This window comes from Melanostigma gelatinosum (genome assembly GCF_949748355.1).
Source record: "Melanostigma gelatinosum genome assembly, chromosome: 11".
NCBI classification, from domain to species: Eukaryota; Metazoa; Chordata; class Actinopteri; order Perciformes; family Zoarcidae; genus Melanostigma; species Melanostigma gelatinosum.
This window is the reverse complement of record NC_136644.1, coordinates 8345107-8489285: the sequence shown is the minus strand read 5'-3', so window position 1 is coordinate 8489285 and position 144179 is coordinate 8345107. Positions and strand designations below refer to the sequence as shown.

Below are 144179 nucleotides of genomic sequence, written 5' to 3'. Positions count from 1 at the left end.
GCCAACGAACAGAAGATACCATATTTGGAATGTGGAGGAGTGACGTCGTATAAAGCTCTGGTAACGGCAGCGACCTGTCAACTGTAAGCCCGCACTGAAGTACATCCTGCTTTATGGTCTATTTGACTCTAAATGGCCCATAATTTACAAAATGAACATTAGGCTGCGGAGCCTCACAGGTTTCCATGGATAATGGTTATATCTGGACCGTGGTCCTGCCTGACACCCACTGCTACTATCATTAGTCCCAGTTCTATTACTATTGCCGATACCATTACTATTCTACTGTATCCACTGCTGATGTTTTTCCATCATTATTCTGCTTACTACTCTCATTATATGGATCATTTCTGTCATATGCATTGAATGTGTTGTAACTCTGTTATGTTGTTCATTCTGTACACATGACACATCTATTGCACTTCTGTCCATCCTGATAGCGGGATCCTCCTTTGTTGCTCTCCTTAAGGTTTCTTCCTTTTTCTCTCCCCGTGGGGGGAGTTTTTCCGGTGCAGATGTGAGGTTCCCGGGACAGAGGATGTCATACGTGTACAGATTGTAAAGCCCTCTGAGGCAAATTTGTGATTTTGGGCTATACAAAATAAATTGAAAATTGCTGTATTGAAGAAAGACTTAAAACTAGTGATTGAGAACTCATGTTTACTGAGGTAATAAATCAGGGGAGAAGTAGAGTCATTTTCTTATAGACTTCTATACAATCAGACTTCTTTTTGCAACCAGAGGAGTCGCCCCCTGATGGCCATTAGAAAAACACTGTCGCAAAACGCATCAGTCAGCAGAACCAGATGTTGCTGCCTGGTTCTGCCACGTTGTAGTCGTGCTGCCAAGATTATAAAATTATTTCACTACACCCTATCATTCCACTGTCAGCATATTTAAAAAAACAAAAACAGACTGACCACCACTCACTGTAGCGCGGACAGCGATGTAGAGCTGGTAGTCAGAGCAAACCAGCCATGAGCGGCTACGGTCAGATTCTCAGTTTCTCTGCTCGTGCAGCTTTGGCAGTCACAGAAAGGAACCTTTAAGTGTTATGTGGTAGTGTAGTTAGTGGACCCAAACGCACGCACACAGCAGGTTTACTCCAGCCAAGACTTTATTTAACAGTGCAGGAGGAGTCACAGAATGAACCAACAAAAAACAAAGACAAACTGTCCAGCAAACTGAAGTCACTCCTATAATCTCCACCGGAGTCGGGAGGGAAACTCGACCGAGGCCGGGACAGGTAACCTCCGGAGTCGGGAGGGAAGCTCAACCGCACTCAAAACTGAAGAAACAGAAAACAAACATGTAACGATCTTCACTGAATTGGTGTTCAGACTTACGTGACCAGACTGGTAACTGGACGGACTGACGAGGCAGAAGACGATAAGGAGTTGAAGCGGGTGAAAGACGGTACGACCTGACAACCCCAGACTGCAGGACCAGAGTCTATATAGTGACAGGGGACTCAGTAGTGGGCCCTGAGTCTGGTGTGTCAGGCTGCAGGAGCTGATCGGCTGGAGTGTCCTCAGCTGTGCACAATCGAGGGCGTGGCCATGGGAGGTGTCTGGAGGCAGAGGATAAACACAGAGCACATGGCACACAATAACAAACGGGGGAATGACAGAACACATGAGGAGAGGAGATCAGGGGAAACACACAACGGGTCAGACAGGGATCCTGACATCAAGAGAGAGTTGCTGTGTGGGTGCCTGTGTTGTATGGGCACGAGAGGCTGACAAGTGCTACCAGAGTTAACCAATGAAATGCACCTCAGTGTTGCCTATTTTGTTACATCCAAGGAGGGGCAAGAGGATACATTTTTTTTGGAGTTTCTCTTTAATGTGGTGTTGTTGGCTACAGTACTGTGCATCACAGACAGAATACAGTAGATGAACATTGAAAGCCGCACGAACACAAGGTCAAAGCCAAAACTGATTCGGCGTAAAGTTTGGAAGGTGTGCAACGGTCAAGGTAGTGCTGCTGTCAGGTTGAGTGTTTCCACTCCATAGTAAAAAAAAACAAGAGCTGATAATGTGTAGAGATTTTAAATTTAAGCTGGAAACAAATCTCTTTAAGATCCATGGTTATTATTTAGATTATAAGAAATGGTAGAAAAGCAGAGAAAAATGAACAATCCAACGAATCTGGATTAAAATTGGATGAAGCAGGAAACAACACATTGAAGGTTCATGCAGACACACATTCTGGAGTAAATCTGGTTTAAACCAATCTGCCATTTTAAAAGAATAGGTTTAGTTTTCGGTGAAAAACAATAAAACCTGAAAAAGATTAGTCACAGTTATATCAAGCATGGTTTGGGTATAGAAACTCAGAGCAAAGGCTTGTGCCAACTCTTCTCGTTAGACTCGCCGTTTCCAATGTTTCCAATTATGATTGAGATGATTTACTAGTCAAGTGGTGGTTGGAGCAGTAAAGTAAAGTCTTTAGTATGGCTTTTTTTTGTGGATACAATTATAAATTGCAAAATGTCAGCCATAGAAACAGAACAGGAGAAGAACATGGTCATTTGTTGTTCAGTGGGATCGTAAAGTGTTTGTCGCAGCTCCGGAGACGGATGGCTGGCTAGTTAGCTAGCATCAAATCATGGCGAGCTAACTTGCTAGTTCCACCATGCTTTAATGCGACGCTGGTTGCAGAAAATAAGACAAACAAAGCTGTGACTCATCTGGTGATAGCAATGGGCTGTGTGTGGATGAAGCACTAAGTTGTTCAATTGTACTCATTTACTTTAGTTGGACTCACAGCTTGAATCATTCCCCCTTCTCTTGTGCACTTCCTTCCCCCTCTTCCTCCTCTCTTGTGCCAGTGATTCAGGTACTGTAGATACCACACACACACACACACACATTTATGTTGCTGCAGACAAGGACACAAACCAGCAGGAGAGAGGTGATCGCTCCAGGCAGTAGTTTGTTAGCTACACATTACCTCGCCTGCACCCTAGGAGCCGTCTTACAGTGACAATGTTTACATCCACCCCATGATATAACTCTGAAAACTTTCATGGAAAACCCAATCAATCAAAAGTTCTCCAGGTGTGCTTAGCAGAAAATCGAAGAAGGCATCGAGGTTTTTCGGCGCATTGGACCAATGAATAATCTTGAAGATCACAGGTATGGCATGAAACCAAATGTATTCTTTAATTTATGCTGCACGGTCGGGAATAGACACATTGGTTGCTGGGGTAATGTGTAATACAAGCCTACAGGGCACAATGATAAATCACCAGTAAACATATAGGGTGAGACATCTACAGTAGCTATAGCATCACCACCTGCACTTTTTGCAAACAAAGCAGTAAAAAAAGAACACATATTGTGCCCATATTCTCTGATGACAATGGCCTCTTTGTTTTTGCACAATTGAGTTATTCTACACAGCCATGTGTTTAAAAACGTTTTAGTGTGGAGACAGATTGTATTTGAATCATTAAATTGGAATGAAAGTGTCTCTCCAGACTGTTGGAAGGGCTGACATGCTCAGATTTCAAGTGTGCATCACACACACATACACACACACACACACACACACACACACATGCACACAAACAGTAACAGTCTTGTTTTTTTCCGAGGACACAATGATGCAGTTTGTTTCTGGTGCAGGACAAGGTGTCACAATGATCCTGACCTCAGAGACCCTCAGGGGAATGAAGGCAGTGGATTGTGGGTAAGGTGAGGTGAACATTGTAAGCAGAAGGAAAACATGTGAAACTGTATTAATAACTGCTATAATGAGAGATGAAGAGTCGGTCGTAATTCTAGTGTCTATAATGCATTGAACAATTGATCTCATGATTGTGGCTCATTAACTCACCCCGGCAGTGTGAAGTGCATTTCTCTGGCTGAGCCAACTGACTGCCGACACGCCATTTTTTTAATGAACAAATCAACGCCCTTGATTTAAAATGTGCACTTGAATCATCTGAAACCAACCAAACTAAATGAAGGAAAAAGTTAATCGCGATCATTTGGAAAAAGTGTTCCATCAAGTCATTTAACATCCCGATACATTTGGGGTTGTCAATTTAATACAGATAAAAGCCATTAGAAAAATTCTGTGGTGAATTCTTTCGATCTTTTTCTACTATTTCCAGAGGTGTTAATAATGTTTTGTGCACCCCCATTTACACACATCACAGGGACAGAATGTGAGAGTTGTATTGCTGTGCATTAGAGGGTAAAAGTGGCTCCCAATGAGCTGCAGTGTCAGGACGAGGAACAAAGACCTCTGCGTTTTGAGAACAGCCGTCCTCTCTTTTTTTAAGGACAGCCTTTATTCTGAGTGCACTCCAGATAATGAACTTCAAAGATCTGATCTTTCATTTTTCAGGATTCCCTCTGCTCTGTGATCCCTGATCTCTGTGGTGATCTATTGTCAGGACTTGATGAGCTCATCTTAAATTCCAGTCTATTGTCTGGAACATTGCTCATTCCTGCAACCAAGGAATAGACAATAGAAGGAGGTGTCCCTTTTAAGGGCTCATGATTATATTTTATTCAAGAAATATATTCTCTATTAATAATACTACGAATGTTGCTTTCTCCTGTCAAAATGGCAACTGCCGCCGGCGGTAGGTCACTCCAGATGTTACTACTTGTAAATTCCGTTTCTAACTTGACGGTGGGGTTGTGTGCTCTCTGCAGGATGGTGTCTCTATTCAGCCAAAGATTGTTTCTGAGGTAAGAGAAGCTTTACTCTGTAATACCACTGTGCAACAGCGGGTGCACTGTGTTTTTGTAGTCCCAAGAAGTCTAACAGAGTGATACGTCTTCCATCGAGCGGGTCGCGTGACACCAATCTCATATTATCTAGTGACACTTTCATTCATATCAATAATGAAAAAAGATAAAGGGTATCTGGAATATACAAAAGGTTCCCTAAATAGAGACATTTCCTAAAATAAAATTAACAATCTGAGCCCTGTAGTGAGCCATAGAAGCATCAAATGAGGCACAGCATTTATCGCTTTCAGTGGGTTTGGGCCCTAAGGGTCATTTAGTCACTGAACTCACACTGGATCCATTTTAGTTTTCGACACATTTTTCATTATAATAGAGCACCTAGAAGGAGGCGTGTGGATTGGAATAATTGGATTGGATTGGATTTGTGGGGAGCCCTCAGTTGAACACCCCAGCCAGACCTGCCGGACCAAACGCCATTGAAAGCAAAGTCGAGAGGAGGAGGAGGACTGAGATGGGAGCCAAGCTAACCCAAAAATGACCGAAAGCTATTCCACCACCCAATCCAGCCTGAAAAAAGTCAGGCTAACCCAGCAACCGGAGGTCGGGGACTGTTGAGCCCACATCAAGCTGCATTTGACGGACGAACCACGGGACAGAGCGCAGGACGAGAGGAGGGGGGACTCTGTGTTTACATCAATGATGTTTGGTGCTCAAACATAGTCAAATATGAAGGACAATGTTTCCCTGATGTTGAATTTTTTTATGTTAATTTGTCGGCCCATATTGCCCAGAGAATAGTTTTGTTGCTTCTGTTTGCATTCCTCCTGATGCAAGTTCAAAAAACGCACACCAAAAACGCACACACCCCTCCCCCTGTGTTGCATAACGACAATAAATCATCCTTGAATCCTAACCATCAAACTTTCAGATATATTTAGAATAATCATGAGGGCTACGGTTGATATGCTTTGATTAACTTGGATTGATTTTATACCAGTACTTTCAATATTAGAATGCTGTCACAGGACTTATTGACCCTACCTTCCTTAAGCATGCCTGGCCTGCAACACCAGAAGGGCTCTAAGTGATGTCATCAATTAGAATGGAATGAATGTGTTTGTCAATGAGATCTTCAATTAGGCCTTTTATCATGTTGGTCCACACAGACACACACAAATACACACACCCTCATATGGACAGGTCTTAACACACAACAAACATTCTAGACGCGCTCACACTTGTTCCATTTCGTCATTCATCATGCATTTGTAAGTGTTCTAACTAGCACTATCATAGGCCCTTATTACACAGTACCTGTTATTGGGTAGCTAAATCTATCAATGGATCACACTGACACTGCAAGGAGTTTCGTGTACGCTCCCGTGCCCGTATGTGCAACCAATTAACTATCAAATTGATTTTAGGTTGTTTCCCCCCCAGACGCGCCAGTCAACATCGGATACATGTAAGCGTTTTGGCGGACAGGATTGCACCGCAAAGTGGCTGGTGCTGAGCTCTAACGCTGTTAGAATTTAGTGCTGACATACATATCCCATCCTCAGATCAATGCACATGTCAGTGTGCAGCGCTGGAGCGGAGTCACTCTGGCAAATGTATGTCTTAATTAGTAAACGTGCGCCACTGATTCATGACAACGTCTTACGGATTTTCCGTGTGGCTCGGGCCTCTTTAATTATTGGACGATGAAATAACCTGTGATGCAAATCTGCACCGCCGTCATCAATTAACCAATCGGCATACTGATTTGTTCGGCCATATTCCACCGAGACTGAAGCTGAATTGTTTTTTCCCCGAGTTAGTTAGAATGGAGTTGACAGAAATGAAGAAAAGTGGAGCCAGCAAATAAACAAAGAGAACCACAGTGAAACAAAAGAAAACGAGATGATGTAATTATTAATACTGATTACGATAATCTCAAATGAGTGTTTTTATTCATCTTGTGCTCCAGTTGTGTTTTCTCACCAACGGTGTACGTCAATACGCTGACGAGACTGTCGGAGCACTGAAGCCTAACTCGATCATTTTGAGTGAACGCCCAATCAGACCACAGTCACTTCATTTCACTCCAAGCCCCCCCCCCCCAGACACGCATACCTCTTACACCTAATGCTGTATAACGCATTATGTACACAATGCTACGCGTGCATCTTAAACACTCTGCTTGCACCTTATTTTGCACACAGATGGCACTGCTTCGCCCATCCCCCGATAACCTCGCACAACCATCCACTTCCATCACACTTGACTGAATCAAGGAGACGCGCTGCAGTGACGGTGACTTTGAAAAGAGACGGGGAGGAAAGTCTCTGAGACTGGGCGCGACATCTCAATTCACATGACAGCTTATTTTATTAAAATGCCTGCAATACTGTAAAGTGAGTTTATTGTCGATGTCTGTGCCAGACCCAGCGTGTCTGTTATTAGAGCCGAACAATATTGAATTTATATTGACATTGAAATATGGGAGAGTACAACACCAACGACGCAAATGCTTCAACATGGACGTTTTAAATTCGTTTTTATACAACGATGAAATCTGGTTATAAAAGTTAGATTGAGGACTCTTCAGCTAATATAAAAGGACAAAAAATAGATTTGTCTGCATTGGAAAAAAAGCATGCAAAGTCAAGCTTAAACATACAGATGCATATTAGTGGTGTAACGGGCCGTAGTTGATCGTGAACCGCCAGATATTCAGTATAAATATGCGGGAGATCTGCATCAATGTTTAGTTGCTGATCTCTGAGAATTATAGTTAAAACAACAAATCTGTGTTGAAATCGGCAGGAAGTGAGCTATTGACGTTAGCAGCACCGGAGCTAATAGCTAACGGACGGAGGTTCTATTGAGTTACACTATCATGTGTTCATGCTCCGATCTGTAAAAACGTGTATTAAGCAGTGGTAAATTATAACTTTATATAAATGAATACATTTGTTTGATTTCTCAGCAATATAAAATAGATAACAATCTGTATCAGCTCATACGTATATATATGTATATATATATATATATATATATATATATATATATATATATATATATATATATATATATATATATATATATATATATATATAGGTGGAAAAACGTGATGGAGGCATCTCTAAAAGTTACATTTGCTCCCCATTCTTTGCTGCTGATCCAATCCGTGACTCAAAGTTGAGATCCGCTGCACCTTAATGTATATGTGCATTTACAAAAACATATGGTGAAGATATATACAGAGGTACACAGCTACTGCACGAGACAAATGTTAAATGGCTGCTTGTCTGTCCCCTTCAGTGAACTGCATGTTTAAATGACTTGTGCAGACAGAGTCAAGCTGCGCGGAGACTGATGCGAGCTGAGTTGCTTCCTTGATATTCTGACGTCTCTACAGCTGTGTGTCCTGTCTTTCTGGGTCATTTCTGTTTCGCTCGCGATCCCGGTGGACTCCGCAGAGACGAGGCCCTGCACGACAGACAGTGGCGAAGCCCATGACTTCTTCTGCTTCATCAGACACACACACACACACTTTGAGACCAGCTGACACACAGGGATGTTATTCATAAGTTTCTGGGACAGAGTCAACCTTGGTGGAGCTACGAACTCGGTGCCTGTGTGGCTCCCATTCCCACTATGCCGTTTCCTCTCTCCTCTCGGTGTCACATGCTCTACTCGGGTCCTCTTCTCTCACCTCTGTCGGTGTCTCACAATAGATTCACATTTCAAAAAGGAATAACTCAGCCTCAGTGTGCCCTTTTTGAGACACGGATTGCACTCCATAGAGGCATGCTTTTCAGCATTTCTGAGTGCTTAGGAATTTGTTTAACTCTGCTTCAATATACACACATATATATGTACATATATACTGTATAGGCCTGTTCTGTAATGCTCCTCTTGCTGGTGGCATTGTGCCCTCTCTTGCCGCCTCCTTCTGCTCCACCAGGCCAAGAATGCCCAGGAGGAGCAGAAGGTGACAGATGTACACTCTACCCACCGCGCTCCACTCCTTCTGCACTCCTCCCTCCCCGTACCCGAGTCCTTACTTCCCCATCCCACACACCTTCGCCTCTACATTTCAAACCCGCCCGCACCTCCTGCCTCTGCGAAGCCAGCTCTCTCTCTTTTCTCGCTCCTCCTCCCTCCTTCTCCTCATCTATCTTCCCGCTGTCCTTAATCTCACACTTTTTGTCTACCGCCGTCCTCCACACGTTATATGAGACATATTGACGACGAACTGTGATGCAATACACTTCTTACCACACACACACACACACACACACACACAGAGTACAGGGAAAGCAATATGTTGACAGATGCACTCGCCGCCTCTCCTTCTGTCTTCTTGTTGATTCTCTTTCCTGTAATGTAGCTCTGGCACCTAATGAAAGTCCTGATCGTGTACATGAGCGTTTACGCACGCAGGTACTTCTTGACATCACAGACACACTGATGCAAACATCCAATCACTCTGCAGGGGTACCAGACGACATATGTACCCTTCCCCCCGTCTCTCTCAGCTGCCCCCGCAACACACACACACACACACACACGCACACACACTTGTTAAGGGGCTCAGCAGGTACAGTGGCATCTGTACGCCCTACCCGACTCATGGATATTTCATGTGGTGGAGCGACGCTGGACCACACCACACAGTTGCAGGTAAGCTGGGCCTGAGTCGCACAGTTGGGAGGCGCACCCGTGCTGTGCTGATCTGCGGCCCACATCACGGCTTCGCCTGTTTTAGCGGCTATACGAGAGCTGAGTCATCCGCCCTGCAGCTTTGCCACCTTGCGCTCTATGCGCCGCTACGCCACGGCTGTAGCCTTGTGGTGGAACTGTTGGTCGTGAAATAGGGACTCAGAGAATGGTTCTGAGGTGGTGAGACAGAATTAAAAGCCGAGGGCGACGGTTATGAACAGCCATCCACATACCAAGGCGTTAAAAGAGATTAAGAGAGAGAAAATCGAAGTGAGAAAAGATTGATGAAACGCAACTAATTTATTATGTTTCGGAGAGAAAACGGATCAGTTATTCATTTCCAATAAATGACGTGTGCATACAAACATGAAGCACCCGCTGAGAGACACTCATGAAGATGAAAGAGGGGGGGGATGGGTACGGGAGCGACGAAGAGACGTGATTTGCATAGACAGGTGAAAATATTTTGGAGAGGAAATAAAAATGACTTAGAAAAACATATCAAAACACATTCACCTCACGCACCATCACCCTCCCCTCGTCCTCGTTCTCCCCTTGATTCCCCAACCCCCGGACAAGACCCCAGGAAAGAGATTGAAACGTCTTCTGTCCTCTTCTTCCCCTTAAACGGGGGCAGACATGGCCAGTCAAATCCAGATCGTCCCGGTGAGGGAGGTTGGTACAGTGTTCCGGAGACGTTTTATTAAGCCACGCTGCCATATAGCTATCTGACTGCACTTAAAATGGACCCTGCACTTGCTGCTGCAGTGCTCTCGCTGGAGTTTGGATATTATGAGAGTGGGTGCACCACAAAGCACTCGTGCTCTATCATGAGCTCAGAAATACTGTACGTCTGAAGACAATTTGGAGCGTTATATTGAAAACATCATGGTGATTAGATGACGGCCAGGAAATGTGGTGAGCTGCTGCCCCGGGGGAAAAGTTTATCATGACTGTTATTGCTGGCCCTCCTTCATAAAGATTTGTACGTCAGTATTTCTTCAAACCCTGGTGTCATTGCCTTAATTCAGGACAAAAAGAAGCGCCGCTGCGAGTCGGATCATTACCGGTCAAAGGTCAACATTCTCACTCGGTATCGACCCGACGGTGATGCCTATTTGAATTTTTTTTACAACAAATTCTGCAGTGGAATGTAAAGTACACATTACATAACACAATATAATACATAGCACTCATAAGATACTTGGCCTATTATTTAGACATATAAATACGAGTACTTTAAATTGTGTGCACACTTTTTGACCACAACAAACCGCACCTGTCAGTGATGCTGGGTGTGATCAGAGGTGTAACACTGAAACACTGCTTTTCAGTCGGGTGTTACAGTCACACTTGAAATACATTTGGCCAGCAGTAATAAGGTATTTTTATTCCAGCAGAATGTTTTGTACAGGACTATATAGGACGAAGTACTTGTTCAGTATAAGTTTAGTCCAGAACCGCAGTAATAGGTTATTGAGTATGTATTTGAAGGAATAGTTCGGGTCTTTTCAAATGGGGCTGTATGAAGTACTTATCCATCAGTGTATTGAGCAGAGTACTGCTGTGGACGGGGGCAGCAGCAAAATGTATTTTAGACATCTAAAGGAAAGGCTCACCGAAACAAATCAATATCCATATTAAATGTATGTTTAAATGTACGGGTATGCACACCAATTGCATCATGAGCCTCCTGGCGGCGATAATAACTAAAGTGCACAGACCTCTGGCAGATGTGTCTTTTATTACCACCGCTGTAATGTTTGTAATGTTTGATTGAATGAATACATCCAACATCCCCCCCCCCCCCCCATCTAGACCGCAAGCATATTAGACACGTTTTTCACTTGCAAGTCTCCTCCGAACAGATATGATCTCATTTTAATCGAAGCAGCTTGACTGTCGAATGCTTCTTCTTGCCTGTTAAAACGCTTGAAACTGTCAGTCCTGCTGTGTGTTTAGTCCCTTTATCTGTTCGCTCTGTAAGCCCACCAACCTGCAGGACTCTGCTGTCCACCAGCTGCTAACGGTTAACCAGCTCCCCTCCTACTGACATGAACATACGCACTCTGTCGTAGTCAGTGCTCCGTTCAGTTTGTCATTTTGCTAAGTGACACTAGCATGTCTTTGACAGCACACAGTCATACATGAGCACAAGAAATATGAGGATGATGTGGCCAGTAGTATGCAAGACTAACCAGGGACAGACTGACATACACATAACTTCCTGGCGGAAATAATACATCTGCTGTTCAAATAATTGAGTCTTTTGGGGGGACAAGCAACAGAAGAGAAGCCAAAGTGCTTGATGGGCCATCCTGGCTGCCTGAGGATGATTAAACATACATGTAAAATAGCACTTGCAATGCAATTTTGTTGTATTCCCAGCATACTGGATTGTATACCTTTTCTCATCATCTCACATCTTGACAAACAACATAAAGTGTGAAAGTTCATTAGTATCCATATACTGCAGCTCACACAGCACACTGAACATATGACAACCACTCCGGCCCCTGGAAAAGATAAACCAAGGGCATGAAAGCATAACCGCACTCACAATTATGTCAAAGAAGCACTTCTGCCGCCAGATATAAGTTAATATCTATAGTGAAAGTGGAAAGCTGATATACACAAAAGACTATCTTCTCTATATATTCCATGCATAACTATGGCGTGCACATAAATCTGCCCTGTACGGACCGCATTGACAAGAACACCGCTACATTTTGTGTGTGGGCCGGGGAAATGAGTGTCTCATTTCCAAGCTAGCTGACAATGACACTCAAAGTTCACACACTGAAGGCAGTGATGTACCTCTTCATTACATATACAGTGTACAGTGTACAGTACATGATGCACAGCAAACCCATTTAGAGAGGCACTTTGATACAGGCGGCCATATAGTCAAGTGCACGTACGTGGACCATATATCAGCAGAGAGATGGAGCTTCTTTCCTCCATCCTAAAGAAAAGCTGACAATAGCAAGGCTGATAGAAGTCACTGCTTCACTTGAGGGATGGATGACAATAACATTGCTGTGTGTGTAGGTGTGTGTGAGTGTGTGTGATGGGGTAACACAGTGTCATAGCAGTGGTTTAATGGCACAGTCAAAGTGGCAGCGAAAAATCTCACACATGCATTATCCACGACCTTCGTTAGAATCGGCGGATGACACACCAAACATGCACGTTCAGATGTTGAACAAATAGTTTTCTGATTTAAAAATGGAACCCAAAAAATGATCAAATAAAAAAACTGGAGTATTGATTGGAAACCAGCTGGTTTCATGTGATGGCATCCATCCTCATTTTCTTGGCATATTTTCTGATTGAGAGCTATTAGTGGCATTATGGCTCTGCAATGTTAAAAAAAAAATCTCTAATATACATTTTATGAAAAAGTTGGCTTTCCATCTGTTGTTAATGGAGTTGCTCCAAAATGCATCTCAACGTTGGCATCCCAAATTGTCACCATGGCTCTGTTTGAGAGACGCGTTTCGCAAATATTGGTTGAACTCTTCAATGTCAAAAGGAAAAACTTATGTAAATTGTTGTCATAGCGGCACAATTTGTAAAACCAACCTCCAATACTTCAGCACTATAAGTGAGGCATTAAAATACCACACTTCACACGACTGTAGCAGGCATGAAGCTGAAATTGTTTGCAGTTTCTATAAATAATTTAGCTGAAGGCAATGTAAAATCAGGCTACAAGGTACACACGGTGTGCAGCTGTTACTCACACAAAGGGATGTGCACAGACACACAGAAACACGGCCACACGGTCAGTTCGTCAAATGGAGGGAGACGTGTCTCGTTGGTTATATGAGCTAGTGGTGCATGCCAAGGTCTACACACGCAAACGCACGCGCACCAGGATGTGAAAATATCACCAATACACACACACACACACATACACACACTGCAGAGCAATCACCGATGGTTCGGTCATGCACTCCTGGTTCCTCAGCCAGCCACGGTGGAGATGCCGTCGTCCGATACAAATTGTCACGCATAGAAACCTGTCTGCACACTGTCTGATTCGTTTTATCATCTTACAATAAAATACTCTGGTGCAATGGAGAGCGCTAGTCCCGAAAGGGGCTAATGTATGAATGACATGAGCAAGAAGCTATCATTTCGCTGCCTATAAGTCATTACCGTCTAATCTTACGTTCCTCCATTGTTTTCCCCACCATCCCAAGCCGTTCTGCAATCACCCGGTATAATTTAACTTTGAATGCCACACCTCTGTATTCTTTACTTTGTTTATCGCAGAGTGCCTGGGGACGGACGGACAAAGTAAATCAGCTTATCAGATGCTATTCGTGGATGATGACGTTTGCATTCATGGTGGCTCTGAGTGGTCAAACAACTCTGACGGATTGCCCACTTTTAAACGTGCAACACTTTCGGTCAAAAAAGACGTATTTGATGTGCAAATGCCTCGACTCTTAAATCCCCATTCACTCCATCCTTTCCTCTTCTACTTCGTGACCTCTTGTCTCCTCCTGTCCTACCAAATCCCCAGTCGTCGCCCTGATCTCCCTCTCCCCATCTTTCAACCCCCTCCTCTCTAAATCCCTCATTCCCTCTCTGTCACCTCAACCTGTCTGTGCCCTCCCCTGTTCTGCCAATCCTCTATTCCCTGTCCTCCGTCATTGCAGCGCTCTGAATTTGCATTTAAACACTGTGCCTATTCACTGGGTTACAATAACACTGTCGCTCCACTGATCTAGTCTGAGCACAACAGCAAACAACCATCTCGAAGAAAAAATACCAGCAACAAAATAAATCACGCCAAAGACACGTCACGCACGGAGCGTGCACGTGCACGCGCACGCGTGCAACCACAAAGGCAAGGAGAACACACGCGGGAAGTGGAACGAGGGAAGTGAGTAATGATGACAGACCGGAAGCATTAAGGACACATACAGGAACATGTGGAGTTTTGCTCATAGTAATTGGTAAACAGCGATGTGCGTCTGAGTGTCAGCGCGGCATGGCTGACGTGTCACTGTAAGACATTTGAGCATAGAACTGTGTGTTCAGTAGATATAATAAAAGTGATTAATAATTAATATTTAAGAATTCATAATTGGTCATAATCATAAGTGTTTTGGAAAGGCATAATTAAGATAAGCATAAAGTGTTTTAGGATTAGTAGCTAACAGTAGAACTAAAGACATGAAGCTTTTGCCAAAGTTGCAAAGTCTTATCTATTATATGGAATGTTTATCATAGAGGGATTAAACAATAACTGACAGTCATTGAATGTGTTACTGAACTCAGGAACAGAGAGACAGACAGGAGAATACTCTCCTGGAAGTTAGCCAATAGGAATTGGGATAAACGGAAGGGGAGGAGTTTCGAACGGATATGAGGGCGGGGATAGGAAGTGTTTTTCTCTGCCTCTTTTAGCGTGTGGTTCCGAGAGACGGCTGTGTCTCATGGGACGAGAGGAGAGTTTTTTCCAAGGTGGGTTAATATTGTAATATTTCAAGAAGTAGTGTACTTCACTGTAATCGTACTGCATCAGTGGGATTAAATTCCTTTTAATTGTAAACCAGTTTTGGTAGATTTATTATTGCAGCGTGTCCACTGTGAACAGCAGCCGGTCACGTGATCTGGCCTCCTCGCTGTGGAACAGACTCAAACTCCACATCACGCAAAAGCAAACAATGGCCCTGAGCGGTTTCAGTGTGTGTGCGTGTGTGTGTGTGTGAGAGTGTGTAAGTATGTGTGTCCATGTCCCTGAGCTGTCCCCTTAGGACGGGATGCCAGTCAGCATCTAAGCAAAGAAGGAGAGCAAATGAAATATTGATCTCTGATAAGAAGTCGAGCGCTGTGTCGATTGGCTCCGTGCCGTATCTGTGGGTTTATGATCTCCGTCAACACACAGATTTGGATAACGAATGCTCATGAGTCATAAACATTGTAGACGATAAACAAATGTGACAGGACGCCGAAGGTCTCATGTCACGGTCACTGTCACACCTGCGGGGAGACGCGGGCAAAGTGCCTCGTTAGACTGTTGTTTGACAGGAAAGCAGTACAGTTAATACGAGTGCATCATAAAAAAGATCATGAAACCATTTCGTTTGCATTAACGTTGCAAGAGCATGACTAATACTTGACTTTTGATGTTTTAATACCAATTTTTACAGATTTCATAGGGCCCTACTCCATCATATTATATATTCACTAGCTTAGGCTCCCACCTCGGCAGGAGCGAGCCTTCGTCGGTTGTTTGGAGTGTGAGGAATGGTTGATGGAGATTTGGCCTGATGCGGTTTGGGAGAGGCTTAGCTGAGGATCCACTGCGGCTCCTGGGCCTTGCAGAACCCCCAAAATAAGCCTGTGCGCTGGTCGGCAAGATCGAGTGAGGATTTGTGGGTCTAAAGACGGCGTTGGATATGGCCGAACCGATGTTGGACGGGTGTCTGCAGGAGGGCTGAACTCCTGGAATGGGAAACGAGAAAGCCATGGCATTGCGGTGGCCCAGACGTGAGCTGCATCGAGGACGCGCCCTTGGCGGACGGGTGGATGCAGCTGGTCGGCGAGGTGGAGATCGCGGGTTGGGCTGCCCGGACCCTCTCGATGGCGGTTGGCGGCGTCCTCTGCGTGGTGTTCCGGTTGCCGTGGTGTTCCGGTTGCGAGTGCAGAAAACGCGAGTGTGCCGAGGCTTAGAGTGGGTAGGTATTTATAGGAGTGTGGCTGGAAGTGGGCGAGTGGCTGAGGTGTGGTCCTGCTCCTGAAATTCAGCTAAGTTTTATCTCCAATTGATTCATCTTTGATTTGCAGACAACACATCTACAGCCATGTTAACGGCTGTGTGAGGCTGTACTTAAGCACAGTGGTTCTTTGAGCTAAATACTAACATGAGCATGATAACGTGCTCACAATAACAATGCTGACATTTAGCAGTTATAATGTCTACCAAGTTCTCCACTGTAGTTTAGCATGTTAGCATGCTACAATTTGCAAATTCGCACTGAACACAAAGAAGAGCTGAGGCTGTATCAAATGTCATGGCACTCCATCCAATACTTGTTGAGATATTTCAGTCTGTAACAAAGTGGAAGACCGACTAACCAACGGACCGACTGACAGAACGACATCGCAATAGAGCCACATTGTTAGCTTCAGTTCATCTCACACAGTATAGAAAGACCTTTATTCCAAGCCTTACCTCAGGATGGGTATCAGAAATTCTTTGTCCTTTAAAACTTGCTCATAAAAACAAGACCTTCGCAGCTTTGATAAAGACAAGGTGGTGAATGTATTCAATTCATTATTTTCTTCAATGGCTAGTAAATCAGTGCTGAAACTCCCTCCAAGCTCAGGGTTATACAGGGACGCTCATATAAAAAAGAAATTACACCAACCTCGGATTACTTGCAGATTCATTCCACTTTCATATTGTGACAGAAGGGAAAGTCAAGAAAATGCCACCTGAGCTCAACACAAGTAAAGATACAGGGCTGGATAATATATGCGGATTCCTATCTTTTATATCTAACCAACTTAAAAATTTTTTTTTAAAAAGGCAATTAAGGAAGGAAAACTTTTTGGGATGGTGCTGCTTGACGGTCAGAGAACTTTTGATACTCTGAATCACAACCAAGCAGTGGCGGGCCGTCAGGATCTGCAAGGCCTTCTCTGCTGGCCTAATCAGAATCACAAAGCTATATCTATTTCATGATTTTTTTTCTTAAATACACTATGTATTATAATTTATAAAAATATTTTACCCATTATCTTATTTTCTCATTGCACAGGTCCTGGCTTCCTCAGTTGCTCTGCTTCCAGTGCAGCTTGTTTTAAGTAGAGCTTTTATCCAATCAGATTTCACCTCTGTGTCTCTAGGTAAGAACAGAGGCAGAGGCCTGCAGAGTCTCAGGTGCATCCAGTGCAGATTAAAGTAAATGGAGACGATATTGTTGATTGTCATATTCTTCAACCAATCAGATCTTTAGTTTGACATGTTGGGCGTATTCTTTGACGTGTCAGCGCGTGCAGCTCAGTGTCCATGCAGCTCTGCCGCGATTGCAGAGTGTGCTGTGATTGGTCAGTGGGTGAGCACGTGACTATCGTGAAACGAAACAGCAGCGGCTGTCGGGTAGTGAATCGCATCACGTGATGCAGATCAGCCAATCAAATATGGGCATTCTGACTGAGTGAGATGCACCATGACACAGGAGACTGAGACGAGGAAAGACACTGCAGAGCAATACGTACAATGTTCAAGTTATGAAAGTAAAATCCAAAGACGATCTCTTTGGGCCGCGACTTGTCATAAAGTAGTGCTGGTGTGTCCCACAGCCAGACCAGCTGAGAACCGCTGTCCTCCATGAGTGCAGAAAACATTATATTTTCCTGAATATAAGCGTCTGCATTTTCCAGATGCTCGAGTACTATTCAAACGTATTGCAAGTCTTGTACCGAACGTTACGTAGATAGGTACGTACATGTAATACGTACATAGTTACAGCCTTAGAAACTGATAACGGTGGCGCCATCATGTGGTTATAAGGTGGTATTTCAGCTGCAGGACAACAGTGAAGGCCTAGGTATAAAATGCACGCCCCGCCACTGCAACCAAGTTATCACAAATTGAAGGTTATTGGGTTAAGCACAGCAGCACAGGCATGGCTGTGGTCTTATTTGTAGCATAGGGACCAGTTAGCGGAAGTAAATGGCTATTGCTCAGAAGTCCGTCTCCATAGCTGCGGAGTCCCCCAAAGGAGTCAGCTAGGCCCCTTGTTGTTCCTTATGTACATTAACGAAATGATAGAGGCTTATAGTGACCTACGCAGACGACTTAGCTCTGGTGATTGTTGACAAGGACTTGGCTGTGAAAGGCTTAGCCTTGAAAGGCTTAGCGAACAGCTGACTAACATCAGTGGCTGGCTCTCTGATAAACTCTCCTTACACCCTGTGGAAACATAACACAATCAATGCTGTTTTGCTCTAAGCCCAGTTAACCCAAAGCTAAGAATTATAAAATATATTTTAAGGGGAATGACATTTCCGTTAAAACATCTGTCATGGGCTGTACACTTGACGGCAATGCAGGGGGTTAATGTACCGGTATAACCCTGACAGGGGTAGGAAAAGTGAAACGCCAGAACTATTGGCCAGAAAGTCGGAAATTTGTGGCATCCAGCTTAATCCAATGCCACTTTGATTACGCTAGCAAATCCTGGTACTGCGGTTTTCCAAATCGATAGAAGATAAAACTTCAGGATTCCCGAAATAAAACGATTAGAGTGGTTTTGGGTATCGTTCAACAAGATCACATAGGGAGGAATCCGGTTCATGCAACTAAACTTGCTCCCTGTGGGGTCTAGAGTGACACAGTAAAAATAAAAATATATTATAAAATTGTAAGGCTGTAGCCAAAGGGCAACCTCCGGTTCTTCCGAGTGATGCCGATGTGGGATGCAAAAAGAAGTCAGATTCTATAGAAGTCTATGAGACAATGACTCTCACTTGATTTATTACCTCAATAAACATTGTAAACATGAGTTAATGGTTTTAATCTCTAGTTTCAAGTCTTCTTCAATACAGCATGTTAGTAAATTATGGTCCATTTAGAGTCAAACACACCATAAAGCAGAGTATGCTTTAGGACATCACTGCGTGACTCCTCCACATTCCAAATATGGTAACTTCGTTCATCGGTTGCAAATCAACATGGCGACGGCCGTATTCCAAGATGGTGACTTCACGATGACTACGTCCACTTCTTATATACAGTCTATGGGTCCAGCCCCAAAATTGCTTAGTTAAAGAAACTTGTTCTCGCAGGTCACAAAGGCTCACAGGCACAACACCAGGTTCAGTGTAGCAACTCTGACGCCGGTAAGAATCAGTAGCCAGATGGGTAAAAGTTATTTTTAGATTGGATGGCCATGAATGGAATTAGCTTCCTTTAGCATCAAACAGACTGCAAACCCAGTCACATTTAAGGTAAAACTAACAAACTGGCCTTTAAGTAGCTGTAAAGATAGTTGTTAAGGCAGGGTTTAATGCACCAGTTTAATGGACCAAGACGAATGCCCGTTAATGGCCAGTGTGACTCTGTCCTGTATGTATTGTTTTATTATTCTCTTTTTACTTTTACTCTACTATTTCCAAGGGCCACAATGGAAATATCTCCTCTGACTTTTTTGTCTTATCCATGATGTGCATAGACTGATGTTACAACCATTTCAGTATCTGTTTTCTAAGTTCTGACAATGACCTGTAACTGACCTAATAGTTATATTATAAAATGATGAAGCGTGGTCTTTGTATTGAAGGGTAAATAAGGTAAAACCGGAATAAATCCATACTGCCGCATTGGGTCCAGCAGTGAATGGAGGGATGTTTAGGGGAAAGGTGGGTGTTCACTGCACACACACATTCGTGGACTGCACATATGCGCACATGCAGTTGTTTATTGGTGCGCACGAGTTTAAGGAAGAAAGTAGCAGTTTAAAAATACTTTGCAGAAGCAGAGTGTTATAGAGCTCTCTGCACTCTGTCTCCTCATCATCACTTCCAGAGGTTAAAGATAGTGTGCGTCAGTTTGTGTGGGTGTGTGTGAGTGTAGGTGTGTGTGCGCGCATGTGTGGGTATGTGTGTGTGTGTGTGTATAGGTGTGCGCGCGCGTGTGTGTGTGTGCGATGCAGCTCTGCTCTGTATTCATGTCTCGTGCTGATTGTGCTCTGAATGAATCTTGCTCCAGCCTGCTGGGTAGAGGGTGTGAGAGAAAGGGAGGGGAGGGGAGAGAGACAGAGAGAGGACAGAAGGAGAGGTAAAGGGATGGATGAAAGCAGAGAGAGAGGAGGATTAGAGGGGGTGTAGGAGGATTGGAAAAGTGCGTGTGCTGAGGATTTTTCTCCCCCCGCGATCAGGTGCAATGCGGAGAAGGTGTTAAGATCTGCTGAATTTGCTTACCCATAAGCTTTAGCGGGTCACTGTGAACAGGTCACTGCTAGGAGCAGGAAGTGTGGTTATTTAGAATGAAGCCAGATGCAGACCTGCATTAGTTCTCTTCAACATTCATCATCAGATAAAAAGCCTACAGGGTGTTTGGAGCAATAGCAATTAACAGCTTATGAAGCTGGCAATTCTTAGGACACTATTTAACACATCTCTTACACATATTAAATCACAGGCAGTTACTATAAATGCTCCCCTGCAAGCATTTATCCTGCTTGAACCCTTCCCAAATTCATAACTGCATAGCTAAAGAGTGAGGTAACAGCACTTGCGGGTCTAAGATGTTTGGGTTCCTACAGTGCATGTATACAACTGTCCTATATTCGAGTCTGGCCTACAAAAAACGTTACTGTATTTCAGACCTGTTTTCGTCTGCTGCTACTTTTTCACCTCTTAAGTGAAATGTTTCTTTCTGAACTTCCTTACACTTACTGATACGTTGTATTATGGTGAGGATCAGCACTAGCTTTGCGGTGGACGCAAACCTAACAGGCTTGAATATTCAGCAGAGTCACTAGACTTCTTCTCAAACCCCCATTTGTATGTTCAACATGTTCAACAAGGTTTATTGTTAAATATTTTGGATTTTATACATTTCACTAGACTACTATGAGCACAAATAAGCCTAAACAACTGATTTCCTGTATGGCACATCCAGTTGAGAGAGAGCTTGGATTTGTATAACCTACTTTTTAACGTGGACGTTTGTGCCAAAGTTGAAGAAATTTGCCTGAGCCTTTGTCAACATTTCACAAGAATGGGACAGACGTGAGGTCACAGTAACCTTGACCTTTGTGTGTACGGGCGTTCCTGAGAACACGTTCACGTTAATGGACTCGACGGACGGATGGACAACCCGAAAACAAAATGCCAGCGGCCACGGCTCTCGCCGGGCGCGGGGGCATAAGAAGTGGTTCCAAATGGCTCCAGTGCTTTACATTTAAACACACTTACACGAATCAAACCCACGCCTGCACATGCGAGCTTGACTCAGAAGAAAAAAAAAGTCTCAAACAGAGAAACTAAAATGTCTCAAATAGCTTTCAGAATAAAGAAATCCCGGGACCGACCTTGTACCACTACGTGAAATACAACCGCTGGGTCCAACACATTGTTCTATTGTCTATTTGGAATAAACTCCTCTCTAACAAGATTCACAGATGCCATATATCCGTCAGCTAAACAGCCAGATTCAGGACGGTGGACTCCAATGTGTTTCTCGAGCAGCTGTATCTCATTGGTTCATTCATCAACGCTTGCTTCCTGTCCTCTGTCTCCCACCGGAACCAATTTGTTCATAACCCCCATGAATTCTGGCACCCTCGCCCCCAGTGTGGAGACCGCTTGCTACATAATTAGTCTGTAGCACTGTAGCAGGCATTACCGTCACAGTGACAAAAACATGACCTTATCCGGGATGGCCTGTAATTCTGGGCCGCACTGAAGGAGGCGCGGAGGGAGATGGAAGGCGCACAAATGGGAGGTGATAAGGTACGAGCAAAAGGTGAGTGAAAGATTAAAAATGTGTTATAATTGGGTTGCGCTGTTAAGGGACCAAAGAGAACGAGCAAGATGGACAATATCAGGAGAGGGCAGAATTAGAAAAGGACCAAAAAACACGATGAAAAGGTGTGTCATGTGGAACGAAAAGTTAAAGGTAAGGCACATATACTAATGAACGGGAATGATGAGACACAAATAATATGAGCGAAAATATTCATGAAACAACACAAGTCGTATGGGAAGAGATATCGAGTCTGGGAGAAAAAAGCACACAGTCGGTGCAGAAAATGTGAGAAATATATCTCCCCGCCATGGGATTTATGTGAAGGCGCTAAGACTGGAAAAAGGTGAAAGATGTAACAGTGGGACAGGAATACTTTGGTGGATTGCAAGGCCCTTTAAGTTGTTGGGAGGTGGGGGATTTACTGTTTAGCCCTGCCTTTAAATCTGACAACCGGAGTTTAATTCCCTACTCATGATCTCTACTTCAAGGACAAAACTGAATTACTAGTACTTACATTTTTTTGGATGCAAAGCACCACATGCTTCTAGAAAGTTTTTCACTTCCTGTTCCAATTCCACGGGAATGTTACACTGAGAAAAACTGAGCAAAGATCATTCAATCATCTCCTCTCTGTCTTGGTCTTATTTAACCACGACTAGAATTGTCGCCAGTCTTTAAACAAAGGTTGTAGATACTGCCGTGTGGACATTTGACCCCTTGTGATGCTAAGGGGCAATGTTTTAAAAAACAAAATTTATAATGATGTTTTGTTTGTATTTTTTGCTCAAAATGTCAACATCATCATCATCATCCTCATTTTTAGCAGATCCACCAAGTCCACAGAGGCCCCCCTCTCTGGACTAAGTGTCGGACTTTGACACAGGGGACCTCTGGCCATCCATTTCTTTGAAGCAGGACCACAATTTTTCTTTGAGTGTCTATTTTAAGCCAAACTACTAGCTTTCCACTGAACCACAGCAATTTTTTTAATCACAAAATGTGTTTTATTCTTCAAACTGTGATTTGCTATGGATGTGGAGGGCACTGGCAAATAGACGAATCCGGCTGATAGCAGCGACAGATCAGATAATATGTCTTCCTGGAGGGAAAAGGCAAACAATGTGTTTTTGTTGTTTTATTTTGAGGAACTTGGACTTCTCGCTTCTATTGCCAATCCTTCATCATTATGGAACTGTTTGATTTAGGAAACTGGAGAAACAACATGTCCAAACCATCTGTGCTCTGACACTTTGAAGGAGAGCAAGCAGACAGTCATATGTGGTCATATTTAGAGGAACAAGGAATTACAGGGAGAATGCACAAGCATGTACAAAAATAGCCGGGTAAAGCGAGATGGATACATCAGAAAGAATTGACAGTACGTGCTATGTGAAGTGTTTGAGTCTGGTGTGAAAATAAGCAGTGTGCTGTATTGGCGGAGTGTGCAGCAGCTCTGAGGTCAGATCCTGGCCTCGGTGATTGGCAGCTCCGCTTAAATCCACAACGACAGTAATGATAGGATGGTGTCGAGCAACACCTACCCTCTTATTAAAACCCGGGCGGGTGACACGCATCCACTTACGCCGCGTGTGTGCTGGGTAAGTGTGGGCAAAACGCATCCTGTGAAACATCAGCGCAATAAAACTCTAATAAGGAACCAGGGTGGAAAAGGTTAATAACCACCCTTATTAATTCTGGATTAAATCCACTGTAATGAAATCACAGAGCTGTGCTCAATAAACTGTTAAATGTTGCACTTCAGGAGACGCACGCCATTGCCTTCTGATCTCTCCGTGCAGCAGTTGTCTTACCCGCTGAGGGCTTTTATTTTGTTAATTCATTCATTCATTCCTGGAGAAAATGAATTGGAGGAGCGGATGTCATGTGGCCTGAAAGCTGCCGAGCGATTGGTTGACTGAAGTTGTCTCACTCCTGTTTGCTGAACTTGAGTGAGTTATTGCCATGGTGATGACTCATGATGTCAGAGGACAAACGGAGCACATTTTCGGCGGGATGCTCAGGGACACGTGTGTCTCTCTGCATGTTTGTGTCTATTATTGTGAGTCAGACTTTGTTGGAAATGCCAACGAGACAGATCGAATCAGTGCGGCCCGATACATATTCACACGACATTTTTAACAACTCATTTTATCTAACAGCAACAGACTGAATCAGACCCAGATGTTGACAAGTTATGGACCTTTTACCTCCATTTGTCCTTGAAGGTAGCGTGCGAGGAGGACACAAACCAAATGATGAGCTGAAGTTATTACATGCGACCCGTCTCAACTCTGAAAAATCCGAGAAATATATTGTGGATGCTTTGAAATGATTCATATTTCTGCGTATAATCAATCCATATTAGTCGTGAACGGTTCACAGAGTTGCAGACTGATGAGGGGAGAGGAGGGAGGACATTAGATGGATGGAGGTTCAGCCGGTGACATTAGATGATCTTTAATGAGGCGGCACCAGAATAAGGTGGGGCAGCTATCAGTTTAATCATTTACTTCTTTTTTTGAACGAAATGCTTCAATTGAATGTCTCGCACTCTACCGTGTTCGCTCTCATCATCGTGTCTGTTTTGCTTGGTGTTCACAACTTCTTAATGACCTCAGAAGAATGTTAGTGTCAATGCATTTTTTAGACAATCCAATGGATTTGAAACAGTTTATTTAAGTCGGAGAATGTCTTCAAACTTTAAAAGGAAAACAATCCGTCAGCGAAAACATCAGAATCACCTAATTTGAAGATGCACAGTTTTCATTGCACATCGGTGTAGCATTGTATGATCTAAGAAAATAGAGACGACTAACACCGACAGACAGAGACACAATTTATTGTCTTTGCACATAAAAATATATACAATTTGAGTGACTTGTTTATCTTACTGGGCTAACGGAGCTGATTTTTAGCATCGTCAGTACGATGTAAAAAAATGTTGGCTTGTTTAACTTAAAAACATAACTTTCTGTGCCACCTTAAAAATGTGAAAATTGAGCTGGAATCATTTGTTCAGTCTTCGCATGAGCTCTCTCTAAAACAAAGCATGCTGGGAAGTCTGTAAATACGCTCATCGTGTCTCTCATGAAACTTAATTTGATGAGTTCCCTCAGCAGTAATTTCATCCAACTCATCATCCCCTCCTGTTGTGTTTGTTTGTTCTGTGTCCCCGGTCCCAAACGGCCAACATAATAACACATATATTATCAGATAATGTTGTGTTAGATCTTATTATCAACTTACTTACAAGTCAGCTATTTATGGTCTGCAGGCCTCGTTAATCTGAGCTCATGCGGTACAACGCGCTACTCAGATGAAACATATGAATGTGCTATTTATCAAAGACTACTTTGTGTCAAGGTTTAAAGAGGACATATTTTTTATTAAAGTTAGAGTTTGTTAAATATCTGCTATTAGCGCTGATCTTTGTGAATTGAACTGTTTCTGCAATGAGGCTCTATTTGAATAGAAAGTGACCAATAACACAGGAGCACTGAGATGCTCTTCGCTCGGACGCACAGTTAAGGGTGCACTCCACAGGTGTACAAAAGTCAAATAAAACACCCGGAATTTTAATATAAATTTATTTTGTGTGTTTAGATGCCCCCGTGTGGACAAAGACGGCAAAGTTACGACAATCATGGTAAATAAACTACATTTTTCAGAAAGATAACTTGTAAATTGGTCCAATTCGACTGGAAATGACGTCAAATGAGCAGTTTTAAGTTCTGAGAAGTTCAATTAACTTGAAAATGATAAAACATACACATAGCTTTGACATTAGATTAATTATAAAATCTTAATCGACTCCAATTAAATTGGTATATGATGTTTAACACATTTAACTGTACTGCACTGCTCGTAACTTACACACTGCCGGTACAGCGTGTTCACATTTGTTAATTATTCTAATCCTCTGACACGTCACCAGTTGTCTGACACTAATGGACCTTCTGTTCTTCACAGATTGCAGGTTAATACGGTGAGATGATTTCGAGTACAGCCATCGAGCTCAGGCTGTGTCCTGAGCTCCGTCAAGGGTTCTGCCGCGTCAACAGAATTATTACAGGGCATAGTTTCTTTTGTCTTTTTTAAAGTAGTCAGATTGACCGCAACATATCTCCTTGAAGAAAGAATGACATAAAAGACAGCAAAGAGATAATAAGGGGTGAAAAGAGAACAAGAACTGCGGCGTTAACTTCCGCGTTAACAACAGTGTCTTCTTCACCTCACAGCGACACACCGAGGCGCCTTCAACACAATGTTTTAAATTGTCACTGTGATCATTTTCATCCGCTTGTTTCGTGTGATTCAGTTAGATTCAACGAGGGTTTCAAGAGAAAAGAAAAGAAATGCTGCTATCTCTCAAATGTTGTTTATCTCACTGTTAAACGTAAACTTTACTGTTGATGATTGGTTGACTCTGTTTGTGAAGACACCAAATTAGGTGAGAAACATAATATTGATCGCTCTAAGCGTCGAATGTGTCACAATAACATGAACATCTGCATGAGCCTAAAAATGTAGACGCTCAAGCTCAGTGAGTCTCTGTTTGTCCGTTCCTCTCCCTCTGTTTTTCTCGTCATAAAAATGACGTGCTCATAAAAGTAGGCAGTCATTTGGCAAAAAAACATAACTAATTCAAAAAAACCCGGTGGCTGTGTTTAAGTGAAGGGTCCACAATTTGTTTGTCTTGTACACACACTCGAGGCCACGTACACACAGTCTAGTTTGGCACTTTTCCACGGATCAACAGGTGGCTGTAACACGCCAACAAAAGGCAGTGTAGATGAAGACTGCTACCAAGTGAACACGGCTGTAAGCATTGAAGGGTTTACTGAACTTTGAAGTAAAATCGGCTTTGGAGATGTTTTAAGAAGAAAGAAACGTCTGCTCGACCTCAAGGATCCACACAATGCAGTTAGGCGAGTGACACTGAATATAAATAAAACGTTTGTTTGTTGGCAAGAAAACTCCACAGAAGGGGAGTTTAAAGGTAGAATCCACAAATCGAATCAAGACCTCGCATTTACCTGAGTGCATCTCAGAGGAATAATCGTGTGTCGATTAAGATGAAAGGCTGCTTCTGCTTCTTCTTGTGCTTGATAACTTTGTGATCACTTCTATCCGATATGCTCCTCCTTAGATGTTTCCCCTCATGAACACGGAGACGATAACAGATTTGTGACTTTATTAGAGAAATTTGCTGAGGTCTTAGTCTTTAATACCTTTTTGGATGCTTGTTTTTAATGACAGAAGCAAAAGAAATTGGCAATTTAAGTTTAGACTATCAGGCCATTAGCACACCACTGCACCAAAGCCACCAAAAATGAAAAAAAAAGAAAAGGTTTTTGTTTCATCTGTCTGCCGGCTTTTGTCTTTGCAGCACTATTTCCTGATGCACTGAAGAAGGATTAGAAATGTCTGCAGACCATGATTAAATGCAGAGCAAATGAGTGATTGTCTTATATTGGATGCAGTGTCCCATCCCAACCCAGAATGCGACTTGGCAATGACCATACATAAAATTGTTTCGATTTATTAAAAATGCCCTTGCTGTACATCACGATAAGCTATATGGCTTATCATCATATATAACTGCCGCCCTACAGCCCGCTCCGTTACTCATCTTCGTGTTAGAACAAGCACATTGTACAGTTTAGGAATAGTAACAGGTGCAAATGTAAGATTTGGTTTTCTTGGTTTTCTTATAGAGTGTTAAAGCAGAGCTTACTGGACTTGTGAGGACCTTTGTTGACTGCATTCATTCCTCCAAACCTTGCACCTAAGCTCTAAAAAAGTGTGTTTTCGTAAACGCCTGCGAATTATCTTTGTTGGCTCTTTTTTCTCTACGCTTATTTCTGTTGGTGTGTGGATGCAGTCAATGTAGTTTAGATATCAGGGCTTGTTTTGTCTCAAAGGAAGTCGGGCGGGAAAGCATTCGTGGCATTCGTTTTGTGCCGTTTGAAAAATAAGTTCCACAGACTTGAAAGATTCCCGTGCCTGGTAATCCATCACAATGAACCGGACCCCTTAATTTAGTTTCGTTTTAATCGCGGTGTTGTTGTTTCGTTGGGAGTTCAGTTTGTATTTTTCACATTATTTCACACCTACGCTGTGCTTGCTGTCAATCACCCGACACCCGACCCGACAAGAAATGGTCTCCACTGGAAAATAAGCCCCAAAATACGTCACCTTTTAAAGTTGGTGTCAAGTATGTATGCTTACATTCGGGTTGGGTGGCACAGTGGGCATGTTTTCATCGTTTTTTCTAAATACATGCTTGATTTTAAAAAACGAACTTATTATCGTGATATGAGCTGTCATTTCAAGTGATTGGCTGTATTGTTGCCGAAACAAAATCCAAACTTGACCCTAGCTCGAGGTTTTGCTCACTAAAAGTTCTCCCAAAGGAAGTATTTGCTGTCACTCACCATAAGAGTTTGAGGTGTAAAATGATCTACAAGCATCGCTGCATGCTCTCATTGTTCTAATATATATAAATAGATGAGCTGAAATCTCCCCCCCCCCCCCACCAAACAAAACATGATCATCTCTGTCCATCCTCAGGTAAAATGGTCCTCATTAGAATAGAAGTGCAAACACACAGACAAAAGCTTGATTTACTGTATGTGGGTGAATGGTATTGTAAACAGAAATCATTTGTATATAATAGATTTGTATTTTAATGAATGGTTGTGTCAAACTCTCACACACACACACACACACACACACACACACTTTGACAGATTGTTCTACCTCCCACTGCAACTTCCCTAAACACACCAAATTGTATCCCAGACAATGCTTTCCCTCCACCGAAACGAAAGGTTGATGACACCGTGGCTGACTCAGCCAGACGGTAGAAATCTTCATTGTGCTAATTAGATCCTTCGCTGTCTGTTAAAGACTTTTATCTCCCACACATCTCCGCGCCCATCTAATCTGGCTTTATCCGCAGGCTCCATCTCAAGGTGATCGCTGAGATCGTCTCTGCCGCGGAGTTAAAAAGAAACACGATTGTCTGAGTGAGCAGAAATAGTATCTAATTTCCTCTCAGTCAAACTTGTCCAAAGTCGGCCATCACATTCGTGCTTGTGTGCGCGGGGCTGTGTGCATATGGGTCTTTTTTTCAATGTGTGTGTGTGTGTGTGTGTGTGTGGTGTGTGTGTGTGTGTGTGTTGTCATTGTCATCGCTCTGGGGAGAACTCTCTGAATTGGTAGAAAATGTCCTTTTGTCACCGCAGGCCATCGTGCAGCAAACAAAACCAGACACGCACATGGAGCGACACAATAAAATTAAATAAAAACACAGCTGGCTTGTTCAAACCCCAGACAATTGGTTTTGTTACAGGATAAACTGTTTTATTCAATGCTGCTACCAGCTGCGTTCCAGGTCGTTTTCATAGTTTTATGTATTTTCTCCGCTCACATTTTTGGTTTGTTACATTCGAAGCACCTCAGGGACTCAAAACTCTCGCGTTGCACCCCGGCAAAAACGTTTCTGCGAAGGAAAAAAAAAAAGGCTGGAAGACTCGGATGCAGCAGTCTGACTGTGTGTTGACACTGCGGCGAGCATCCATTTCATACAGCTGAACACATGAGACGAGCTCAAAAGCAGTGGCAGTGGTTTGTAGGCGAAGGGGGAAAAGATGCCTGCTGCTTTGCTTTTGTCCAACAGTTTGGCAGGAACGAGACATAACATCTGCCTGCTGCTGTGTCCGCACCACCGCCGCTTCCGGCAGCAAAAATCATAACCATTACATCACCACAATCAGGTTGTGCAAAGTGGCTGCTATGTGACCTGAATACGCAGCGTGTTCTGGACTCCCATAGGAGTCAAAGCCGAATATGTCTTTTCTTAGAAAGCAATGGCAAAAGTTCTCTATTCAGCATTTAGTTATGGTTGCTAAAGTTTGCTTTAAATCAACATTTTTACAGTAGTCATGTTGAAAAATTGTTATTGAATCGGTCATGTCTTCCACTTTGAAATGACAGCATTTAATCAATATCGTCTCAACGAGCCTAAATATTCGCACATCAAAATATTAATATAAATTAATCATTACTGGGATACAACCATTGTAATGGGGTCACATCTATTTAAAATAAAGTACTGCGATGCATATAACTTGTTTGGATTGAGATGACTAAGATAACTTAATTATTACATTTGGTCAACTGATTGTAATGTTGTAATATTTTAAGGTGATCTGTCAGAGAGAAGGAAACAAAAGGCTTTTTTGATTTGTTAAAAACAAAAAATGCTTGTAAGCAGACCAGAATTGTATTATTCTTGTCATGGCAGTATGATTTTATTTTTATTTTTATGACTGACACTTAAAGCAATGTCTAAAGGCTTAGCTAAATTACTTGTTGTAATATGGTAGTAATAAACTGTGCTAGCTAACATTAGCATTAAGCTAATTATCGTGTCTGTTTTGTTTGACTTCATGTCTCATTACATAATCTCAAACATGAACGCTCACACTGGTGTCCTGCTAAGGGGGATCCTGGATTAATTAACAAATAAACAAGCTACTATTAGCCATTGGCACATCTGATACTGAAATATTATCTAATTGGCACCAGCAAAAATACCAGGCTTCCACTGAAACTAAAACTAAAGAATGTACAGTTTAATATAGCTGATAATTTTAGTGAAAACAGATGTGTTTTTTTCAGTTAGCAGAAAACCTGTTTGCCTTATGTTTGAGTTTAAGTTTATAAAAAACAGTTTTGTATTTGTGCTCCTTTTTAGGATCCATGTTTTCATAATCTACATTTTAAGCTGTTCAACGACACCTCCTTGAGACCGCTTCCTACATAACTTTCCACTGACTTGGTTAATGATGGTAAGTGAAATCACAATATTGTATTTTGGATGGTTGCTTACAATGTTCTTGTTGGCCCGCAATGCAAAGTATTTTTATTTTGTATAATTACAATTATTTGTTTTTTTGGAGGCCAGTCCCACACCTCATGTTTCCCCGAAACCTGCAAGAAAAGGAATATCCCGGGGGTGGCCTAGGTCGAAATAACCCAGCACCAAGTATTGAAATTCCTCCAGTCAAATGATACCTGCTGTCGATCCTTTTCCTGCCACTAGTAAAACAAATCAGAGGATCTGTGTTCTGCTTCTGCTTAATGAGTGCTATGCAGTACCGCTGCAATCAGCTAGCCAGTGGGAAACACACACAGCCTCCATTCACATGATGGCTATCGAATTAAGAACTTTATTAGTATCGGTATCACTTTAAGGGTATTGGAATTAATACTGACATCATCATTTGTTAATCACACCCAGCCATAAGTCTAAGCGCTACACATATATTGGACAGATGTTAATGGCTCCAACCAACCTATCTCTCCCCAATATGTCAGGGTTGGTCCCAGGTGACACAAAACCTGTCTTCGGAATAAACAGTCTTTCATCAGCTTCAGGTGGGAATGCAAGGCAGACAAGAGGCCCTTCAAGGAGACAGTAATTAACTTAGATTGCATGTCAGTGTGAGTGTGCACCACAATAGGGAAGTATGGATCTAATGGCCCATTTAAGCCCTATTAAAATGAATGATAAGATAATTATATTTAATTTCATCTCAAATTTGTTAGCAAGAACATACTTTCTTAAATTGTAGGGATAAAGGTGGGACGTGAATAGTGACGGTAAAGTGCAGCGCTCATGTGTTTTTCTGGGTTTAAGTATTGCAACCTCGTTGTTTTTATTTCGGTTTTTTTGTCACAATTTTGTGTTTCTTCTGTAGGGTTTGGTCAATTTAATTTTGTGAAGAAGTATGCAAGAGAGAAGCAGAGAAAAGGAGAACATGAGAAAGAAAAGGCACAACTTCGAAATTGCATGAGGTGATCGTATTAATATTTCATGTTCTAAGTATTTTTGAGGTATTGCATTTCCCCCTTTGTTTAATTAGCAACACATGCTGTGACATCATTCAGTATACTGTATATGTGATCTGTAAGTAGAGTTTCATAAATATTCCGAGGCATATTTAATATTTTTGTTAATAAATATTAAATGTAAATTTTAAATTGAACATATTGTCTTTGACAAGTTAAAAATGTTCATTTTTCAAATAATTTCATTTTCTTAAATACAAGTGTCATCAAAGTGTTTTTGATCCTGCATGTTGAGAACATTATCAAGTTCAAATGTTCAATATGTCAAGATCAGCCAAATTTAAATCCCAGGATTTTGTCAATACTGACAATACAGTGTAGATTCAATCATATTTTGCTATCTGGGCCATGCTAGCGGCTCTGTGAAGCTGCAATTTAGCACAGCGATGCATTTGAGCAAAATGCTAACGTCAGCAAGCTAACACGCACAGTGAGGCTAAAACGGCAAATGTTTAGTGGGTATTCTGTTTAGCACGCTAACATTTGCCAATTAGCGACAATAGCTAAAGCTGAGTATAGCAGGTATTTAGTCATTGAACAAATTAAAAAGTTGACCTGATAGCGCTTAAGATTACCAAAGTCATTCTGCTTCATCTTCTGGGGACCACGAATGTTTGTACAAGATGTCATAGCAATGCATCCAATTAATGTCGAGTTGTTTCAGTCTGGATCAAAGCGGTGGATCACCTGAGAGCCACATTTCTAATGTAGCTAAAAATACGACTTTGGATTGAACTATGATGCATCTGCTCAAAAAAAATCAAAGTTCTCCATTAAATTGAATGTGTGCTGTTTTGTTTTGTTGTTACTGCTTAAATTAACAATGTAGTTGTTTTTGCATCTGTGGGCAAAGATACGCGGACCAATCAAGCCAAATTTCCCACATTTGGCTGTGAAGTCGGCATTACCCACATTATCAATCTGTGTTTATGATGCTCCGGCCCCATGTGCACTGAATACGGGACACTGAATCAACACGGTGGCATCTGTCTATGTAATCGCACATGAACACACGAGCTCGAGAGCCATACGTGGTAGAAGCTTTACCCCAGTCGCTGCAGCAACTGATCTTGATTTTGAAGCGCCTCGTAGCCAAATTTGCATGTTAGTCAGGTTAATTGATTCGACTAGGGCTCACATTAAGGTTGAATGTGAAGACAAGTGTGTTAACATATTAATATGCGCTAATTAATGCTTTAACTTGCTTGATTAATGGCCTCATCAGCAAGGCTGGTGATCTTTAATGGACTTTATCATGGCGATTATTGCAGGATATTAAACAGCTCAATTGTCTCTTAGGCTGTTATATATAATCCCCCGGTGGCCAAGGTAACAATAGATAAAGGAGGTCCATTCCTGTGGGTATTTCATTTCTACCAGACTTTTAATATGCTGAGGAAATGTATAAAATAATGAATAAGAATGTTGTGTGTATTTTATTTGTCTTGCGAAAACTTTACTTTTCTTTCCACAACACAACTTTTGTCATTGTTCTGCAATCCTTTTAATGGTAACACTGCCATGCCATCTGACATTTTCTTTCAACGCTGATACACTCTGAGATCCCCCATTACTAAATCTGTCATAGATTTAAAGCACTTGGAATGCAAAGGTACAAAATGTGAGGAATAATGTGCTGTGAGAAACCTGTCACTGTGCTCAGTGGTTAATAATAAAGTGAGCTGCGGTTTTATTTATGACTCAGGGCTCCGGTGAGTTAGTTATATTTCATCCATAATGAACAAGTGTGCAGCACAGGACAACAGTCAATGTGGATTGTTTGGTGGAGTGGCCAAACACACACGCACACACATTTAACAGGCGCATTTCCAAAACACCCGACTATTACACTCGAGCCCTGAAGCCCCACAGGGAGCAGCGTCTGCTGGGAGAGAGATGGATCTGAAATGAGTTTATCACACAGATTTAAACATTAATATCAAAAGCACAGTGACGAGTCAAAGTGTACAGCATCGCATACACACAGAAACACATGTACACAAACAAGTCACTGCCTTTGAAACATTCAGGGTTTCATTTTTAAGAAGCAACACATTTCATTATTGCTTTTTCTCCCACTTCCTCTGATCTCGCATTCTCCCATGAAAATTGGCTTGTGCCGTGGTTGTGGGGGGGGGGGGGGGGCGTGCATGTACAGTATGCGCGCCTGCTTTGCAATGAGCCCTTCTGTGGTGCTTTTCATTATTTTCTTGATGGCAGATAGCACATAAGGTTAACCTCATAACCTTTCTTCAGCAACACCTTATTACAAAGTTTTGATGACTTATGTAAACCATCAATTGTGCATCTTGTGAACTCATTATTCTTTTAGGAGGCTGAATTAATGATTATAAGTTCAAAAGTTGTAACTAACACAACTTAAACTGATTATCTAATTATACTGAGTGAATGATGTCAACAGAACTTTCTCACTTTCTAATGAATCGCAGATTAAGTTTCTAAATTATGAAAACTCTCACTTTTGCTAAAGCAAGAGATTTATTGGCACAATTAAAAATTTTAAAAGAAATGTATTTCTTTTTCAACATTTTTACAGTGCACTATCACTGGTCTTGTTGGTAGGCCAAATGCGGTATTTATTTTGGTTATACTACGATATATACTACGTGGCTACTACGACCTTGATGAGAGAGTGCAGTCGCTTTGCTGCTTGCTCTTGCCTCTGCAGCTCTACTTGCATTTTCTTGCTTCAATTTGCCAGATATATCACATATATCTTGCCAGATATATCACATATATCACTCTTCAACGTTTGAGTGAAGACAAATCCATCGGAAAGTCGTCGAGCTATTTGGATTGTTGGCTAATGCTAACTAGCAGCTAAGTTAAAGCTAAGGAGCAGCAAGATGCCTCCCTTCTCCACGAATGACGACTACAAACTCCTACAGAAGATTGCAGTCTTGGAAACAAAAATTCACCGACTAGAAGTAAACGTGGAGGTAAATGGACTGTGTGGGAATGATACCACTCTACCATGGACTCAAAACACTGGACAAATGCTAGCTAAGACACAGCTAACTAGCACAACCAGGCCTACCAAGAAACAGGAGGAGAGAGCAGATAATGAATCTTCAAATGGTAGTCCTCCCTGGAACTCTCGGTGCAAAGCCGAAGAGAAAATATGTGGGAGGACGACTAACAGGCAGAGCCCAGCGCCCTGAGATTTGTGATGCGACTGGGTGGCCTGCACTAGCACACAGGCAGAACTCCTCCTCAACCCCTGCACCCAGATGGACAAAGCCAAGGACAGCTAAGAAAAGTAAAACCTGCAAAACACCTCCACAACAACCAAGCCTACAACTTCAAAACAGATTTGCTCCATTGTCGCAGGATCCTAAATCTCCATCTGATGACCTGGATAAGCAGCTATCTCCTCAAAGCGGGGTAAGAACTGAGAGTAAATGTGAGAAAGGGCCGCAGGCAAAGCTAATGACTGGCCCTGAGACTCTGATTGTTGGTGACTATGCTGTAAAAGATGTCAGAAAACTGTGCAGCAAGAACACCAAAATACTCTGCTTTCCGAAAGATATGGTCTCTGGCATGAGAGACAAAATTCTGGACATCGTAGCTGACTATCGCACAGCGAAAAACATCATCGTGCATACAGGAAGCTGTGATATTGTGAAACAACAGTCTGAAGTTCTGAAGCGAGACTTTATTGATCTGTTAAACATAGTCAGCTCTGTCAAGGCTGAGGTGTTCATCAGTGGCCCTCTCCCACCAGTCAGAGGAGGAGATGAAGGATTCAGCAGGCTGTTTGCACTAAACAAATGGCTGTCAACTGCATGTACTGACCATTCAGTACATTTTATCAACAATTTCTACCTTTTCTGGGAGCGCAGACATCTTTTTACAGCGCATGGAGTTTGCCTAAACAAGTCAGGGGTAAAACTGTTTACCTCTAACCTATTTTTCTCCCTGCGTCACTCGTCTGTCCCTACTGCCAAGGACAAGACACAAGAGGAGTCTAAACAAGAGATAACCACACAGCATCGCCATGGAGACCTTACGGGAAGGATGCCCCGCCTAACGACAGCCAAAAGGATGAGTCTCCAACCTCATCATCAGTGACCGCCTCCGATCATTACCTCCCTCCCCAGCACCTACTTCAGGTCCATACTTTGGACTGGACCGCCCACTTTCCCCACCCTTCCTAGACGAGGAGTCTTTACCTCCCTCCCCAGCACCTACTTCGGGTCCATACTTTGGATCGCAAGCCTCTCTCACACTCTCCCCATCCTCCCCCCACCTGGAGTTCACTGACCACATGAAAGAGCTGGTCATTGCTGGAACCAAACACACTCCTCTCCCCACTCCTCGACGGTACTACAACCATCCTCTGTCTCCCCTAAATAATTGATATCTTCTGGGTCCAGGCTACAAGGCTAATGATACCAATGACTCTCTCCAGGAAAGGTCGGGGCCCTGTATGCAGCTAGCCGTTTCAATTCCTGTCCTGCAAGTTTATAGAAAAAGAAAGGTGAGGCTGCGAAGAAACAATAGTAAACATGCAAACTTATCAAACTTAGCATACATTCCTCGTCAGCCTGTCCAAATAAATTGGGCAAAGAAAGCTTTAACCACATTAAACTTAGCTTTATTAAATGTCAGGTCTCTGTCAGGAAAAACATTTTTAATCAATGATTTTATTATTAGGCACAAACTGGACATTTTGTTTTTAACTGAAACTTGGTTAAATCAAGATAACAATGCAGCTGTACTTATTGAATCAACACCTCCCAACTTCAGTTTCATGAGCGAAACAAGAGCGCATAAGAAAGGAGGTGGAGTTGCTGTTTAATTTAATGATTCTCTTCAATGCAAGCAGATGCCCTTTGGTCATTTTAGTTCTTTTGAATGTGTGGCTCTGAATTCCAATCAAGCTTTATTCCTAAACATTTACAGACCGCCTAAATACTGTGCAACCTTCTTTGATGAGTTTACTGAACTGCTGTCTGTAATCTGTATTGATTTTGACTGTTGTTATTGTTGGTGATTTTAATATCCATGTTGATAATCCCCAGGACAGAGAGTCTATAGAACTATGTGGCGTCCTTGATAACTATGATCTGACTCAGCATGTGACAGGACCCACCCACAACAGGGGGTACACTCTGGACCTAATCATCACCAAAGGTGTCAACATTTCCAAAGTTGCTGTGACTGATGTTGCACTCTCTGATCATTTCTGTGTTTTCTTTGAGAGTGCAATCTCCTTGCACACAAATGTCCAAACCAAGGTTGTGACAAAGCGTTACATCTCTGAAAACACCAGTGAACTATTTATTCAAAAGTTCTCCTCCACACCAGCCCTCTCTTGCCTCTCAGTCAATGAGCTTGTAGATGGCTTCAATTTTAAAGTTACAAATATTATTGATGCCATTGCACCCACTAAAGTGAAGGTTGTCTCGGGTAAGCAAAGATCTCCTTGGAGAAATGCTACGTTGGTCAAAATGGAGAAACGAGAGTGTCGGAAAGCTGAGCGCAGGTGGCGAAAAACTAATCTCCAGGTTCACTGTGACATCTATAAAGAGAGACTTCGCAATTATAATATGGAACTTAGAAATGCAAGGCAGTCATTCTTCTCTGACATCATAACCAAAAACAAGAACAATACACGCGCCTTATTTGCTACTGTCGACAGGCTAACAAACCCTCCAGTGTCGGTAGCTGCTGAACTCCAATCCACCTGGGCATGCAATCAATTTGCCTCCTTTTTTACTGACAAAATTCCGAAAATTAGACAAGCAGTCAGTGCCTCCACATCAACCACAGGATATGTGTTGTCCCGATCTCTGAACAACATCCATTCAAATATCATGACACAATTTCATTCAATCGACCGTAGAAGCCTAGAAGACATACAACATCTGAAGTCATCCTCCTGCTGCTTGGATATTCTACCAACACACTTTTTCAAAAATATTTCAAACTGCATGACCACTGATCTTTTACAAATTGTAAACACATCCCTTCTCTCAGGTGTCTTCCCACAAGAACTGCAGTTATTAAACCACTCCTAAAGAAGGTTAGTTTAGACTCCGCAACGATGACAAATTATAGGCCAATATCAAACCTCCCATTTTTAAGTAAAATAATTGAAGAAGCGGTTTTCCAACAGCTGACCAACTTCTTGACCGTAAATAACTGCTTTGATGTTTTCCAGTCAGGCTTTCGACAGCACCACAGCACTGAAACTGCTCTTGTTAAGGTTTTCAACGACATCCACTTAAACACAGGCAATGGCAGAAGTTCAGTCTTAGTGTTACTAGATCTCAGTGCTGCATTCGACACGGTCGACCATGCCATACTCCTAGAAAGACTAAAAATCTGGGTGGGACTCTCTGGCACAGCACTTAACTGGTTTGAATCCTACTTGAAGGGCCGAGAATACTTTGTGTCTGTAGCTGATTACACATCAGAGCTGACTAAAATGACATGTGGTGTTCCCCAAGGTTCAATACTGGGGCCTCTTCTGTTCAACATCTACATGCTTCCACTCGCTCAGATTATGGAAAACAACAAAGTGTGTTATCATAATTATGCAAACGACACACAAATCTACATAACTATGTCACCACGGGACTATAATCCCTTACAAGGGCTGGGTAACTGCATTGAACAAATCAACAACTGGATGTGCCAGAATTTTCTCCAATTAAACAAAGATAAAACAGAAGTAATTGTTTTTGGTACCAAGGACGAACAATTGAAAATCACCGCTCAGCTTCAGTCACTGATGTTAAAACCCACAAACCAAGCCAGAAATCTAGGTGTAGTTATGGATTCAGACCTCAACCTGAACAGCCATATCAAGACAATTACAAAATCAGCCTATTATCACCTGAAGAATATATCAAGGATTAGAGGACTTATGTCTCAACAGGATTTGGAATAACTTGTCCACGCATTTATCTTCAGCAGACTGGACTACTGTAATGGTGTGTTTACAGGTCTCTGTAAAAAGTCCGTCAGAAAGCTGCAGCTCGAGTCCTCACTAAGACCAGGAGGGTGGATCACATCACTCCAGTTCTGAGGTCTTTGCACTGGCTTCCTGTCCAACAAAGAATTGACTTTAAAATCCTGCTGTTGGTTTACAAAGCACTGAATGGTTTAGGGCCAAAATACATCTCTGATCTGCTGCTAGAACCATCCCGACCCCTCAGGTCGTCTGGGACCGGTCTACTTTCTGTTCCCAGAGTCAGAACTAAACATGGAGAAGCAGCGTTCAGTTTTTCTGCTCCACATATCTGGAACAAAGTCCAAGAAAGCTGCAGGTCTGCTGAGACCTTCAGCTCATTTAAATCAAGATTGAAGACCTTTCTGTTTGCTGCTGCCTTTAATTGAACCACATTCAATTAATATATTAATCAATTTCCTGCATTTCTGCATTTTACTACTCAGAACTGGAGTGATGTGATCCACCCTCCTGGTCTTAGTGAGGACTCAAGCTCAAAGCCGCAAACCGTGACTTCATACATCCACACAGTAGGACTGGTAACGCTGCAGGACACGCCGCTCGCAAATCACTCCAATATTAGCTTGTTTCCTCCGCATAAAGTATGCAATAGTAAAATTATGAACGCAATTCGCTTTGTGTTTGGTGTGAACGCAGCACAAGTGGGGATAACTGCTTCACCTGGTCATAGCCTATATTTAGTTATTAGTTGCAATACTGGCCTCATAGGAAATGTAATATTGGTTTGTCCGCAAGACACATAGATACAACTAATACACATCAATAAGAGAAATATTAAAATGCAAAAGGAATAGAGTTCTAGTCCTCATAATAATACCATTCAAACTGCTGAGCTCCTGTTCTACACTCCTGTCCAAAATTATGTAGATCCATACATCCATGTACCAATGGTCATCATCTTCTTGTCACGCTGTCGTCTCCAAGCAAATTTTAATATGCATGTAAGGGATTAATTATCTGCTGTGATGAGCATAATGCATTCTTAGAGGGCGCAATGATTTTAGATGGACACCGAATATCAACTCTTTACACATTTCTAATTCATATATTAATGTGTTCTACGACGTGACTTGACTGACTGATTTTGCTTTATTTTTCTTTGGCTTTGATTTTTCTCAGAAATTCTCCTTCCTTGTTTTCTTTTCCATGTCCTCTTTTCCTCTGACACACACACGCATACACACACACACACACACACACACAAAGGGGCACTCAGCAGGGGGCGAGACATTAAGTTACAACAACTAAAATGTAGCTTAGCATCTTTTCAACAACATGTCACTCAGAGGGAAGGATCTTATCCGGCCTTTAAATAAGCATTGCATCGTGGGAACGCTGATGGATCTTGTAACAGGGACTTCTTATGGAAACCTCTATGTGCAGGAAATGTGAAGCTGGAGTGCTGACGGAAAGGGGAAACTCTGATATCCCCTATCAATACATAGCTTCTATGAAATGAATGTTGACTATGGAGTGAAATAATTGGGCTGTGTGTATTTATACGATAATTACCAAATTAACAGAATGGCTGCATGAAAGCTAGGTATCAGATCTCGAGCATCAACTTAAATTTTAAAAAATGATTTCCTGCAGAAAGTACTTCAACATACTTTCTTGAATGAAAGTAGTATTTGGTGGAATAAACTTAAAACTATAAGAATTTGGACAGAAAGTAGTATTTTGGTGGAACTACCCCTTAAAATGACAAGTTGTTAGACAGAAAGTAGTATTTAGATGAAATTAAATGTTAAAACTATAAGAACTTGGACAGAAAGTAGTATTCTGGTGGATGAACCTTTAAAACTACAAGTCATTAGACAGAAAGCGGTGGTGTTTTTCACAGAATGTGACTGTTGTCAATAGGGAGGTTATTCCATAAGAAGGGGGTATGATATGAAATCTTCCTCCGGCCTGCTGACTTCTTTTTCACTCTGGGAACAGACAGGAGTCCTGTATTATATGGAGTTTAAGGTTTAAGATCAGACAGGTAAGAATGGGCGTGTCCATTTATTAAAGTCTGATCTGACATGGATAGGTAGCCAATGAAGGGAAGCTAAAACTGCTGTTATGGGTCCTTATTGAGGCAGCTAATTTGACATGTCATTGCAGGGGAAATACATGTGTAATTCAAGACATTAATTATGACCCTGTTGCATTTAAGCTCCGACATTGTTCATTGTTCACACACTAGAGAGGCTGTGACACACAAATTAAAAGGTACCATAATTAACTTTAGGTTTACCCTGCTGTCACATACCAACATGGCTGCTATGAAAAGGGTCTCAAAGTTACTAGAATTAGTTAAGATTCAAGCTGCACTGTTGTAGACTTTTAGAATTATTGTTGGCTTTAAAAGTTTGAAAATACAATGATTGAAAGATGCGGATCACTGTAAGGTTTGAATGGAGTTTTTCACTGACAGTATTAACAAGTAGAAAGTCCTGAGTGTGTGTGAAACTGCACTAATTAGCTCATCCCAATCACCTGTGTTTGCCAAGCAGCAATCAAAGGTTGCCGTTGCAGTTTAAAACTGTTGACGGTGAGGATTATCCAGCGTAGCCGACGCAGATTCTGAAAAGAAATGTTGCTATTACATCTTCTGGATGTAAATTATTCAGAAAACTTTAACCAATTACAATATATTGTATTTGGTTAAAGTTTAAATGAAGCCTGTACCTCAAAGTATGTGGAACGAGTCGCATTTCAAAATTGAGTGGGTTGAATAGGATTTGAAGATTTTATCCATTGAGTTATATTCTAAAGGAAATATTTTTAAAAGGGCTTTAGTATAAAAGGTTAAAGAAAGAAAATTGATAGCATAAATGTCCATAAAGAGCTGAAAGCTGATATTTGAATGGTTTATGTAGTACTGCTGAATGAGCATTCACACTCATTCAAACATGACAGATAGTATTTGAACAAATACCACGACAGAATCAATAGAAAAAACATTCAGACATGACATTTAATCAAGATTAATCATCAACCCTCCTACAGGAATATGGACACTCTATTGCTGATATTTCCACCTGGGACGAATTGGGACGTGTCCCAGTAATGTCGTGGATACTGAAGTTCTTTTCCTCTGAGACAAATCTTACTCATGTGTCGTCCACGCCGGCCCACCACACATCAGTCAAACTTTGCACCTCTCCACGTCTCTGCAGCACTCAGTATGCACAGTGATACTAAGGTCTGCTGTGCATTCATATACACATCCACATCTACTTTAATGTTATTAATTAAAGTAGATGTGGATGTGTGGCTTTAACTTTTGAGCGATATGATGCACACTGGTAGATTATGCTTCTGCTTCTGTAAATGTTTGGGGACATTTGTGAAAAGTTGTACCACAATACATTTTCACTTCACCCAAGTTACATGAAGAAATTAAATGCATTTACTTTGTTCAGAGATTGGAGTCTCCATCCCAATAAAATGGCATTTATTTTGAAGTGCTGACATCATCGTGAAATTACATTTTGAAGAAAAAACATCTCTCTCCAAAAACAATGTTCGGTAACACTAAACAGCAGAAATCTCACAGAGAGACATTTCAACCAGTGGATAAATAAAACCAAAGCTATCTCATATACCACCAGAGGTAAGTAAGAAAATATGTCTGTGTCAATAATGCATGGGGTTGGGAATCTGCTACCCAGTCCTATTTGCCTATTGGGCCAGTAGTAATTTCATAATTTGGAGCTTAAATTTCATGTCCTTCATAAGAAGACATTGCGTAAGGATAATCACATAATAGTTCTCCACCAAACACTCATATACATTTAAAAATTTAAAAAGAAAAAGGTCTGAAGTCTAAAACATTAAATCACCCTCACAGATATGAACCAAGTCCTGTTGGAAGATATTAATTGTTGTTGAAAGGGGTCTTGCTGCATGGAGATGGGCTTTAATGTATTACAAGACGTCGTTATTCAAACTGGATCTATTATCCACTAAAGCTTAATTTTTTTGCATGTACTTATAAGCAAGAAGAACAGTAATTCACATAATGTATAGCCACAGAGGATGAGGCAATAAAATCGCAGCCATTAACCAGGGTTTTTCAGAGACGAAATTAGTTTTCATGCAATTATGAGCCTCCACTAATTCTTGACACACAGGCGCTGAGCTTGAAGAGGGGGAGTTGCTGTGAATCAACACGGTGAAACACGCACACCTACAGAGACACCCATGCGCACGCACACACACACCGATGCTGACGTGCATAGTGCAAACACTCCTGAGGCATGATTGAGTGCAGTTGGTCTTGTTAGTACCTTGTCATCACGGGAGAATGTAGTTAATTAAAAGTGTGCGTGACGTTCCGCCCACCCTTCCTCGAACCTCTTTCTTAACTTCACGAGCTCAATCCCATTTGTGTCAAACCAATGAGCTCCGTGCACTTCTACACAACCGCCCAGCAACGCATGAAATGTATCTTATTGTGATGACTCATCTCTTTGTCCGTGCGCGTCGCAGTGCGTGTGTCCCCGAGAGCAGCATGGGCGTGTGCGCGCCTGCATGCGTAAGTGTGAAAGTTCTTTGATTGAGGATGTCAAAGGTGGCTGCCCACGCTGCAATTACAAGTGCTGGGAGAGAGACAGATAGTGTGTGTGTGTGTGTGTGTGTAGGTGTGTGTGTGTGTGTGTGATGTGATCTTGGATTCTCTGAAGGAGTTTTTAATAGAGATGCAGAGACAGATGGCACACATTCATTACAGTGTGATGGGTTAACCCATCTGAAAAGCTCCCTCTTCCTATCCGTCTATCCCTCTTAATCAAACCTTATCCAGCCTTTCTTTCCTCCGTCGCTTGCTGGCACAAAAGCCTCAACAATCAAGGCATTCAGCTAAGACACGAGACCCACGACGGCTGCACGGGCCTCGTCTCACTTTCGCTTACTGGAAGGAAGCACCGTTATCAGACAGGCTACTCTGGTATGGCGCACATTGCACTTCAACACAGAAATAGGTGTCAGGGTATGTGTAGAAGCTCAAAAGCAGTCAAGAACCACAATGCCTCAATCGGGGAGTTGAAATATTAGAACTATCATTCCGCCGTGAAAAAAAAAAAAAAACTTGTGAAAACTCCTGAAATATATGAGATTTCGTCCATTCCCCACCAGCCCACCCGCCCCTGTGTTCCAATTCCCTTTCAGACGAGATTGAAAAGTCTCTTAGAGCCTTCCGTCTCATTTCTACGCCTGTCAAAGATCTCGGTGAAAAGAAAAAGGAGAAGAGTGCTAAGGAGGGTGCATATAGATCAAACGCTTTATAATGTAGCCCAATGAAGCTGGGAACTCCAAACGCCATTACCCGCAATGACACGCTGCCAAATCAGCATCAGAACCTCCCTGTCAGCTTTTAAGGAAATATACTTTTTTAAACAAAAAAAAAAGAAAGGGGGGGGGGGGGGGCTGCTGAGAAATAAAGTGACAGAGAGAAGGAGAAAGGGAGCGCATGGGAGGAGGAGGCTCTAGGTGAGGTGAGGAGATGAGAGGTAATTGCCTCTATTATAGAAAAGTGGGCAAATAAGTGGAATAGTGTGTATGTGAGAGGGTGTGTGTGTGTGTGTGTGGGGGGAGGGGGGAGACATGAGGCAAGATATTAAAGTCACATCATCCAGCTTTAAAAGGTCACCTGTGATGTCTACATACAGATGTGTCGATTATGAACACGGACAGCTGTAGTGCACACATCCAGGCTGAAAGTTGTTTGCTTGCTTCAGTGATTTGGTCTGTTCTACTATAGTGCATTCACTATGTATGCAGTCTTCCAATCGTCCCCCCCCCCCCCCCCCCCCCCCCCACACACACACACACACACACACAGTCCGGTGTTATTGCCCTCGTAGCCTGGAAAAGGAAAATGCAATCTTCTCTTTAAACGGAGGGAACAGAAGTGAAATGAGCATGAGCTTTGGCGGTCACCGCTGCCTCTGACCTATCTGTGTCGGCTCTTGTATCTCTTGTTGCCAGAATGCATAAGTGGCTAACCTGTCTTCGCCTCTGTCTTGCTCGTTCGGCTGCCTTTTAATCTCGCCTCCCGCCCCTCCGTTCGCGAACAGGACCCAGAGGACGTTTATCGGCACGTCTTTTCCCCGCTTGCTTATCTGCCTTCAATCTGCGCTTCCTGTTAAGATCTCCCATGTTACTGCGCTTTTTTCTTTTTCTGAGTCATCAACATTTCTCCGTCACCTTCGTGGTTCTCAAAGCCCAAAGCATTGGCACCACTCTCCCCCTCCGTCGAGCTTTTGTCCCTCTCGTTGGCCTTATTCCGTCCCCCGCTCCTCTTTCCCATCACTCTGCATTTCATTCCTTCTCACATCTTTCCCTCTCCAACCACTTCACCTCATCCCATCCTCTTAAATCCCCTCATTTCCTTCTTAAATCTCTCCTTTCATCACTCATTTAGTCTCGCTCAAATCCTCCCTTTTCTCCCCCTGCTTCATCCCTCCCTCAGTTCCAGTTGCCTCTCTTCTTTCTTTAGTCCCCCCCCCTCTTTATCTTCAGTTGCTCATACCCTCTCTCCTTACTTTCCTCATTCCCATGCCCTCCTCTCCACTCTCCCCTCCTTCCTGTTTCTCCCCCATTCCTCCATCGCTCCCTCACTTTCACCTGCTGCCAGTGAGGCTGTCTGTGAGATAAGCAGCCACAGTGTAGAGCCATCAGGTTCCTGACAAGATACAGCCCCACGTGTTCAGGCGTGACCCACAGCCAGGCGGCCATTGAACTTGTCAGAGAGAAACTGGCGTCTCGGGGCACCAGAGGGCTGCTGGCGGACAACGCGGGACTCACAGAAGGGGGACCGTTTAAAGTATAAATTGTTGTTTGGACACACCGCAGAGGTTTGACGTTGTCCACCTCGAGCATGCTGCCAAGGGTTGTGGACCGGATAAGGTTGAGCAGGGGGGCAGACAGACAAAGTCCTGGGCAGTGACAGAGGCACAAGCACTAGATTCATTTGTAATAACACGCTTGCTTAGAAACAAACGAGAAAAAAAAAAGAAAATCACAAATTACGCTCAGTAAAAGGATGTGACAGATAACAGCCCGCAACCAAAGACTTGACAAGGCTCACGCGTACGCACAAAATAATCGTGCATACGTCTCATATTAGGAAAAAGTCATCAGCATTCTCACAGCGAAGACACATCCGCCCAAACACATTCAAATCCTGAATACCTAATCAGCCACCCACTTTCGCTCGCGAGCGAGCACCCGCGCAAGCGCACGCCAGGGTCCCCGTGGGCCTGATGTCGCTGCGCTTGTCTTGTAGTAGGGCCTCTGGCTCTTTCCAATTAGTGAGAGCAGAAGAAGAGAGATTTAAAACATGATGACACAGTGGTGTTTTTCATCCCACAGGCCACCGACGCCCCAAAAGCACAGATCACAAGTGATCAGATCACATCAAAGTGCTAACACGGGCCAGATGACACACACACACACACACACACACTCGGTACTTACCTCTGCAAACACCCACACAGTGATGTACACAGGCATTGTGCACAAGCATATATGTGCCTGCAACAGACTGTACATAAAGGGTGCGTGCAAACATAACAGATGAATGGATATAGAAATGTATGTGGCATAGTGTGTCCAGAGAAGCTTGGGTTACAACACACAGAGAGTGTGTTGTAACCCAAGCTTCTCTGAGCTTTGTCTATGTGGCCGGTCAGTGTGTGTGTGTGTATGTGTGTGTGTGTATGTGTGTGTGTATGTGTGTGTGTGTGTGTGTGTGTGTGTGTGTGTGTGCCCCACTGTCTATCTAATGGCCGCAGCTCTGCACTACGGTAAAATCTAAATTTTAAAATGCATCCTTTTAATTTATTGTCATCTATTGTGGTATTTGCATAAAAAAACACAAATCAAATACATTGTTGCATTTTTACTGAATATCATGTTGACATTACTGTCTGTGTACATGTGTGTATATGTGACCAGAAATACTTTTAAAAAATGGAAATGATGGCACGCTGATCGATCGGTGCGTCTCCAGTCAGCCATGTTAGCTGCTACTGACTCAGCCGTCGCCATGTTGAGAGCCGTGTGGAGGCAATCCCTCAATCATACTGTATATGCTCTAATTAATACCAAACAAAAACCAAGATGCTATCAAACTGCATCTTCTCAAAGAATTTGAATGTCTTCGAAATCGAGTGCATCTTCGCTTCACTCTCTTTAAATCGCAAATCAATGACAAAAAGGTGCTCTCAAGAGCAACGACAATTGCGAACAAGGGGAAAAGATCCAAGGCCCAATGAGATAAAAAGCCTCTAATACTTCATCAATGCGTTTCGGCAGAAAGCCTTCGTCACGGTGTTGATGTGAAGCACAAACACAGCCACTTAAGTAGCACAAGGCACGGCACAAAAGAGTTACATGTGAGAATTGAATTATACACATCAGACATTAACACAGGAGGCATCTGTTCGTTCCTTGTTCCCAACCAAAAGTCAACGTTTTTTCAAACCGTAACCTCAACCACATGGTTATTATTGTAACTGAGAATGAACAGCTTAATGATATAGTCATTTTAACTGAAACCACAACGTGTGCCTTGCCTTAAAAGAGTACTTATTGCAACCTTCGCCACAATCTTCTCCTAAATCTAACCAAAGATGTTTTTGTGCCTCAACATAACCAAACCAAACCTTAACCGTAGAGTTTTTAACAGTTTCTTAGGGCAGAAAAAAATGTTGTCTTCCTGCCGATATTGTGTCGGATCAGAAAGTACTTGAGCAAACACTTTATTTTGTTGTTTTACCTTGAAGGACTTCTTACTTGAAGTTCAACTATGATATCATGAGTAAAAACCAAAGACCAAAAAAACGGACAAACCACAAATATAATATCTTACCAACTGATGTCAAGTGTTGAATCTAAGAGATCAAATTGTGTGTTAGAAAATCTGAACCCACTCAATGGGTTCACTTTCAAGTAACTCACTTAAAAACGAATTAAAGGGAAAATCTTATCACTAATTTAATGTCAAGGCTGCTCAATGAGTTTTGTGAAAATCATTTCTATGATGACGAGGATAATGCAGTTATCCTCATATTTTGCAAAACTCTGGAGTTAGGGAAGGGCAGCAGTTTTGTGCTACAAGTTGTTTGAGCGCTGGTCTATGACTTCAGACTTGAACTTTGTTATACTGTGAAACTAATCTATTTGTAATCACTGCTTTAGAGGTATGTGTGCTTCCTTTTCTACAGCCATTGCATTGCATCCACACTCAAACAGGAGTCGAGTGTGGATGCAAGTAAATTGCAAGCTCGGCTCTACAGTAAACAAATAAATAGTTAAAAAAAGGTAATTTTAGTGGCGATTAAAAAGTAAAAGCAAACAAAACAACACAGAGCAAATTCTAATGATCAGCATCTCTTGAAGTTGAGGGTAAAGGTTGAAAGAATTTCTTTCGAGGAAAAATGTTTTTGTGTTTGGAAGAAGCACAGTGAATATTCGGTCGTGTTGGGTATATGCACATTTGCTCAGAGTCCCTGCATATTAGATACTCATAGTCCTCTGAGATTTGCAAGGAACAAAAACACACACACAAACAAAAACAGAACTGCACTCGCATTTTTTCCGTCAGTGTGAGTGCTCAGTCACTGTGGTGTCTCATATTTATTCATGAATCCATTCCGTCTGTTCTCCAACCTCGTTTATGTGTTTTGATTACAGAAAACTGTATAGAGGTGGCTCAAGCAGGAGTTCCCAAGATCCCCCTCTGCTTACTGTCCCAAAAACGCAGACTGAGAATCCATCTCGACGTCTGCCCCTCGATGCGAGGAAAAGCCTGCAGGAAGATTTCAGATTCAAAGAACGAGCTCTTCTCGCTGAGTTCAAAGCAGTTGGTACGAGTATGAAAGATGATTCTATTGGGAGTTGTTAAGGCTTTGAATTAGTTTTTGTCTGTATGGCATTTAGATTGTACTACCCCCCCTCCCATCTCGTTCTGTCTTTCACATGCTCGCTCTTCCTCGCTTTCATCATCGCTGCTTTCCTGTCTTGTCTTGCTCGACGTATTGTGTGGCTTTGCATGATCTGTGTCCTGGAGTGTTCTCAGCTCGCCTTTCTTCCCGCCTCGGTGGGAATACCCCGCTGAAATAAAGGCAGCGGCTTTACACTGTGGGGACCTTGTGAAGAGCATTACATGTGATCGGTTTACATGTTAAAGGCGACCCGTTGTGAACTGCATTTGTGTGTGTTCGAGTGTGTGTGAGTGGCTTCGGTGGCGCTTGAAGGCAGAGTGCCCTGAGGGGGGTCACGGTGAAACCACTTAGAGGAAGGATAAATAACCTCCATCTTCAGTACCCCTCCGTTGTCTTTCTCTATCCCGATCTACCCATGAATCGGGAAGGAAGCCTCTCTGTTCATCTATTTTTCATGCCTCCTGTGTAGTTTTCATCCGTGAAAAAGGGGTGCAGTCCGAGCTCTCAGCTTCCCTTCTCCCCCTAAATAAGAAGACATCCATAATATCATCCACTACCTGCAGCCCTCCATCAACTCATCTCCCCTCTCTCTGTCTCGGGGACGGGGGACGGGGGACGGGGGGACAGGGGGGTATGTGAGCATGCAAGCGTGCAAGCGTGCGTTGAAGCTTGTAGTCTTTGTGTGTTCAGAGTGTGTTGGAACGCGTACGTGTCTACAGTGTGTAGGAAAAACAACTCATCTCCAAACTCATCTCCTCCCGGAACAAATGCTTCCTGAGTGAATTTTGCTTTCAGACGCGCAATCGCTTCTCCAACAATAGTGCTCCCTTTTAAAAGACACCAAGAACAACACACACACACACACACACACACAGCCGTCAGAACATAAAACATCATATGCATGCCCTAGTTAAGAGGACACGATGTACACTGCTCCTCAACATGATATGGGGAGGGAAAAAACGTTGGTGTCATGTCAAGAATGACATTGGCGGAGCAGTGGAGTAGAAGGAGGGCAAGAAACGCAAGGCATGGCATATGCGTGTGAGTGTGTGTGTGAGTGTCTTGTGTTGGTGGTGGTGGTGGAGGTTAAGATTTGAATGGGTGAGTGACTTTTAATGCGTTTCTCTCTTTCAATGGAGATGACCATATGTGATGTGTGTGTGATTGTGTTTTTATTGTGTGTGCTTTCTCGAGGATGAGATGGAGGGGGGAGGTGAGGGGGGGGGGGGGGGTGTTTGGTAGTGTCCCTCATTGTTGTCTTGAAAGACAGGTCGGTGAACACACGGAGTGGCAGTAAACAAGGCTGTTTCCGGTCTCCCTCTCCTCCATCTCTAGCAATAAAGAATGAAAGAACGTTGGTATAATGCAGCATTTACTCAATTTGCAAATAGAGATGGTTTTATGAATTATGTGATGTGCTATGGGTTTCATATTCATAGTCTGCTTCTTTTATATCTTGTCAATTTATGTCTAACGTGAATCACTTTGAATTGCGTCGCTGAAAGGTGCTATAAAATCAACCTTGCTTCACCTCGTGTGGATGTAAATGGGCTTCAAATAAAACAAATAATCAACACGTGCTATGCTAACTTGTTGCGCCGCCTTAAGCTTTCAAAACAACTTCGGCGCACCTCGGCGAGATATTCCCCCCATTTGATTTTGATTGTGGTTGAGAGCACTGTCTAAGCGTCGGTTAATTATCCTCCACAGGTGTTTAATTGGGTTGAGATGGGATGACTGCGGGGCCGTAGCATATGACTCACATCTGCATTTGTTAGGTTTCTCCGCTCATGTGTTCAGGTTGTTCCTAAAATGCGTTGCTCGGCTTTAGCTGCAGGCTGCAGGCATTCGAATATGCACTGTAACTAGTGTCTGCATGCAAACGGATTTTCAACCACCACGCCCGTATATTTCTCTGCATATAAAATGTGTTCTGTGTGTGTGTGCGAGTGTCCAGGATTTAGTGGATCTAAGCCTTCCCACGGAGCCGGCCTGGTCATACTGCAATTGAGCCGGCTAAGATGCCCCACAGGTCAGGCCCTGTCTCTTCTTGTCAGCGGACGCAGGTAACATCATGTAATGCATTCCTCCTCTTGCTGTTACCCCATGGCCTGGGGTTTTGGCACAACTTCTGACCGGTGTGTGCAGCAGTGCGCGGGCCATTCTCCCTCCTAATTGAATCATCAGAGTGCAAAAACAGGCTTCAGACGGGATTCATGTCAGACTTGCCCCTGAGCATCCAGCCAGCCAGCCAGCCAGCCAGCCAGCTAGGCGGGCATTCTCTGGTTATTCAGAAGAAGACAAGCACATGTGTGTGTGTGCGTGTGTGTGTGTGTGTGTGTGTGTGTGTGTGTGTGTGTGTGTGTGTGTGTGTGTGTGTGTGTGTGTGTGTGGATGTGTGCCTGTCCGTGTGCTGAGGGCAGAAATGTTTGTGTGCACGTCCGAGGCTTCGTGCATGTGTTCAAATGTGTGCGCCGTGAGGCTCCAAAGAGAGCACTCTAATTTCCGTCTCTGAGGAAAGTGTGATTGAACACAAACCCTTTCGCCGGCGGGTCGAAACAGTCACACACTGCAACAACACAAGAGGAGATAAAAGTCTTATTTTGTCCTTCATTCCCCTGTAATCTGTCTTTACACTGACCCTTTTGCAGTGTTTTCTTCCCTTTAATCTTTCATTTACCCTTTTCTAATTGAATATCTTTTAGCTTTTCCTACTACTTTCTTTCTTTGCTATTTCCACCAATTTGCTGTTGGTGTAAATGTAATATGGTGCGTTAAGAGGTGAAGTAAATTTACTGTGTTGCTTTCCGGTGAGAATTTAGGATTCTGGGCATCCTTGTGCATGTTTGTGTGTGTGTGTGTGTGTGATAGGGCCATCTGGCCACGGACAGACCTGACTATGGATACAATCACAACAGATGAGAATGATGTGGAGGGGAAAGCTCCTCTTCTCTCCTTCATTTAACTCGTCCCTCCTTGTCTCCCTCGCTTCATTTAACCTGCTCCACTTCCTCGCATTGTGTGGGGGCGATCACGCAAAGCATCCGAGCGTCTGTGTGTTTGTGCTTCGGTTCTGAAATGTCACTAAGTGTGATTATCTTGCATTGGTCGGTAATTGAGAACAAGTCACCTATCGGCCACTAATGGGACGTGTTTGGATTCTGAGGGCTGTGGTCGACACCGCGGCTAACCTGCCGAATGTTAATCGTCGCTGGGTCGGTGGGCGGCTAAGCCTGATGCTAACGAGTGTGAACACTCTGCTGATTAATAAGATGAATAAGGCTAATGGGTGAAAAACGTCAGTTTACGGCTGAAGCAGTGGGACAAACAGACTTGAGGGGGCACACACAAAGGGAGGCACTGAGAGAGAGTGTGTGTTTGGGCTCCCCTCATCTCTTCATCTGCTCAAGTCTCTTTGGCACTCATTCGCCCCGAGTGGCTGTGACCCCAGTATTGGCATACCGGGAGAGTGAGCTGTATGAGTGAGTGAGTGTGTGTGTGTGTTTGGTTGGGGGGGGGGGGGGATGCTTGTGTGCATTACAACGCCATGCTCGCAGCTCTTTGTGTGTGTGATTGCATGTGTGTTTGTTCAAAAATTGTCTCTGCGTGAAAGGAGGTAAGTGGGAGTCACCCGGAGAGTGATTCTGGGTAATTTGTCTTGTGTGTCTGCGGCTCCGCGGTGACGTCGCCGCCACAGAGCTGCTCTGTTCCTCGTCTTCGGACCAAAGAAGCGGGCGGGATGGGGGGGGGGGGGGGCATGAGGGCTGGATGTGTCTTACTGACAGAGCGATACCCCGTTGTTACAATGTGTATTCAGGAGATGAGGCCTGCAGTGCACTTGAGGGGTGATGAGAAAGCGCTACAAATTGACCTTGATGGGTTGTCGTGGCGAGAGGAGTGGCTTGTGGCTCTTTTCGTTATCTCTCCCCCCGGAATGGTGCTGTTACATTTGATTCCTGAAGTTTCATTCACTCCTGCGGGTGTTATGTGGTAGTGTAGTAGATGGACCCAAACGCACGCTCACATAGCAGATTAATCCTTCAAGATCTTTATATATATATAGCTGCAGACTTAAAACAGACAACAATATCCAAAACAGACTACGGCACCGTGTCCAGTGGCCAAAGCCTGTCCGTTCTCCCTGAGTCGGGAGGGAAACTCAACCGAGGAAGGATGATGCAGCCTCCGGAGTCGGGAGGGAAACTCAACCCTACTCACGGCTGGAAACGGTCCGGCTGGATGCCGGCTGGATGCCGGCTGGATGCCGGCTGGATGCCGGCTGGATGCCGGCTGGATGCCGGCCGGTGAACTCCGTGGTACTACTCGGGTCGGCCTCTGCGCACAGGTGAATTCCCGGGGATCGACTCTGCGCGGCAGGAGTGCTGCAGACAGCCAGAAAGGTTAGAAATAACTATTCATGAAAACACTGTTCAAACTCACGGAGACGAGAACCAGACTGGTAACCGTACGGACTGACAACGCGCCGGAGGACAGCTGAGGGTATTTAAGTCCGTCGGCGCTGATCACCGGAATTCCCCACAGCTGAGCCTGGGGAGAGGGGCGTGGTTGGAGATGGAACTCGGGGGTGGAAACTATAGGCTGACACAAAAACAAAACATCAGCACATGGCCTTCAAACAACAACACTGACAGGGGGAAAAACAGAGGAGCACACACTCGGTCAGACCGAGATCCTAACAGCGGGTGGACATTGTGATGATGTGCTCAACAGCTGTTAGCTGTGTTCTTATGTAGCGTATTCCTTTTATCATATTTATGTTTACGTTTTGAGGGAAACTCAATGTCTTTGTTTCGTTTTCTTGGAAAATACTGACAAAAATTAGGTTGTTGACGTACATGGCAAGTTGTGAAAATGTTGATCGGTAAAATTTTCACTGACAAGGTATTACATTTTTTTTCCGGCAAAATATTGAATCGTGCGTGCAATGTCCACCTGCGATACGTTTTTATAGTTATGTTTAGGCACTCACAGCTCTGAGGGAAAGATCATGGTCCTGGTTAAATTCAGAGGAGGTCTGCAGAGACTTGAATTAGACACAACTTGATTGCTAACATGTAACTGAATGTAGGATCCTTCCTTGTCTTTCACAAAAAGTTCATATGTAGCCTTAGCCAGGGGCGGTTTCTAGGGTCAATAGAGACGTATTGATTAAAATCTCAAATCTTTGAAGGACTCTGGGATCACATGTTGATCTATGAATGCTATAGAAGGTTATTATCAACTGCGACTGAAAAAACAAACTGGTTCACGTTAAATGTATCAAGATAACCTGAGTCGCCGGATGGTTTGTTACACAGAACCATCTGAGAAGCCGTCGATGGAAACTGTTTGAAAAAGAGCTGGCACTTTCAACAAATATGTGGAAGGTGATGAACCATCTGTCAATCAAACTCTAACCGAAAACAGTTGGGAGAAGAGAGAAAACATATTTTCAAACGCGAAAAAGCCTTCAGTGTAACTGATGCTATTGCAGCATCTCAATAACCTCTTCAGGCGCCGCCATTGTTGTTTAGAATGCCTCTTCGTGATTTGTCTCACAAACACCTAAGCCCCGCCCCTAACTGCCAATAGTTCCTCACAGGATGCTGACTGGTCCATCCTCTGGCTTCCCGATCACAAACGCGTTACTTGAAGCCTGACAAGATGGATTTTCGTGTGCCATGTTATCCAGCTGCCGTGCAAGGTAAGCGTTAAGGGGCTCCGTCACCAATGTTGGATGATAGTGCAGCTCGACACTAGTGGCCACTTAAACTCAGTGTTGCCTGATGTGGCATGTGTGGCCTAAATTGATGCAAAATCTGCAAGCTTAATAAGAGAAACAAGGCAAAGTAAAGTTGTGTCAGTAAGAAACACATTTCAACAACAGAAGTTGGGCTGATTTTTGTTGTTGTTGTTGATTCAACCCTTTGTGTTTGATATATAAAAAGAAATTGGCTTGATTTCAAGCGTAGTAACTCGGAATGCCATTGCCAAACCATGCACACAGAATTCAATGATACTTATCCACCTGGGAGTATGACCCCAGGTGCATCAAAACCCGGCAGCATTCTGCTTTGCTTAGTGAGAAGACAAAAAAAAAAGTGTCTATTAAGATTGCATGGCTCTTTCAAGGACAAAGAAACCCCTTTTCTGGAACGCAGGTAAATCTGTTTTTAAGCTACAACAGACTTATTATATGCAGTTCTTGATAGCAAAAATGCAATTGCAAAACAAATAAAAGGAGTAGAGTTCTCCATCAAGCCTTGCTTCAGAATTGCAGTGGATGAAAGCACAAACGTGACTGATGTTGCCCAGCTGTGACTTTGGCTTCGGTTGCTGAAAGAAGATTTTTTGTTGAAGAAAATGGGTTTTGCATGCTGCTATTCATTGAAAAACCTAGAGGTGATGTTATTCTGAATACACTTCTTTAATGAGAAAATAAGATGGCATCTCCAACAGGAGGGACTAGCAGGCTGCAAGAACTCGTAGAACGGCTCCTTTCAAAACTCAGAAATAATAATGTGATTTGTTTTTTTTGCAATGCAGTTTTACCACAGACTGTACTAAAAGAAGTGGACGTACTCATCGTGACATCACCCATTGGTTTGTGAACTGCCGTTTTGAAGCCTTGCGTTCGCCATCTTGGAATACGACCGTCGCCATGTTGGTTTATTTGCAGCCAATGAACGGAAGTTACCATATTTTCAATGCGGAAGAATGATGTAGAGACCCCATATACGCCTATGGTAGAAGCAGCCACCTGTCAATCACAGTGAGCCCGCCTTTAACTATCTTGCTGTATTGAAGAAGACTTGAAACTAATGATTGAAACCATGAACTCGTGTTTACAATGTTTACCGAGGTAATAAATCAAGTTAGAATTAGAGTCATTTTCTCAAAGACTTCCATACAATCTGACTTCTTTTTGGAGCCGGAGGAGTCTCCCCCTGATGATCAGTAGAGAGAATGCAAGTTTTCAGACACTTAAAATCATTGGCTTGACTCATCAGAACCGGAGATTACCGCCTGAGTTTTACTCTTTTTATTTACATGCTACAAAACAGTAGAGTGACTTGGTGATGCATCACTTGTATCAAAATTCAGACACAATGAATTTAACCTGAAATGCTGAAATTGACATGGATTTTCATTAATTTGTCAGTGATGAGGGAAGACATGAAAGTGTACAGATATCTCTGGTGATAAAGAATAACAAGTGTTCTGGACAAAAAAATCCATTTACTTCTGATTGACTTTAATTGGGAGGGAACGACCCATTTATGGCCAGATAGTTACGCTTCAAACGTTTTAGTTTCCAATAAACATTTTTTTTCCCCTGTCTGTCTGAACCGTGCGTTCCCTCCCTGTGCTTTTTACGGAGTTTTTTTTTCCTCCCATAACTTCAGTCACATTTCTTTTATTCATCAAAGTATTTGCTATTCTACTTGCATGATCAAAAGGCACCAGTGAGGTACCCAGTGTAACTGGTGTTAGGAGCAACCATGATGAGGGGAGATGGGTTTGGTCAGGCCGTTACAGTCTGTATACAAGATGCTTTGCTGATTGGGCTACTCCAAATGTAACTGCCCCTACCTTTATGAGGCTTAATTATACCTTTTTGGTGGCGACTGTCAGAGACATTTCAATTGAAAAGTATGCTAATTTCTAAGGACATGGCTTGTGATGTTGATTACATTGTATTGTGAGGGGTTGAAGTCTGATGTTTGGTTGGCCCATCCATCCACCACGACCCCCCGTACACAGAATGTCTCACTCTACAATAACGTCACCTGACTTCCTCCTTTGCTCCTGTCATAACAGACCTGTTTTCAAAGCAGGCATTTTGGCACGTTGAAGCAGGAGATGCAAGGTTGCAATAATAACATTAAAAATGACTGCATTCCATTTTGGCGAGCTTGATTCAGGGTCCCGGTATCGTGCATGCTGGCTCACTGCCACCGCTCACTGTGACGCATTAAAAGGAGCAGAATTTGTTCCGCTTGCGTTTTTCCTGCTATGACGAGTCAAAATGTCTACCCTTGGTCCTTTCTAAAGCTTGTGGTGGTGAGGGGTTCCAGTTATTTTGTCTCCATCCAGAACCCTTGGAGTCAACACATCAAAAACAATCAACCCAAATTTGGTCCAGAAATTGCAGGGATGTTGTCTTGCATTTCACCTATCTGTATCGCTGCATGTTATTATGTCAACCCCTGGTCTTTTACAGGCCATTCTAGTATTCCTTCTTGTGTTTTAAGGTGCATCGGGCTGGGCGATATGGAGGAAATCAAATCTCACTGTATTTTGGACCAAATACCTCAATATCGATATTGCGATGATATTGACTATTAGTGCTCTTAATAAATATTAACACAGTGATATTTTTGATAAATAATCATCAGTAATGTGGATATAATGACTATGTGATTAAAGCCAAACAATAGAACAGCTAGAACGTACCTGCTTAGCCTTTAAAACGTTGAAAACAACACTTATACTATATTACAATATACAAAATCTGAGACGATATCTAGTCTCATATCACGATATCGCTATATTTTGCCCAGCCCTACCTTATATGCATGTAGGGATGGTTTCCTGATTTTTTGACAAATGTCATGCTGCACTGACATCCGGGCAAGTTTTGTCACACTGCGAGTCATTACATACTGTATACTTCTTTATCACAGATAAAGGGATGATTGTTGCCAAATTACAATCGCTGACGAGGTGAACATTTACATTTAGATATGCATTATGTATGTATAGTGCCATTTTTTCCACGGTCTAAATTCTCAGTGTAATCACAAGGCAAGGAAGACATAGGAAATACAAAGGAAAGGCTGTGATCAAGCCTGCCCTTCTTTTGCCATAATGCAGTAAAAATCGCTCAAGTGTTTTTTTTATACCACCCTGAAATACTTCTTTTTTTTTCTTCTTGCACAAAAGAAACTCGGCTATAGGGCTGCAAACAACACCGCACAGTGCTAAACGGAGATGGGCACAGTGAGTCTACATAATGCATGCACTAAACAGGCAGTTTGTCTCTAAAGGCCTCAATAAACAGCCACATCGCCATCTAGTGACACCGAGAGGAAACTCAGGCTTGAAAGCTGGCAGTTGGAAGTTGCATTAGCAGCTGCTGTGATGCAGAATAGTGCTGACCTTGTGTATGTCATTGGGGATATAAACATTCAGGTATTCTACACACAGACAAGGTGTACAAACAAATGCACATATCTCACACACACGCACACAAAGAGAGAGAGAGAGAGTCCACATACCCACATAAAAGAGAGTCAGTGCACAAAGAAAAGAAAGCAGCTCTTGTCCACAGAACCACACTAAGAGACAAATACTCAAATGCTACCTGAGTCTCATTTCGCATATTCTCTGCACATAAGGGCAAGTGTTGTTTTAGGTTTGAAATGATGTGCTGCTATATGCAGACCAGTCCACCTCTGTTACTTCATTTGTAAGGATATCCGTTAGCACCTTGCATAATATCGCTCCTTGTATGTACCCACGGTGTCAGACCACAGCTTGACTCCCTGCTCTTGTCTGTAGCAAGGCTACACATAGAGACTGTTAAACGAGCTATTACGTGGGCGGCAGTGTGCTGCAAGAAAACAAAAATGGAATTACAGAAACTAGTGATCTTAAATTATTTTAAATATAACCTTGTAGACTTTTCCTAATTAGTGAAAATTACAATGTATTTTTCATTATTTTGAATAGTTTAACACAGAAATTGTGTGCTTTTATTTACCGTCTCTGGGTAAATGTTGGTTCGTGACATGATTGTGTTGCCATTTTGTCTCCCTCATATTAATTAATAGTCTCAAGAGACATTCCTGGTTAAATAAAGGTCAAATAAAACAAATAAATAAATAAAAGGTCACAATAACAATAAAGCCAACATAATTACACAAGACAAGTCATCCAGTCGGTAATGATTTCCAACAAATGTATAAATGTTCACACTGCCCTGGAGGCCTGAATAAACTGTTTCCTGTGTTGTAGTTGGTTGCAGAATCGAATGCTTAACTTTCTCACACACACACACACACACCGACTAACACGGGGCTGCAGTGGGTGACCAAGCATTTGACGTTTGACAAGTGGATGGAAACAGTTGTGGTTTCTGCGGGGCCCCCGCCCCTCCCTTGACTCTGCAGAGGGGCTTGAGCTGAAAAACAGCGAAGCTGAAAATCCCCTGGATAGCATCTGCACCAACTAGCATAGCAACAGTATTGTGAAAATGCACGCACACTTGCAGAAACACACAGCCGGACCCAACGCACACGCACAAACACAGAGAAATATGAGCAGAATTGAAAAGCTTCCTTTCCAGTCTGCCTTTTATTTTGGTTGAGTTCATGTTTCAGCCTAGTTTGGTTCACTTTTAATCAGCATCATCTAATAAGTCTCCAGGCGTCGCTCTGTCACACACCATTTATGTTTCGCACTCTCCTTCCACTGCAGTTCACGTTTTATGGAAATGTAGTCTGCATGATCATACTGTAAGTTAAGGAACTGGCAAAATAACACATATTGAGATATCCACATTATTTTAGCATTAGATAATATTGTGAGCATTATGCCAACAGTGTAATCATATTGTGGGTTTTCTGGTGGCGTAGGTGGAGCAACAGTATCATTTTGGCTACAACTTCTAGGACTGAACAGCTGCAAAATACCTTTAAAACAGTCTACTTTAATTCAAAATGATGCACAAAACAAGAAACATAATTTGTTTTGATGATCCCAGCAGGCAGTGCAGCAGGGCATTGTGTTTTAGACAGAAATAGGAAGCAATACTAAACTGATCTATTTATTTTTTCACCATCTTTTTTTTTGTAGGGAGACCAGGTGTAAGCAAAAGGCTACTGCCAAGTCAGTAAAGTAAGCTGCCAAGTCCACTACTTTGGACTTGGCTGCTTTGGTTTACAGGTTCGTGAAAGTTGTCTACGGGATTATTTTGGGATGTTTTCATGTCAGAATATTGATAGAACTGCAACATATTGACCGTGTGAATCCCCGTTGTCTATTGTGTTAACACGGAGCCTCATTAAAGGCATTTGTGTCTGGAGTGTGGCCAATAGCCTCATCTGTGAGGCCCATTATTGTGAGGCCTCAACGTTTGGTAAGAGGACATATTTAACTCAAAGCCACGAACGTAGATCACTGCAGTAAACGCTGTGGACTTCCGGTTCAGCAAAAACAAGCAAGATGCGTGCGAGTGAGGCTCCTGCAAACCACACTTTTTTTTAAAACCACAAACAGTTTCGACTTTGGACTGCAAGTCCAAGTCCCTCACTCTGGCCCACAAAGCAACGGCAAAAGATAAAAAACAAGACAAAAGCCAACAAGAAGCTACGAGTCTGGTGATGGCGCTGACCTGTTGAGCTAAATACAGGTGTGAGTGCACTTTCTCCATTCTCAGCTTCTTTTGGATAAGATTTGATCCACCACAAAGTCTCACGGCCAAATACTAAACAAGGTCGAGCACATACTGTTGGACCACAGTGGTGGAATTGCGGCGCTAGAGACAAGATGCGTTGATATCGAGATGGAGAACACCCAGCATGAAGCAAAGACGATCAAACGTACTATTTATTCCTGAAAAAAAAATGGAGGGAGCCATCCCGGTAGAATCTCATGGAAGTGTTTGAACAGTAGACTCTATGAATGATGCAACAACGGGGTTGTGGATTTAGAATTTACTCAATCAAAACCAATTTTTGTGAAAAGAAAGAGCACAACACATATTGCACATGCTGTTACTTGGACGACTCAACAATTTTTGCTACATTTTTGTGTTTCACGTTCTTTTATCACATCGGTCAGGGTGGATAGTTGAGTTTACAGAATAGAGCCGGTCTATGTACCGTAGGTCCTGTGTGCGATTAGATTCTGGCTCAGGCCACAAAAACACTTTGGTTTGGAAAAGAATGTGGTTGTGGTTAAATATTTAAAAAAAGGTTAGCATCAATTTAACATTTCTGTCTCAACTATTCATATTGACTTTAATTACCAACATTACAGTTTCTTACATTTGCATGTTTACAGAGTGGTGCCGTAAAAATGGAATAAAAAGCTTCATACTTTATCCGCTCCGCACCCAATCAAACCAAAGTCTATTCTTATTGTGTTTTTTTGGCGGGCCAGGTGACTCTGCTGCAAAGCCGTTTCTCAAATTTAGGACTGAATGGACCTATAAACGGAAGTGTGGTTTACTCGTCAAACTGTTTATTTCAACTAATCCTCCAACCCAGCAGAGAGCTAATGACAGTTTAGGATGATGCGGTGTCATCAACTACACCACTACCTGGACACGCCCCAGCTTTTACCTCCACATTTATCACTCACATGCTGAATAGAGCTAAAAGCCACCAGAGACAGATTGTCATTGTAGATCACAAATGGAAATTTTGATTTAGTCCCTCCAGAAAAGGGGTTATTACATCCTCAAAATTAATTTCAAAAGTGGGGTTGAAATCAACAATTAATTATTTGTGAAGATCCTTCGATAATCCTACGATAATTTTAATATATACTTGTATGAGAAATCAGATCTCGTCTCTGAGATGAAAGTGTCAAACTGCGGCAGCAGGCTAATCAGGAAACTAGTTAAAATATGTTTTATTGCAACATAGTATCAAATAAAGGTTCTTGTGACAGGAGATGGAAAAAAAATCGACCTTCATCAAGGACAGTGTTTCTTCTCATACAGAGACCAAACCTCAGAGTCACACTGAACAGCTTATATGTGGTGAGTAAATGAACAGAGCATCAAAGGCTGCACGGCAACACACCACGAAGAGTGGACATCAACACAGGCATGTGTAGACACGCACATAGCTGTATCACAGCAACCGCTGCATCAGTGGTATGACACTGTGTTCGAGCCCCAATGAAAAGACAAGTGTGTTTGATAGTTCCCACCATGAAGCTTTGACACACTGTGGTTCATTCATCTCACCTCATCAGTCCTCTGAGATGACATGTGCTATCAGAGACTGTGAAAGTAAAGACAAACATACTTCTCATGTTGCTGTGTTTGAATACATCAAACCTCCAAAATAACAACTTGTATTATTCGTGGGCCTTTTCTGACAAGACAGATGAGGTTTTTCTTGTAAAGAAAGTCTCTACGGAAGAGGTTGTATCATTTTTGTTGAGTTACTGAATGAATTTTTTTAGAGAAACTGGAGGTCTTTTTGGTCGTCATTGATAATTGACTTATTCTAATAGATCCTTTGATAGATCGTAAACAATGATGACGAACAAAAGCACTCAGTCTGGCAACTGAAGTACGACGGAGAGCAATAGCTTGTTGAGCTATGCAAAGACATTGACAACCTCATGCCACCTCTACAAATTCCCTTTCCAGATCCATGTGCTAGTGGGTAGAATACATTAGCACGCGGCCTGATATTTAGTGGCCAAACACATACATGTATTTGGTGGAGAAACATAGTGTGAAATGTTGCACCAGTGAGAAATTATGAGCATGCAAGTTACTCGATGCTTACAATTTATTTGCTCTGTGTTCACGTACAGAACGCGAAACGCAACAAAATGAGATTCGTGGTGAAACGGATCACAAAACCCTTGGTTTCAATCGTATCACAGTTGTAAGTCACAGATCGGATCAGCAGAAATAAAGGGAGCAAATATAACTTTAAGATATGACACTGAAACCAATTGCCAATAAGCCATATCTCAATGGAACCTCCGTACGTTAGCTGTTAGCTCCCCTGCTGCCATCGTTATTAGCTCTCCTCCTCCTGATTTCAACACTTTCAACATTTTCTATTCACCATGAAATAATTATCAGGGATCAGCAACTAGAAAGCATGAATGTCATCGTAGGATTTCTTTTATATAATTGTAAATACAAGCTCATCTGGGTTTATTGTCAAAGCCAACCGTTCACGTGAGTTACTACGAGCAGCCACGGACGCGTTTGGCTAAATGTCACAAGCTGACACTGTCACTCGCTACACTGAAACACCAGCTGCTCTGAAACGGTTGGAATTCTGTAGAACTTAATTCCGCTGTTGGAATATCGATTCTGACCACCGAACATGCAACAACCAGACATTTTGATTTTATAACTGTTTTAATTTGATGTCTAAAGCTTGCTTACTTGTCCGGATGGTAAATTGGCCTACATGACTACTTGTTGGAAGTGGAAGCTTCTGTATCCCATATTATTTCTTAATTTGGAGGAAGTCAGACCCTCCAAGTCCATAACAACCCTCAGCATACTGTAACTCCTACAAAGGCAATACTGCAAGTAGTACAAGGCTGAAATCTACCATGTAATGGACACACGTCAGTTAGATGCTGGGGTGTGAGTTTTATTTGTATTGTGTCTGTTATCGAGTGATCACGTACGGGAAACATTACAGCCCAGACTGCCACATACCTTCACACACAGTGAAAACAACCACAGAAGAAAATTTTCCACTTGACTGGCCAATCACAATGTATACTTCCTTTGACAGACACGTCTAAAAGGGGCATGATATCTTTGAGTAAGATCTGTCTCGCTGTCTTCCATATCTCGATCATCGTCACACATGGACGGGCTGCACATTGTTCTGGTCGCTCTCTTAGGTAATTATTTTGAGACTCATTTTGGATGTTTTGATGAAAATCGTTAGGTTTCAATTCGAGAATAATTCACACACATTCTCATTGTTGTTGTGTTGAGCAGGAACACCTGCTGTAATGTGAAATTGTGTAACACTGCGCACATTTTAATCTGCTTTTACGATTGTGTTTCTATTCCAGGAGTTGGATCCTGCAGTCGTGATTGGATCTCTGGATCAGTGTTGGAGGCGACAGTCAGACCGGGAGACAACATCACTCTGTACTGTGACTGTCAATTATCAAGTGGAGTATACATAGTGTGGTACAGGAACTGCTCTCATGAGAACCAGCCTTCTCTTGTCCTTGACACTAAATATTATCGGAATATTCTTCCTCGTTTCCAATGTGTGAGAAACTTTTCTTCTGAATCCTATGACCTGCTGATCATGAACATCTCTGATTCTGATGAGGGCCTCTACTACTGTGGAACTGAACAGCAAATAGTGAAGGATGCGGAATACATTAATTTCAAGACTGTTTACAGATATGGCAACATCTCAACAAGGATCCTATTCAGTAAGTATGCTGGTCTAAATTTGTTCCGGTAACATCTATATGTGACTGCAGTGAATATGTAATTTGACGAAATGATTAGCTTACAGTAGGAAAATGTGCGCAGGCCCCATATATACTGATATTAACCATCAAAAAGGTGAACCATCATGAAGTCTTAGAGGAAGATTGTGTGTCAACAACAGTCAATCTGGAGTGAAACAGTAAAATGGTTTATACAAATAATTATATTCCCAAATCTGAGACTTCATGTATCTGAAGGGTTGTAGGTCATCCTTAAATGTGCATTTCCATATGTATTTTTATGCATAGTGAGCTTTGGGATTATTTCAAATTTTAAATCTGAGGGTCCATCAAAGTTAAAGGTTGCACTTTGCACTTAATTCTGACAAGATCTGAACATCTTGGCAGAACAAATAGTAATGTCGATGCAGTTTAATTTTTTCTCTGCTCAGTGAAAACTTGAGTTCTCAACAAACTCCGCTGAGTTTAACTCAAATCCATCAGTGTTTTTATTCTTGGGGCTCTCGGTTCCAGGGTTCATGGAACAGATTTTACACGTATGTCCACAGGTAAAGAGCTTTGTTCAGGAAAATTATATAAAAATTAGCTCATTGAAAAATAGTTTGCCATTTTGGTGAGATCAGAGTTTAATGACGCTAACTGACACAACTTTGTTTTTTATTCAGAGTCCAGTGAGACTCCACGCGACTGTGGTGTATGTTGGATTCTGCTGTTCTCCTTGTGTCCAGCTTTTGCTGTTCTCTCCTCTCTCCTCTCCTCTCTTCTGGTTTATCATCTCTGTCAGAAAAAAGGTAACGTCTGTAAACCTCTCCTTTTGAGCTAAATGTCAGGAATATCCATGATAATCTACAAAATTAAATTAAATGAAAAAATGAAAAAAGAAACCTGAATTCAGAGAAGTCTCTTCTTTCGATCTGTGTTTGAGTTCAGTAGCACCATGCTGTCTGTAGTGATGTTGTATTGATTTCCGCAGCTCCAGAACCTCAAGCTGATCAGCAAAGACCTCAAACAAGACTTCATCAGGTAGGTGTAACACTAAAATATATTGAATAATGGCAATAAATCAGTTCACGATCTTGAATTTAAACAACAAATGTCAAATTTTAGGATGAAGAAGTGTGTTATGCTGCGCTGGAAATCCGCCAGGCATCACAGAGACCAAAGAAGAAGAAAACCCAGAGTTCTGAATTCAGCACCTATTCTGCCATCAATACTTCTAGGATGTAGAGACACGAAAACAAAATAACAAACTATAAAACATCTAACCCAAACTCGACCCAAGCGTGACCCAAATCAGGCCATGTACCTGTAAAGTGTAGGGGGGGGGGGGGGGGTATGGCCCTTCACCCAGGGGCGGACTGGGTGAAAAAAGTGGCCCGGGAGTTACTGTCAGACCGGCCCACTCAATACACGGCGCGTTGCCCACTCAATGCATCGCACGTATCGACCAGTCAGTGGCCTACTTGGAAAATTACCCATACACTTCACATTATTTTGGATGATTACAAAGAAATTGCATCATATTTCTTTTTTTTTATAACATTTGGATCCACCAATTTGCCCGGATGGACACATTGAATAAAATGATACTGGCTATTGTAACACTCCACGGTAGGTATCGTTTGCTCGATGAATATGGTTATACGCAGTGGCGCTGGTGCACATGTTCTAGGTAGGGCTGTTTTCTATTTCCCTTGAATAACTTGAGGGTCACCATAATAATTCCCTTTAGCAGAAAACGATACAATCTAACTATATTCGGGTTACCTTTAATTCGAGTTTACAACAAACGCAACACACACAATTTGGAAAAATGAAATGAAAGAAAACCCCTCGTTGCTGGCAGGATGTCACCTGAAGCGTGGAAGTCCAAACTCTTAGTCCGCTTCACTCAAGAGAGCAATAAGATAAAAGTGTGGTACCTTAGTTAATGCTGCTGATAAATCGGTATTACATTACTAATCCCCTCCCCCCAAAATAAAATAATGGTAATATGACAAATAAAAATAAAAAATCTCTACATAAAAGGCTGTAGTGATCTAGAATTAATTGTGAAAGGATAACATATAGCAGATATGTCACTATCTATATGTGGCATTCTAAACATGAAGAGGCGGGGCTTATGCAGCTTGTCTGTAGTTCAGATCTGAGACGCTCCGTGAACTACTATCGACCAGAATGCCGGCGCCGGCGCTGAATCGATTTGAGGACGCTGATTGGCTAAATTGTATTTCACTCATTTATATCTTTAATCAGCATTAAAGCATCATTGGCTAAACTGCTTCATAGACCCGCCTCTTTGGGGCAGATTGCATTCTGGGTGTGTGAGTGTGTGTGTGTGTGTAGGGGTGTTGCGCCGGCTCGCAGATGGAAACCACGAGTGTGAATACAGATCGCGAGGAGTAGTATAAATTTCCGGGATTCCCCCGGTATCCCCGATGGCCAGCCCGCCCCTGCCTTCACCCCCCTTGGTCGGGCAGCGCCCATCCTTGATCACAACCTCACATCTGTAAAGTTTCGTGAATGCATAGTTGTGACGCTGTCGCGGTCCCAAAATCGTTCCATAGGCATACAAACACCTGGCAAAGTATTCAAAACCGCCTCTGTGGTAGTTCCAACGGAATATATAATAATGCAGTGAGCTAACGTTAGCTAACCTGAGTGTTAGAGTGCTAAATCAGCAGTCTCCGACAATATCAGTCAGCGGAAAACCTTCGGGAGATTCCGTCAGGATCACGTCCAATTCTGTTCTTTTTTATCTAGGTGACATTGGTGGTGAAGAGCACTAGCATTATCTACCTACGTGTTTAACATCAGTACCCGACATGGTGGCGATAGCAACAGACATCATCAGAAGTCACATGACTGCAAGGCATCTGTGCCATGCGGCAACCCCTATAGGTATAAAAAGCTAAGTTATTGTGGAAGTGCCAATGTCCTGCATTCCCTCCACTGGCCACCAGGGGCCGACTTCTCTGGTTGCAAAAGAGAAGTCACATTGTATAGGATATTATGAAAATGTTACATCAGCGTTCGGTTGTTCTTAGCTCCAGCCTACCGAGTAACTTCTGGTTGCAAAAAAAAACAAGATCGTGAGAGCCAAAAACCAAGATGGCTGCGGCCTAAAGGCTGAACTCGAGGCTTCAAAGCGACAGTCCACAAACCAATGGGTGACGTCACGGGGACAGCGGCCACTTCTTTCATCACAGTCTGGTAATAAATTGTATTGTATAATGATGAGTAATGATGAATCTTGTAATTTCTTTCTCGGGATACGTACAGACCATTCTGTCACTTATCTTCCCCCATTGAAATGTGAGCAGCAATCATTATCTATGACTGATGTGTATAAAAAATGATATGCAGAAAATACTGTTGCTTTGTTGTTTGCTTTTTTGAAGGTGGAGAGCAATGAAGTTTTGAAAGTTGATACTAAACTTGATTACCTCACACCACTGATAACAAATACACTTTTTTTTAACTTCCAGAGAGAAAACCTGTTTGTTGTTCTTGATCACAATTCAGCTTCAGATTCACATTTTTTGATTGAAATCGATCTGGAACATTTCATAATGCTGTGATGGCTGCTTGCCTGTAACGAGACATGATTGCTGTGTTCAGGCAATTTCCTGTTCTTATCTCAAGTTAGCCATCAATCCAGACCCCATAGAGTTCGTAACTTCGAGAATTTGTTATGTTGGAGCTCATTCTGTTACAGAGGAAAAAGGACACATCATACAAAGCCAGGATGGCTACTGTTTAATATTCTTACCAAGCTTACTCTTTTAAGGATGTCCCTGCCACACAGTTTCCAAGAAGTTAAAAAGACAACACAGAGGTGACAGTAAAGCCAACCACAATCGTGTCGCACCTTCGAATCAGTAAGGCTCACAGGAAACTCACAGTGACAAACAGTCCCTCACAGGACTGCAGAGCTTCACGTGCAGACAGGCTGAAGCTGCACATTACTGTACAGCTTCACTGTCCACAGTTCAGTGTGATCCTACATGTTGACAATACAGACCATACTTCCAATAGACACAAACCAACGGCTCCTGGTCTCCCATATTGTTCCTTCTTTTACATCGTTGAACCTCAAAAATGCTTTAAATTCGTTGACTGTATACATTGTTAGCTGGAGTATTTGTTGACAACGGTTTTGGTGTGTTTGGGATCATTTTAAAAACTTTAAAAACAGCGAGAAGGGCGGGGAAACGCTGGTGGTGTAATCTCGGTTTGCCACACCAGCTCCAGGCGGAACTCTCCTGACCTCCAGTGGAGCTGTTAAGTCACAAACCAAAAACACTTCTGGATGAGGTTTGCGCCCCAAGCTGTCCTGAACAAACAGAACGAGATCATGTGGCATCTTGTTTCGAAATTGATTCGCTATAGCAGCTGCAACGTTGTAATATAATACTCATTTCTCAACAGAGGGTCCAATCCTTCAAATGAAATCAAGACCTTATAATTGGTACTATTTTACAGCTAATGTGACATTCACCCTTACTGATCATTTAGTTTGACGGTTTTACTACAAAATATTAGTAGTTTAATACGGACCCTTTGGCAGAAAATGTCTCCATTGACAAAACAGTGACAATAAATTGACAACTCATTCAATTCCAAGAATTCGGCCCCAACTATGTTTTCATGGTTCACATTGTGTTGGACAAGCCCCACAGTGAGTGACATGAACCACAGTGCATATGAACTAACTTCAGGAAAAAATATTTACACTGACTGAATTTCTTCCTTCATTGTTTTATTTGTTATATTTAGGTTTAAGTTAAAAATGTATCATATGCACACATTAGCATCCAGATAGAAAACCTCTGTTGTTGATCACAATCCAGCTTCAGGTTCACATTTATGATTGAAATAGATCTGTAACATTTCATACTGGTGGTGATGGTTGTGTCTCTGCAACGAGACTCAAAGCTGTTTTCAGATAATTTCCTGTGTTTATCTCAGGTTTGCCATCAGCCCCCACATATACCCTTCACCGCTGGTGTGATATAATTCCAAGGTAGCTTAACAGGAAACCCATAGTGACAAACAGCTCGTCTTACGGCCGCGGAGAGCTCAATAGACTGAAGCTGCGGACTAGTGACTTGCTGAAGTTGTTGGTGGAATTGAGTTAAATATGGGAAAATGTTTTCATACGATTAACATACAAACATACTCTAAATAGTTCACATGGAAGGAATCTCCACTAGCTCATTGAAAAAAAGTGGTTGGCTGCTAATTCAGATGTTGTTATTTATGTCTAACGACATGCAGGCCAAAGTTCTGCAGCCCTCTCAGCTACATTTAGAAGTTTATTTCTGAATCTATGTCATACCAGTGCCCACATCCTGACTTAGTGAGATCATATGAGGTCTGCTGTGCACTGTGTGCGAGCATAATTGGTTCCCAGACAGATGCAGAGTGTGGTTTCATACACAGATACCATGGTCAAGATATGTTTGTCTTCAACCTGATGTCTGAACATCTTATGCCATTTTTGGATGGATGTTTGTTTGCTGAACAAAATATAAAAAAAATCATTTCTCTCTTCTATTTCAAGATTTTGTACCCGTACACACATTTTTGTGGTATTTAGGGAAACACTTTTTCAAAAAATAAATGTATGCGATAACAAAAAAGGGAGGGGAAATACTGATGTCCACCTCTCACTCCAAGTAGCAGTTAGCTTCACCAGTGGAACTCTCCTGACCTCTAGTGGAAATGTTAAGTAGTAAAGAAATTTGACTCAAAGCTGTCCAAAGTAAATGACACAGTGCTAAATCATGATTGTAAATGTGCTGTACCTGCTGAATTCTATTATTACCAAAACAACACAAACTGCATTGGTTCTAACCACCCTGCCATGCAGTGTGACAATATCTAAATCCCGATGTCACAAAATGACAAGGCCAAAGCTAATTCACTTTATTTGCACAGAACAAGTAATGCAATTATCGTATCATGTACGTTGCCTCGGCTCTAACACACATTGATATTTGAACCAAATGAAATTACAGCTCGAACAACTAGCAGCTAATACTGGAATACTTTAACCATGACCATTTATTTAACGTGTTGCACGGTTTGCGAAATGAAAAGTACCCTTTTAGAGTTTTCATTTACTGGACAACACATGTGATTAGTATGTGAGCTTAGTTGTCATCAGCAAGAGACCAAAACGACGAGCACAAGCAACAAATAGTCTCACACAGGGAAGAGGAGTCCTCGTGTATCAGTTAGCACATCTGAGCCGATAGATCACAGTTCAGATTCTTTCAGGGTGCAACATACTTACAGTAGGAGTATTATAAAATGTGGAGCTCCATGAAAGTATGCTTGGATGCTTCTGAAATTTCAAAGATCTAATCCTCTCTACATATTTGATCCTGACTTCAAAAGACTCCAGTGTGTTCTGGGTGATGACGTTCTCTCTCACTTGCTTACTTGTACTTTTTTCATCGCCTCTTACTCTGGTAACACTTAGAATTATTTCTATGTTCACTTTTTGAAAAATAAATTTCAAGCAAATCATATCTAATCTTGTATTGTCAGCAAAACAATATCAGGTAACCAACAAGAAGAACCATTTCTCTTCTCTCTCTATCTCTATTTATTGTCCTCATATCTCTTAATCTGCATTATAATGATTCTAAATGTCAAATTGTCTCTCAGGATTAAGATGTGATTTTAACAGGAGCTGTGTTCTGGGATAGTGGCCAGTTGAAACTCGTCCCGAGCTGTTTGTTTAACAATGTATCAGTAGTCAATTGTTTTTTCCCCACTGAAAATAAATAAGTAAATGTGTCGCAAGTTATTACCATGGAGGTTTTACACCAGAAGCATCATCTCACCTCCTCGGGCAGATATACTCTGATGTTGAATGCGCTGTCAGGGACTGAAACTCAAAACCAGGCTGTCAGGTTTTACAGACTGTTGTGGTCTGATGACAATGTCACAGGTCCAAAATGTGAACTTTGAAGTAGTACAAAAAAACAGCTTTCATTTCTGCTGGTTTAACTGTTCACAAAACTCACGGTTCAGTTCGATACCACACAGTAGTGCCACGTTCCGGTACGTTTTCAATACAGCAAATGCCAGAGAAATATCCTTGATTTAAAAATATTTTGATTTATTAAAACTAACATTGTAAAGTATGTTGTTTTTTTTTACTTTGAACAATGATGGATACATTCGTGTACAGGAAGCTGCAGCAACTGCTGTTTTGTCTTCAACACGTGGGCTGCTGAAATGGGCGGGTGAAGGAGTAGTGTCACGGGGCTCAACAACATTAAGCATGTTCGTAAAGCCTGCGTTTGCAAGTATAATTCTAACGAATTGTTCGAACACATTGCTCAACAGAGGAGGGTCTATAAATGAGATAATGTAAAATCTGTGTTATTTTACAGCCACCGTAACATTACCCCAAAGCATCTTCATGCAGTCAAGTTGTTTGCCAGACTTTCTAATATGATCAATGTTGCTGACAATATTTATTTTTTCCCTAAAGTGGACCGTCTCACCATAGCCCCTAAAAGTGCAAAAGGGATTCAGTCCCCAGTTAGTCACAGCGTCACACAAAAAATAGAAACAGCCACAGAAGAAAATGTCAACCAGCCAATCACAACTTACATTTCCTGTATGGGGAAAAGCCATGACATCTGGCTTTAAGACCTGTTTCCTTGTCTTTCTACACCAGGTCATCATCTCACATGGACAGGCTGCATATTTTTCTGGTCATTCTCCAAAGTAATTTTTTGCAAATTTATTGAGATTTACTTTTTTCTTCTCATGAATCCATGCTAACGTCTCAGTGTTTTTGGATTGAGTCTGCCTTCAGTGTATTGTGAAACAACCGTTCATCTCACTTCTTGCTTTTGCTTTGTTTTGATGTTCCAATAGTTGCATCCTGCAGTCATGATTGGATCTCTGGATCACTCTGTACTGTGACTGTAAATGATCAAGTGGAGCACACATAGTATCAAATAAAGGTTCTTGTGACAGGAGATGGAAAAAAAATCGACCTTCATCAAGGACAGTGTTTCTTCTCATACAGAGACCAAACCTCAGAGTCACACTGAACAGCTTATATGTGGTGAGTAAATGAACAGAGCATCAAAGGCTGCACGGCAACACACCACAAAGAGTGGACATCAACACAGGCATGTGTAGACACGCACATAGCTGTATCACAGCAACCGCTGCATCAGTGGTATGACACTGTGTTCCAGCCCCAATGAAAAGACAAGTGTGTTTGATAGTTCCCACCATGAAGCTTTGACACACTGTGGTTCATTCATCTCACCTCATCAGTCCTCTGAGATGACATGTGCTATCAGAGACTGTGAAAGTAAAGACAAACATACTTCTCATGTTGCTGTGTTTGAATACATCAAACCTCCAAAATAACAACTTGTATTATTCGTGGGCCTTTTCTGAAAAGACAGATGAGGTTTTTCTCGTAAAAACAAGTCTCTACAGAAGAGGTTGGATCATTTTTGTTGAGTTACTGAATGAATTTGTTTTAGAGAAACTGGAGGTCTTTTTGGTAGTCATTGATAATTGACTTATTCTAATAGATCCTTTGATAGATCGTAAACAATGATGACGAACATAAGCACTCAGTCTGGCAACTGAAGTACGACGGAGAGCAATAGCTTGTCGAGCTATGCAAAGACATTGACAACCTCATGCCACCTCTACAAATTCCCTTTCCAGATCCATGTGCTAGTGGATAGAATACATTAGCACGCGGCCTGATATTTAGTGGCCAAACATATACATGTATTTGGTGGAGAAACATAGTGTGAAACGTTGCACCAGTGAAAAATTACGAGTATACAAGTTACTCGATGCTTACAACTTCTTTGCTCTGTGTTCATGTACAGAATGACAAACACAACAAAATGACATAAGGGGTGCAACGGATCACAAAACCCTTGGTTTCAATCGTATCACGGTTTTAAGTCACAGATCGGATCAGCAGAAAATAAAGGGAGCAAATATAACGTTAAGACATGCCACCGAAACCAATTGCCGATAAGCCATATCTCAATGGAACCTCCGTACGTTAGCTGTTAGCTCCCGTGCTGCCATCGTTATTGGCTCTCCTAACCAGCGCAAAGCATTTTTAATTGAAAAAAAGATCATCAGTGTCTGATTTATTCAATTGTCAACACTGAAGATTGCTTTGTTTAGGATAATTAAATTGAACAGCCTACTGAATATTAAATTCAGTTTATGAACATACACTTATATTTGATTGAATATTTATTAAATAACAATTTTTCAAGGATGATTGAATGGATGCTAATTTTAAAAATATTTTTAAATAAATATCACCAATCTCAACAATCTACACGTACCCTCTGGAGTGCCTTCATGTACCCCCAGGGGTATACGTACCCCCATTTGAGAACCACTGATCTCGGCCAACCGTTCACGTGAGTTCACGCGTCCTACCAGCAGCCACGGACGCGTTTGGCTAAATGTCACAAGCTGACACTGTCACTCGCTACACTGCAACACCAGCTGCTCTGAAACGGTTGGAATTCTGTAGAACTTAATTCCGCTGTTGGAATATCGATTCTGACCACCGAACATGCAACGACCAGACATTTTGATTTCATAACAGTTTTAATTTGATGTCTAAAGCTTGCTTACTCGTCCAGATGGTAAATTGGCCTAAATGACTTGTAGGAACTGGAAGCTTCTGCCCACTGTATCCCACATTGTTTCCTAATTTGGACGAAATCAGACCCTCCAAGTCCATCACAACCCTGATGGCTGAAATCTACCATGTAATGGAAACACCTCAGTTAGATGCTGGGGTGTGGTGGGTTTTATCTTGTTGTGTCTGTTATCGAGTGATCACGTACGGGAAACATTACAGCCCAGACTGCCACATACCTTCACACACAGTGAAAACAACCACAGAAGAAAATGTTCCACTTGACTGGCCAATCACAATGTATACTTCCTTTGACAGACACGTCTAAAAGGGGCATGATATCTTTGAGTAAGATCTGTCTCGCTGTCTTCCATATCTCGATCATCGTCACACATGGACGGGCTGCACATTGTTCTGGTCGCTCTCTTAGGTAATTATTTTGACACTCATTTTGGATGTTTTGATGAAAATTGTTAGGTTTCAATTCGAGAATAATTCACACACATTCTCATTGTTGTTGTGTTGAGCAGGAACACCTGCTGTAATGTGAAATCGTGTAACACTGCGCACATTTTAATCTGCTTTTACGATTGTGTTTCGATTCCAGGAGTTGGATCCTGCAGTCGTGATTGGATCTCTGGATCAGTGTTGGAGGCGACAGTCAGACCGGGAGACAACATCACTCTGTACTGTGACTGTCAATTATCAATTGGAGTATACATAGTGTGGTACAGGAACTGCTCTCATGAGAACCAGCCTTCTCTTGTCCTTAAGACTAAAGATTTTCAGAAGATTCTTCCTCGTTTCCAATATGTGAGAAACTTTTCTTCTGAATCCTGTGACCTGCTGATCATGAACATCTCTGATTCTGATGAGGGCCTCTACTACTGTGGAACTGAACAGCAAATAGTGAAGGATGCGGAATACATTAATGCCAAGACTGTTTACAGATATGGCAACATCTCAACAAGGATCCTATTCAGTAAGTATGCTGGTCTAAATTTGTTCCGGTAACATCTATATGTGACTGCAGTGAATATGTAATTTGACGAAATGATTAGCTTACAGTAGGAAAATGTGCGCAGGCCCCATATATACTTATATTAACCATCAAAAAGGTGAACCATCATGAAGTCTTAGAGGAAGATTGTGTGTCAACAACAGTCAATCTGGAGTGAAACAGTAAAATGGTTCATACAAATAATTATATTCCCAAATCTGAGACTTCATGTATCTGAAGGGTTGTAGGTCATCCTTAAATGTGCATTTCCATATGTATTTTTATGCATAGTGAGCTTTGGGATTATTTCAAATTTTAAATCTGAGGCTCCATCAAAGTTAAAGGTTGCACTTTGCACTTAATTCTGACAAGATCTGAACATCTTGGCAGAACAAATAGTAATGTCGATGCAGTTTAATTTTTTCCCTGCTCAGTGAAAACTTGAGTTCTCAACAAACTCCGCTGAGTTTATCTCAAATCCATCCATCAGAAAATTATATAAAAATTAGCTCATTTAAAAATCGTTTGCCATTTTGGTGAGATCAGAGTTTAATGACGCTAACTGACACAACTTTGTTTTTTATTCAGAGTCCAGTGAGACTCCTCACCGTGAGACTCCACGCGACTGTGGTGTATGTTGGATTCTGCTGTTCTCCTTGTGTCCAGCTTTTGCTGTTCTCTCCTCTCTCCTCTCCTCTCTTCTGGTTTATCATCTCTGTCAGAAAAAAGGTAACGACTGTATACCTCTCCTTTTGAGCTAAATGTCAGGAATATCCATGATAATCTACAAAATTAAATTAAATGAAAAAAGAAACCTGAATTCAGAGAAGTCTCTTCTTTCGATCTGTGTTTGAGTTCAGTAGCACCATGCTGTCTGTAGTGATGTTGTATTGATTTCCGCAGCTCCAGAACCTCAAGCTGATCAGCAAAGACCTCAAACAAGACTTCATCAGGTAAGTGTAACACTAAAATATACTGAATAATGGCAATAAATCAGTTCACGATCGTGAATTTAAACAACAAATGTCAAATTTTAGGATGAAGAAGTGTGTTATGCTGCGCTGGAAATCCGCCAGGCATCACAGAGACCAAAGAAGAAGAAAACCCAGAGTTCTGAATTCAGCACCTATTCTGCCATCAATACTTCTAGGATGTAGAGATGCTACAAACCAAGTGACACCGAATCAGGCCATGTACCTGTAAAGTGGTGGGGGTGGTGGCCCCTTCACCCCCGTTAGTCGGGCCGCACCCATCTTTGATCACAACTACACATCTGTAAAGTTTCGTGAATGCATAGTTGCGACCCTATCGCGGTCACAAAATCTTTCCAGAGGCATACAGTCGGAAAATGTGCGCAAAGTAATCAAAACCGCCTCTGTGGTAGTTCCCCATACTGTAGGTGTCTCCAGGACCACATTTTGCCACGATGACACACACTCAGACTCTCCAGGTGAAAACAAAGGACGCCTTGCAGCTGACGTGACAACGGTGTCAAACGTCTGTTTGCTCCTGGATGCCCCCATACTGGGTTCCAGATTCAATGTCCACTCTCAAACTCGAACTTTTTTTCTATAAAATCTGCTGTGCAGTGGGATGTGACGTCAAAAAAGTAAATCTAAATATTTCTTACCATAGACTAACGTTACAAGAGAAGTGGGCAGAGTGGACACTGACTGATAGCAGTCATCTGTGCAGTGCACATTTTGTCTCAGGTCCCAACGGAATATATAATAATATAGTGAGCTAACGTTAGCTAACCTGACACATCTGCTTAGACTGGCATTTGACTAAAAACTCATGTCCTTAGCCTGCTTTTAAACCATGTTTTAATTTAGCTTTTAAATGTTTTAATTTTGTTCTTTCTGTGTGTATGTACATTATTGGCCCTTATATGGTCACATTCAGTTTTTTTATGTCTCTAATTCTGCCCCTGTTAAGCACTTTGTGACTTATGTCTGTAAAAAGCGCTTTATAAATAAATCTTACTTACTTACTTACTGAAATCAGCAGTCTCCGTCAATGTCAGTCAGCGGAAAACCTTTTGGGGAGATTCCGTCAGGATCACATCCAATTCTGTTCTTTGCTATCTCGATGAGAAATCAGTGACATTGGTGGTGAAGAGCACGAGCATTATGTACCTACGTGTTTAACATCAGTACATCAGTTCCCGACATGGTGGCGACAGCAACAGACATCGTCAGAAGTCACATGACTGCAAGGCATCTGTACCATGCGGCAACCCCTATAGGTATAAAAAGTTATTGTGGAAGTGCCAATGTCCTGCATTCCCTCCACTGGCCACCAGGGGCCGACTTCTCTGGTTGCAAAAGAGAAGTCACATTGTATAGGATATGATGAAAATGTTACATCAGCGTTCGGTTGTTCTTAGCTCCAGCCTACCGAGTAACTTCTGGTTGCAAAAAAAAACAAGATCGTGAGAGCCAAAAACCAAGATGGCTGCGGCCTAAAGGCTGAACTCGGGGCTTCAAAGCGACAGTCCACAAACCAATGGGTGACGTCACGGGGACAGCGGCCACTTCTTTCATCACAGTCTGGTAATAAATTGTATTGTATAATGATGAGTAATGATGAATCTTGTAATTTCTTTCTCGGGATACGTACAGACCATTATGTCACTTATCTTCCCCCATTGAAATGTGAGCAGCAATCATTATCTATGACTGATGTGTATAAAAAATGATATGCAGAAAATACTGTTGCTTTGTTGTTTGCTTTTTTGAAGGTGGAGAGCAATGAAGTTTTGAAAGTTGATACTAAACTTAATTTCCTCACACCGCTTATAACAAATACACTTTTTTTTAAACGTCATGCTGTGATGACTGCTTGCCTGTAACGAGACATGATTGCTGTTTTCAGGCAATTTCCTGTTCTTATCTCAAGTTAGCCATCAATCCAGACCCTATAGAGTTCGTAACTTTGAGAATTTGTATCAGATGCACACATTAGCATCCAGATGGAAAACCTCTGTTGTTGATCACAATCCAGCTTCAGGTTCACATTTATGATTGAAATAGATCTGTAACATTTCATACTGGTGGTGATGGTTGTGTCTCTGCAACGAGACTCAAAGCTGTTTTCAGATAATTTCCTGTGTTTATCTCAGGTTTGCCATCAGCCCCCACATATACCCTTCACCGCTGGTGTGATATAATTCCAAGGTAGCTTAACAGGAAACCCATAGTGACAAACAGCTCGTCTTACGGCCGCGGAGAGCTCAATAGACTGAAGCTGCGGACTAGTGACTTGCTGAAGTTGTTGGTGGAATTGAGTTAAATATGGGAAAATGTTTTCATACGATTAACATACAAACATACTCTAAATAGTTCACATGGAAGGAATCTCCACTAGCTCATTGAAAAAAGTGGTTGGATGCTAATTCAGATGTTGTTATTTATGTCTAACGACAGGCAGGCCAAAGTTCTGCAGCCCTCTCAGCTACATTTAGAAGTTTATTTCTGAATCTATGTCATACCAGTGCCCACATCCTGACTTAGTGAGATCATATGAGGTCTGCTGTGCACTGTGTGCGAGCATAATTGGTTCCCAGACAGATGCAGAGTGTGGTTTCATACACAGATACCATGGTCAAGATATGTTTGTCTTCAACCTGATGTCTGAACATCTTATGCCATTTTTGGATGGATGTTTGTTTGCTGAACAAAATATTTAAAAAATCATTTCTCTCTTCTATTTCAAGATTTTGTACCCGTACACACATTTTTGTGGTATTTAGGGAAACACTTTTTCAAAAAATAAATGTATGCGATAACAAAAAAGGGAGGGGAAATACTGATGTCCACCTCTCACTCCAAGTAGCAGTTAGCCACACCAGTGGAACTCTCCTGACCTCTAGTGGAAATGTTAAGTAGTAAAGAAATTTGACTCAAAGCTGTCCAAAGTAAATGACACAGTGCTAAATCATGATTGTAAATGTGCTGTACCTGCTGAATTCTATTTTTACCAAAACAACACAAACTGCATTGGTTCTAACCACCCTGCCATGCAGTGTGACAATATCTAAATCCCGATGTCACAAAATGACAAGGCCAAAGCTAATTCACTTTATTTGCACAGAACAAGTAATGCAATTATATCACATGCAATGAATCATTAAAAATATTTTGATCTATTCAAAATACTTACGAGAATATATGTTTACAGACAACAGGGTTTCTGTTCAGCACAGTGATTAAAACACAGTAAAAAAGATACACACCTAAAACTGGATTATGTACGTTACCTCGACTCTTATACTCATTGCGTTTTGAACCAAAAGCAATTACAACACTAACAACTACTCTCAAGTTGGCATATCTTTAGTGGCAGCAGCTATTACTGAAATACTTTAACTTTAACCATTTATTTAACGTGTGTTTTTTATCCAGCAAAATCAGCAATGCACAGGTTTTTTTGTTTATTGCAGTATGTGAGCTTAGTTGTCATCCGCAAGAGACCACAACGACGAGCACAAGCAACAAATAGTCTCACACGGGGAAGAGGAGTCCTCGTGTATCAGTTAGCACATCTGAGCCGATAGATCACAGTTCAGATTCTTTCAGGGTGCAACATACTTACGGTAGGAGTATTATAAAATGTGGAGCTCCATGAAAGTATGCTTGGATGCTTCTGAAATTTCAAAGATCTAATCCTCTCCATATATTTGATCCTGACTTCAAAATAGACGTGAAATGTGCTGTCAGGGACTGAAACTCAAAACCAGGCTGTCAGGTTTTACAGACTATTGTGGTCTGATGACAATGCCACAGGTCCAAAATGTGAACTTTGAAGGAGTACAGAAAAACATTTTTCCTGCTGGTGTAACGGTTCACAAACTCACGGTTCGGTTCGATACGACACAGTGGTGCCACGGTCCGGTACGTTTTCAATACAGCAGAAAAAAAAGGAATGGCAGAGAAATATCCTTGATTTTAAAATATTTTTATTTCTTAAAACTAACATTGTAAAGTTAATTACGTTCTTTTTATTTTCTTTTTGACTTTGAACAATGATGGATACATTTGTGCACAGGAAGCTGCAGCCACTCCTGTTTTGTCTTCAACACGTGGGCTGCTGTGGCGCTTCAGTGAAAGAAGGTCACAATCTCTCTGATCTTTGGAGGAGGCGAGATATCCGCTGCACTGCCGTTGCTTTTTGAGATGCTAGATTAATGACATGGGCAAACAGCATCCTATTTGTGGCGCTGGATCAGCAGCTCCAACAGCATGAACTATAATCCTGGCATTGTCAGTAGTCACAGGAATAGTAGTTACATCAGCTCGCTCCAACTTCCACTGCTTCCGTCGTCTCTTGGGCCAAATCCTCGCTGGTGTGACTCTCAAGGGGGCGCGCCTGAAGAACGTGGCTTTTCATCTTCCATTCAGTGGTTAAGCAATGTGCCGTAGAGTCACGTAGCTTTGTGTAGTCCGTGACGTCCAGCCGTCTGTTGTCAGAGCAACAGCGGGTGCTTCGGACATTTGACTCACAAATTGTTCGAACACATTGCTCAACAGAGGAGGGTCTATAAATGAGATAATGTAAAAGCGGTGTTATTTTACAGCCTCTGTGACATTACCCCAAAGCATCTTCATGCAGTCAAGTTGTTTGGCAGACTTAAATACGATCAATATTGCTGACAATATTTCTTTGCTCCCTAAAGTGGACCGTCTCACCACAGCCGCAAAAAGTGCAAAAGCACCTGAAGGGATTCAGTCCCCAGTTACAGTGTGTGTACAGGTACAGTCATTTGAAGTCACGGCGTCACGCAAAAAATAGAAACAGCCACAGAAGAAAATGTTCAACCAGCCAATCACAACTTACATTTCCTGTATGGGGAAAAGCCATGACATCTGGCTTTAAGACCTGTTTCCTTGTCTTTCTACACCAGGTCATCATCTCACATGGACAGGCTGCGTATTTTGCTGTTCATTCTCCAAAGTAATGTTTCGTAAACTTATTGAGATTTACTTTTTTCTTCTTATGAATCCATGCTAACATCTCAGTGTTTTTGGATTGAATCTGCCTTCAGTGTATTGTGAAACAACCGTTCATCTCACTTCTTGCTTTTGCTTTGTTGTGATGTTCCAATCGTTGCATCCTGCAGTCGTGATTGGATCTCTGGATCAGTGTTGGACGCGACAGTCAGACCGGGAGACAACATCACTCTGTACTGTGACTGTCAATTATCAAGTGGAGTATACATAGTGTGGTACAGGCACTGCTCTCATGAGAACCAGCCTTCTCTTGTCCTTGAAGTAAACCTTCAATGGACTGCAACCGTTGATTCGGTGCGCGTTATGAACCCCCTTCCTCATTTCCACTTTGTGAGGAACTATTCCTCTGAATCCTATGACTTGATGATCATAAACTCCACTGACTCTGATGAAGGCCTCTACTACTGCGGAACTAGACATACTAAGGTGGAGGATAACACAATAATTACTTCCAGACCTGTTTACAGATATGGCAACATAACAACAAGGATCCTATTCGGTAAGTACTCCAATCTGGCTTATCTTTGTGCCGTACTTGCGCTACATTGACATAAGTGTGTGGACACACTCATGTGTGTCATTTGACATCTCATTCCCACAACATGGGCATTCATATTAGAGAAGCCTCCACTCCTCTGTGAACTTTGGAAAGTAGCTGCCGGAATTTGTATCATTCAACGACAAGAGTGAGCGCAGATAGTAATGGTAATGCAGCAATGAACGTCAACCAACAGAGATATCTTATTATTAACATTTATTCCTGGAAATATCTGGGTTTGTATGGTTACTGGATTGGAGGAAAAGCTAATACCCATGTGACTTTGAACACGTAAAATAAACACTTCTCATTTCCCTTACATTTTTACGAGATAAAAATTTCGCACATACACTTTGCAGAGTTTAGTGACACAACTTTGTGTTTTATCTAGGCGATAGCGAGCCTCGCTGCCTGAATACACGAGACTGTGGCGTGTGCTGGATGCTGCTGTACTCTCTGTGTCCAGCTCTTGTCGGTCTCTCCTGTGTGCTCTCCTCCCTTCTGGTTTATCACCTTTGCCAGAAAACAGGTAACCGCTGCATATGTCACTCACTTCTTTCTTCAGTTTGTTGTATTATTTTGGAGGTTTTTTTGTGGGGTTTTACTTAATTATAGAGTGCTTCTTTTAAATGAAGGTATTGTGGGATGTTGGACGTTATAATGTAATTGTGCTTTATTCATGCAGCTGAGGAACCTAAATCTGATGTGAAAAGACCCGACGCCAGAGGCCAAACGAGTGAGAATAAGGTAACTTACAGCAGGAGGTTCTGTCATGTATATATCGTATATGCATAGACCTTCATCATGGCAGACATTTTGCATTGCCAGACAAAAGCTAAAGGTTACTGGCACACCTAAATGTACATTTGAGTCGTCAACTGTGCTTTTACCTAAAGAAATGTTGACTGTGGGCAATGTACTGCTGCTACACATTAGTTATATAATACCTGAGTGTTTAATAGTGCATTATAGTCAATCATAGTCTTGCAAGAACACGTGTTCATGATTTAGAATAATATAACAATATTTATAATCCATTTTAGGATGAAGATGTGTGTTATGCTGCAGTGGAAATGCGTCAGGCATCACAGAGACCACAGAAGAAGAAGCAGAGGATACAGAGTTCTGCCACCTACTCTGCCATCAATACTTGTGACTTGTAATTTACACAAACATTAGACAGAGGAGCAATGGATACCGTTGATAACATATACAGTATGAAAACATGGAATGCTGTTACGTTTTTTTATTGTACTTCTATTCAAAAGCAACGATGTGTTTGAAAAGTTGATGAACTCTTTTCTCTTTGTCAGTTTTTCTGTGAAAATAAATATATATGTATCTAGCAGTTCTTTAAGTCATCACTGCAACCAGTGTTGGGTGGGGGGGGGGGGGGGTACTTCTTCCAAGAAGTAACAACACAATACAGAGAAGCAAGAACTTTCCCTCCACCACATTCTGTTGCCCCACAGGAAACCCACATAGACAGCAAGTTGTGCAGGCAGACTGAAGTTGCAGACCACACTATGTGACATGAATGCAGATGAAAACACTCGTGTAGGATGCCACCAAGAAGGTATTGTCTTAAGACGAGGCCATCTTCTGGCTCATCGTCAACAGCATCAGCTCAGTGACATACAACATCACTAAACATTATTTACCTCAGGTTGGCAACACTGCACACCAAAACCAAAAGTCCAAGGGCTTTTTTATTAGGTTCAGAAAGTAAAACTAGACAGAGATGAAACCATTGTATCTCACAATGTGACCTCTCTTTCCATATGTGTACCAAACACTGGGAACTGCAAGGAAACAGAATAAGAACCTAGACTATAGAACCAACCTCAGCCCAGGTCAGGTATGTGCACTGCTCTACCCACTGCCCGGTGGAGCAGTGACGCTGGGTGTGTGTTCAGAGGTCCAACGGAAACGTTTCAACGAAAGAGAACTCGAATATTATAGTCAAGTAAAAGTACTGTTACGTTAAAGGCATTTAACTCAGGTAAACGTACCTGTGTAGAAATGTACTTCAGTAAAAGTGAAAAGTTATGATAAATGATAGTACGGTTAAATATAGAATATCTTTAGGTTGCAAAATAGACTGCATTTAATGTCAATTTATACACAAAGAACAACATCAGCAACCTTTTCTTTAAAACAAATGGGTAGTCTCTGCAGTCCATGCATACAACTGATTCTGCTTTCAATCAATGTCAATATACAACTGCCTTCATCAGTGTGGCCTCGCAAGAGTTAACCAGAAAAGAGACAAAACTCAAACAATCAGACAAAACTGTTTGCCTGAAGCTTCCGTTAGAATCAACAGCATAACACAACAGGAATGAACTAATCTATACAAACAGATTCTGCGATAAATCCTTCAACTGCTCTAGACTCTGCTTCTCTCTGAAAATGTTTTTTTTGTTTTTTTTGAATGATGATGTTTCCTCTAGTTCCACCATTAGCTTCAACATTGTCAACAAAAACAAATCAAATTATTTCACAACTTTTGGATGGATTGACATGCAATTTGTTCGAGACGTTGACGCTCTTTCTGTCCAACCACTCGACTCAGCGTTTGAAGTTGCAATGAGTTTTTAGTCTGCTGCCCATGTGAGCATCACAGTGGCACTCACGATTGTTTCAGTTCATACAACAGCTGCTACTGGAAACTGTTGCATCTTAGAAAATGAGCCAAATTCAAGACACGGTTCTCTCCTTTGTCTTTGACTTTTGCATGTGCAAACACAATTTTGGCATGTAACAATATTTTTGATAAATTATGAGCTATATGTTATGTTGTTTTTAGCTCCAGCATTTCCCTATAAAAAAGAATAAATAAGTAAATCATTTTTGATATATATTTCTTTGATTTTATTAAATAATATAATATGTAATACAACATAGGATAATATCAAACAAAATAAACAGTCTAACAACGTAAGAGTTTTACAGGTGTCACTCTGTACAAATATGGATTTTACCCCATAAATGACAAATTTGAGCGTATTTAACTTCTGTCACATGTGCATCAGAATCTACAAAGTCCTACAAAGGCAACACTGAAAGTATAACTCGGCTGTAATCTACTTATTATTAAGAGGAAACATCAGAATACCACATACCTTTACACCAATAGAAAACAACCTCAAAAAAAAGTGTTTCACTTGGCTGGCCAATCACATTGTACACTTCCTTTGACAGAAGAAAGTGCACAGATCTGTCTAACGCTCACTCTCATCTCTCATCGTCACACATGGACGGGCTGCACATTTTTCTGGTCGCTCTCTTAGGTAATTATTTTGAGACAAATTTTGGATGTTTTGATTTGATCCAATTTGAGAACAATTCAAGGCAAGGAAAGTTTATTTGTATAGCACATTTCAACAACAAGGTAATTCAAAGTGCTTCACATAAAACCATTAAAAGCATCAAAACATAAAAGGAGATTTAAAAACAATTAAAAAACAGTGTAAGAAATAAAATTCACACACATTCTCATTGTTGTTGTGTTGCGCGGGAACTTGCACCTGCTGTAATGTGAAATCGTGTACACTGCGCACATTTCAATCTGCTTTTACGATTGTGTTTCTATTCCAGGAGTTGGATCCTGCAGTCGTGATTGGATCTCTGGATCAGTGTTGGAGGCGACAGTCAGACCGGGAGACAACATCACTCTGTACTGTGACTGTCAATTATCAAGTGGAGTATACATAGTGTGGTACAGGAACTGCTCTCATGAGAACCAGCCTTCTCTTGTCCTTGAAGTAAACCTTCAATGGACTGCAACCGTTGATTCGGTGCGCTTTATGAACCACCTTCCTCGTTTCCACTTTGTGAGGAACTATTCCTCTGAATCCTATGACTTGATGATCATAAACTCCACTGACTCTGATGAAGGCCTCTACTACTGCGGAACTAGACATACTAAGGTGGAGGATAACACAATAATTACTTCCAGACCTGTTTACAGATATGGCAACATAACAACAAGGATCCTATTCAGTAAGTATGCTGGTCTGACTTCTCTTTTTATGTTGATAAATCTTTAGTACGCAGTGAATCTTACAATTTCACCGATCACCAGATAGCATGAAAATGTGCTTTTCCCATTCTATTAAAGTTAGTGAGTGATCATGATGTCAAGTCAAAAAGTCAAAATTGATCATAATGCATGAGCAAAAGGGCCATATTATGATTAACATGTTAAGTTGAACCCAGAGGTATACAGCCATTAATCTCCAATTCAGTACATGATTCTTTCCAATTCCAAAGAGACAAATTTGAATGAGCTGTTTTTAAAGTGCAATATTTTCCACTATGATCTTTTAATGCATCCTCAGTTGGGGGGGGGGGGGGGCATTTGAGAGAACAGAAAACAGCTTCACATATGAATAAAAAATGTTGAAGATCTCGCCTGTCACTGGCATAAAATCAATCACCAATGAAACATTTTAAATTAAACAAGCACTGACTATTTTGGTGAATAAAATTGGAAGATGGGTCTGAGCTGGAAAAGTTCAATCAGCAAGATGAATGTTAAACATTTTAGAGCTCAAACATCATCAGTGGCGTTTTGATATGTAAAAAACAAATGGTGGGGCACCAACAATTTCAACAGATAAGCTACATGGAATTTCACAAGCAGTTTGAGCATAACAATATTCACTGACTGGTGGGCACTGAGGCTCTTTAATTCCATTCTTTCCTACAGTTTAATGGTTTCAAGCCTGTCTTTGAGTAAGTATGTACCTAGCTAATCCACTTCCTTCATGTTCTCCATGGTGCGCTGGTGTTCGCTACGGGAAGTTTCCGCAAACGAGTGTTTGCGCCAGACAGATCAGCCAATCAAATCTGAATTATGACTTGGCGCTTTAGTGGGGCAACGGGGTCTCCCTTCATACACCCATGGGCCACGGCAACGGGTATGGTCAACAAGCTCGTATGATTGCACACTCTCTGAGCATGCGTGTTTGTATTTTTCCAAGTACAATCTATCATGCAATCAATGCAATTAACTATTATTGTGTTGCGAGAGAGAGACTGGCCCCACAGGCCACCGTAGGCCTAGTGCGGACACGTATCGCAGTCTGAAGCACTACTAAACAAATTATACAACATTTAGGAGGATGGTATATTCATAGACAAAGAATTATATCAGATAGTAGGCTATTCTGTGATAACTAATAATGTCATCATTTGTTTGCACAGACTTTCTGAGGTGAATCTCTGGCGTGGCGACCCCTGCCCCTATTGACCAGTCACCACTGATGCAGATATTGTTCAATGTTGTACTGAATGCAGGAAAAGAAGTTAAGAAGTAATCCACATATGTATTTGTTCCAGATTCCAGCCCTGACCCCAGTGGGTGGAATGAAAACCCTGTGCTTGTTGAGTCCTGGATGGTGTTCAGTCCAGCCGTCACTATTCTCTCCTCCGTCATCTCCTTCATTTTGGTTTACCACTTCTGTCTGAAAACAGGTGTCTTCATTGCTTTGGTTTCAATTAAAATTATGTTCAATCAATTATTTAAACATGTACGGAAGATTTCACAATATCACTTTATTTGCAAAGAGGCAGTAGCCATTTTGTAATGTGATTGTATTCATTTTTGTTGCAGACAAAGAATCTCAAACTGACACCAAGGGACAACCGAGACGGGACCAGGTAATGAACAGTGAGAATTTATTGAATCTATGTTCAGTACATTAAGTGTTACTCAGCATCTCACACTTTTAGCAGCCATCTCTTCGTCTTTGCACTTGTTTGTGTCTCAGTCACAGATTCAACAAATGTCAAATTGTCTCTCAGGATGAAGATGCGTGTTTCTCTCGAGTTGTGTTCCGGGCTCAGGGTGTACAAACACACCAATAGGCAGGACGGATGGACGGAACAAGCACGTTTGCTTCATCTAGCAGCAACCAAATAGAATGAAATCATTTCCATTTCCTCTTGTTTGTTGTCTTGTGGTTTCTGAAACGCCTCAAGCATGTGGGCGCAGGCTTTTGGGCCAATCTGTTATCAGGCTTAATCTGTTTAAAATGTACTTTTCTTATACTATAACTTTGTTGCACGTTAAGCTATAGCATTATACGTTGCTCTTATTTTTAATTTGTCAACATGAAGTTTAAGAATTAGTTGTATTATTTTACATGTAGAACATGTCATGAATTAAATACTTTTACATTTGCTGAATTCTCGTTTGCAAGTTGTGCGCTAATTAAAAAATATTAACAAAGGCAGTAAATGGCTCCCTCCTTAATATATATACGGGGTATATATATTTACATTCACTTATGCATGTGACACATCATTACATACTGTGGTTGCTGAATAAAATAATATGTAGTCCTTGTGATCAGTAAAGCTCGACAGGAAACCCAGAGTGACAAACAGCCCCTCCTGCGACCGCAGAACTCAACATGCAGACACACAGAAGCTGCAGACCAGTGACCCCGATGAAGGCTCGGCATCACTGTGTTTACTGTTTATCAGTAAAATCATACCTCAGGTGTTGAGAACACAGATCACAATTTCTTTGAACGGATAATAATACAGTGCAGTGGTCAAATGGAAGAGCTTCATCCTAAAATTACATCAGTGTGTTTACTGTAAATACATGCTGGCCACTCTCCTGACCTCTAGTGGTCATGGTGAGTAAACCCCAAACCAAAAAGGCCTTCAATAGAGGTTTGGCCCCGAGATGTCACCCAACAGTTCAAACTGCATTATATTGTTTTATCTAACGTTTAAATTCACTCTGTTAGAATTTAAATTCCAAAAATTTCTGGAAGTCATTTAGCTAAGTGTTATTTTTTTGCATTTTGGACTATATATATATATATATATATATATATATATATATATATATATATATATATATATAACATTTCTGGAATTCATTTGGCTAACTATGGTGAGTGTGTGTATTTTTTTAGCATTTTGGATTTTGGAGTACATATATATTTATATGAATATATACCCTATTTTTTTTAAAGAAAGAAAAATTCATACTCCATTGAGACTTTCTTCCTTTTTAAGTTGCAGCTTAACTTGTTACATTCCTTTGAAAGAATTGACATGCTGACAATGTTTAGATTCTTTATTGTAGAATGATTCAAAATATTTTCCTAATTTCATTTCTTTATCGTCACTTGTTAAATCATCACATAAAAACAGCCTTTGAAATCTTACATTCATATTACAGTTTAGTGCTTCTCCTTTTCTAAGACAAGGGTGAATATTTTACTTATGTATTCCTTACACTTGAAACAGACAAAAAATAATGACGTGAAAAAAGTATACGAATTAGCAATTTTCAAATCAATCAAAATTCATTTCTGAAATATTTGAATTCCAATAAACTACTTAAGGTACTGACTGTATGCCTGTAAACAATAAAATAATCATAAAACCAATCAACAATTAGACAAAAACAACAAGCCAGCTGTTCATGAGCATTTGGCAAATCAATGCAAAACATTTAAATAAAACTTTGCTTATCCCAGGCCGATCCACAGGATCAGGACAGATGCTTTTTTAAATGGGTCAATATTGGCTATGTTAAGGTTGACCCATTTCCAAGCTCAGAAAATTAAGGAAAAGCAGTTTACATTATGAATATGTGCATCATCAGCAAACAATGTGATTCAAATGTTTTATTTTGTGTCTATTTCAGCAACATTTTGGCAGGTTAACCTAAAAAAGTGCTGACTTTTCAACTTTTGACCACACTGACAAACATTATGTTTTCCTGAATTTGAGCTTCTGTACTTTACAAATGCTCAAGCATTATTCAAACATATTGTAATCCTCGTACCGAACGGTTTAATACGAAGACGTACATAGTTACAGCCTTAAAAACGAATAGCTGTGGCGCCATCATGTGGTTATAAGGTGGTATTTCAGCTGCAGGACAGCAGTGAAGGCCCAGGTATAAAATGCACAGCCCGCCACTGATTGAAACGTTTATAAATCCTGATTGGTGCATGAGATATGTTACATCTCGTTTTTTACTTCAAACCAGTGAGATGAACACAGAGAAAAACACAAGCAACACAGAAATCTCTCATGTGAAATTATCAAAACTGTTGTTGTCTTCAAATGTCTTCATTGGAAGTTTATGTTGAATTCAAGCATTGCCTCTGTTATACAGAAAAGCAGCACAATTTCATACTTCAACAATAGGCAAAGCCTCAAAAAACTGCAGCTAATATGATATATGGTATCAACTATATATGTCGACATGAGACTTAATAATCAAAAATAAATCAACTTCATCTTTTCATGCCAGATATCTTCTATGAGGTTCTGAAACTCTCATTTTCAAGTTCAATAAAAAAAGGGGAAACATTCTAAGCTGGTCGTCAGAGTTTTTATTGACCACTTTGAGGCTTCTCTGGAGTGGACTCAGTTTTCTTTTTGAAAGGATTTTTGAGCTTCAAAGATTTCTTGCTCTTTTCCTTATGTTTGTTCTTCTCATCTCCAGTCTCGAGGGGCGATGCAGGAGATGGGAAAGAAATCTTTGAGGGTGGCAATGGTGGCTCCGCCTCTGCTAGCAGCCTGCTCTGGGGCAGGTTGGGTGTTGAGGCAGAGAGGCTGGATGGTTTCCTAGCTCCGGAGTGGCAGGACTTCTCGAGGATTCCATCATAAACAAGCTGACTCAGCGGGCCAGGCAGAAGGTCTGATGACGAATTCCATGGTACCTGGGAGGTTACCGTAAGGTCTGGCTGTCCTATTCCACCTTGATATGAACTTGATACGAACGCTCCCAACTCCTCCCTGAGTATTGATTGTTTAGGTGTTTCCATTGGAACATCAACTATTTCCCAGGAGATTTTTCCTGTGGGAGTGTCTATGGAAGTGTCAATTTCGACTCTTGGCATTCTTGGTATTCTCCTTTTGAGAGAACCAGCAGACATCTCAAGTTCATCTCTCAGTATCCTTCTACTTGTTGACGGTCCTAAACCGAACTCTTGCTTCTCTGTGGATGACGAGGTATCCATAAGTGCGTCAAATCTCTCTCTGGGCTGCAAATTTGTGGAAGCAGTATCTGTAAAATACTCCTGCTCATCGATGGATAACTTTCTTGGTGGTGTTCTAGTGGCCTCAACCATTTCGTCCATTGCTAACGCCCTCACAGAGGAATCAAGCTGGCAGTCATCATTATTCCATGAAAACTTTCTAGAACCAGAGTCGAAGGACGTTGCCATTGAATCTCTTGTAATCCTTCTGGGCACTGAATAAAAAGGATGTTCAACATCATCTCGTATCATCTTTCTTGAGGTGCTGTCCATTGAAGCCACCATCATATCTCTTGAACTCTTCCTAGGTGCCGCATCTGTTGTTGCTTCTAATTCATTCCAAATGATTTTTCTCATGTCTAGAGGTAAATCACTTCTTTCTCTGTATACATTCCTTGAAGCGGTGTCCCTCAAATCTCCCATTGCATCTCTCTCTACTTTCCTGCCAGAGAATTCCGCATCCAACTCATTGGAAAGCACCTTTCGAACCGCAGCATCCATGGGAGATTCCCTCCTGTCTCTGGATATCTTCCTTGATGTAGCCTCAATCAAAGATTCTTCTTTTGAGATCTTAAAAAAAGGGGTTTCCAAAGAAGTGTCCAACGCTCTGTCTTTTGCTATCTTTCTGCAGCTTGCGTCTAGACAAGCTTCAAGTTCTTCTGCCGAAGTTTTGCGAACTGGAGATTCAACAACAGCTTCTACTTCTTTATTCAAATGCTTTGTAATGGAGCTGTCCGAAAGCAGTTCAGTTTCATCATGGTAGAGCTTTTGAGAGGACGTGTCAACAGTAGGACTAGGGAACATTTTGCTGAGAGGAGATGAAGTCATATATTCTGTGTCTGAAAACATCTCTTGGGAGTCTCTATTAGTGAGAGAAATGAAAGAAAGAATAGGGGAAGGAAATGACATGGAAGAAAAGAAAAAATGAATCAAGGAATGAACAAAGACTGTGTCACTGATAGACCATGTTTTAGCATAAGCAAAGTGTAAAAAGAAATTGGCCTCTAAAACTGATGGGCAGGGAGACATACTGTTTCTTTAGAGTTTTCGGGAAGAGCCCCTCCTCCTCACAAGGGTATGGGGCTCGGGTGGGGATAAGAAGATCTGGGTCTGGGCCGATAACGGCGGCCACTGGCTGAGTGATCGTGTCGGGACGACGTGACCGACATATGGTGGATCCGCGTGTTTGAGGAGAGCGCTTCAGTGGTTGAACTCGAGAATGATCAAAGATGAACCAATCAGGAGAACAGATAAGACAATTCATAACATAAGACAGTGGTAAATAGATGAATATATACCCCTAGTTTACAACATTAGAATCTGGCACGGCACAATTTGTCCACACATCTTTGCAAAATATATGATTTTCTAGGCGTAGAAACTCAATCAGCCACCTAGCTAACGCTGCCTTCAAATGGGGTCCTGTTTACTCTGTTCATGAGTCGAGTCCATAGAAACTGCCCCCAATCTTGTGGTATTCACAACTGCGTCAGTGACAATTTCAGAAAGGTCCGAGTTCATAAGTCGTGACGTCTTTGCTGATGTTTTCAGAAATGGCGGAGGCCATTGAAGTTCTTTTTTCTTTGGACAATCAGTAAATATATTGTAATTGTCAGTTTTTCTTTGTGATTTTATACTTCTGTGGAAGATGTTGATATTCCCAACAGCCTTTTCCCTCTTGTCATTATGCCTTTACATTTCTTGAATTACGTTACCCACTCGCTAGCATACAAAATTTCGGTGGCTTCTAGACGACTGTAGCGTCCATGTTGCCGTTGCCTAGTATTGGTGGTCTCACGACTTAACCACTTGAACGCCAGGCCTATCGTGTACACAACTTCATACCAACGAGGTCATGAGTTCCATTTAAAGGCAGCATCAGTTTCAGTTAGCAACACTGTTAGCTCAATGGCTAACAGGACAGTAAGTTCACACTGTTTCACAGTTTTTAAAAAAAGATGTATTTGTACCATTGACAAACAAAGGTAATTACAGACGTCTCCATACAGAGTACGAGGGGTCACTGAATGGTTTGATGTGTATGAAAGTTATGTGAATCACATGACATGGCCTCTGTAGTCACCAGATCCGAACACTATGTGGACACTGATGGGGATCCAAATAAAGAATCAAAAAGCCACGATTGCTGGTACTTACCTGGCATCTGAGGTATGATTGGAGAAGCAGACCCTTCTAACAAATCCTCCATAGATCCATGGACGGAGCTGTGAGAAGTCCAAGATGGCTGGGCCACTCTGGGAAACCCCAGGGCGATCGAGTCCGAGTAGAGCTGTGCAGTGAGGTTCGACAGGCCGGGATTCCTAATGATGGTGAAACCACAGAGGCGCTCGATCTGCTGCCAGCGATGGAGGCGCTCCCGCAGGCAGGCTGTTACTTCATACAAGGCATTCCTTTGGAATGTACAAAGACCATATGTTGCATTACTGTGACGGACGCAGACGAAACCTGCACAGGTCATTTCCAACTCACTTTGCCTCCAGGATCTTCTGGTCAACTTGGTCTAGAGAGGAACTGTGTGCGACATGGAGAGTCCCGAACAGAGAACTCCTCTTCTTCTTAATTCTCTCTGCCTGCAAGGAAACACAGGTGCAGGTCAGTTGATGTAGTAATGGGAGAAATTACAAAAATGTAAGTGCCCTTTACATGTTTTATAATTACTTGTTTAAGTATCCAGTGCAGTCCCTTTAAATATCACCTGTGTTTTTTCATGTGTGCCCCCCCTTTTCCATGCATTACCTCTTCTTTGGCGATGGCAAGCTGTAGTTCTGCTCTGTGCCTCTTGACATTGTAGTACTGGACCTCCACCTCATGCGTCAGCTGCAACCACAGCTGGAGGGCCTCGGAGGCAGTCGAGCTAGCCTGCATGTCCTTCTCCGCCTGCTTCAGTGCCCCGCGGACCTGAAGGGGATCGCATCGGTCAAATGTTATAGATCAATATGTCGGCAGATTGTTGAAAACTGCTGGAAAAGCTTATTTTCTGTCCTTTAAATTCTTTGAACTTTGCAAACTAAAGCAAGGATGACAAGCGTCGCTCGCTGCGTGTCTACCTGCACCAGCACCTCCTCTGTGTATCGGAGGCGGCTGAGCTCGCTGACGGCTCCCTGCCTCAGCTCGTGCAGGCGGTAAGCCTCCTCCTGCGCCCCCATGATCTCATCCCTCATCATCTCCTCCAGATTCTGTTTCTCCTCTGCAACATTGCGATTTTCCTTCTGCGCCTCTGCAAGTCTGAGCAAGTGAACGTTTTTTAGCCAATCAAACCAAACAAAGTCAATTGATCAACGTACAGTAGGTGAGAGACACCGATAGCCGAATACTTACTGTTCCTGCAGATCTATGAGGCTCTGCTCAGCCCTCTGAAGACTTTCCAAATCTTTCATCATCCTGGCTATGTGGAATTTACTGGATTTGCTCTGGGCCGTGGCAAACCAGCAGCCTCCAACTCCCATCACCACCGATACAATGAGCAGCAGGTCCTTCATGTAGTTATGAGGGGGTCCTGTGGTGCAATGGAAGGTCGTGATTATTAATGGTGGACGGATCATAAATGCATCATCGATGATGACATGGGACAATCGGTCGATGACAGTAGTTCTCTGTGGAAACTGGGAGGGTTTTTAGGTCTGCGAGGCATCAGGCGAGGGAAAAGGGTGAGGACCTGTCCTTACGTGTAGGCGGTCCAAACAAGACAACGTCCAGAGCTTTGATGTTGAGCTTCTGTTTGTCTCTCTGGTCCTGAACCCTCAGATGGCCACTCAGGAAGGACGGCTCATTGGCTGCAATCCTGCACACAGATGTCAAAGTTTGGCGCGTTGATACACCTCCTTGCGGCAACTGACTTGTTTTTACAACGACTCGCTCGGACAACAGCAAACAAGACATATCCTCACCTGGGGAGTGTGTTTCCATTGACCTTAAAGTCCTTAAAGTTCCTTTCGTACTGGGGCAACTCTACAAAATCCTTCAGCCAGCGAAGCACGTCATCCTGAGTCCAATTATGGACTGAGAAGTGAGACGAGGAAAGGAGACAAAGTGAGACGAAATAGAGCTTTGTTGATAAAATTAGCATATATACAGTTTTAATCAGCAATTAGCTCATATACAGCTTAATCAGCAGCTAGTTTATATGCAGCTTTAAGTAGCAACTAGCTTATATACAGTTTAATCAACAGCTAGCTTATATACAGCTTAATCAGCAACTAGCTTATATATACAGTTTAATTAATCACTAGTATATTTGCAGTTTTAATAACCATTATCTTATGCAGCACTATTAACCACTTATACAGTGCTCACAACACAGCAAGGCCAGAGAGAAGCAGGTGAAAGGTTACTTATTTAACTGCGTCACAAGGAACCGGCAGCCATCTTTCAGAAAGATAAGACAGTGAGATTCAAGCGAGGGCCAACGCCCCAGCTGAGCCCGGCTTTCTCCACACACTCTTTCTGTAGGTCCTCACGCTTACAACACCTCACTCACACTGACGGAAACCAACGCCTATTGGGAGGGGCCAAAGGTGAATGGACATTCACGGCCTCCAACCAAGCGTAATACACGGCATAAACGTGCTACGTTTGCATCTTTGACTTTGACTAATGTATCAAGGGGGCGGACCCCATATATTAAGGATCATGCTGATGTGTTGAAGTGTGTCTAATGGTGGAACTCTGCGAGTGAAGCTATTAGTGACCCGTGCACGTATTACTGCAGGGCTGAATAACTTTGTTCGATAAATAAACCTATTGCTTTTGATTTAACTATACGCCTCTGAGAGCTTCTGTTTCATTCTTAAACCTGCTCTAAGTGTGAAAAACAGCTACAACACATTTTTTCACAACAAAGTGGTGACCCCGACGTGATCTGATACGATACAGAGCTTCAGGTTAGAATGTTAACAGGCCTCTCCTTTTGATTCCAGATAACGGCGCAACTCTCCCTTCGAGGCTGGGAACCCGATAATTGCCATCGGAGCGAAATTGCAGCTTTGGGGAGTCTGAGACGCACCGGTGCACATCTCAAGGTGAGCAGAAACCTATTTAACTGAATTCTGCAACATTGTATTCATAGACATACTCTAAATTGTGCTCAGACTGTCCGAACTGTAAGTATTTGCTTTAAAAATAGAGTAATTGTAAAGATTAAACACACAGCAACAGAGTTGTTATACAGCCATTTGGGGGGTCTGTGAATATGTATGAATGAGCCCATCAGAAAACGTCAAATAAAGGCGAGAAATTACGCACTTGTGATAGCGTAGATGTGAGGTGTTGTGAGCCGTGTAACGCATCTGCTCGCAGACACGCGCTCCACGCTGAGCACTCAAATTCGTGTTACAAAAGGCGTAATTTCTAACGTACTTATGGGATGTTTTGGGCTACGAAGAAATTGCATAACATGACGGGGATATATGTATATGTCATTGATGTCATTGATAAACTGTATTGAGAAAACTGACTGCGGAATTCCCGTATTAAGAGCATCGAGCCTTCGGGTATTAAATCGTGTGTAGCGATCCAGTGGAAAATAATGTTACTCTGTTTAGAGTTTCCTTGACGAAGTTTCTGGACGAGAGCACAGAATTTAATTATATCGGTGTGTTGTTAATGACGGACGAGATTAATGAAAATGGCCAGAACGTGTACAGGTCCAGAGATGACCTAGGATAAAAAGCAGTTAAATTGTATTATTGATGTTCTACCCTGATGGTGTAGTGGTTAAAATAACGGTCTTCGACGCGGTAGGTCCGGGATCGGATCCCGGCTGTAACATTGTTTTTGACAATAAGCAGCGGCCGTTGTGATGTATTAAAGAAGCAGAGCTCTTTGATATGTGTGTAAGATAGGGACAGAAATGATTATAATCTGACTGATTGTTTGCTGAAAAAGCATTTGTTTTTCATTTGTATCGTGGTCAAGTGGTCAGCGGTACACAGTCTGTTTGATGAGATCGAGATAAAAGACAAATTGCTGTTAAAATGCGTTCCTGATAAATGTGTGTCTAAAAGAAAAAGAGTCAGCTCATCCGAAGGCTGCGCTTCTGACTGATTTATATTTAAAGAGACAGCCGTGTATGTTCTGTGTGTTTATTGTTTCACTGCATTTGTAAAGGTATTAATTACATTCTAGACCGTATTTGTGAATTGTGCGCATTTCAAATTTGGTTTTAATTGGTGTTTATCATTTTGACTGTGTTTGTTTGCTGAGAAGCAGTTGTCATTTGTGCAGGCGTCCAAGAGGTGTCTGTTTGTTTAGTTTGATAAAGTGGATTAACTGTCAAGGAATAGGGAAAGAATCCTTTATAATCTGACTGTTTTTGGTTGCTAAAAAGCTGTTTGTCATTTGCGTTGTGATCGAACGATCAGTAGCGCGACAGTCTGTTTGATGAGGTTGAGAAAAAGAAGCTTGCTGATGGAATGTGATGAGTGTGTAAAAAGAGCTGTACATCTCCTCTACAACTCCGTGCTTGTGACTGATTTATGCTTAAAGAGACGGCAGCGTGTGTTTTGATTATCTAGTATGAATGCGGGTGACTCCGTGCTTGTGACTGATTTATGCTTAAAGAGACGGCAGCGTGTGTTTTGATTATCTAGTATGAATGCGGGTGACTCCGTGCTTGTGACTGATTTATGCTTAAAGAGACGGCAGCGTGTGTTTTGATTATCTAGTATGAATGCGGGTGACTATTTGCTGAGCTGTACGTTTTAACTTTTGTTTATTTGTTTGACTGTATTTCTAAAGATATTCCTTTACCGCATTGGTGATCTCTGCGCATTTCAAAAATGGCAGTGTGTTGCAATTTTGTTTGAATGAAAGTGAATGTTTGAAGCGTACATAACCACGGCTGTGTATGGATTCGATTTCGTTTAAATGAGTGCGATTATTTGGAGCATATATGTGAGCGCTGAGACCTGGTTCAGAGTTTATGCTGTTTCTGAGTTTCTTTCAAATGTTCGTGCGTTAGAGACAGCCAGCTGAGGCCTTGATTTGTGTTTGAAAATGTTCGTGCGTTGTTTCAAAGGTTGGTGTCCAGAGTAGGAAAAAACACACATTATACACGACTGTTACATTCACACACACACATAAATCACTAGAATATGCTGAGAGACAGCTGAGGGTTAATATAAGTGTCAGTTTTACTGGCGTAGTTAAATTTATTGGAAAATTGTGTTCCTTAGGGATCGTTAGCAAAGTGTAATGCGGAAACACAGCAGTCACTCATGCAACCAGAAATAAAAAAAAAAAAAAAAAAAGTTTTAAAGCTGATACACAGCTTCTATTGTTCCAGCCAGACAGTCGCTAAAAATTATGAAGGTACAAGGTTAAAAGCTGCTACAAGGCTTCTATTCATTTAGTCAAGACTGGCGCTGGGAACATTAGGGAGGGTTTGACTACTCCTGATAAAAACACAGATGCGGCCTTGCTTTGTGTCTACTTACAAGGACAGTTAGCGGCAGATATTTAAAAAGGTGGGGGCAAGGTTGACTCTCTCTGTCTTATAAAATATTTAGTTACAAGCCATTGCTTGAGTAATCAAAACATAGCATTTCACACCTAGCAGGGGTATATAGGGAGATTTGTAAATAATATATATTCATACACTGTTAAATAATATGCGTTATACTTGTAAAGCTATATTGCGGAGTTGTGAGGTCACTGTATGAAGGTTTAAAACGCCGAAAGAAGCACTCCGTCATTCTTTCGTACAACAGAATAAAGGTCAGTGACCTCTGAACAGTAATGCTTGCTAAAACCATAAGATTAAGGCTGCAAATTGCCAAATTAGTATAATGGACGAGCTTTTGTGTCCATTCACACAGAGACTTCGAAATAACTCTATAACTGTACTGTTTTCGTCCTCTTCACCATAAGTGTAATAATAAAATAGATCATCATTTCACACACACACATATTACTGAGAAAAGCAGGTTTTAAGACATGCGGCAGTGTGAATGACATTGATCTGAGTTCAAACAGACACCAGAAAACTTGGGAGAAGCGTTGGCTCCCTCTGCTGGTGCTTCATGATAAGAAAAAAAAAAAAACATTTTTCATGCATGTTGGTTTTTTCTGTGGCCTCTTCAAGAACTGCAACAGGAACATTGGACAGGAGCTTTGGCTCCATCGTGTGGACATTTGGGAATACTGATTTCAGCCTTTTATTGCATATTACAGAAACACACATCATGGCTGAGAAATACTCCTCTTATCTGTGCATCTTGGAGAATGCAGTCCAGGAACAGAGCAGGATTAATGGACGAAGCAAACTTTGGCCAGTGGAACAACACGCCTACAAAAGATTGATAAAAAGATGGAAAGATAAAGCCATTTGGGATGGAGAACGGCTGAATTGTTCCCCTTCAGAAGAGATGGTGCAACAGATGAGCAGGGAAGTGATGAGACACTGTGAAGAGAAGAAGAACGAATGGCAGGACAGAAATCCAAGATATCTAAACATGGGAAAAAGAACAGCAAGAAACAACGCAGCTGCAGAAAAAGGCGTCTGGCCTTATCTTAAAAGGTGCTTCGATTTTGATAACAACAGGATGGGCAGTAAGCTGATTCTCACTGGAATCGAGAAGAGATGGATGGAGCGGGCTGGCAAAGAGCCATGGAACGCAATGGAGCTGGATGCTGAAGCAGCACGTTCACCACTAGAGGCCGCCAAACACAGCGGAGGCATGTTTCCGGCCCTAACACCCTCATCCACTGCCCCTCCCTCATATGGCAACAACCCATTCACCCCTATCGACAATGACAAGCCCAAGCATGAACAAAGCAACCTGTATCCTGACCTGCCACCGCAACACAAAGACAAGCATGAACATGAACAAAGCCAACTGCACCCTGATCTCCCACCTCCCCCTCCAGATTATGTGCCCACAAACCCTTTCATTCAGGCTCCAGTAAGACCAGTATCAAAGGGGTTCCTGAAAGGCATCTTCGCAGTAGAGGAAGGAGAGCTGCAGATACCTGTCTCAGTAGAGGAAAAGGAGAGAAGAAAAAGAGCGAAGCAAGTCGAGAAGACTGTGGGCTACCTGATGACTCACCTGAGCGCCCTAGGGCTGCCAAACACACCCGGACCTGCAACTACACCTACACTAATTGTCGACGCACACAATGGGCCACGCTTCGATGCTTTCGAATTGACAGCCCCACTCGAAACTCGACACAGAGTGAGCAACTCAATCAGAGACCGTTACCAACACAGACAAGAAGACGACACACAAGAGGATATTCAAATAATCCTGGAACAACAACTGGAGGAGCTCGAACAGCTGGAAAAAGTCCATGCAGCAGCAACAGGCTATACGCCTTACATGGAGGCTAGGGGACATGCTATACCACAAACGGACCTGTGGGTTCCTGGTACAGAGGAAGAGAAGGAGCTGATCGAACTAGCTGCACAGTCAGCCAACGAACACAAATGGCCACAAACACATGAAGTACAGAGGCTAACGCTAAATGGAAATTTCACAGGATATGCCACAGCCCCATCAACAACGCGCAGTGGACAACAATATGGGCCTAACTCATGTCAGATGCCACTCAGAGCAGCTCCAACAGCTGCAGCCCCTCACCAGATGGCATTTATTCCCTTCTCCTTCATGGACATGTCAACACTGCTGACTGCACTTCCTTCACTGTCTTCAGGAGCAGACCCATGGCTAGACGAGCTAGATAAATATACAAAGGCCCACAAACTGGCACTTGGTGACTACAGAGGCCTGCTGGCCAGAGCATCAGACCCACACACACTGAAAAAGCTTGAAGCCGCAGCAGGAACCACAAACGTGCCTGACCCCACGCCCATAGGCGGTGTCAGGCTGGCACTACATCAGGCCATACGGAGAGAGTACCCCACCCCAACAGACCACAGCCAAATGTCAACCTTCATGGCCAAGCCTGGGGAGCCTGCTGCAGATCTCCTAGCTCGCGCTGAGCAAGTATGGAGAACAACATTTAGAGAATCCCCAGATGCATCTCAGACATCATTGGCACTCTGGAGAAGCATGGTGACCAAAGGATTGCCTGCAAAGGTAAGAGAGGCGATTGAAAACACTGTGGCCATCGCCTCCTTCACTCAATCGTCATGGAGAGAACATGTACTGCATCACTATGATAAACACAGAACAGCTGCAGAAGCATCAGATGTGGAGCTCAAGGCACTGCAAGTGGCACTGATGAAGAGACAGCTGTCTGACCTGGACTCGGCCCAAAAGATTGCTAAGGACAAAAAGAAGCAGATGGCTCAACTGGAACCACTAGCACAAGTGGTCCCTGTAATGGTGCAGCAACCATGGCAACAAAACCAAAGAGGAGGACAAAGAGGAGGTGACCAAGGGGGTGGCCAAGGAGGCACTTTCTACTGCTACAACTGTGGAAAACCAGGCCACTACTCACGTAACTGTCACACACGTGACCTGTCACATCAACAAGGCCCAACACGTGGAAGAGGAGGAGGACCCAGAGGAAGAGGAAATTATCAGAGAGGAAGAGGAGGCTTTCAGGATCCACGAAACCAGAATCAAGCTGGACAGCCATACCAGGCGCCACTAGGAGGCACTGAGCAATGGACGCAAAATGATCCTAGCTCCGGAGAAAATGTCAACCAGGCACTACAAGCTCAGTGGGCGAATAACTATTATCCCTACTAGGACACCCCACAACCACCTGGCACCGGCATCATGAAATTTGGACTAGCAAGTGAGCCAACTCTCACTTGCACAATAAACGGACAGGCACACACATTTTTGGTGGACACAGGGGCAACATATTCCAGCCTCACGTCTCCACAGGTCCTGTCATCTAAATATGTGTCAGTGGTTGGGGTCTCAGGCGCGCCAGAACGCCAGTGGTGCACTAAACCTTTAAATGTCCAAATTGGAAGTCAACAATGGTCACACAGCTTCCTATCAGCTCCAAACTGCCCAGTAAACCTACTGGGCCGCGATCTGATGACTAAATTCGGTCTAACAATATGGCTAAATAACGAAGGGGTCCAGGTCTCACTGGACCCTCCCCCTGCAAGCACACTATCAATGCCTGTGCGAATACTATCAATGCCACAAACGTCCATTAATGTGGAATCATTGGATGAAGAAGTGTACTGGCTGAGATGTCTAGCCACAGGACCAAGCACACCAACAATTCAATTCTGGTTCAACATACACAGAGAACAGATCCAAAGACTGCATCCATATAAAACTCCTCTGCCATATGTGCACTGCACTATGAATGTCACGGACGATCCAGACTGCCCATATGCTGAAGATTGGGACATCAATATGGCACACCTAACTCCAAAAATAATATGTCATGATGTGTATTGTGGAAAAGAAGGCGTGGCTGCAGCAGTGATATTGGATGATTATCAGACCAAGTGGTATGGTCTCAGCAAAGAATCTGCTCCACACGTCACCCTAGCGGTTGGATTTGGACAAGAGGCCAGAGGACTCGGCCCCATGATAAAAAGAGCACATACTCTGTCATGGACACACACAGATACAGCAGGACTGCTGAAGGCAACAGAAGAAGATATGTGGCGATGGATCATCTCTACCAAAGAACACACACTACCTGAACATTTACCACTGCCACGCCATCATGGTAAACCATGCACTGACCATCCTGCAACTCAAGCTCTATTGGACGGCGTGCCTGCGAAACTATGGACGACTGGCCCTTATGATGTGGGAAAATTGGCAACGGTCAAACCTGTGAAGGTGACGCTGTTGGATCCATTTGCACCTCCTATCTGGCATCCACAGTACAAACTAAAGCCAGAACAAATCGCAGGCATCGCCCCGACCATTGCAGGTCTGCTACAAGCTGGAGTGTTGGTGAAAACTCAATCACCATACAATACAGCAATATTGCCAGTGCAGAAGGCCGGAAACAACACAGGCTGGCGGATGGTACAAGATTTTCGACCAATCAATGATGCCACACAACCGGCGTCATATCCAGTTCCAGATCCACATATTGCCTTAACAAATCTCAGCCCACAGCACTCATATTTCACAGTAATTGACCTTGCTAACGCCTTCTTCAGCATCCCTCTGGACAAAGATTCACAGACACTGTTTGCTTTCACATTCAACGACCAGCAATACACCTATTCTCGCCTGCCACAAGGCTATCGTTGTTCTCCAGGTTTGTTCAACCATCATCTCAGACTACACTTGTCTGATATAGAGGTGCCGGATGGTGTCGTCCTCATACAATATGTGGATGACCTCCTGATTGCTGCCCCATCTTCTGCCACCTGCCTGGAGGCCACTGAGACTCTGCTGCTGCTGTTAGCCTCAAAAGGCTACAAAGTTAAGAAGACCAAGGTCCAAACATGTAGGAGACAAGTCACATTCCTGGGTCGCACTCTCTCATCTAGCGGCCTGGCTGTAAGCACAGCCCACAGAGACAGCATTCTCCATCATGACAGACCTATCACCGTGGGACATATGCTGTCATTCCTGGGTCTAACAGGCTACTCTCGTAGTCACATTCCAGACTACACTGACCTCACCACCTGTCTCAGAAGCCTGCTCAAGGAACCAGGAACTAGAAACACCTCTGCCCCACTGGTGTGGACACAAGACGCTGAAGACGCGTTCACCAAACTCAAACAGACTTTGTCACATGCCTCGGCACTTCAAGCTCCAGACTATTTACTCCCTTTCCACCTAGATGTTTCTGAACAAAAAGGAGGGATGGTAAATGCAGTTTTGTATCAGAAAAAAGGGGGAGAAAGAGTGGTACTCATGTATCACTCATCAAAACTGGACCCAGTTGAAGTTGGCCAATCCACCTGTACAAGACACATGGCGGCAATTGCAAAGGCGATCGAGAAAACATCCCACATTGTCATGTGCCACCCTCTGAAAATCCACACACATCATGGTGTGGCTGCATTCCTCCTCAGCAAAGAATTCACGTTCGGAGCTGCAAGAAAATCGAAAATTCAACGAGAATGCACAAGACCACATATTGTCTATGAAACAGGAGGAATCAATATGGCGTCATCACTACAACAAGGACAAGGAGATCAACCACACAGCTGCGAAGCAAGAGCAATCATTGAAAACAAACTAAGGCCAGACCTGGGAAATACACCAATCCCAGGAGCAGAAATGTGGTTATACACGGATGGATGTTGCTACAAAGGAGATGACGGAAACACAGCATCCTATGCTGTGGTGAGACAATTCGAAGACATGGAACACACAATAGTAGCATCAGGTATCCTACCTCAACCAGCATCAGCACAACTGGCAGAAGTCGAAGCGCTCATACAAGCCTTGAAAATAGCAGAAGGAAAATCTGTAAACATCTTCACAGATTCTGCTTACGCACATGGAGCAGCTCACGTTGATGGGCCCATGTGGCGAAGAAGAGGATACACAACATCAATGGACGCACCCATCAAACACAAGAAGGAAATCATGGCACTGGTGGAAGCTATGAAGCTACCAAAAAGAGTGGCAATCATGAAATGCAAAGGACATGATGGCAAGGCAAAGACCAGAATAAGTGTGGGAAACGACAGGGCAGATGAAGCTGCTAAAGAAGTAGGAGGATACAGACCAAAACAGATGGTTCTGAAAATAGCCATACAAGAACCCGAAATCACTGAAGAAACACTGATTGAGATACAGAAGAAGGCTGGACCATACGAATGGTCTGAATGGCAAAGGAAAGGAGCAACAAAAGGAGAAAGTGGACTTTGGAGATCCCATGATGGCAGAGTGGTATCACCAGCAGAATTATGTGTCTCACTGATACCAGAGGCACATGGACCAACGCACGAAGGAAAGAAAGGAACATTACAAAGGGTGGAAGCACTGTGGTGGCACCCACGCATGGAAAGCATGGTGTCCCTCTTCTGCGACGAATGCACCACCTGTGGGGATCATAATGTGAAGAAACCATACAAAACACCTATGGGCTCTTATCCTGTACCATCAGCCTGCTTCCAAGACATCAGCATAGACTTTACTGACATGGGACATGATAACAGAGTACAAGGAAAAAGATACATTTTGGTAATGGTGGACAGATTCTCAAAGTGGGTGGAGGCAATCCCAACTAAAAAAGAAGACGCACAGACAGTAATAAAGTGGCTGCAAACAGAACTGATACCTCGCTATGGTGTTCCTAGATGCATAAGGTCCGATAATGGTTCACATTTCAGTAATAAGCATTTGCAGGAAGTGGAAGCCAGACTAGGAATCAGACATAGATATGGATCAGTGTATCATCCACAGTCACAAGGACTGGTAGAGAGGGCAAATCAGACGCTAAAATCAAAAATAGCAAAGACATGTGCGGCATCAAAGCTGACATGGGTTGAAGCCTTACCATTAGCTCTAATGGCAATGAGGAGCGCACAAGGAAATGAGACGCATCTTTCACCACATGAGTTAATGACAGGGAGGCAAATGCCTGGTCCTCCAAGAGACAGTAGTCATATACCAGCCTTAGATGTGCAGCAAGTTGAAATGAAGGCATATATGACTGCGTTAATCACTCTCACGGAGGCTCTCTCCAAACAGGTCCAGCGGACCAGTGCAGCTGACCAGGAGGAAGTAAAAAATCTCATCCGAGTGGGTGACTGGGTCAGGGTCAAAGTTCACAAGAGAAAGTGGACTGACCCCAGGTGGACAGGGCCGTACGAAGTGAAGGAGGTTACTTCACACTCGGTCCAGGTCATAGGTAAATCAGGAGCACCTTGGCACCACCTGACACATTGTGCCCCAGCATCTGAGCGTTCCAGACCCTTAGCAGAGGTCCGAGGTAATCTGACACAAAATGCCGTGTTATCTGTTTGGGAGAACGGACATCCAGCCACAGGGAATTCATCCCCCAGTCACCTGGAAAGACATGGGGATAGGTAAAAGAACTGGGTGGGTCCTATTGGGTTTGGGGGTGGCATTTGTGATATTCTTGACTTGGGGATTGAAAATGGGGGACAAAACAGTGAACAAACCAACTAGCGGAAACTATGACTGTCTGCCAGAGGCAATGCCAAATCTGACAGGGTTTGAGAGTCATCCAAGCTGCAATCTGACAACAAGTGGCAAGGATGTGAAAATGCCAAATCTGACAAGGTTTGAGAGTCATCCAAGCTTCAATCTGACAACAAGCGGCGAGGATGTGAACAAAACTCAAAACGACCTCGAGAGAGGGAAGGTTAGGCAAAAAAGAGATGCCTCAGAACCGGCATACAAGCCACCACCAAAAGCGTGTCGTGCATATCTGACCTTAAACTACACCCAGGGGAGCAAAACCGTTTTTACTTTTGATTTGTGTGATGTGATTAACTGTGGAAGAAGACCAAGAGCATGGAGAGGTCGTGCTGTGTATTTGTGTGCTGACAATGCCATAGTCAACAGATGTGAGAATTACGTGAACGTCCCGTCCATAGCGTTTTGTCATTCCTGGGGGGCGGTAACTAAGTACACAGGGCGGTGGAAGCCAACAATGCGAGGGGAAAGTCCGAGAAGGACCTTATGGGACAAAATAGACTTCCAACGAGACTTTTCAGCAACAGCCAATCCCTTATCTCTGTCTCTGAACAACGTCACCAAAAGCAGCACAGGAAAAAACATAATATGGTTCGCCCTATTAGTGGACGTCCCAGGCAAAGACCCGAGAGTAGGAATTCAAATAAACATAATTCCGCACAGACAACCGCTACCACCAGACCCACCTACTGTCTTATCAGAAGACTTTTCTAAATGGACTCCCCAACAGGTGATCCAATTAGCTACAGGACAAGGAAGCGACAATGTATGGTTAAATTGGATTGTTGATAATGCTATAAAAAACAAAATGAGTGGCTGTGTAGCTTGTGCTGCAGCTAGACCAGCTATGTTCACCGAACCAGCACCACTATATCCTGAATCTGACCCAACAGGATACGCGTGCATGACAAAAATGACTAAAATGGCTACTCCACCACATTGCACTACTCTGGCATCCATATTCCCACCGATTGACAACCAAACTGCAGTAGGTTATTTCAAAGCTTACAAAGGACTAGGATCCAGATATGTCTGTTACCATTTCACCAACGATAGAGCTCAAATCCACCTAGGTAGTGTGCCAGAAGACTGGTGCAACATGACACGACCAGGCTCAGAGATAGGTTCTTGGGCTAGGGGAGGGCTATTCTACTACTGTGGGGGTCTGCGCTTATTCACTAACATACCACCATCTACAATAGGAGTCTGTGCTATGGTGAGGCTGGCAATGCCACTTACCTTAGTGGGAGACAAAATAATACAGGAGCAAAACAAAGTACAAAGCCTGACCCAACGCAGACGCAGACATATCTTAGCTAAAAGAGCAGCTGGAGCTGAGTTCAGCCTGGACAGAGGTCCAACCTACATAGATGCTATCGGAGTGCCCAGAGGAGTGCCTAATGAATACAAATTGGTAGACCAAATTGCAGCAGGTTTTGAGAGTGTCGCAAGTATTATTCCATGGATAACTGTGAATAAAAATGTTGATCGTATCAATTATGTGCATTACAATGTTCTTCGTTTGGCTAATCATACTAGGGATGCAATAGAGGGTCTGGCTGAGCAGCTGGCCCCTACTTCTTTGATTACTGTACAAAACAGAATGGCTTTGGACATGTTGCTTGCTGAAAAAGGAGGTGTTTGCTCAATGTTTGGAGACCTGTGTTGCACTGTCATCCCCAACAATACTGCGCCGGACGGTTCAGTCACAAAAGCACTGAATAGTCTGAGGGCACTGTCAAACGAAATGCAGGAAGCATCAGGTGTGAACAATCCATTTGGAGATTGGATGGAAAACATGTTTGGAAAATGGAAGCACCTGATCTTGTCAATAGCAGTGTCAGTGGGTGTGTTCATTGCAATATTGGTCTCATGTGGATGTTGTATAATACCCTGTATTCGTTCTTTGGTTGGCCGTCTCATCACCACTGCCCTCTCCAAGGAACCATTACCACCCCCTCCTTATGGAGCTTACCCAGTATGGGAAGAGCAGAACAGCCTGGTAGGGTCAGGAGAGGCAGAGGAAGACACCAGCGTGTGAACAGGGTAGGAAAGTAAAGAAAGTGACGTCCTTCAGACGTCAAGAGAGGGATTTGTTGATCAAATTAGCATATATACAGTTTTAATCAGCAATTAGCTCATATACAGCTTAATCAGCAGCTAGTTTATATGCAGCTTTAAGTAGCAACTAGCTTATATACAGTTTAATCAACAGCTAGCTTATATACAGCTTAATCAGCAACTAGCTTATATATACAGTTTAATTAATCACTAGTATATTTGCAGTTTTAATAACCATTATCTTATGCAGCACTATTAACCACTTATACAGTGCTCACAACACAGCAAGGCCAGAGAGAAGCAGGTGAAAGGTTACTTATTTAACTGCGTCACAAGGAACCGGCAGCCATCTTTCAGAAAGATAAGACAGTGAGATTCAAGCGAGGGCCAACGCCCCAGCTGAGCCCGGCTTTCTCCACACACTCTTTCTGTAGGTCCTCACGCTTACAACACCTCACTCACACTGACGGAAACCAACGCCTATTGGGAGGGGCCAAAGGTGAATGGACATTCACGGCCTCCAACCAAGCGTAATACACGGCATAAACGTGCTACGTTTGCATCTTTGACTTTGACTAATGTATCAAGGGGGCGGACCCCATATATTAAGGATCATGCTGATGTGTTGAAGTGTGTCTAATGGTGGAACTCTGCGAGTGAAGCTATTAGTGACCCGTGCACGTATTACTGCAGGGCTGAATAACTTTGTTCGATAAATAAACCTATTGCTTTTGATTTAACTATACGCCTCTGAGAGCTTCTGTTTCATTCTTAAACCTGCTCTAAGTGTGAAAAACAGCTACAACACATTTTTTCACAACAGCTTCTAACTTTGGAACACACACACACACACACACACACACACACACACATTTTCTCTCTTTGTCATACACACACACACACACACCTTCGGACAACTTCCAGCCCCTCCAGAGCTCCTCAATTGTGATGTGTTGGTCTTCTCTGTGCAGGTGGCTGTGTTTGTTGGTCTGCTGCTGCTTCATGTCCTCCATGATGAACTGCAGAATGACAAGAGAGGGATAGAAGGAACAAGTGAAAACTTTAAAGAGTAAGGTTAGGGGTCACAAAGCACGTAACATTAGCTGAGCATAAAACCTCTTCATCAAAAATAAATTGGATGAATGTGGCGGTGTGTTGTGTACTTGGATTTCAATCCAAGAATAAAGAGTGGGCGTTTTTAATCTGTATTTATTTAGAATGCAAGCAGAAGCATGAGTGTGTATTGCAAACGTGTGTGTGTGTAGGTGTGTGTGTGTGTGTGTGTGTGTTGGTGCTGTCTTGGAATGTGTCCTTGGCTGTAAACGGAGGCTAAATGTGAGGGCTAGAGGGAATCTTGGGGGTATTCTGATGAGCCCAGACCCCCCCCCCCCCCCATCCCAACCCTCCCTCCTTAAGACTCTATGGCAACCGCAACCCGAGCCCCTGGATACTGTATCCCTGAACTGCATTCTAGAAGGTATAGAATTCTGGATTTACTACCAATGTCACATACAACCAGAGACTCACACAGTCATTGGGCAAAATACTTATTCACTCTGGATGTCATTAACTCGGAAATATTGAATTCAACACAAATCACAAAATCACAAATGCAACAATGTGCACAAAAAAGTTTTTACATGCAGAAAATATGCCTTTACACACACATACCGAGCCGTATGATGAACGACTGATCACTTGTTTTCATGACTAAATGAAAAATGGGTTTTGTTTTTGGCTCATTAACAAAATGTCCTTTGTAAATATACTACAGGTTTGCAAAAAAAAAAGAGATATATGTATCAAACCTTGCTTTGCAATATCATTTTGTCATATTTAGGTATTCATTGTATTAACTTGTATTTTAATTCATTTCATGAAGTTTACAAGCAAATAACTGAAGTTTGACATTATTTTGCAGAATGAAGTTCACCACTGAGGCCAGCAGTGTATCTTTACAAGTTTGTTTGTGGCAACTTGAGGAAACTGGCTGAAGACTTATGGAAGCTGGAGTCAGAAAATATTAAGACGTGTTATGCTGTCAAGTATGGCTATGAAGGTCACCAGTGTTGCAGTATTCTATTGGAGCAAACCCATTTTGTCACCGAGCCAAAAGCAAAGGTTATACCGTTGCTATCCTTGACTCTTCCACCAGCCTGAACACCTGTTGTTGAACTTTATTGCCACGTCTGTCTCATGCAAGAGCATGCACGCACAAGGATTTACACACAGCTAAGAAAAAGGGGTAAACATCTCATGAAGAGCGAGTTCTGTACCTCCAAACTCTCCTCCACCTCAATCCCTCCGTCTTGGTCATTGTCCATCATCTGGTGGATGCTCCGCAGGGCCTCCAGGCTGTAGCGATCCGCCTCGCTGATGCATGGTGGATACACCACCATGCAGGGGTCTACTGGGTTACGGGAGGCAATGACATCAATTATTATTTCACACAACTTATCCATCCTTCATCCTTTGATGAAGCTCAGCTGTTTCATGCATCTAATCTATAGATACTTACACACGCTTTTCTATCTTCACTGCTCCTTTTGGAGCAGATGCAAGGAATTCTCTCGGTACTGAGTCATAGTGATTATTTTCGTTATACATTGAATGCACATTCACATTTGTAGGAGCAACAGAGAGGGAGTGTGCACATTAATGTATTCATCCATCTATGTACATCAGAAAAGTCTCCTTTTTTGCCTATCCGAAATGTCAACATTTCACTGAAATTGTTTTCAGTGCAAAGTATTCAAATACATATTGTGTACTGGTTGAAACCTGGCTATCAGCTGATCTGCAGCAAGGTGACGTATATGGAGTCAGCTTTTGAAAAAAATGACCTCCCCTCCCCACCCATCCTATAAAACCAACGTCTCCTGACTCAGCGGATTTTCAATTAGCCTGACCCGCTAATTCTAATTGGTAGCATACACATATCCCAGCCTTGCATGTAGACTCAAATTCACAAATGTTTATAACAATTAAAATTGTTTTTTGTCAATATAACAGACTCTTTACAGCAACCAAACAATAATCATTACAAACAGTCAGCCAGCATGCTAGCGATTAGCGCTAGCAATTAGGAAAGCTAATTTAAAAGGCAAAGGCCATTAAGAACGGTAAGTTAAAAACAGTAAAGTCTGGCTACAGGTTACAGTAACATAGACCCAGCAGTTCATGTGATGCTTTTTATGTTCTGTGACTGTAGCATGAAATCATGGGGGAAATAGCAGATAGCTAGCTAACTAATCAGCCCTGACATGAGGAAAATTGATAAACTTAGCGTTAATGCTTCATCCACACACTCTTGTCAAATCTTAGGAACGCACATTGCTTTTGCCAGATAATCAGTCAATAACACTGAAAAATCCACATGAAAGAGAGAAAATGATGATAGACGCAACTGCGTTTCTTAGCACCCAGTCCTGCTCATCTTTGTACTGTTTGTTCATGTTCTAGAGGCATTTTTTATTTTTCCAGGATAGAGGCACTTCAGCCAAATTTTTTGGTTTAAGTTACTCATTAAAATAAAAAATTACATTTGAAATGAATTATCGAATAATAATTTTAAAAATGTCATTATTTTCATATACTGTATTAGGAAGTACCTGCATAATCAGTATAGTATTTACAGATTAGCATCATAACAAAACCCAAATGTCAGTCTGCAGAGCACCAGGGCTTCCATGTACTGCTCATGTTGTTTGATTTAAGATTGAATTAACCACTGAACCTAGACTGACATGTTTTGGCTAGTTACTGTTTGTATAAGTGTCATGGATACAAAAGCAAACTGTTAGAGTTCCAGTTTTGACTAACTAGGAACTGGCAACACATATCGACTATTACAACACAACATTGGAACAGCCTGTTTCAATTATACTTTAAATTATACAGTGTGTTCCAGGCTTTGGTATAATACGGGAACACTAATACAGGAGATGATGACACACAGGTTTCTGTCATGAGTCCATTTTTGTCTCTGTGACTCTGTGTTTTGGAGCTCCAGGGAGATGAAGGGCCCAGGGGTCACAGGTTATAGTTAAATCCCACTTTCAAAGCCAGCTCCCCCGCCCACAATGTAAGAAAAATTAAAGCTATGGGAAAAAAGTTACTTCTGAGAAACAAAGTGAATTCATATCTCTCAAGAGTTCTGACGCTGATCCCAGGACATTTTTTTAACAGTATTAATCTGGCACAAGTCCTCATGCAACCAGCCCACGTCAGCACAGGACCGATGAGTATGCTTATACGGCTATATGATACTGTGTTACAGACCACTATAGACTACTATTTAAGCATCAGGCAGGCTTGGAGAGAGCACACAAACTGGGTGAAAATGATGGTTTCCTGACAGATGTGAGTAGCTCTTTTCAAGCTATAGTTATTTGGCATTGTTAAAATCCCTAACAATCTGCTGAAATTTAGATCTTTGAGCGTAAAATCTATGACCCATGATCTCATTCCCACAGCCAGAGCAGTACTAGCGTACAAGGCAAAGACATTGATCCCCTGGTTGTTGATGAAACTTGCATTTCTCAACAGTGAGGAAACCTCTAAGCTGGGTAGGCTATTGAATATCAATGGTGTATACAAAGGCCGTCTGAAAAGTGTGTGTGTGTGTGTGTGTATGTGTGTGTCCCTGTGGAAACTCCACATATGACCTGGGTTTAATTCTTTCCACAGGTGAGCTGCAACTGTTGAGCACAAAGCAGCCAGTTCAACTCGAGGTTACACTTTTATTAATAAAACCCACTTCGAGATTTAGAGTGGGATAAGTTTATTTTCAATGTAATTAGAAAGAAAAGATTCATGTTCCCGAAATGTCTTTTTGGCAAAGACTCAAAAACCACATTTCTACCAATTAGGTGTTCTGATATGCAGATGATGACTCACTCTAGCTTTCAGTGTCATATACAAATGGCCTTAAAAACAAGGTAATCCTGTCAAGTCAAATGGATAAATAACACTTTCAGAAACTATGAATGGTTCGTATGTTTTGAATGGTTTGGAAATGGAAAGAAAATGTGTGGGGGGAGGGGTGGATTTCACAAATCACGAAAAACTAGCACAGTGCCAGTGTATCATTTTCGGCAGTGCCAATGTGCGAACGGCATGCCTTTGATAATCGGCACATTATTGGTGTTAACAGGGCAGCTTTTAAATACTTTGTCACCAGGTTGAGAACTGGGTTTTCCTATTTCATTGTTGTGCTTATTATACCTGTTGGGTCGAAGTTTGCGCTCCCGCCGGGGAAGGTGAAACCCTGGAGGTCCCCTGAGCCGTGCGCGGCCACGAAGAGCGCAGCGGGGAAAACGAGGAGCAAGAGCGGGGACAGGGGCAGCATTTCAGATGGCGGATGGTACAGTCGCCCAGAGTCGAGAAACAATTCAAAACAGACGCAGAAAGAACATGCACGATGCCGACCCCCCGTTTAGGAGGCACCCGTGGCGGTCTGCGGGAAGCTTTGCGCAACCCCGAGCTGCTGTTTACAGCCACGAGCTAGACGTGAGACAGATGATCCGCTTGAGAAATCTGGCAGGCTGGATGACTCCAAATGTGTGACAGCTTACGAAAAAAGTCCCAACACTCTTCGGAAAGTTTGCAGTGACGATGTGCTGGCTTATCCAAACACGAGAGGGCTGTGCGTAAAAACACTCCAAAACGGGCGATGGTATTCCGGTAAAACAGATACTGCTTTTATAAATCCACACTTGGCCTAATAAAAAGTTTGGATGAAAGATTCCAGAGGCTCAGCCATCATTCATAAAATCAGATTTTAAGGGCACATTAAAAAAAGAAGGCAAACAATAATCCTCTAATCCCGCTCAGGGTGCAGACCGCTTCTCTGCGCCTCTCGTCCTGTCGGAGAGCGTTTTGGAGAGCCACATAATGGCCCCTAACACTTAATTATGTCGTCGCCCCCCCCCCCACACACAGCCAAACGCAGGGAGTTGCAGCGAACCCAATGGGAGGTTGTATATAGTCATGTCATTTGTAACAGAATGGAGCAACTGCGTTCAAATCCACACCGTGGACGCGTACAACTAACAGAACAGTCACTCCTGCCAGCTGACTACACCACCTGTCTGGTTTTTATGGTTTTACTGGAGGGTCAACTAAAGCCCTACTTAGCCGTCACTACGGGAGGTGAGGATCAAGACTATCATGCCGGGAGGAGCGTGTGTGGCCCGGCCGTCTGGGTCCTTGTTCGCAGATCTCCAAGCTACGTGGATGAATGAAGTAAACGATGGCGCACCTGTTGCCAACGATTTCCCCAGACACAGACGCAGTCAGTACCGTGTCCTCAAACTAGAAGTATCAAGAGTGTGAGGGGCACAGAGAGATCAAGGGACTACACACACACAAACACTCACACACACACACGGTAACAACTAGACTTAAACAGCAACAAAGTGTCAGGTTTCTTTCCAGCAACTCAGCTCCCGGTTTAAAAATAGTGGGCCAGCTCTGACCTGTAGCCTGTGGAGCATGCCCAAGTGGCACATGTCCAATAAGGCCTCTGCAGGGTCTGAGTGAGTAGAGAGTACATTTATATAATATAATATATATATATATATATATATATATTACATGATTGCACATACTCCACTCGTTGATGAGAGAAAAGAAGGAAGTAACAAAAACTAAAAACTAAATCTCTCTTAAAAAAAACACAACCAAACGCTTCTGAGTGACGTTCAGCTTGTTTTTATTCAACACAATTTCCACGAGGAACCTTGGCGGCTTGATTTACTTATAAAAGACGATTACAGCAGAATGAAAAGATGGAGCGATGTCATCATGGGGGGGGGGGGGGGGGGGGGGGGGGGGTGCAGGGACACTGATTTACAGCTCCAAAAAGCTGGCAGTACGAGGAGGTGTTTTTAGTTGAGCGCATGGCGAATCAAACCAAGAGCCGACATGTCAGTGGGACTGTTCGACGAAGGAGAGCGCACCGTTCGGCCGGGACTTTGTGGTACCACAAAGAGGTGTCCAATGATTCACATCATGAAAAGTGGCAGCAAGCAGGCCGACCCACCACATTTCCTTGAAACACGACACACACACACACACACACACACACACACACACACCTAACAAATACAGTGCAGTGATTTTGAAGGAGACATCCTTTTAATCATTCCGGACTAGTTTATTCAGCCAGAACAAAGGGACATCTTCACGCTCAAGCCGCCTCATCGCGCAAGACCCGAAGCACAACCGCAGCTTTAAAGGAGTTCTGTTGCATTTGCAGTCAGACGCCGTATTTGACAAAAAGGCCACCCCCCCCCCCTCCAATATAATGGGACTATAAGGCACATAAAGCAGTTTCATGTGGGGACTATTTTCTTTCAACCACAGTTCCCACACGAAACTCCTCACAACGAGGTCTGTGAATTAACTTGAGCAACCGTCATTTCAGATTTTTTTCAAATGTATTTTTTATTTTTTTTAAGGCACTTTGTCCCTAGATTGATAAATAGCACTACAGGTAAGAGGAACAATATGTGTCAATGCTTTTGGGGTGAACTGTCCTTTTAAGTGCTGTGCCATGTGCACAGAATGAAATCTCTACTGTGACCAGACAGATGTTAGTTTCGACCTTCTTTCTTTGTTCCTTGACTTAGCAGTTATTCTACATACACAGTCATTGTTTTCTAAAAGGCTTCACCGCTGTGGAATAAGAAGCACCGCTGTGGTGAAAGAGGCACGATTAGATTGGAGTTGAAGCACTCTGGTACAAAAAAACGGCACAGTGATTAGAAAACACCGACCGTGGTCTCCCAGAACACACCGAGAGTGCATCACAAGTTATCACACACACACACACATACGCTACACACTCATGAATAATGTCATCTTTGATATAAAAAGTTGGGGAAAGTCTTTTGGGACTGATCGGTTAAACCCGCTGACCTAGAAGATTGAGACAAAACACAAATTCTATTTGGTAACAAAAGTGAACTTACTATGCAGTATCATACCGAAAAGAAAAGAAAAGTCAATATGTACCTCGGCACAAGCTTATAAAATATAATATGAACAAAATAAAAATAATGATATTCCTTGGTCCGTAAAAACTATGTTACTCTTACAACATTTCCCTTGCACACGTCAGTCAGAACATGATCTCAGTAGAAAGAGAGCAAAGTGGAAACAGCCAGAAACCCAGAGTCATGAACAAAAACAAGATGCCTCTTGTACAAATCAGTTCGTTGTGAGTTAGACGGCGGATTAGTCTTCTTTCAGGTGAAGATCTTGACTATCGAAGTCCTTTTAGTGCGGCTGTTGACATGTCCGAAACAAACCAGGAGAGGGAGCCAAAGAGTCTTCAGTTATGCAGTATTCTCTTTAAGGTTGTCTTTTTTTCCTCCACAACCCTCTTTAGCATCACAGCTGCCCCCCGATGAAGAGCCTCCGATGAAGAGCCTCCGATGAAGAGCCTCCGATGAAGAGCCTCCGACTCTGCGTGCGATCCCTCGCAGGTCCACGAGGCTCTTTGGCTCACAAGTCCGTGCTCGCATTCTCCCGCTCAGTCATTCGAGGCGCGCGCGTGAACGGCGCGCGCTCGTCCCGAGTCACTGGGACAGCAGCGACATGGTCGACGCCCCCGACGACACGCCCGAGTCGCTGCAGCTGTACGCCCCGTGGCCGTCTCCGAGCCCGCCCAGGGAGGACGACGGCGAGGAGGAAGACGCCGGCGACGACGAGGAGGCGCTGCGGGTCCGCAGGATGGCCCCCGTGGCGCTGCAGTGGGGCCGCGGGCCGGGCTCGGGGGTGTAGGTGAAGGTGAGGGCGGTGGAGTAGATGACTCCGTCGTTGCGGACCAGCGTGACGGGGACCTGGACCGGCTGTCTCACCCAGCGCCAGCCCTCCCTGAAGGCGGAGATGTCCGGCACCACGCAGAGGACGCTCTCCCCGCATCTAAGGGGACAGACGGATGAGACAGGGTTTGACGGTTGGTTTTGCGCGCACACACACACACACACACACGCACACACACACACACACACACGCACACACACACACACACACACGCGCAAACTCTTACCTGTACATGGTGTCGGCCTCCACATCACCGAACCACACCCTCAGCTTAGGGGTGAAGTTCTGTCCGGTCAGCTCCAACATCGCCACGTCTCCTCCGCCGTTTAACTTCGGACACAAAAAAAAGAGTTTTTAAACCCTTTAAAAAAAAAAGGTCCCTACCAGTGGAGTGAAAACTAAAACAGGAAGTAGACGGTAACCAGAATGGCACTCGTGTAAAACGCATGACGAGCATTTTTTCAAGAGAAAAGGTTTGAGTGCATACCTGCAGACTCTCCACCACGGGGACAGGTGTGACCGGCGTGGGGACGGGGCCCATGCCCTCATAAAAGGTGTACTCTGCCTTGTCGGTGCTAATGATAGTCCAGGACGCCCCGTCGTTGACCATCTCCTTGTTTGTCTCTTTGGAGCACTGTGTGGCCTGGAGGAAAAATATCGAAAACAAATTCACGACTCCACTTTAATATTTAGAAAACAAGTGCGCAAGCTACCGTAGAGTCAGGCAGGAGCTTACCAACGACGGGGACAAAGACTAGACTCTCTTCTTCTGTTGCTCTGGAGTGCTCGTTAAAACAAATGGGTGGAGCTCTGTGCGGGTACTAATTGATTTAATGCCTAAAAAGCTGGAGGTACGAGCTTGTGTGAACTAGAACTCCTGAGGTGCATTCTGACAAAAATCCACCAATCCCCATGTTAAAAATGAATTACGTACACCGCTATTAGCAGGAACAAGCTAAAGATTACACTGTAGTGTATCATGAAGTGTAATACATTCAGAGCAAGCGGCTCCTCCCGTTTCACAACTTTATAGGAAAACTCAAGATTAGGAAATAAAGGTTCTTTTAATCTCAACCATCTGCAATTTGTTTTAATCAACACAAAAAAACTGGAACTGAGATTTTACAAGAACCAGATTCAGGAAGCAGAATTCAAATTAAAAACGACTGAAACCTGTGTGTGTGTGTGGGTGTGTGTGTGTGAGATTGCACTGCACACCTGAAACTGGATGATCCTCTCCTGCGACAGACAGAGGTACATCCTGTCCGTATCTTTCAGGTAGAAGGCACACTTGTGGAGCTGAGACACCGGGTCGTCTGCATCCATCGACGCCGTCTGCTTGTCCACTTTGCGAATGACCTGAGGGGATCGAGGCAAACACGGGAAAACAGATAACGTACGCGTCTGCAGATCAAACACAAACAATACATATCTGTAGAGTAGGCTGTCGAGCCTACGTGTGCGTGAACTGACACACACACACGCGTACCAGTCTGGGCAGGGCCATGCCAGTGACAGAGCAGACCAACTTGACCGTCTGGCCGTAGTGAATGTAGCCGTCTCTCACGGCAAACTCCTCTCCTTCAGACTCCTCGTCGTCCACTGAACAAAAACGACACAGAACTTACTTACACGTCAATAACTTCCTCTCTATCTCTAAATAGGTGTTTCAGATCAGCGAAGGGACACGAGAAGAATCATTTGAAATAAACAAATATATTTTTAAAAAACCTATGGAAATGACCACAGAGGATTTAAAAAAAAAATACAAAATAAATAAAAATAAACGCAGGTGAATACTTACAGAGGTGAATGTAGAAGGCTCCCCACTGTTGGGAGCTAGCAAGAAAGTTCCCCCCCTCCACGTGAAGATACCTGGTGCTGACCGTCTGGGAACGCAGGCGGTTGAACAACGCCACCTTCGTCCCTGAGGCTATACACACTGGGGAGGAAAGAGAAAAGAGTCACGTGCGTGGTGAAACCATACATCTGTCTTTTTTTCTTCTTTCTTTTCAACTCACAATCGGCGTTCTTCAGGGACTGCTTCTTCTTGGAGGGCTTGGAGATGACCTTGATCCTCTTGCTGAGGAAGAAGCCGATGTTGGCGCTGTTGCCGTACAACATCTTCACCGACAGCATGAAGTGCTTCCTTTTGTCCGAGTCGCTGATGTACAGCGTCTTAGCCGTGCAGAAGTGCTAAAAAGAAAAAACAAGTTTGGGTTTTTCTTTTTTGTTTGTCCCCCTTTCACTTCCCTCTCGTCTCCGTCTGAGATGGTGCAATGAGAGAAGTACGAGACACCGTCACATGGAAATAAATGATCAAAACACCCCCCACCCTGCGGCACCGCGTCGTCATAAAAGCCGACCCACCTTCCCCTCCAGATGGAGTTGCTGCATCTCCTGCTCGCTGTTGCCGATCCCGATGAACGCACACGGCTGGGCCTCCTGCTCCGTACAGCCCTCCTTCTCCATGCTCTCCAACTTCTTCTTCCAGCCACTGCCCATCAGGTACACGCACGGCGGGGGGCAGAAGAACCTGATGGACGCAAGCGGGCATTTAAAACAAACAAACAAACAAAAAAAAAAAACATATGGCACACGTGAGCTTTCGCCATCAGAATCCTCCCGCACCAACCTCTTTTCATTGCCGTATGACTTTTGTGCCACTTTTGCGTGCAGTATGAGCACCGTTTGGTCGTCTTTGTCCTTCAAGTAATTCCTCATAGCCTCCCTGAAACAAACAGAAGACAGAACAAATTATATATATATAAAACATCGACATGATTCAGGTTGTTTGCACGTAATGTTCCCCCACTGATTTGAATATTTTTGGGCTGTTTGCCTGTGTTTCTCTCTCTACCTTGTCAAACGCCGAGGTCGCTCACCGAACTTCCTGCAGAAACACAAAAAACATCAGGGTTGTTTACATGTGGTTTCACAACAACAACAACAACAACAAGCTTGACAGAAAGTGGGGGAATAAACTGAGTTGGCAAAGAGCATGTTAGTGACATCTTGTACTATCATACTGTGTATAAAGGTGTAATACCACGCATTCATTCACACGTAATACAGGATTTACTTCTGTTGGTTTCTGAGCAGTTAGTAATAGTGTGACCGCACGATGGCACAGCGACATTATGAACTTCGCTTTTATGAGCTACTTTTTGAGGAGGAAAAATGAAATTGAACCAGCAGATGTGTGCTGAGGATGATGATGAACTGGTTTAGAATTACTCTGCTACGGCTAATCCACGCGATCGCTATGATTTTAATGCACGTTAACAATGTAGCACTGTGCTGAGCGACACGTTAGTTTGTGAAGACATTGTCACAGTGGAGCTGTGCTCAGCCAGTATAAACACGCATTAAACAGACGCAGCAGGCTATTTGAGTTATAAAAACATTCTGTCGATGGCCCAGAAAGTTTCAAAAGTAGTTTGAAACGGTCCGTGTCGTGCGACAAGTCAACAAGTGGCAGCGAAGCCAGGCGATACTACGAAGAATAGTTTAGCATAACTGACCCCACGTCAAGCCGCACAGCAGCACTGTGTGCGGTTAGCTTACGGGGGTCGCGGCAACGCTCCTGACACCCACAAACATCACTCTAACACACCGCCAACTGGTAGCGTTTCACCACGAGGAGAAAAAAAACTTTTAATATCATTATGCTTTGAATTTCAGCACTTACCCCGTAACAACGGGCGCCATCTTCCAAATAACCCGCCCCCCCCCCCCCCCCAGAAAAAAAAGAGTCCAACAATCGCGAGATCCCTCCCCCAAAGCACCCTCGCCAAAGCCAGCGGCACAACAGAAGAAGCAGACTGGAAGGAAGAGCAGGGGGAGAGAAAAGAGGGGGAGGTGTGACGGGGCAAAGGGGTGAGAACAGGGGGAGGGAGGGGCGACGAGTCGACGCCAAAACTACAGGCGTGGGAAAGTTGCAAAGTCGCGCGAGAGCGTAAAAACTCTCACAATAGACACGAATGAAGAGAGAGCGATCGTATCGCGAGACCGAGAGGCACTCTCACAACTTGCTTTTTTTCTTCTTCTTTTTTTCTCCTCCACAAGGCACCCACACTGTAACTCGATTCCCACGCCTTATTGAGCAATAAAGCAAACTACACCTGCCTCCACGTCGAAGAGCTGGAAACACAGCTTGAAGATAAATAATGTTACGTGAACTGTAACTCTGGAGAATATGTATTCTTATATAAAGTCTTCATATGGCAGTTATATTAGCAATCATTATACCCCGCTTTAAGGGCCCGATAAGAGAACACATTATGAGTCAAACAGCAACAATGTTTTGGATATTTACATTTTATTACACAAACTTATTTTCAAACTGTGAATAAAAAAAATTTATAAAAGTTTGGCACAATGATTTTCATCAATTTAGACAGTACTGGATTAATTATTCCAAAAATCACCCACAGCATTTGGATATTTCACAGACTGAACATATGATTTTGCAGACTGCGTTAATAAAAGTAATACCTGCCAATCGTACATGCATGCAGTATCGTGAGAGTAATAGTAACAGTTTTATGGTGAGATAGGACATCACCACACCTCAGAATCCCATAATTAAACTAGTTCAGTACAATTGCCTTCTATAAACTCCAAAATAGCTAACTTTTGGCAAGAGAAAGGCAAATCACTTCTGCCAATGCAAACATTGTGTTACAAAAAAAAAACAACCCCTGATCAAAAAGAAACTCATACACATGAATCCTTCTGAAAGAACCAAAAAATGCAAAGCAAGCACCCTCCAGTGGGCTACAGTCATCTCACATGCCCTCCTCCACTTCCGCTCAGCTCTTGGTAACACGCAGCTTCATGTGTCACACCACTGGGGGAGCCAGAGGATTGGAAAAAGTGACAACTGAGGAATGAAACATTGCAGCAGATAGTTTAACATTCATATTTTAAAAACCTCTACACGCTGGTTTCCCCTTGTTTGAATATCACGTCCATCATCCACTCTGCAGTGGAAACAGGAGAACACAATGCATTATTGGTAGCATTTTCTCTTTTAATGTCTCCTCCTGCTCTGGAAGGGTCAGTCTCACAAAAACCCACTTCAGCTTTTCAGAGCAATGCGACAGTACTTTAAGTTGGCAGCAGGGATTCTCCCAAAGGGAAGTCAACAAACCACCAACAGCCTGCGGTGCAGGATGAGGAATGAAAACAGAGCGTCTATAACACAGTTAAATGGCAGATCAACAATGTCAGTGTTCACAGTTCTCAAATTCCCACACAATACGCGTTCTTCCTGAGTGAGTTAAGATGTTTGGCGGCCGCTGCGTATCTCAAGATCTTTGGAAAAAGATATTTTAAAAACTAAAAGATGTGCTGGTTGAAAGAAAAATAATGTAGTGACAGATAACCACCATAGTTTGGACCGCTTTCCTAATGTTTTCAGATTTGACCTCCTTCAATTCTGATGTAAACAGTGTCCCATTATTGAGGGCCCTCCGCTTCTAAATCTTCCAGAAGATCTTCTTCCTGTAGAGCATGTAGGAGATGAAGACCCAACAGGACGTGGCCACGAGGTTCTGGGTGAGGTGCTCGCCGTGGGATTGGCTGTTGGCCATGCGCCAACGGAAGGGGAAGTACTCCTCGAACACTTCGTGGCCCACGTACACGAGGATGGAGTTCATACCTGGGAATCGGAGGGAAGAGCGGATTTAGATGCGGTGCGTCCGGTTGATCTGAATTCTCTGAACTACATCTCCACAAATGCTTCATCGAATTGGTTTAAAGTACAAAAAAAGAACAGGGGGGGGGGGGGCGGGCCTGCCAGTCTCCAATCTGCTCACCAGGGTAGTAGAAAGGTGCTCCGGACCACCACCCCTTCACGTCCACCGTGTAGTAGACCAGCACCAGCAGCACGTACGCAAAACAGGCCAGCGTCGTCACATAGGACAGAGACCTGGAGATTGAATGAACACGTGATGCAGCACTGTCAAAGACATCCTACTGCAGCTATTCATCACGAATATCCCTGTCGGTGTGGGGAGCTTTTAAAAAATGATTTCTCTCATGTCCAACTTTCAAACACAAAAACAGTGGCTGAAGGTTCAAAACCGGCACAGTAATCCCATGCACTGACGTGGCCTCACGCCAACACTTAGGCTAGTGACACTCTGGATTCTGGTGGAATATTTATAGTTTCTAAATTTAGGATGATGAATTGTAGTCCAGCTAGCCAAAACATAAATTATAGTCGGCACTAAAAAAAACTGTCTGACAGCCCTTCAGTTCTAATTATTTTATTTTTTTTTTAAACTGCCTATTCCTTTACAGCTACTTCCTCAAAGATTCAGAGTCAACAGATACCAAAAAGAAACTGATGCGCAAAACCCATCCCGTCTGAAAGTGCACGACATCAGACCTTACCAGAGGTTCTTGTTGACGGGAATGAAGCCCTGGTCAGTGGAGCACTTGGTCAGAATTGCTGATATGACTCCCTGTGTGTCACAGGAGACTTTATTAGTCACTCAGCAACATTTAAACTCAAACAAGCATCGAGACTCAGATCATAATCATCAATATAATTAAAAGTAACAGTAAATTGAAACACGTGTGTGCATACTGTAGAATGTGCTTACCAGTAGGAGACCCCATGTAAGGAATCTTGATATTATACTTGTGTGGAGATCTCTGTAGTGTAAGATTATTTTTCCTGCCTGGGGGACAATAAAAACAACTAATAAGCTTTATCATTCTGAATTTTGACATCAGCAATCGAGATACAAGAAGAAGAGAGAACCAGACAGACAGACGCGACATACCTGCAGTCCAAGAAAAGCCATGAGGATGGAGTTGATGCTGCCCAGAACACCTTCTGGATCGTACGGCACACGAGTTGCGTAAATCACCTTTTTTGAAAGGGAAACGGAATTTGAAATGTACTAAAGCCAACTCAAGTGTAAAGTACCGTGCCACCGCTCCTGGTATGTTTGGGTTGTGTTGGCGGTCACTAACCCGTGACGAAGGAGTCTGGTAGATGTGGCTCTCTCCGAGCAGCCATCGGTCAATGAAGGCGGCCGCTCCACCGGTACAGTTGGCGTACAAGCCCATGTCCCCGATCCCACCTGGACCCAGATAGCCTCTGTTCAGAACCAGAGGGAGTCAGTGTTATCAATGTGGGGTGAAGCATCGGCCTCTCAAACTTTTTTTTAAATTTTCACATCACTTTATCATTTCAAAAACCAACGTGAGCTAGCTTGCAGTGGTCAAACACGTTTCCCCTCTCTGATGATGTGTACACGTAGACAAAATGCTTTCCTGAAGTGGTCGAATCCTTGTGGCTTGCTGAGCGCTTCTCTTTTTACGTGGACACAAACGCGCCCGGTTTTACTCACGTTGGGCAATCTGGCACAGGAAGTAGGAAAGTGAGGCACAGCCAGATGACTTCTAAGAGAAGCACACACAGCCAGGCGGGCCAGTACAGCACGATGTCCAGGCCAGGGGACCACCAAGCATCCTGGGGAACAGAGACACCCCTCAATCAAACACATGTAAAATACATCACAGGTAAACAAGAGATCACAACGACAGAACTCCATCATTGGCTAACCGTTGTAAGGATGTCAAGATGACCTCTCGCCAACAACAGATCCAGACAGGCCACAGCCAGGTAAGACCAGGCCAGGCGCTGCAACACACCGGGGATCCTCAGGTTGTCCCAAGACACTGTGGAGTGGACGAGTGTCAGCGTGAGGCAGAAACACAACAAGGCGTCGCCAATCGTCTGGATGGTTTCTCGATACTACAGTCGACAGCAAAGCGGTGTGCTCGTACTCACGCGGCCCGTGGCAGTAGTTTGGGTTGACGATGACGACGCCGATGATGAAGAGCTGCGCGCTCCTCCACGCGACTTTCCTCAGCAGCGAGCGGCGGGTGGAGCCCGCACGGAGCATGGAGTTGATCGACAGCGCGATGGACGTCCCCATTATGAACACAAACCTGGCGAGGGGGGGGGGGGGGGGGGGGGACAGACACTAAGAGTCAGATCAGGAGACGCAGAGGAAAATGAGATGAACATCGCATGAAGGCTTACCAAGGGAAGACTAGATCTGCAACAGTCAGGCCTGGAAGGAGACAAAACAGGAAAAACACAGGCGTTAAAAATCAACCGCAATGCCAGAAAAGATCTGCGATTTATTTCTGACCTGATTAAACATGTAAAAAGTAGAACCAGGTGGGGCTCACCATTCCAGCTTTCGTGTCTAAAGAACCAGTATCGCCCTCCTCCGTAGTTCACAAACACCATAATGACTAAGGACAAACTGACAGCAAATAGAGAAAAAGCATCGAGGTTACACCAAACAGAACTAAAGTGACACAGACGCATTTGTTTCAATAGATGCATCACTGCTAAAATACCACCGAAATATGGCCGCGTGGTTCACTTTAGGAGGAGAAGACTGCAGCCATGTTAATATCATCAGTTATTAATGAGTGTCAGTCATCTAAAATGAATGTCACTCTGCAGCGAAAAATCACATGATATGAAAGATCAAGCCAAGTGGTAATTCAGTGAATATCCGTCTTTGAGGAAGGGGTGAGGGGCTTACCCTCTGAATGTGTCCAGAGATCGCAGCCTCTTGCTGGGGCTGGGAGCAGGAGGGAGGATGTTGTCGGCCACTAGTGACACCGTCATGCTAGGAGAGCCCAGCTCCTGAATATGAAAGTTAGACATCAACACTAGACTCACAAATCATGGTTAAGACAATTCCCAAGAAGATTTGACCACCATGAGGTTTGAACTCATGCAATATTCAATATTTTGTTTTATTTTGAAAGAGTCTAAAAATACTCTCCACTAAAACCTATAATTATTTTAGTGTCAACAGCCCCTAAGAGCGAAGTGCTGCATCATCAAAAATACATTTTATTCGACTCACATTTTTCAAACTCTTAAAGAGCTTTTTAATGCAGAGTTCAAATGCAAACTGCAATAAATAAATAAAAGACATTTGGCTGGCAAAATCAGGTCCTAGAGTTTGTGGTTGGAATAAATATCCTCTCTACACAAACACTCACAGAGTTGATGAGCCTCTCCGTCTCCATGGAGCCGCTGAAGCGGAACAGGATACCCTTCACTACGTCAAGCCTGGACAAGAAGCGAATCAACCAGTTCAGGAGTAAGTCCATAATACACACACGCTCACAGTTCAGGCTCAAGACACACAAATACAGCAGGAGGGTTTATCTGTACTCTGCAGTAATCTCAGCAAGAGATGTTCATCACTTTACCCTAATATTTTTGTTCCGATGGCAGAAGCCAAGGCCAGCCCAGCGAAGAGAAGGACAGCTACTAAGATCGCTGTGTGTGGGGAGAGAGAGAGAGAGAGAGAGAGAGAGACAGAGAGAGAGAGACAGAGACAGAGACAGAGAGAGAGAGAGAGAGAGAGGATCCTTATCTGAACGTGCCACGTTGTTTGTACAGCGTGACAGGGATGAATATGGCATAACAACACTCCAGACATGTGCACGTCATACAAGCGTATGTATGAGACTCACGTATGTAGCTGTTGACGGGGTCCGCATCAGTCACGACGGAGCAGTTGACTACTGAGGAGTCGTTCAGATTCTTCACCCACAGAGAGTAGTTCCCATGCTCCCCAAAGTGGAATGGAACCCTGAAGTGGAAAATGATGCATAATACCAACCAGACCAACTGATATACGTATATATATATATATATATATATATATATATATATATATATATATACGTACGTATGTATATATATATATATATATATATATATATATATATATATATATATACTTTACAATATGTACACATTTGACATCCTCTTGTCACATCAAGTTAAGTTAAGAAAATAATAAAAACACTGAATTAATGGACCATAGTAATAAGGTAAAAAGATGTTAAAGTAAAATTAGAGTGAAATAAAATATGTTTAAAACAGCCAAAAAACACTGGATAAAAGAAATACCTGTTTAGTAACATATAAAACTAAGAAATGTGTTATAATGTATTTTATAAAACACATTTAGGCTCATTTATAGATGTACTGTAAATCACTTTACAAATAGATTTCAAGGTAAAATTTCGGAATCATTTACACTGTATATGTTTTACCATATTGCCAGTTCTGGTGTTTGTGAAGCACGTCTGTGTTCTTTTACTCACGTGCAGAGCTCCAGGTTGCCAGTGGTTCTGTTGAGCTGAAGTGTGATTTCATGCTGCGTGCTCACAACGAAGTTTGCCGAACTGGGCTGGCCAGGACCGGGCCCTGCGGGTAGCACCCCCAGCTGCTGGTACAAACACTAGCACACAGGGACACGATGGGTCCAGATCAGAACACCATCCTCATCTGAAACAAGTCTCATAGCTACACAATCAACTGCAGGAGAATATCTGGTATGCGTGTGTGTGTGTGTGTGTGTGTGTGTGTGTGTGTGTGTGTGTGTGTGTGTGTGTGTGTGTGTACCTGATAGCATCGCTCAGACACCCAGGACACCACCACGTCACTGTCCAGCTCATTGTTGACAGTCAGAATCGCCTCATCCATCTTCAGGGATATGTGCTTTTGACGAGAGAGGCCAGCTGGAGTAAGAAATAGCAGCATTAGTTGAAATCTGTTTTCTTTTTCACATGCAGAACAGATGCAACAGCATCAAGTGTAGCTGACCACACCAAACTGTGTGAAGCCACTGTTCACTGAACACACCGTGATCATTATTCATATGAACCAGAAACCGCTTGCAATACCTTCGGCATTGCAAAACTTAGAACCAGGGTGCACATGCGCACAATAATCCACAGTTTCCCTGACTCCATATTGACCTACATATCGTGCAAGTCAGAGAAATCATGTAGTGAAGGTGTTCATTTTTAAAAACCTTAACAGTGGCTACAGCTGCGCAGCTCGCTTTCTGTACTTACCCCAAACCTATGGTTCACTGCTACCCTTATGGACGAGAAGCCTATTCCATACCAGAGACAGGGTTAGCTAGCTAGCTGGGAAGGCAGAGGGACGAAGAAAAACTGCCCAGTCTGCCCTAGCTACAGCCAGTCAGCTAACGTTGCTGCCTTGAATAGCAAAGTATGTGAGAGGGCTGAAGTTATGGCTGCACAGCCCCCGTGGTCACATGCTGCATTAATCAGTAAACTACCCACCAAGAGGGAAGTTCAAACGACTGGAGCTCATTCTGGGACTGACAACTGTTCCTTTGGGTTGTAGTTAGCTGTTAGAGTTGCGCTACAGTTAGCGTCGAGCAAACCGGTTTATGACTTAATAGTCAAATACTTAAGCGACGTATCTATCGTGGCGAAGCTCCACTTGGTTGATGAAAGGCGATTTAAACGCATAATGAGGTGAAAGTAATGTCATATTATGCTGGACATTAACGAACTAGGTAGCGTGAATTAACTAGCTAGCTATAGCTAACCTCGCTACGAAGCACTGTGCTGCTTTATTTTCCACTTGTCAACAGTCGTGTATACTTACAGGTAGATATTTCAGCTGTCAGCGGTACCACGCAAACAGCTACAACCAAAGCGAGGGCAGCGAGGGAAAACATATGTTTCTCTGGTTGTGTCATTTTTTTCTGGCTTGCAGGGTTCGCCCCTATAACTGGAGATGTGCCTTGTGATTTATTCTTCAGCTTCCCTTTTGCCATAACAGACGCCACTTCCGAGCCTTCCTTGTTTTGACATTGTAGTGGGAGCGATGAGGGTCAAAGTACATTATTAACGCAAACGTACCTGTCTGTCACCCTCAAGGGTTCACAGGTCACCACCTATGGCTCAAAGTGCTCAATCCCACCACTAACGTTACATCTCCGGACTGCTACCATAACATATGACCTAGTGTGTGTGATTTATGATTAACCAAATATATCACAGAATCACTTTTAAGCAGGTGTCCCTAACGATACACACTGTTTTACTATGGTACATTTGGCCCCAGTTAATACTATTAGAAAACCTTTGAGCCAGCTGTGTGTATCTTTAATTAAATTAATGTGATCCACATGTATCTCCGGGAAGATACAAGGTTTGTCCGGGCTAAAACTGTTCTAACTATTTAAATCCAATATTTTTAGACTGCGCAGTCCCCATTCTCCAACTGTGCGTTAATTCAGCGGCACTGGATGATGCAGTGAGTGGAAATGTTGGATTTACACGTTGATATTTGTTTTTGCCCTGGAGAAACACTTTATCTTTCTAGACAGACAAACAAATCTGTGGATCACGTAAAATACACCCCGCTGTTGAATTAAAGCTACAATGATGTTGTGTGACCCAATTACTGGGTCATTAATGGTGCAGGGCCGAGATCCTTCTTGTGGCACTGTCTCTCCATTAATGAGGCTGTCTGTTACTAACGTATATTATTTCCTCCCATAATTAACTAGTTTGCATCTGTGTTTTAAGTGTGGCGTCCTGATCAGTTTGTACAGACTATGAAAGTTTCTCAAGTGAGTTGAACTCTTCTCAATCCCCATCTTTAACCAGATAATCACCATGCTAGAATTAAAGCCATCTTATTGGTGCAGGGCCGAGTCGACTGACGCATGCGCATAGCGGTGTGATAGCAAGGACACCAAATCGATAATCGAGTGAATCAACCGTGCCTCCCTCGGTCACAATGGCTGATAAACCAAATGCTCAGAAAAGGTAAAAGTTATGTTATCCCATTAATGATGCATACCCGCTAAGTTTAAAGTTAATACTAAACAAGAAAGTGACTAAATGGTCACAATAAAGTAACTCCGTACCTTGTAGACTGCTAGTGAATTGGCTAGCTAGCAACGTTAGCTAACATTTTCACCCTTATTTGTCTCTCATGTCCTCGGTCACTGTTTTACTTCTTCTTTTTACAGTGTCAAGATAGCTGCTGGAGCTGTAATTTGTGTTGAAAGTGAAATTCGAGGAGATGTCACCATAGGTAAGATGTTTCACTTTGGGTCACTTCCAAGTAGTCACTGCTGACTTGACAAAACTTGCATTTCTTAACCTCCAATCGGATTAAACTCTGAACTAATTCTGCAGGTTTAACGTTACGTTAGCTTAACCTACGTTTTTTTTATGATCTGTTTCCTCAGGCCCACGGACAGTAGTCCACCCAAAAGCACGCATCATCGCAGAGGCAGGACCCATCGTGATTGGAGAAGGCAACTTGATCGAGGAGCAAGCTCTGATCATTAATGGGTAACTCACGATTCCTTGTTCCTCGATGTATAACACGTCGGCTATAACACTGTTATGAGATGGCCACTCTTGGCACAGGGGCTGTCTCTGTTTTGAAATCACCTGTGACTGCGTCACGACAATAACAAACTTGTTTGTTCCACCCCACAGTTACCCAGAAAACATCACACCGGAGTCCGAGGTGGAACCAAAGACCATGACCATTGGCATGAACAACGTGTTTGAAGTTGGCTGTGGTATCCTTTTTGACATGCCTCACCACTCTTATTCTAGAAGTCAAATGATTTCACATTGTGACCATTAACTATATTTAAAAAATACCTTAGCTGACAGCTCACAGTATCACAAGCCCTGAAAATTGGGGACAACAACGTGATTGAATCCAAAGGTAGGATGTTTGTGTGTTTGTCATCTGCAGGACCGCTATGGACATAAGCCTTCGGCCTCTATTGCGTTTTCATCTATGTTTTTAACATGTGTAATAGCTGCAGTGCATAGTTGTGTGTTTTTTGTACCTGATCAAATAAGATCAATCAGCTCACCCTATTTCAAATCTCCTCTTTTGTCATCTAGCTGACGTTGGGAGGAATGTGATCCTCACCAGCGGCTGTATCATTGGAGCCTTCTGTCAGGTCAACACCTGTGAAGTCATACCAGAGAACACGGTCATCTACGGCTCTGGATGTATGCGGCGGGTTCAGACGGAGAGACCGCAGGTACCGTGGCCGTCCATTACGTTTTGTGCTCCCAGGTGGACCAATTCAAATGTGTGTTTTCTTTTACTGAGGCCGTCAGAGAGGAGTTGATTTAACTCATTGGTAGCTGGAGGCAGGAGCCTGAGGTGGTGTTTTGGAGTAGATTTCACTGCCACACCTGTCTTAAATAACTTGACCGAGAGGTCATGCTCTGTGTGTATCATGGTAAATCCCTGCTCTGATTGGTTACACATTTTGGTCTTCTAAATGATGGAAGGACCGCCGCCGCTCATCCGATGGACTTCACCCTCGCGCAGCGTCGAGCGTGAAGTAGTTTGGACGAGCGGTTGCCGGTTTGGAATGAGCCCCGCACTCGTGTTTATACGATCAGAGCTTGCTCGTCTTCAAAGCACATCTTTTATATCTGAGCGCTCCTACATTTATAAATATTGCAATAGCACCCTGTGTGAAATACAAAGTAAATGTGCTGCAGTAACATATTTACACTGCAGGTTCACATTAGGTTTGGGACATGCCTGCATACATCTGCAAGTAAAGGGAAAAAAAATACAATCTCCAATGTGAAAAACCCCACTCATAAGTCCTCAGCTTATTAATGTTTGTTCTCACCTTCACAGCCTCAGACTCTGCAGCTGGACTTTCTGATGAAGATTTTGCCAAACTACCACCATTTGAAGAAAACAGTTAAAGCCAGCCACACTGCCAGCTAGAATGTAACTTAATGCTTCTGAAGTTGACTTGTAAATGATTGGCAGACCCATATTTAAATAGGTAATTCTGGAAGGAAGCGTAAATCTATATTATTATATAATGTGTACCTAGCTTGTCACTTTCTGAGAAATATTTTCTACTCTAACCACAAAGCTTTTCATCTTCCTCTGCTCAGGCACCCTTTTCTATGATTGATTAATTGAATAACCTCAAATGTTGGTGTGCTTTGTCGTTTATGGCCGCTGTGGTTACTGGTAATTTCATCACTAGGTTGTAAAGCGTGCAGTAAGAATACATCCAATTTACAACATTACACTAAATGAGACATTTCTATGTATTCTCAATATGACTTTTATATATAAAACACTTAACTGTTTGCATATAACATGTAAACTAACTGATCTGAAAGTCACTGCAGTGCATGCGAATCAAGCAAAGACGCAGTATCTTGTAACAGTGTCATTTATTAAAATAAGTTCCAAAAAGTTGTAGTATTTTAAACCACTATGCTGCTGCAAAGTCGAGAGAATTGAAATACTTTGAAAGTCCACGAGCTGTAAGATGGTTCATGCTGGATGAGAGAGCTCAATGTGATGCACTGCACAACACAAGCCTGTCTGCTGCCATCAGATGGACTGCTGCCCTTCAAAATAAAAGCTTCCAAACACACAGACCTCTTTGCAGTAAAGTAAATAAAATGAAGAAACCTCATCTGAATTCTGACAGTGGGGTTGCCCCCCTCCCTCCCTCCCCCTGGTAAGGATGGTGGTTTTGGTTAAATGGTCTCTGTGCTCTTTTCCTGCAGTTGTCACTGATCAATAAACAAACTAAAAAGGATTCCACAACACAGCTGCTGTTCACTCCATGTAATACACGGCCGCCGATCACAGAGGAGTGCGAAAAAAGGAAAATGAGCTCAACAGGCTGCCATGAAATCTGAATTGTCATGTGGTCAGGCGCTCCATCACTTCTCTGAGGGCATAAGGCAGCGAGGGGAAGCCTCTCACTTCTTCACAGGAACGCCCTCTGAATAGTCCTCCAGAACGCCTGCCAAGTGGTTGTTGTGGGTCTTGAAGTTTCTCTTCCTCTGCCCTTGCTTCTTCCTCTTTTGAACTGGTAACTGCACAGGGAGCACACAAACACAGTCAGCACTGATTAAGACGCTTGATCGACAAAGTACAAATGTCATTGTTAACATTTGAAAACATTTTCACAGTAAAATAAACCAGAGAAAATAAATATAGAGTTGGGAAGTTAGAATGAAAATCAAGCAGGTGGGAGACCAGGGGACACCGACCACTTTCTTTGGTCCGGTTTCCTGCATGGAGGAGATTCCTTGTTTCTTCAGGTACTCGTCAATCTTCTCGTCATCGATGGAATCAACTGGAACACTCCTCCACAATTTCTGGAATTCTGCAAATGAGACAAATTGATTCAGAAACATACAACATACATTTCTATCATTATACCTGCAAAGAGATATAAATGTGTGAGAAAGTAAGGAGGAATTTTCACATTTTTGCATATGTACTGTGTCCGTCAATATACTGTATGTAATTCATATGTAGAAAAATGCGTCTTTTATCTGACCAGCAGTTCAAACTGGCAAACATATTAATGTTCCAATGATATCAAATGGATTGAGGGAACGCTAAACCCAAATCGTGTGTGTTAGAGGCTGGTTTGAAACAAGCAATTATCAAAACCTCCAGCAGCCAACTCTTATAAATACAGAGTCAGTAAAAGACAGCAATACAGCCAAGACGGACAGAGAGACAGAGCCGTGTTCCAGTTGACGGAGAAATGATGCTCACCTTCGTCTACCGTAAACTGGCAGTGCTTGTCGTTGTAGAAGAGGATCTTCTTCTTATCTGGTCTCGTCACAAAGATGAGCTGATCCCCCAAAACCTGCCAACACACCACAGCTCACATTACTGCTAAAATGTCTTTATTGTTCAGATTCCACCATGTTCAAAGGTGGGACACACACACACACACACACACACACACACACACACACGCTGGCAGAATGTGCTACATGTAATACGTGCTAACCTTGATGGCCTTGGCTGAATTGGGCAGCCCCTCCTCCACGTCGTCCAGCAGCACTCCTCCCAGGCCCAGCTGGTCGTGTTTGTCCAGCAGCCTCAGCAAGGCTTTCTTGTCCTTCAGGTTGTATTTGGGCTTGAAGCCATACGTCCCATCGCGGACAATTATTTTCGGGTTGTTGACCAAGGCCTGACATTTTTGGAGAGTGAAGTGGTAGATGTCAGGTTTTTAAAGTCTCTAGTTCAAGTTACTTTGAGGAACCTTTAACTGGTTATGAAACGGTCTCAATTTAGTTTAATTGTCCACAGAGACCGCCCTACTCGACGCAAAAAAGAAAGTTCCAAAAGTAGCTTTAAGTAGTGGACCAGCTGGGAGGTGTGCATATGTGTCGGGGAATTAACTGTACCCCTTGCATCTGTTTCCGCATCGAACTGAACAAGTAGGCCGGTTGTGGAAGAGTAAACACTTAACCGAACGCTTTCACCTATCGGAGCATGCACACGAGGTATTGGATGTTTGGGTGATGTGTGTGAATACTCAGGAGCCGTGAAGCACACCTCGGTCATGAGCCACTGTTTTTGTTTCATGCCGATGTCAAGAAGCTTGGTCTCATCCAGGATCTCCTCCAGCGTCAGGCAGTGTGTATCGCCATTCTGATGCCTCGTCTGAGAGTCAAGGAGAGAGACGCACACAGATTTACATAAAGAACACACACAGACACACGCACATTTTAAGATGTAAGCCATTCTCAGCTCCCACATTTCAGCCAAACGTCTGCGGCGATTTTTGCGCCTGACATCCAAATGTCGGGGTACTTTACACGGTTTACGAAACTGTGCGCTCAACAGATTGCACAACAAATGCACACATTAAAAGGAAAATCTGTCAACTCGAGGGCGCGAGGTTCTGTAGCGGGGGATGACTCAGACAGCTAGTGTGACGGGGCCCGGCTGCCTCTTTGCAGTGTCACAGCGTGATGAACAAGCTGTTAGCGTACCAAAAGAAAGACTGGGGACCAAATGTTACGCAGCGGACTCGACTGACTCAGTCAAGCTTTTCATGAGCTTTTGATGAGATGACGACAAGCTTAAAATAGCATTGCAGTCCACGTAAGAGTAAAATATGTATTTTCTATTACGGGGTGAACTGTCCCTTTAATACAATCCCCCAGTAAATTGCTGGACAACGTTCCTTTTCTAGGAGAGAGGCTTACCTTCATGTAATTGACTATCTTGGCGAGGCAACCAAACTTGTATCCAGAGCTCGTCTTGATGTTAATGTTGCCATTACTAGACTCTGTGGAGGAAGAGAGAAAGAAAAAGGTTCAGGCAAAGTATTTAAATGTCACACACTATCGACAGTAAAGGCTGACACCAGTGGACAGAAAACCATCGCGAGACAAAGCCCAAATGGCATTACTGTCGATGGAGGTCACTAATCTTTATTTTGAATGGGTATAACATTTTAATTGCATCTTTGTTATTGTCAACAAATGCTGTGAAAAGACTAAAACAAACAGTGCAGTGCATTCTGTGGCACTCAAGCCTAGTTGTTCCCGCTGAAGATGTAATTTGTTCAAAAAGGATCACAATATTTATATTTCTCTGAAGTTGGAGACTATTTCCAGGGGACGAATTAACACACGTTAGGCGGGCTAACCAGTATTTATAGCAGCAGGCATGTGGAATTGACTCAAATAAGCTGCAGTGGCCATATTCATGTGTTTATGTGTGTTTTCTTTAATAACAACCAATCAATCCATGGCACAGAGGAACATCAAGTCACAACTTCTTAGTTGGATAGACTCATTGCTAAGTTTTGGGATTTTCATGGGATTTTGTGACCACATGAAAAATGATGATGATATCATCAGACTTATATTTTAATGTAGCAAAAATACAATATAAATACTTTAGACCGTCTGAGGCCTGGCCAATCAAAGCTGAAAACAGACACCGGGCTCGTGAATGATTCACGGTATGTGGGCGGGAACTGCTGCCGCCGTGAGCTGCGCTGTGGGCGGGACCCAGGAAATTGTGACAGACCGGCGAACGAATGGTGCAGAGGCAGGGCTACACGGAGAGCGCCAATGACGGGGGAGACAGAGGCCGCGCCGAGACGCGAGGAGCCGCAAGGAGTGGCGGGGAGGGGAGCGGGGCGGGTGCACGAGCGTCGGCGGCTGGAAGTGCGCGCGCGAGAGAGAGTGCCGAGGAGGAAAAACAGGTCGAGGAGCGAACGCGGAGGGAGAGAGCGGAAGACGGGAGCGAGAGGTGGAGCACTAAGAAGACGGGAGAGCCGCATCTGTTGACTTGCATCTTCTGAAGACTGCGCCAGATACACCGGTGAGTGTGCATTTTTTTTGCCTTCTTCCAATCATGGCATCATCAGAATAACGTGCGCATGTTTGACATCAAAACATCATAACAATCCACAGCTGAATTTAAGCTACAGGCTCATGGTCTCACTGTGTAGCTATGATGAACATGGGGGGGGGGGGGGGGGGTAATCCAGCATCCACAGGGTCAATCATGCATTTTTTTAAATGCAGCAGAAGTCAATTCCTGCCTACATTAGAGAAACCTAAAATTGCAAATCATTTTTTCTAACTACATATGGTGATGGTAAATGTCATTCATGCTGTACCAATAACTGCACTGAGAGCTTTAGGTGGCACCTGTAATATTTAGGCAGAGAGCTGAGCAGGCACGCAATGGATTAAATAAACATGGATGCGTGTCCCCGCTGGAATGCCAAACATCAGAAACTCTGGGTGTTTATGTGCATGTGTGGGGAGCCACTCGTGTGCAATCATGTCTGTTGTTTTGTGGAGATGCAAACAGCAGCTCTCCAGGCAAAAATCAATGAGGGGCCGACAGCTGTGAGGAGCCAGCCAGGGGCATTAGGAGTGCATCAGTGTGTTGTGTGTGCGTGTGTTAGTGAGAGGCGGCCGCTGTGTGTATCGAGAGAGCAATATACAATCCCGTAACACAGAGCCTAGCTGGGGTGGGGCTTTTTGGGGGGGGGGGGGGGGGGGGATGTAACAGATGCTGTAGGGAGCCAATCTGTCATTGTGTATGTGACAGAAGAAAAGAGCAGAGAGACCACGGGGGGGGGGGGGGGCAATACTGGCCGAGACAAATTAGTAAAAAGAGGTTGTTGTCATGGCAATGAGTTGATGCTAAAGAGGGAGTAAAAGTTGCATCACCTTCTGTGTGTTGATGGATGTGCTTCAGCCTGCTCCCATAAACCCGAGCACTCCTGGATAGTCATCATTTTGCTGCCTCACCGAGCCTACTTTAAAATCACCGTGTAAGTATTTTGTCACTTAAGCTTATTTCCCCCCGGAGTTGAAAATCTCTTGAGACAACTGAAGCCACGACAACAGACGGGGTTCTGTGACATTAGTATCAAGTAACGCGAAAAAAAAAACCCCATCACACAGGAAGCACTCGTCCGAATACACTCTCACACACACGGGTCCCACGAGGCGCCACAAATCTATTACTTTCGTACATGGAAAGTGGGTTTTTTACACACGGTAAGCCAAGTTGCAACAATCGTAGAAGAAGAAAATATGCCAATTTTTTTTTTAAATAAGTAACCTCACAGTCTAAAGAGGAGCACTTATGCTTCCTCAACTCATCTCTGTGGCTCACTCAAGTGTAATCTGGGTCAGCTTCCTTGGTGCCCATATGTGATGTAAAAATGTCTGTGCTTGTGTGCGTGTATGTGTGTGCATATGTGTGTTTAGAGCATGCATGTGCACACGAGTGAATCAGTGTGTGTGTGTGTCTGTGAGTGAGAGGGCAGAGACACTGGCACGCTGTTCCCTGAGGATTTTCAAATCTGAAAACGTGAAAGGATCGCTGAGGAAAGACCGAGCTGACAGCGTGAATATTGCAGAACACCTTTTAACTTTGTTACTAGATTGCAGTTCCTCAATCGCAACATTTACATTTTGGCCAAAGAGTTGCAAACCACAGACAGTGAAAGCCACATTTCCTTGTGCAGCCATCTTTTTCTTCCAGGCTTTCAAGTCTATTTTGTTTGCGAGCAGATGGCCTCAGCGGGGTTCGTACTCTTTTGCAATATAAACTTTTGCTCTAATAACACACCGTCTTCTCATTTAACTCACAATGATGTCTCTGGTTAGACTACGTACTTGTCAAACAGTACATTATCTGTGTAAAAGTGAAAATACGATTCAGGCTCACGATCTGTAGGGAGGTGTTCTTCTACTACTTTAATTTCCTAAATCATCCTCTCACCATGGAAACAAGTATTTTTTACAACTTCTCCAATTTGTGCTTCCTGCTGCTCTCCCCGGAAGAACCTAGAACCAAACACCGTCGCAGGCGTTTAACTATCTGTCTCTCTCCCTGTTTTTCGTTGCTTCAAACCAGAAATCATGGCCAACAGCACTACTGCCATACACCCAAGTAGTCTCCCGTGGCACCCGGAGGCCATCCTGGTCCCCCGCGTCTCCCTGCAGGTCCAGGAGGTCTACCCTTTCCACGACGGATGGAACGTGGCCTGCTTCATCATCCTGCTGCTCTTCATCCTCACCGTCGTGTCCCTGGCGGCCCTGGCCGTGCTCTACGAGCTGCTGGACTGCGGGTGCTGCGTCAAAGGGAAGACACACCACCAGCTACAGGAGGAGGGGCCGGGAGGCTGCGGCAAGCTCATGACCAGCATCTGCAAGGAGCTGGAATCCCACAACGAGGTGGTGTAGGGGGTCCGCGAGGACCAAGATGAGGAAGAGTAGGAATTCAGGTTTCTGAACTGGGCAACACCACAGCGTTGACCCAGATGCCCTGAGGAAAGAACTTCTAATAAAAGTGCCCACAAGTGGTTCGGTTGCTCACAGTTGAGAGGATGTGGAGAATGAGGTAACAGAACAATGTCAAAAACAAAAAAAAATTTAAAAAAAAAAGGAAGGGGGCGTCAGTTTGTCACAGATTTGGGGCGAGTCTAATTAGCTTTTTTATTTCGGCTAGGAGGGAATCTTCACACATCTCCATTTACTGCCACATACACACAGGGGGGACCCTGAAAGTCACATTTTTACACCAGAAACAGACAGAGCAGTCGATTAACATTAGTGCTAGAAATAGTTCTCATAGGGCGGCCATGTTGACATAAAAACACTACGATGAACCAATATCAGCGAGTTAAAAAAAACGAGTATTCTTGTTGCCTGACATTTGCCCTGCGAGTACTGCACTGAGCCGGCTGCACATGCGCTTATAAGAAATATGGTAAATTACTGTGTACGGTTAGAAAACGCTGTCCCAACTTAAAGACACTGACCTACTTTCACAACAGGACTTGAGGAACAACAAACAAATGATCAAGCTCGTTAAATAAAACCTGCGTTTCTCTGCTCTTTAGTAAATTGTATGCCAGTGTTGTAAACATGTTTAGCATTGCAGCGTTGTCTCATGACACTTGGTTGCTGCACAGTGATGTAAATTTATCATGCCGTCTTGAGCACAATGTATGATTTCATTCGCCTAAAACGCAAAATGCCAAATAAATTGTCAATGAATTATGTCCCGGACTTCTTTTTTGCTAGAAAGACAGATGTGTTAGCCGAGACAGTTAACATTGACCGGCGGGACCAGATAAGCCGCCGCCTACGCCGGGAGGAGAGCAGACGAGAGCTCCGGAGAGGACAGCTGGCTAGTTAGCTCGCTAGCTAGCCCGTCTCCGGAGCGGCGGGGAGTCAGTCTGAGGGACCCAGCCCTGCTGCTGGCCACCAGCCTGCTGTGGGGCTCCTCTTCTGTAAGCGGTGTAGCATGAAAGCATGGTGGAATTAGCAAGGTAGCTAGCTAACTAGCCAGCTGCTAAATGAGTAAACTGTAACAGCTCAATGCTTCATCCACACGGCGTAGGAAAGCACATCGTGTCTTTGTTCGGCTCATTTTCTGTTACCAGTGTACCACGGCTACAGAGTCCAATAGCGGGTTGGTAGCTAGCGGCAGCATTGTAAGGACATAGTTTAAGACAAATTGAAGGCAAATAAATCTTTCGATGCCTATAACTATCCAGCAGAAAAGTATTTGCGAAGTGTTTCAGAGTTGGAGAGAAAATTTTGCAAATGGTTTCAACAATTCACAATATTTTCTCTCCATCTCTGAACCGCTCCCGTGTGACATCTCAAAATGTGTGCAATACCGATTCTGTCAACCGACAACACGGCAAGATGACATTTTCGGTGTTTAACTTTAGCCCACTGCTACAAATATGACATTGTTCATGTCAGAGTCACAGACTCATACTTGGGCGGACATTTATCAGACAAGCGCAGTTTCTATTTCTGTATTGACTTGTACGTATGTGTGGGTGTGTGTTGAACACAACCGTGATCGCACTGCAGCTTTCGCTCTCGTTAAATCTATAATGCAGACCTCGGGTCTTTCGCAACCTCGTAATTACATCCCGTCTAATGGGATTCATTGAAATCCATTAGAGCCACAACTGCTGTTCCTCAAAATATTTTTTTTAACAATGTTCTGGCGTCAAAATGTTTTTGTATGCATTGTTTTTCTCTATAAAGTGGGTATCTAGAGACCTGAGGTCTGTACATTACGTGTTATATTTGTTTGTTGATGGAATAGCAGCCGGTAATGTGTTTACCCTGTTTGACCTCTTGATGGCACTGCTGTCTCACTGTTCACTATGAATAGATACAGACACAATGGTGTACCATAGGCTACTGATGATGAGGAATTTGTTTTTGTGCCATTCATGAATCAGATGATTTAAAAGAAGGACTGGAGCGCGAGGACAAAGCCAGCTCAGACGATATGAGTGCTGAATGGAACAATGTTCAAGATACCGACAAAGTAGTGGTCCATAGGCACGTTCCTGGAAAACAGGCCGTCAGCTGATGAATGCTTAAAGCAGAAGCAACAGAAACAATCCAGCTGAGGAACTCCCACAAAAAATGTGCATGCAACAAGGCCCATCCCAATTCTGACATGTTTTTCTACTCGGTTTACATACATACAAAACTGCAATGCATCCACCAAAAGAGTGGCTGTTTAGTAAAAGATTATTTAAGCTACGCTCTGCTTATTAATAAGTTCAGAAGGATGAAACTGATAACAGACATATACGTTATTTCGGAGGAGCGACTCAGATTTTGTAACGTCAAAGTCAAAAGCTGTAATTACGGCCATTAAGACTGGCCATTAAAATGGTGATTGGTCCATCTCTACTGATACTTAAAGCACAGCGATGGGCACCACAGTTACATGTCAGCTTCCATCCCGACACAACCCACTTACAACAATGGGACGAAACCATTCGCTGTAACAAACATGTTAGGAAAGCAGCGCCTCCTTCACTTACCAGCGCCGTGTTTGGACCCAGAGGAGCTCTCCTTGTCAACTTTGGACTTCTTCTTCTTGTGCGAGTCGGATGCCGCCTGTCTCTTCTCGACAGCCGGAGTGGACAGAGCTCTTTTCTTGAACAGCTCCCTCTCCCTCAGTAGCGCTGGATCCATCCTGGCTGACAGGGCACACGAAACATGTCAAAATACAGCAATGGCTTCAAGACAAAAAAGGGCCAGTAAATAAAGCAAGGGCTCCATCGGAAACGCCATGAGGCAAATGTCTGATAACCAAAGTGGTTTTATATAGGCTGGTGTCACATTACCTGGTCATTTGATTTGAAACAGTTAAATATGAATGTGCACCATTTTAGCACAACATAATCTAAAACAATAAAACGGTCTGGGTTTTCGAAAAAGGGACTTATCAAGACAAGACAGAAACCCCTGACAATCAATGAACCCAGGCCTTCCAGGGGCTCCAGGGATTTGCATGTTTTGCCCACATATGGGCGTAAAGTTGTCCGTAGCTGAGCTCTACAAAAGGTACAAAGGTAGAGCTCAGCTACGGTCTGAGCTGCTAAACCTGGACGACGTGTAAATATTGCATCAACACCAACGAGCAGAGCACCGAGGTAAGACCCCTTAAATGTTACGCTAGCAAATGCTAGCTAGGTTAGCTAACGTTTCCATTAGCTAGTTATTTTATTACCAGCCGGGTAACAACTAAGTTAGTTTAACCATTTAACGTTAGCCTGGCGTTGTTGCAGTTATCGTGGCAATGTGAACTCGCAACATAGCCATGGCTGACGTTGTCCACTTCACCGAACGTTGCTGACCACTTTGGTTATTTGAATAACACAGGTGAGCAAACGTAACCACACACTCTTCACGCTTGGCTTGTCAACGTCGGCTAGCGTTAGCTTGACGAGTTGTTGTTCTGGTGAGCGTAACGTTACCTGAGTTGTTGCTGCTCTGAGAGACAGTGACGGGTTAGTCCAGGAGGACTATCTGATGTCGGGTTATCGCTAAGAAGGAAACGCTTCCTTCAGCAATTCGCCGCTTAACTTCTTCCTTTAATGATAATGTAAATTAACATTAGCTCACTAACTTCACACACAAAACATCTCTTTTCTCTCTCATGCTGCACTTCCGTTCCTTGTTCGATTTGTCGGACATCGACAGCAAATCCTTGGGCGACGTCATCACGTATGCTAATAAGAGTAGAGCGTATAACATGATCAATAAGTCCTTTCATAATAGTATGCGAGTTATATTACACTATTAGGCTATTATTACAACAAAAGAAAAGCAATATTTGAGAACAAATTATTATTATTAAATAGGTATGAGAAAATAGATGACGACATACACTTCACCCATTGAATCTGAATGAACGGCAATGTTATAGAACATGGGGGCGCAGATTTTGAGGAAGCAGTTTAATGTGTTCAATTTAATTAATTGTGTTGTTGGGTTTGTGGTCGTTGAGCACGCGTCTTGTTCATGGATCCAGGGAGTGGATGGCACAGGGGAAGGGCGCCACTCAGTGGTTTGTTTGTGCTACTCAATCACACACGACCAGCTGTACAGTAGGTATTTTTCGTCTCTGGCCTCCAAGGATAATGGAAGAAAAACATGAGACCGACTGACAAAGCCTGCTATTGGGCAGACTATTTGCCAGCAAAGAAATAATTGAGTGTTGATGTGCCGCTACATTTCTCGAGCTCAAATGACCACAACCAGCGCTTTCACGCTGCCCGGTCAGTAATATCCCCTAAGTACCACGACAGAGCGGAGAAACGACTTCAGGATTATGTTTATCTGTTGTTTCATCTGTTAAAATGAATAATGTTTCATCAGGAACAGAGTACAAGTCATTAGAGAAAACATAAAAGCATCAAGGCAAAAATAAAAGATCTAAAGTACATCCGATGAAGTGCAACAAGAGCTCTGTGTTTGTTCAAATTAAAGTACAAACATGTTGATTGTGTGGGAAGTTTGCTATGATGAAAACCCGCTGACATCCACTGTGGGAGAAGGAGTGCTGTATCTCTGCAGTGTCCTAGGGATTAATATATGGAGGCAAACCCTTCAGCACTCATAAGCCCATTGGTGTCCTCTGGCATCCCTTCAAAGAAAAAAAATCCACTCTCCAGAGGAACTGATATCATTATGTGCCGATAGTGCACCTTTGGCCATGGCTGAGTCCATAATCTATTCTGCGCGCTGATCAATAACTATGATTCAGCGTTGCTGGTCGCTACTCACTGCATTCAAAGATGTGGACCATGTGTGGAGCTGGAGCTGGTGGAAGACTTTTTTTTTAAAAGGCCTTAATGTCCGCACAACAGAGACGGTTGCTATGAAACCGAGTGCATCAGTTCATCCGGCTCAAGCTGGGGCTTTGCTGACTGAGGAGGGAAAGGCAACCTCACCACTGGGCAGTCAAGTGAGAGAGGGGATGAGATAAGGCCGCCGTATATAAACCAGGTCACCAAAGCAAAATGGAGAGCTAAGCAGCCAGCGCAGCGTGGAATATGAGACCCGGTGAGGCCGGAAACTGTGAGAAGGGAGCGGAGGGCATTTCACCCCGAATGAGTTCTCGAGGCCTGCGCATGCACGAGCTTCCACGCAGAGATAAATTGGCAAGGGATTTCACGTGAAAGATGCTGCCTCATGCTATTCAAGCATTAACTTGTTGCAATGTGAAAAGCTCCTTCGATATATTAACAGAGAGAAGTGTTTCACAGTGGGTGTGATTGGCTTGGACGTGCCGTTGAAAGTGTTTTTCTTTTGTGAATTGACCTTTTTGTTCCGCAGCATTTCTGAGTTTGTCTGTTTGGTGGGCTGTCACAGTATATGTCTCGTCAACATTTGAACAAGTTTAGCACTCTGCTCATCCGTTTTACCTGTATGGGTGTGGTGTGGATTTGACAGCGACCGAACAACCCACCAGATTACACCAGATTAAAATGATTTAAATAATTCAAGGTACATCCTGATTGGTACAGGGAAGTATGCGACATCGACTCGTTCCAAACCTGAGAACAGCAGAGGAAGAGAAAGTGGAAACAGTGCTGGAGCCTTAATGGTGTGTTCATGAACAACCTCATTGCTTAAATAGTAAACAAAACAAATCCCACTGAGGAGATGATTTTCAAGGCCCATTAAAGAAACTCTTACAAATATATTCAACACAATCATCTTCCCGGTTGTTCAGCATCCTGCAGGTCTCTGTGGACACACAACCCTGCTAATGAAATACGTTGTGTGATTCGGGAATGGCTAAAAAATAACAAATTCAATTGTAATGAAACGGTGAAAAGCTAACAATTTCACAATATCTGTTCACACACCACCCCCACGGATGCTTTACATGCTCTTTGAACTGGTTTTTACAACCCACTGTCAGATAAAATGACCAAAATGCAAATTGCAACAGTTCTCTGATTACCTTTGATGTGTATTGTATTCTCAGTTTTAAAAGCCTGCAGAGTTAGTTTTTTTTATACACGACACCGCACAACACAAAGTGTATTATTAGCTACTCCGTAGGGATATAAAAATTTGAATAGGAGCGTGTGTGCTTATTTGTGCACATTCGCTGGGTATTCTGGTCTGGACTCGTCTTATCTCGTATCCTCCATCTGTTCCTGTGCCTTCACATCAAAGGCCTGAGACGTCGATAGTGGAAAAATCAGTCTGAGCTCTGGCGTGTTTAATTGCGTGTGGGTGAGCGGACACGAGTCCTCGGTCGGGCAAACATTTATGCAAGGTCCTCAGAGGACAAATATTGCAGAAACCTATTTAAGCAGTGGCGCAGCCAAGGGGTGGCCAGGCACCCTTATGCAATCAGTCTGCATTCACTGTTACAATCATTCAAATCTGAAACGATTAGAGTCTATGCAGCACAGCCCAGTCAGACCCAGGTCAGAGCTAACCGACGCTGCGCCACGATTGGCCGGTCTGCGTTCAAGAGCGGGACTTAGCGGAAGGTCAAT

At 43.0% G+C, this 144179-nt stretch overlaps 6 protein-coding genes and 2 long non-coding RNA genes across 10 annotated transcripts; 4 read left to right on the top strand and 4 right to left on the bottom strand.

The window, feature by feature from the left end:
* The first annotated feature begins 80577 nt into the window (after positions 1-80577).
* LOC306784383 lies at positions 80578-82354 on the top strand. The gene is made up of 4 exons (XR_013772357.1): positions 80578-81170; positions 81601-81738; positions 81895-81956; positions 82253-82354. It is a non-coding gene; the product is annotated as an uncharacterized lncRNA (long non-coding RNA).
* A 1940-nt stretch (positions 82355-84294) lies between these two features.
* Positions 84295-87957, top strand: LOC306784257. Its single transcript, XR_013772352.1, has 5 exons — positions 84295-84502; positions 84810-85214; positions 86556-86690; positions 86830-86876; positions 87021-87957. It is a non-coding gene; the product is annotated as an uncharacterized lncRNA (long non-coding RNA).
* A 336-nt stretch (positions 87958-88293) lies between these two features.
* LOC306784033 (stromal interaction molecule 2-like) lies at positions 88294-113240 on the bottom strand. Of its 3 annotated transcripts, none has more exons than XM_079277845.1 (12): positions 112558-113233; positions 109608-109741; positions 108239-108350; positions 94141-94252; positions 93919-94034; positions 93572-93749; positions 93301-93478; positions 92990-93151; positions 92723-92823; positions 92390-92643; positions 91264-91444; positions 88294-91094 (listed from the first exon to the last, which is right to left on the bottom strand). In XM_079277845.1, exons 1-12 carry the CDS (start codon positions 112679-112681, stop codon positions 89585-89587), a joined length of 3162 nt encoding a protein of 1053 aa, XP_079133971.1. In that variant the 5' UTR covers positions 112682-113233; the 3' UTR covers positions 88294-89584. The 3 variants fall into 3 exon arrangements, with proteins under 3 accessions (XP_079133971.1, XP_079133972.1, XP_079133973.1); XM_079277846.1 differs by having other exon boundaries at positions 109608-109738; XM_079277847.1 differs by lacking the exon at positions 91264-91444 and having other exon boundaries at positions 90904-91094; positions 112558-113240.
* A 1521-nt stretch (positions 113241-114761) lies between these two features.
* Positions 114762-119889, bottom strand: LOC306784035 (recombining binding protein suppressor of hairless-like). Its single transcript, XM_079277849.1, has 11 exons — positions 119855-119889; positions 119024-119056; positions 118799-118894; positions 118534-118699; positions 118185-118359; positions 117968-118105; positions 117653-117765; positions 117382-117522; positions 116651-116806; positions 116390-116493; positions 114762-116262 (listed from the first exon to the last, which is right to left on the bottom strand). Exons 1-11 carry the CDS (start codon positions 119872-119874, stop codon positions 115917-115919), a joined length of 1488 nt encoding a protein of 495 aa, XP_079133975.1. The 5' UTR covers positions 119875-119889; the 3' UTR covers positions 114762-115916.
* Positions 119890-120465: 576 nt separating this feature from the next.
* On the bottom strand, positions 120466-127866 carry hgsnat (heparan-alpha-glucosaminide N-acetyltransferase; the record flags this gene model as incomplete). Its single annotated transcript, XM_079277848.1, is given in 19 exon segments — positions 120466-121828; positions 121986-122098; positions 122566-122636; positions 122778-122855; positions 122961-123047; positions 123154-123280; positions 123534-123655; positions 123749-123864; positions 123977-124137; positions 124232-124262; positions 124384-124460; positions 124749-124852; positions 125218-125287; positions 125431-125500; positions 125698-125816; positions 126337-126473; positions 126638-126753; positions 127658-127805; positions 127807-127866. Coding segments are annotated over 19 exon segments (1989 nt in total). The 3' UTR covers positions 120466-121646.
* Positions 127867-128737: 871 nt separating this feature from the next.
* Positions 128738-131088, top strand: LOC306784037 (dynactin subunit 6-like). The gene is made up of 7 exons (XM_079277851.1): positions 128738-128829; positions 129036-129100; positions 129258-129363; positions 129514-129599; positions 129704-129751; positions 129937-130079; positions 130697-131088. The coding sequence occupies exons 1-7, from the start codon at positions 128801-128803 to the stop codon at positions 130787-130789; spliced, it is 570 nt and encodes a 189-aa protein (XP_079133977.1). The 5' UTR covers positions 128738-128800; the 3' UTR covers positions 130790-131088.
* Positions 131089-131238: 150 nt separating this feature from the next.
* On the bottom strand, positions 131239-141338 carry gtf2e2 (general transcription factor IIE, polypeptide 2, beta). Its single transcript, XM_079277850.1, has 8 exons — positions 141135-141338; positions 140196-140354; positions 134053-134135; positions 133397-133504; positions 132846-133028; positions 132605-132698; positions 132088-132203; positions 131239-131910 (listed from the first exon to the last, which is right to left on the bottom strand). Exons 2-8 carry the CDS (start codon positions 140347-140349, stop codon positions 131794-131796), a joined length of 855 nt encoding a protein of 284 aa, XP_079133976.1. The 5' UTR covers positions 140350-140354; positions 141135-141338; the 3' UTR covers positions 131239-131793.
* On the top strand, positions 135052-138328 carry smim18 (small integral membrane protein 18). The gene is made up of 2 exons (XM_079277852.1): positions 135052-135181; positions 137243-138328. Exon 2 carries the CDS (start codon positions 137248-137250, stop codon positions 137569-137571), a length of 324 nt encoding a protein of 107 aa, XP_079133978.1. The 5' UTR covers positions 135052-135181; positions 137243-137247; the 3' UTR covers positions 137572-138328.
* Positions 141339-144179: the final 2841 nt, after the last annotated feature.

Coding starts and splice junctions, on each gene's coding strand:
- gtf2e2 (XM_079277850.1), bottom strand. CDS start 140,349: ATGGATCCAGCGCTACTGAGGGAGAGGGAGCTGTTCAAGAAAAGAGCT. Junction 133,029..133,396: donor AACAGTGGCTCATGACCGAG/GTGTGCTTCACG, acceptor CAAAAATGTCAG/GCCTTGGTCAACAACCCGAA. Junction 132,699..132,845: donor ATTCAGCCAAGGCCATCAAG/GTTAGCACGTAT, acceptor GTGTGTTGGCAG/GTTTTGGGGGATCAGCTCAT.
- smim18 (XM_079277852.1), top strand. CDS start 137,248: ATGGCCAACAGCACTACTGCCATACACCCAAGTAGTCTCCCGTGGCAC.
- LOC306784037 (XM_079277851.1), top strand. CDS start 128,801: ATGGCTGATAAACCAAATGCTCAGAAAAG. Junction 129,101..129,257: donor TCGAGGAGATGTCACCATAG/GTAAGATGTTTC, acceptor CTGTTTCCTCAG/GCCCACGGACAGTAGTCCAC. Junction 129,752..129,936: donor CAACGTGATTGAATCCAAAG/GTAGGATGTTTG, acceptor TTTGTCATCTAG/CTGACGTTGGGAGGAATGTG.
- LOC306784033 (XM_079277845.1), bottom strand. CDS start 112,681: ATGCTGCCCCTGTCCCCGCTCTTGCTCCTCGTTTTCCCCGCTGCGCTC. Junction 93,152..93,300: donor CAGAGGAGGTGCTGGTGCAG/GTAGACACGCAG, acceptor GATCCCCTTCAG/GTCCGCGGGGCACTGAAGCA. Junction 91,095..91,263: donor CCGAAAACTCTAAAGAAACA/GTATGTCTCCCT, acceptor TCTCACTAATAG/AGACTCCCAAGAGATGTTTT.
- LOC306784035 (XM_079277849.1), bottom strand. CDS start 119,874: ATGGCGCCCGTTGTTACGGG. Junction 118,106..118,184: donor GTCCCTGAAGAACGCCGATT/GTGAGTTGAAAA, acceptor TTTCCTCCCCAG/TGTGTATAGCCTCAGGGACG. Junction 117,523..117,652: donor GCATGGCCCTGCCCAGACTG/GTACGCGTGTGT, acceptor CGATCCCCTCAG/GTCATTCGCAAAGTGGACAA.